We start from the raw sequence: 144,179 nt of genomic DNA on the forward strand, positions 1-144,179 counted from the left end.
AGGAAGTGAATGAATTTGAAGTAGAAAGTGACAACATTTGTGAGGTGTCTTCACCCTATTAGGGGTGCAGGCATCCCCCAAAAATGAGCAGATAATACTTATTTGCAAATTAAGAACATTTTTTATTTAACATTTGGGTGGTGTTTGTGGGGGGCCCTAACACACACATTCATACATATTAGCAATGCTCTATCCTGGCCTATTGGCATGGTTATATTTTCTTAGGCCTCTCAATAACTCTCTGAAATTTGTGCTTAAACTAGAACTATAATCAACCCTTTCTAGAATTGACATGGCGGTGGGTAGCGAGGAAATACTACCCTTGGTGAAGGGGGTGGAGTATGGCCTCAGGGGGGTTTCGGACCATTCCCCACTGGTGCTGACAATTAGAATAGGGGTTAAGGCTCCCCAAAATGAGTGGAAAATTAACCCGGGCTGGCTCGAACTGATTGGTGACTCGGGAGACCTGGTTCCTAGTTTGAAAGAGTACCTACAAATCAACACAGGGTCGGCACCGACGGGGGTGGTCTGGGACTCTTTGAAAGCTTATCTAAGAGGCCTCGTGATCCAACAGGTAGCAAGAGTCAAAAGAGAAGGTAGAGAGCGAGAGGGTAAACTTGGATTGGAGGCGGCCCAAGCAGAAGTGAGGTTTATTGAGGAGCCTACTCTAACCAGGCAGAAAGAATGGCTGGGGAAGCAGCTGGAGCATAAAACAGCCATCATGAGGATATAGATTGAATTATAGAGCACACATTGATTAAAAATAGAAAGCCATATGCATCATAATCCCACTTGTGATGCGATTTAGAAAAGGTTCCTGTAACAGGATGGAATGTGGGATTTTAGATGATGCAAAAATGGATATATGTAACAAAAATATGGATAAGCCTGATCAAACCCCAAACAAATGGATCATACAAGCAAACAATTTATTAAATATAAAAGATTTATTACAAAAAATAGAAAATTAGAAAAATTTAACATAAGTTAAAAATGTTCAGACATGAAATGGAAAAAGTACTAATAGTGCAGATGACTGCACATAGTCTTCTTCAGACCCCACGTAGAGAGGTTCAACTAGTTTCGCCGATAAGGCTTCGTCAGGAACCCGTGGAGGGTGATAGTCTATAATAATTAGATAACATATTACAATATAGTTGAGAGAATGAATCAAAGTAGAATAGCATGAATCTATTACAGGATAAAATAATAATAATAAATATACAATCAGAGTAAGTATGCTATATTGTATACATAAAGGTTATGGTAGCCACATTGGGCTGCAATCTATTGAACATTGAAAACCATATGATGATTGTGGACTATAGAGCCGCTCCTACCTGATAGTAGTGGGATGAGGCCACAAAGAACAGCGATCGCAACAGAACCATAAACCGGATGCAAGCGCCCTCTATTGATGGAAGGTGTCCCTATTAAAACAGGGATAGACCTGAGAGACAACGCAAGCCCATGAATAAACCTAATGGGAGGAAAGGAAGATAGACAATACCCATTGACACAGAAAGATAGAATACATAGATTTATCAATTAAATATGTAGCGACAAAGTGCGCAGGAGATTGCTACATAAGCAAATAACATATATGGTTAGACAATAGCAAGTAACTTACTGCCAGAGCCTACTGAGTAATTCAGAAGCGAGGTAAATAAAAGTATAGGTGTCGGGTAGATGGATGTTATAATTGAGCCGTGGTTCCAAGACGGTATGTTGAATGGCCGATCAAATAAACAGAGACCCTTACTACATAGCAGAAAGGAGCCTAAAAAGAGGGGATTTAATTAATTAGATCAATTAATTCAGAATAGGTAAATAATGAGTAAATGAATAAAGGTGAAAGCTACCAAGAGTCTATGAAAGGAATATATATATAAATAAAAGTTTGCTTAGTAGTATATCTTAAGGTTGAAGTATGATAGTATAGTGAAACTTCAACAACAAGGTGCATGATATGCAACAAAGTAGCACTGCACTTGTATAAAGCAAAAAGAATATATAGAAAAGATTTTTTGTTACACAGGTTATAAGAGAAAATTAGTTAAATTGAATCAGAAATACCTAGTCAGTGTGGCCACATCATTTGCTTAAAGGCAAAAAGGGACCACAGCGCCAAGTGTATTAGAAGCTTCTCAAGTTTCAATAGAACAAATGAATCTGCAGATTAAGGAATACAAGTTAGAAAGAGGGAATAATTAGAATATTACAGAGAAAAGTCACTGCAAAAATTCACCAAGAAGATAGAGAGTGAATGGCCAAATGCATACCTTACAGAGCTGGGAACACACGGATCAATATCGATGCTGTCTTCACATACACAGCGAGCTCACACTAAAGCTGATAGCTGTCTGAGCTGCCTATGTAGTGTCCTCTATTAGGCTGTTACGGCACCACCTGTGTGTGGGCCGTCCGCCTAATCAGTGTGGGTGGAATTGGGCGGCTGACGTCACTTGGGATTCCCCTGCTAGCGCCGCCCAACTCAGTCGTACAGACATAGCCTGTAACGCCCAGAGAGGCGGCGCCGAACAGGGGACAGCAGTGGGCGCGGTCAGATGAATGACCAACACACTGTAGCCAACGGCGTGGGTCGCAGAGCGGACCCGTGCTCACATTCGTGCCTCCGCACGAATTCAGCGATGTTGGTGACAGCGCTGGCACGGGTCCCCAACCGCCCACATAGGCATTCATGGAGCGCTGTCATAGGGAGCACTGCAAGCCAGGGAAAGGGATGCGACGCGAGCGCTGTATGCGGCAGCAATATTCCCACTGTTGTAGAAGAAGAACATAATAGAAAGAAAAGAAAAAAGACAAAGGAAAAAAGTCAAAAAAATAAAAAAAGGGAAGAGAAAAGGGAAAGGGAGAGAATGAAATAAAATGATAGTAATAATAATAAAATAAAATAAATAAATTAAAATAAATAAAATAAAGGGAAAAGAAGAAAAATGGGTGGATGGGAGAGAAAAGTAAAGAATAAAATATAAACGTAATAAAAAGAAAAGAAAAAATGACAAGCCAGGGAGGAGAAACTAAAAAAAGAGGAAAAAAGGGGAGGGGAAAAAGAAAATACAATAAATGAGGAAAGCACAAAGAGAGAGACAGCTGAAAGAGGAGGAGCGGCTAACAAGTCCACAGGCACAAAGGTCTATAGCATACATAATAGTATTTCTGTGCGGTAAAACGCACGGATGCCATAAAAGAAATTACTTTACAATAATATAGCAAAACATAATAATGTCATGCTGAGAGCGTGCTGTCAGGGTGTTTAAAGAAGATGGTTTTGTATCCAAATTCTAACCCATTGGCAGCACGGCAGTCAGACCTGACATAAGCGATACCTAATCTCAAAGCCAAAAGGTATAGAACACTGGAATAGCTGGGAATAAATTACCAGCTGCTAAACATTTGGGAAGGGTACATGGAGACAGGGTGCAGGGGTATTGGACATGGAGTCCCTGAGACAGTTGAGATAGGTTCAGAACATATACAGAGGAATTGAAAAAATGATTAAGTAAACAGAATGCTGATGATGCATCCAGATCGAAAAAAACTCTGGAAACCAGAGCATGCCGAACCCTTAAGAGTAGTTAATAACAGACTTATCAAATGTATGAAAACAGATGGTATTATAAGGATGTTAAAGGAATGGTTTATAACTGATGTTCTCGTTCAGTCCTGGATGCTGGGTAGCCCTCAGCGTATATATCCATCTGGCCTCAGTCTGTAACAGACGCTTATCAGCATCACCTCCAATTGTTTGCTTGTATGATCCATTTGTTTGGGGTTTGATCAGGCTTATCCATATTTTTGTTACATATATCCATTTTTGCATCATCTAAAATCCCACATTCCATCCTGTTACAGGAACCTTTTCTAAATCGCATCACAAGCAGGATTATGATGCATATGGCTTTCTATTTTTAATCAATGTGTGCTCTATAATTCAATCTATATCCTTATTAAGGGTGGATTTAAACACCCATCAAATCTTCAGTTAGAGCTCACACATATTGTAAATTCTGCCTTTTCAAACCCCATCCATTTGTTATTTTTTGAATGCAACACAAGATAAATTTTGACCAATACCCTGTTAGTGGTCCAATATATTAAGACATTTTTGACGTCAGATGTTTCACTTTTACCGTATGCCTTTTTTTCATTCTTTATTATAGTCTTTAGGTGTACCTGTCCATCATACTGGATAGCAACATTCGGGCCTTTGGATACATGGTATAACCACTCTGACAGTATGGCAGGTTATTGTGGTAAGGAGTGGGAGGGGTTAGTGGCGGATGTCAGAAAATCGAGGGTCAAGGATGAGGCATCTGAAGATGATGCCAATCATTTCTTCCTGGGATTACAGAAATTGGTTGAAAAGAAAACTCACCTCTTCTGGCATAGAGAATTTTTTCAACAATATATTGCTAACAAAATTATTCCATGGGGTCTTAGGGTACAAATTTTCCCCAATATTAACAAGGTGGAAACCAAAGTTAAAGAGGCCTGGGAGTCTAATTTACAGAATTGCTCCATCAATATGATGCACATATTGTGCGAACAATATGGTCTTGACATGGTCAACATAGACAGCGAGATCAAAGACTGGCAAGAGACCAATAAAAATATACGTACCTTTACAGGTTACGCTCTCTATGATGACCAACTCAAGACTCACCTAACCAAATATGCCACGAATTTAATCAAAATGAAGGAGAGCAAATTTCAAAGGGACAAGAGGGCTTATGACAGTGCACAGGCATATAGATGGCCTAGCAATTTCCAACGCAAAAGCAACAATAACAAAAAACTTTTGAAAATAAAGGCCAGTCGAAAGCTATTGGTCCAAGAAGAGGATCAGATACATCCTCCGCATCTTCAACGTCCTATATTCCAATAGAAAGGCGGAATGCTGTAGACAACAAAAAACGCAAAAGCGACTTAGATCGAAGTCTACAAGAGATTTCTCGCTCTCAGTTCCCACTGAAGGACAAGCGCTCTCGCTCTCAGAGATCGCGTGCTAGCCAATCCACCAGCAATGTCAGCTCAGCAAGTAACACCTCCCTTACGCTCCCAACGCCTTCTCCAGGCGTAATGATAACCTCAACCCTTGCACCCCCCATGACCCCCACCCTACAGGGGCATAACCAGCCAGCCCCTAACCCAATAACAGATTTGAGACCCACACCGATTTTCAGCATGGAGAGAAAATCTAGTGCACTTGTTTCCAACACTCAACAGACAGTAAAAGGGCTGGTCCCGGCCCCCACAACAGTGTAGACCGGGACATGGAAAATAAAGAGGAAGTTAAAAATGAGACTGAAAATAGAAACATCATCAACCTCTCTCCGTACCCCGTCACTCCAGATCAGGAAACCGTATTACAACTCGGTCTCTCTTTTTGCCCGGACGGCGAGGCTGACAAGTTTGAACTTGTTAAGGACTTGCATCTCTTCGCCCGGCGCCTTATGTACAAGGTCCTATATGATAAAACAGATGCTTCACCAATTACCTCTAGTAATGATAATACCATCTTGGACAATGCCTCTCTCCAAGAGCTACAAGCCTTACAGGATTTAATGTCACTCTGGGACGAAAATAATCCTGAAGAGGAAGGATGGACATACCAGCTTCCTGGCATTCAGCCGGGAAGCTTGGTACAATCTAGACTAAATAAACCAGTCTATGTGCCACCAAAATCCTACAAGCCAAAGTCCAGATCATTCCCTGTCCTGCAGGGCAACCCCAATATTTGGGCGTTTGTCCTGCAGGTCACCAAGGCCATAGAGGCAACTAATTGGAAAATGGGTACTGTACCTAATCTAAGCCTCAATCTTAAAACAGCTCTCAACTCCATCCGTAACAACGATGATTTGGTCATCAAACCTTCTGACAAAGGGGGTAACATCGTTGTTATGGATGGGGCAGGCTATGAGGAAATGTGTCATAGGATCCTCAGCAATAGAGAATGGTACAGACCTGTGCCGGCCTCTATGCTGACACAAAGCATTACTAAATACCGTTCAATTCTGAACCGGGCTCACCGTGCAGGCATTATCGATGACAATACACTACAATTTTTGAACGTTGTAAGCCCTACAACTCCCACCTTTTACGCCTTACCCAAAATCCACAAAGGCACTTTACCACCCCCAGGTCGTCCTATCGTATCAGGCTGTGGCTCCCTGACTGAGAACATAGGCCGAATAATTGATGAATATCTGTATCCACACGTGCAAAGCTTGTTTTCTCATGTCAGGGACACTATAGAACTCCTTAAAATTATTGATGGGCTCAACATTCCTCCAAATGCATGGTTAGTAGCCATTGACATCGAGGCACTTTACAACTCTATTCCCCATGCTTTTGGTACTCAAGTGGTGAGGAGTTTTCTTAATGAACGTGACAAAAATACGTCTAAGTATAATAATTTCATAATCGAGATGCTTGAGTTTATACTCACCAACAACATTTTTCTTTTCAAGCACTCCCACTACCTCCAGGTGCTAGGTGTGGCTATGGGGGCGGGCTGTGCCCCCTCATACGCCAACTTGTACCTGGGGGGGTGGGAGCGCGACCTGTTCAGTGAGGAACATAACGGTAATTCGTCGGATAGCGTGCTCACGTGGCATCGCTATATCGACGATGTTTTCATGGTATGAAAGAGAGGAGTTGGTGGCTTTCTTGGATGGTCTTCAAACCAATCACTATAACTTAAAATTCACCTATAATTTCAGCCAGGAACACATCACCTTCCTGGACGTGGAACTATATATAGATGAGGGGGGGTTTTCTCTGCTCTACCTTATACAGGAAGCCCACGGCTGGCAACAGTTTGTTGCACGCCACTAGCTCACATCCCAAGTCCCTTATTAACAGTATACCCTATAGTCAGTACCTACGACTGAGACGCAATTGCTCTCAAGAGAATGACTTCAAAAAGGAAGCTGCATTATTATATGCACGTTTAAGGACTAGAGGCTATAGTAAAACCTGTTTACGCAGAGCTTACAACAAGGCAAGTGCCTTACAGAGAAACTCCCTCATCTATAAATCCAAGGATACACCCAAGCCTAATACTACCAGAGTGATTACACGCTTTAATCGCCAACACGGCTCAATCCGCAAAATTTACAATAAATTTTGGTACTTACTCACCTCTGATGAGAAAATCAGCAAGTACATTAATCCCACACCTCAAATCACCTTTAAGCGTTCTCTATCGATAAAAGATAAAACAGTTTCAAGCCACTATGCGGTCCAAACTATTCCCAAGCCTACTCAGATGGGCACTTTCCCCTGTGGCAAATGCAACTTTTGTCGTTACATTCTGAGAGGTACTAGTATTACCCTTCCGAATGGGGACACATGGTCACCAAAATTTCGTGCAACGTGTCAAACAGTGGGGATAATATATCTAATGAAGTGCAATTGTGGGGCCTACTATGTAGGAAGGACGAAACGCAATTTCTTTTGTAGGATAAGAGACCACGTCTTATCAGTATCCAAAAAGCTAATGGAAACACCCATTAGCCGGCACATAGGATTATTCCATAATCACAACCGTGCAATGCTAGGCTTTTATGCTTTAGCACATATCCCACTGAATGAACGTGGAGGTGATGCTGATAAGCGTCTGTTACAGACTGACGCCAGATGGATATATACGCTGAGGGCTACCCAGCATCCAGGACTGAACGAGAACATCAGTTATAAACCATTCCTTTAACATCCTTATAATACCATCTGTTTTCATACATTTGATAAGTCTGTTATTTTTTTTTTTTTTTTTTTTTTTTTTTTTTTTTTTTTTTTTTTTTTTTTTTCACTTCAGACATCAACCTCATAGAGTGTGCGTTTTTACGCTCATGTTCCGTTTGCCAGCCCTTTGCGTCTCTGATCAGGTTTCGCATCATTAGTGTAGTTTATTTTTCTTACATTTGCTTTTTTCTTTCCGCGATGTGTAAATGTATATATACCCTTTTTTTTTTTTTTTTTTTTTTTTTTTTTTTTTTTTCCTTTTCTTTGTTGTGTATATATTATGGTATTTACTCCTACACTTACTTAATTAAGGTCTCACATAGAAAAAACAAAAAACAATTTTTCAATCCCTTTACCTTATCCCGATTTCTCCCTCCCCCCTCTCCCTCCCCACCCTCCCCCTTTCTCACCATATACAATCCGGAGTATCTCCTGATGCCTTCAAGTCTGTTTTTAATTTATCTTTAGGTCTCAGCCCTAAGTTTTTCTGCATAACTCCAGGATCTCTTGAAACCCCTCCAATTGTCCCACTTCTTATCTTGGACTATACTATTTCCTGCCACTTCTTCTCTCAGTTCTTCCATTCTGTAAGTCTCTTCCACAGAGTCTATCCACTCCCAGATATGGGGGCAGTCTATCTCCTGCCATCTTCTCGGTATTATCCTTTTGGCGGCATTTAATAGGTGTGGGACTAAGGTTTTCTTATATTTTTTGATTTTTTCCTCACCTCCATGGAACAATATCACCCAAGGATCCAACTTAATTTTTTCTTTTGTAATCTCTTCTATGCATCCCAGTATTTTTTTCCAAAACTCCTCGACCTTAGGGCATTTCCACCAGAGATGAGCCATTGTACCCGGAGATCCACATCCCCTCCAGCACTCTCCCGTTTGTCCTTCGTTAAATTTAGATAACTTGTCCGGGGTCACGTACCATCCGGTCAAGCATTTGTAGCTCATCTCAGCTGTACGGCTATCTATTGCCGAGGAATGGGTCAGTGTCAGTATTTTTTCGATTGTGGCCCTATCTCGCTTTGATCCAAGTTCCCTCTCCCATTTTTTGATGAAAGGAGGAACCATCCGCTCGTCCACCTTTAGCAAAATCTTATATAATTTTGAGATAGTTCCCTTGACCTTTTCCGATGTACATATTTTTTCCAGTTCGGATAGCTGCTCCCCTGATCTCAGTGGGTGCGGTAATCTTTGTATAAAATGGGCCAGCTGATGGTATCTCCACTCATCTATTTCCAAAAAGCAATCTTTTTTTTCTTTTAATTCTTGTAGTGTTACAATGTGCCCATCTTTTATTACATCCCTTAATTGGGTAGTGTCTTTTTTTATCCAATTTCCTCCAATCTGTGCTTTACCCGGTGCAAAATAATCATTGTTTTTCAGTGCCAATAATGGTGAGTTAAATTCCTTTTCTATTTTTTTGTACCTAGAATCCCAAATTTTTAGTGCATTTTTAGTTATCTCGTGTGTATTCTTATCAAGTGTCCTATATTTAGGTGGGTTCCATATAATCTTATCTAAACTTGCCTTTGACATTTCATTTTCAATGTTAACCCATCTCTTTTCCTTACTGGCCCTAACCCATTCCACCACCCTTGACAAAACCACAGCCTCGTAGTATGTTTTAACGTCTGGTACTGCTAATCCCCCCTTATTTTTAGGTTGTCTTAAGGTTTGGAAGGATACTCTGTGTTTCTTATTTCTCCAAATGAAGTTCATGATCTGTTTTTTAAGGGCTGAGAAGAGTGTTCCGGGCAAACTTATAGGTATCATCTGGAACTTGTAAGTAATCTTTGGTAAAATTACCATTTTACAGAAATTTATTCGTCCTATCCAGGATATCGGTCTGCTTTTTATCCTCCCAAATTCTTCCCTAATTTCGTTTAACAGGGGGATAAAATTTTTCACGTACATTTTTTCCATTGATTTAACTAGAAAAATACCGAGGTACTTGAGTGCTTTTATCCAGGAGAAGCAATATTTCTGTTTTAAATCCCTTTCCTCTCGTCCCTTGATATTAATACTTAGAATCTCGGTTTTAGCTACGTTGATTTTAAAATTTGATATTTCTCCGTATGACATGCATAAATCCAGTAATTTTGGAATTGAGATTATAGGGTCTGACAAATAGAAGAGTACGTCATCTGCAAATGCTGAGAGTTTGTGTTCGTCCTCTCCTATTTTAACTCCTCTTATGTCGGGGCTCTTGCGTATCCTGGCTAATAACGGCTCCAGGGAGAGCACAAAAAGGAGTGGGGAAAGGGGGCATCCCTGTCTGGTTCCATTTTTCATTATCAGGTCTTGGGATAGGCTACCATTTATTTTTATTTTTGCCCTCGGTTCCTGGTAGAGAGTTGTTATCCACTCCCTCATCCTTTGTCCAAACCCCATTTCATCCAGGGTGCGTAACATGAATCCCCAGTCTACCCTGTCGAATGCCTTCTCCGCATCTATCGACAGGAGTAGACTGGGGGTTCCGTTTGTTTTCATTTTTTGCATTATCAATAATGCTCTAACTCCATTATCCCTCCCCTCCCTTCCCTGAATGAACCCTGTCTGGTCAGGATGTACCATCTTTGCCATTTCCCGTTTTACTCTCTCGGCCAATACCTTTGCGAATAATTTTACATCTGTATTTAGCAGAGATATTGGTCGATATCCCGAACAATCTCCTTTATCCTTACCTTCCTTGGGGATAACTGTTATAATGGCCTCTGAGGCCTCCCGACTCAACCCGAAGTCTTTGCCCAATCCATTAAAATATTGGCATAATTTTGGTAAGAGGATCTCCCTACACTTTTTATAGTACAGGGTGGTGAAACCGTCGGGTCCCGGACTTTTGCCCACTGCTGTATTGGCTAGTGCAAAATTGATCTCTTTTTCTGTTATAGGTCTGTCCATGGCTAATGCCTCGCTCCTGTTTATTTTTGGCAGACCAGCTTCCCTTAGGAATTCTACAGTTTTATTTATTTTTTCTCCCTCCTGCCCGTTTTTTTGTTCTACTGAGTAAAGTTTCTCATAGTATAGCCTGAAAGTCTCCGCAATTTCCTTTGTTGTTTGCATCATCTCTCCTTTTTCGTTTTTGATTTTATCTATATAATTTTTTGATTTCTTTTTCTGCACCATTCTTGCTAGGTGTTTATTAGTTTTATTTCCCCACGTGTATCTTTCCCTAGCGATTAATTTGAATTCCTTTCGGGTTTCTTGATCCATAATGTCTTTTAATTCATTTCGTTTGTTGACCAGTTTCAAATAAAGATCTTGTTGCTTCCCTATTTTTTTGTGTTCCTGTTCTAAGAGGAAGATTTCTTCTATTAATTCTTCCTTTTTCCTATTTTTTTCTTTCTTTTTCCTTGCTCCTTCCGAAATCAAGGTTCCTCTTATCACTGCCTTGTGGGCATCCCACAGTGTTGCCACCGACACTCCCTCCATCTCATTTAACCTAAAATACTCTTCCAGCTCTTTTTTTACCCTTGTTAGACTGGTCTCCTCTATCAATAGATGTTCGTCTAACCTCCAATTTTGTTTAGGCCTTGTATTACCTGAGATTTCTATTATAATACTAACTGGTGCATGGTCTGAAATCGTCATCGTTTCTATTTTTGTCTCAACCACCATATCCAGGGTCCTGTGATCGACCAGTATATGGTCAATCCTTGAATAAGTCCCATGGACCGGGGAGTAAAATGTATAGTCTCGTTGGTCCGGGTTAAAGACTCTCCAGGCATCAATCAGTTGACTCCTAAATAAGGCGTCCCTGAGCTTTCTCAGCTGTCCGTCCCGGACGCTCGATGTCTGAGATGTTTTATCTATTTTTGGGTTTATACATAGGTTAAGATCTCCTCCTATGATTACTCTTCCCCTCCTGAAGTCTGTCAGTTTCCCTAGTATTCCCAAGAGAAATTTTATCGGTAATGCATTTGGAGCATAGACATTTACCAGGGTGCATTCTAATCCTTCCAATTTTCCTCTCAAAAAGAGGAATCTCCCCTCTGGGTCTGTCAATCTGTCGGCCAACTCAAAACGTACCCTTTTTGAAATTCCAATTGCTATTCCTCTAGCTCTCTTGGAGATAGTGTCTCCGTAGTACCACGTGGGGAGGTCTGGGGCATATAATCTAATATTCGATCCTTGGGTGATATGCGTTTCCTGTAAGAAGGAGATGTCTGCTTTATATCCCTTCAATTCCTTGAGCACCTTATGTCTCTTGGTTGGGCTATTGAGACCTTTCACATTATAGGATATACATTTAATTTGTGGCATCTTTGATCTTCCCCTTTTTTTTTTCTGATTATTTTGGTGAGATATATCCTTTCCCCCCCCTCCCGTCCTCCCCCCTTCCTACCCCCGTCCCCCCTCCCTCCTCTCCCCCATCCCCCCTCCCCCCATTCCACCCCCCCCTCCTTCCCCCCTATATCCCCTTTAGGCCACTTATTGACCTCTGAACCATCCTCCATGTCTGATCCAGATCCCTCTAGGTGGGGTCCTGGGGTTGCCTCCCCCCCGATCTGATCGTAAAGCGGGGGTGGGAGGGGATGAATATAGCACCTACCACCACAGAAAAAAAAAAAAAAAAACAACAAAAACCTAAGAATAGGCTATAATGGGTTAGTTCATTATTTTCCTCCCTTGCCCTTTACTCCTCTATTCCCATCCTGGTAGGTCAGGAATCTGAATATCTAATTTTTTACAGAACTCTTCCAATTCCTCCGGGAATCTTAGCGTTGCTGATCTCCCGTCTTTTGTACCGACCAGACATGCTGGAAAGCCCCAAGTATATTTGACGTTTAGGTCTATCATCCGCTTTAACAGTGGTTTTAACACTCGTCTCCTTGCCAGGGTCTCAGGTGATAGGTCGGAGAATATCTGTAGCTCTGTCCCTTCATAAACTATCGGGGATTGTCCCCTTAGTTTCTTCCACACTATTTCTTTGTCCTCGTAGAGTCGGAATCTAATTATGACATCTCTTGTTCGCTCCGCCCTCGCTCTCTGCGGGTTCCCCACTCTATGGACCCTTTCGATCCTTATCGAGTCCTCTATTGGTTTTTCCAGCAGGGGGTTAAATATCTTCTGCATTATTTGCCTGAGGTCTTCTCCCCTTTCTTCTGGGATTGACCTTATCCTCAGATTTTGTCTCCGACTTCTATTTTCCTGATCTTCTATTTTATAGAGGATAAGTCTCTGTTGTAGTTGTGTTTGACCCATTTGGTCCTTTAAAGCTTTTACTTCTTGTTCCTGCTTCTCTGTTCGTTCTTCGATTGTTTCGATTCTGCCGAGCAGGTGACCCAGGTCTGTCCGCAGGTTCTGTATTTCACCCTTTATTCCACTCTTAATCGCTATTTCCAATTTTTGCAGCATCTCTGCCATTTCTCCTTTTGATAGAGACTGCGAGTCTGTATGTTGTTCCTCAGTCCTGCCACTTTCAGGCCCCCGCTCTATGATTCCTTCTTCTCTTGACTCCATTGATGTTTCACTGATATTTCCCCCCTGAGGTTTTCTGGTTTCTAGCTTCTTATCCTTGTTTGCTTGTTGTTGCTTTGTTGTTCCCAGGGTGCCCTGGGTTCGTGGGCTTTCGCCTTTAGTCATAAATGGTCTAATTGAGCTTGTTGTAGCTGTATTACTTGGCGTTGTCGGGGGTCCCCCCTTCGTGGATCTGCTTGTCATTCTGCTCATATTATTGTCCCTTCTTCTGATTCTCTTCCCCAGCTTGACCTTCTCCTATCTCCTCTCCTATCTCCTCTTCCAACGCCTCAGTAGTATTGGACTTTCTCAAGTAGGGTGCTCCTTCCTCCCCCCCCCCTTCTCTTATCTCCTGGTTTAAGCGCAGTGAATGGCTTTCCCCTTTTTCCCCCTTCACTTCCTCTCTCTCCCTGCTTTTTTCTTTTTTTCTTTTTTTCCTCTCTGCCTATACTGGTATAGGGCAAAGGGGACTCAATTTAATTTCCTTCGATCCGGGACGGAGAGGAAGGGAACAAGGGGGCACGGACAGAAAAAAAAAAAAAAAAAAAAAAAAAAAAAAAAAAAAAAACCCCACAGAAGAGATGAGAAAATAGTAGAAAGAACGGAAAAATAGCACCCGGGGGGAGGTACGCTAGCGCTAGATAACACCTTCTAGCATACAATACATTAGGATTAAGGTATCCAGGCCAGTTTTTTCCTTTTCTTTCCCGGTTGCTGGGTATTTTCTTAATAATGTCCCCGTGACGGCTCAGTTTGGTAATATGGTAATATGATAATATGGTAATATAGTAATATATTCTGATCAGCAGCTGCTCATGTTTGCCAGTACACGTCTGTGTTTCCTTTCAGGCCCACTAGTTGTCAGAGCGCCGCTCCGGCTCTTAGTCCCTTTTCTTTTTTTTTCCCCCCTTTCACCACTTAGCAAGCGATACCTGACACTTACGTATCGTTTCGTGTTCCCCTTAAATAATCCTTCTCAAGGCCTGTAGTTAATGTCTACGTTAAAAATGGCTCAAAAGTTCAGTCTACTGGGTGTCAAACACCAGGGAAAGAAAGAAGGGGCCACGTAAGATTTTGCCAAACAGTCTCTCCAGGTTCCGTGCACTCTAGATCTGTGTCCACACCTGGACCCTTTGACGCTTTTACCTGTGCCAGAGAGATAATCCCCTCATTCCTGCAAAAAAAAAAAAAGAAAAAAAAAAAAAAAAAAAAAAAAAAAAAAAAAAAAAAAAAAAAAAAAAAAAAAAAAAAAAAATTGTTGCTACCCTCTATCTGCTGATGGAAGGGGGCCCCTAAGAGGCCAAGAACATATCCACAGTATTTCCTGTGTCTGTCCGGTCTCTGAGGGTTGCTTAACTATGCTGGAATGGGGTTTCTTTGCGCTAGAGGGGGGGTACTACTTCCCCTTTTTCATGCACTCTTTAAGCCAGTTTTGTCAATATCTCGGTGTCTCAGCCCCCCCTGAGGTAGAACCGACCCACGTGCAATCCCTTATACTGTCCCGTATACTCAGGTAGAGGTTTTATCAGATAGCACATCACTTCTCACTGTTATATAGTACTTGTGATTAGTCCTAGACCCGCTTTTGCATAGGTTTATACTCCACAGTGCATATACAGCAGTTTGGTTAGAGCAGAACCTGGGGCTTGTTTTACATATGTTCACAATTGGCTTTTATTCCTCTCTCCTTTGGGGGGTTTGCTTTGCCTTACCTCACACCTCCTCCTCCAAGTGCTTTAGTATAGAGACAATAGAAAAAAGAAAAAAATATATCAGATCCGACCTTATACATGTGGTGGTGGGTGCTGGTAGATGTCTTGCTCTCTTACGCTACCGCAGATTTATGCCTCCCTTCGGGCGTTCCGCTTCTTGCCGCTTCTCCCGTCCATCTCAGCTTCCTTACCCGCTACAGATCCCGGTACGTCCGCCTGGTTTAACACGGTGGGGAGCGGGTTTAGCCGTTCCGACTGAGCAGGTGACTCGTCCCCGCCGTCCCCGCTATCGCGCTGCAACGGTCTCCAGAGGGCCAGCTTCCATGCTGCGGCGTGTAATATGAGACGTGCGGCGTATGGACGGGGGCTTCAAGCGCCTCTTTTCAGTAAGCGTGGAGCGTCCTCATCCCCAGCAGCTTCCCAGCTCTTCTCTCCCCCACCTACGGGCGCGCCTCCTCCTCACGTGTGCGTGCACGCCATACTTCACCTTGGATAAGTCTGTTATTAACTACTCTTAAGGGTTCGGCATGCTCTGGTTTCCAGAGTTTTCTTCGATCTGGATGCATCATCAGCATTCTGTTTACTTAATCATTTTTTCAATTCCTATGTATATGTTCTGAGCCTATCTCAACTGTCTCAGGGACTCCATGTCCAATACCCCTGCACCCTGTCTCCATGTACCCTTCCCAAATGTTTAGCAGCTGGTAATTCATTCCCAGCTATTCCAGTGTTACATACCTTTTGGCTTTGAGATTAGGTATCGCTTATGTCAGGTCTGACTGCCGTGCTGCCAATGGGTTAGAATTTGGATTCAAAACCATCTTCTTTAAACACCCTGACAGCACGCTCTCAGCATGACATTATTATGTTTTGCTATATTATTGTAAAGTAATTTCTTTTATGGCATCCGTGCGTTTTACCGCACAGAAATACTATTATGTATGCTATAGACCTTTGTGCCTGTGGACTTGTTAGCCGCTCCTCCTCTTTCAGCTGTCGCTCTCTTTGTGCTTTCCTCATTTATTGTATTTTCTTTTTTCCCTCCCCTTTTTTCCTCTTTTTTTAGTTTTTCCTCCCTGGCTTGTCATTTTTTCTTTTCTTTTTATTACGTTTATATTTTATTCTTTACTTTTCTCTCCCATCCACCCATTTTTTCTTATTTTCCCTTTATTTTATTTATTTTAATTTATTTTATTTATTTATTTTATTTTATTTATTTTATTATTATTACTATCATTTTATTTCATTCTCTCCCTGGCTACAGTGTGTTGGTCATTCATCTGACCGCGCCCACTGCTGTCCCCTGTTCGGCGCCGCCTCTCTGGGCGTTATAGGCTATGTCTGTACGACTGAGTTGGGCGGCGCTAGCAGGGGAATCCCAAGTGACGTCAGCCGCCCAATTCCGCCCACACTGATTAGGCGGTCGGCCCACACACAGGTGGTGCCGTTACAGCCTAATAGAGGACACTACATAGGCAGCTCAGACAGCTATCAGCTTTAGTGTGAGCTCGCTGTGTATGTGAAGACAGCATCGATATTGATCCGTGTGTTCCCAGCTCTGTAAGGTATGCATTTGGCCATTCACTCTCTATCTTCTTGGTGAATTTTTGCAGTGACTTTTCTCTGTAATATTCGAATTATTCCCTCTTTCTAACTTGTATTCCTTAATCTGCAGATTCATTTGTTCTATTGAAACTTGAGAAGCTTCTAATACACTTGGCGCTGTGGTCCCTTTTTGCCTTTAAGCAAATGATGTGGCCACACTGACGAGGTATTTCTGATTCAATTTAAGTAATTTTCTCTTATAACCTGTGTAACAAAAAATCTTTTCTATATATTCTTTTTGCTTTATACAAGTGCAGTGCTACTTTGTTGCATATCATGCACCTTGTTGTTGAAGTTTCACTATACTATCATACTTCAACCTTAAGATATACTACTAAGCGAACTTTTATTTATATATATATTCCTTTCATAGACTCTTGGTAGCTTTCACCTTTATTCATTTACTCATTATTTACCTATTCTGAATTAATTGATCTAATTAATTAAATCCCCTCTTTTTACGCTCCTTTCTGCTATGTAGTAAGGGTCTCTGTTTATTTGATTGGCCATTCAACATACCGTCTTGGAACCACGGCTCAATTATAACATCCATCTACCCGACACCTATACTTTTATTTACCTCGCTTCTGAATTACTCAGTAGGCTCTGGCAGTAAGTTACTTGCTATTGTCTAACCATATATGCTATTTGCTTATGTAGCAATCTCCTGCGCACTTTGTCGCTACATATTTAATTGATAAATCTATGTATTCTATCTTTCTGTGTCAACGGGTATTGTCTATCTTCCTTTCCTCCCATTAGGTTTATTCATGGGCTTGCGTTGTCTCTCAGGTCTATCCCTGTTTTAATAGGGACACCTTCCATCAATAGAGGGCGCTTGCATCCGGTTTATGGTTCTGTTGCGATCGCTGTTCTTTGTGGCCTCATCCCACTACTATCAGGTAGGAGCGGCTCTATAGTCCCCAATCATCATATGGTTTTCAATGTTCAATAGATTGCAGCCCAATGTGGCTACCATAACCTTTATGTATACAATATAGCATACTTACTCTGATTGTATATTTATTATTATTATTTTATCCTGTAATAGATTCATGCTATTCTACTTTGATTCATTCTCTCAACTATATTGTAATATGTTATCTAATTATTATAGACTATCACCCTCCACGGGTTCCTGACGAAGCCTTATCGGCGAAACTAGTTGAACCTCTCTATGTGGGGTCTGAAGAAGACTATGTGCAGTCATCTGCACTATTAGTACTTTTTCCATTTCATGTCTGAACATTTTTAACTTATGTTAAAGCGGGGGTTCACCCTATCGACGGGAAAAAAAAAATTTTTTTTTCTTTTACCTTTAAATCAGGCATTGTAGCGCGAGCTACAGTATGCCTGTCCCGAATTTTTTCCCCCCATACTCACCTTGTAGTCGTCCATCGAAGATACCGGGGAATGGGCGTGCCTCTGGAGACGGAGGATGATTGACGGCCGGCTCTGGCGCGTCACGCTTCTCCGGAAATAGCCGAAATAGGCTTGGTCTTCACGACGCGTGCGCATAGCCTGTGCGCACGCGCCGTGAAGAGCCGAGACCTACTCCGGCTGTCTTCGGGGAGAGTGACGTGCCAGGGCCGGCCGTCAATCATCCTCCCTCTCCATAGGCACGCCCATTCCCCGCGGGAGCCGAAATCTACGATGGACGACTACGAGGTGAGTACGGAGTTAAAAAAATCGGGACAGGCATACTGTAGCTCGCGCTACAATGCCTGTCTCGATGGTAACATCAAGTACGAGAGGGTGAACTACCGCTTTAAATTTTTCTAATTTTCTATTTTTTGTAATAAATCTTTTATATTTAATCAATTGTTTGCTTGTATGATCCATTTGTTTGGGGTTTGATCAGGCTTATCCATATTTTTGTTACATATATCCATTTTTGCATGATCTAAAATCCCACATTCCATCCTGTTACAGGAGCCATCATGAGGAAGCTAGAGAGCAAGAGAATACTACAGAGGCAGTGTCAATTTGGTGAAGGGGAGAAAGTGGGCCGTATGCTATCGCTTTTGTGCAGAACTAATTCCCCTCCATCAAATGTTCCAGCAATAAGGACAGCAGGGGGAGAAATCTCGACCAATGGTCAAGTGGTGATAAACACGTTTTGCGAGAATTACAAAACGTTGTATAAATCCAAAAAAGGGGGAGGCGTGGCGATATGGAAGACTTCATTCAAGCAATAACAGTCCCCACGTTGCCAGTGAAGGACATGCAGGACCTGGAGGCACCAATCACCCTAGAGGAAATAAAGCAAGCAGTGGCTGGCATGCCTAACCAGAAGTCCCCAGGCCCCGATGGGCTCCCAATAGAGGTATATAGGCGATATGGGGAGGTATTATTACCATAATTGCTTAGGACCCTGGAGGGGGCAGTTAGCGGGGGGGCACTTCCTAGTTCAATGTCGGAAGCGACCATAATTGTAATTCACAAGGAGGGGAAGGACCAACTGGACCCTTCATCCTACCGCCCAATATCGCTATTATGCACTGATGTAAAGATCCTGGCCAGAGTACTAGCGACTCGCTTAAATAGATGTATTAGTTACTTAGTCCATCCAGACCAGTCGGTTTCATACCAGGTAGAGCAACTAGTACCAATATTAGAAGGCTCTTTCTGAATCTACAGGCACCAATAGACAACGGGGGCTCTAGAGCGGTGTTGTCACTTGACGCGGCAAAGGCCTTCGATAGCCTAGAATGGTCGTACTTATGGAAAGCGCTAGAAAATTTTGGTTTTGGACCTCTCTTTATTAGCTGGGTTAGATTACTCTATAAGGAACCAAGAGCTAAAGTTAGAATAAATAACGAGTTGTCAGAAGTGTTCCACCTGGAAAGAGGGACGAGACAGGGGTGCCCTCTGTCCCCCCTTTTGTTTGTCCTTGACATGGAGCCCCTGGCTATTATGGCCAGGACGAGGGCAGACATAAGGGGGTTCAGAAGACAGATGGGGGAGGACAGGATCGCATTATTTGCAGATGACGTGTTGTTTTTTCTGGGGGACGTGGAAACTTCACTAGACAGAGTGATGAAAATGGTTGGGGAATTTGGACAGTTTTCAGGTCTTACTATCAACTGGGAAAAATCTGCCCTGTTACCATTGGATCCACTTGGCCCCCAGACATTCCCAGGCATCTCGCAATTGAGTGTGGTCACCAAACTAAAATATCTAGGGATCTGGGTTACGAAGGATGTCACGCAATATGCAAATATTAATATCTTCCCACTCCTACTCAAATTAAAACAAAAATGTGATATATGGAAACGGCTGCCGCTGTCGGTAGCAGGACGCTGCAACTTAATAAAAATGATATGGCAGCCACAGATACTATATCTGCTCCATAACTCTCCGATCTGGCAAGGGCAAATGTGGTTCAAAAAAATAGAGACGCTATTCAGAGAACTAATATGGGGGGGAGTCAAGCCCGGATTAGCCTGCAAACATTACAACTGCCGGTAAAAGAGGGGGGCTTGGCGGTTCCACACCCTAGACTATACTTTGTAGCAGCTCAGCTGCAGCATCTGGCGGGTTGTGGAACCACGGAGCCAGATAATCCTAATAGCCGATTGCTGCTAGCAGGGAATCCCCATAGGGTACTCGTGGAAACTTTAGAGGCAGACTCTTTTGTTTATAAATGCCCGACTACAAAATTAGTGAGTAAAATATGGCAGACAGCAAAGGCCTTATTGGGGTATAACGGGGTAACAGAATTCTCCCCTTTATGGAATAATAAAAACTTACAGGAAGTGATGAATATAGAGAAACCAGTGGAATGGGAGAGACAGGGTATAACCCGGTTAATACACTTAGTCGAGGGTGTCACCATAAAACCATTCTCTGCATTGGTAAGGGAATATAACATTCCAAATAAGACATTTTATAAATATCTCCAGGTGCGCCATGCCATCCAATCACAATTTGCCTTACAGACATTTACATGGACCCAGATTCCCGCCCTCCTTAGATTAATCAAGGCAAGAACAGCGAAAGGCCTAATTTCAGTATTATACATCACTCTGGGGACTAAAGCAATAAGCCGAGCGGGCCCCAATAAGAGCAGAGAAGGATGGGAAAGGGACGTCGGGACAGTAACCCCTGAACAGTGGGACAAGATCCTGCATCGAGGAGCTTTGGTCTCAATAGCTCCAGCGCAGAGACTGTCCCACCTGTTCCTATTGCACAGGGTATATTATACTCCCCAAAAATTGTTCACACTAGGGTGGAGGCAAAACAACGAATGTCCAAGATGTGGAGGTAAAGGTGATTTCCTGCATATGGTTTGGAGGTGCCCAAAGCTCTACAGCTATTGGGTGGAGATAACTGAGAGGATTAATAGGCTTTTTGGGTCTTCCCTCGACCCAGTGGCGCTGACCTGCCTGCTAGGATGCATGGAGGACAATCAAGTTCCACCTGGCAACCTGGAAGCAATATTAAGATGCCTTTTTCAGGCACACAAGATAATAGCTCAAAAATGGCAAGCACATGCCCCCCCGTCCGTAGAAAATTGGGTAGCGACCATTAACTTAACCATTTCCAGCGAGAGAGTGTCCTTTACCAGACAAGGGAACTGTAACGGACATATGCATGCTGCCGGGACAGTTATAATCTTCATGCAGGGAGGACTACAAGGAACTGCATGGCTTGTCACAATTGGATGTACCACATTGTATTCTGAGCTCAAAGGGTTAATTGGACAAGTCTCTTTCATTGCTGAATGCTAATGTTCCCTTCGCATAGCTAATGAGAACTCTCTCTTGTGTAGGTAACAGCCCCCCTGTGAGGTGTATGCTGATGGGGATTATGTGTGAGTGATAATTGTTTTAAAGGTTAATTGAATTCTATTGAGAAAGGAATGTGCCTGGCCAGAAAATGTTAAGTGGTTTGCGGTGCCGAAGCGTCTAGAGACTGGTCAAGTGATTAATTCAAGGAGATGTCATTGTTTCAGGGGGTCTGTGTTGAAGCCCCCTACTGGGTGAAGGGGGGGGGCGGAAAATGTCATTGTTCTTGTAACAGTTGTAAGCAGATATAAGCAGGTGAAATATGCCAAATAAAGTCAGTCTGCTTGACTCTGCAAACGTAGCCCGTCTCGTTTCTTGGAAGGGCGTTCGATGGGATATACCGGCGGTACTTGCATATCGCAGCTTGCCAGGGAAAAGGACGTCTCCAACGGCTGAGACCCTCACACCAGTGGGTAGCCATTACAGGAACTATGGGAAATTTGTGAGACTCTGGGGACCCTGGATGAGGGCTGTGGGAGATCCCTCATAGGGGGACATAGTGGCGGAGATGCCCTTGTCCATCAGGATTTCATCTTCTCTGGCAACAAGGGATAACCACAGCACAACTGCCCAACCGCTCTCAATGGAGAAACCTCCTGGGGGCGGGGCCTAGTTAGAAGGCTTGTCAGCCAGACTTTTCTCGTCAATGAATCTTGGAGGTAGTGAGGTTACTAGACCGACCTGTCCACTTCCTAGGTAAGGAAACGACGAGGGTGGCACGCTCCTTAGGATTGGGGGAGGGAGGGGGGGGAGACACAAGGGAATAGACACTGGGAGGAAGAGTAGAAGGAAGTCAGCTTTTCTTTATTTTTTGTGTGTTAATATCAACTGTATACTCTCTCCTCATGGTACAAGGTGGTTGTTTTCTATACTATGTTACTCTGCAACAATGTTAACTGAACCTGTCAATTACTGAAAAACAAATAAAAATGAATGATTATAATCAACACTTTTTATTTTCTTTAATTTTGGTTAGAGTGAGGGAGGGTTATAGGCCCTGTCAGTTTATTTTGTATTATCTGTGTCCAATTGGGGAGATTTGCCTTCACTTCCTGCCCCATAGCCAAACAGGAAGTGAGAGAAAAACTATGCAAATTAAGGGAATACAGTGCCCCCCCAGAACTAGTGTGTGGGTCCCCTGAAAATTCCTGGGCGGGTCATACAAAAACAGGGTGTGGCCTTGACAGGAAGGGTGGGTCATTTTTCTTTTAGGAGATGCAGAAATGTAGTGAGGCCTAGGGCAGCACAAAACCTAAATATACTACTGCATATTAGGGCTTATTTAGACCGGATCCGATTTACAGCATGTTTTTATTTTGTGGGAGGAAACCCACGCAGGCACAGGGAGAGCAAACTCCAGGCAGATGGTGTCACGGGCAGGATTCGAACCAGCGACCCTTTTGCGGCTAGGTCAAAGTGCTATACACTACACCACTGTGCTGAACGAACATGATTGCAGCTGAAAGCATGAGATCTTTTTTTTTTTTTCAATACCATGCTTTCCAGCCTTATTGACCCCGCCTCTCTCCATATAGAGGACCTGTCACACACTAGTCCTATTACAAGGGATGTTTACTTGCGTAAGTCCCGCCCACATATGTAAACACCGTTCAAACCACACATGTGAGGTATTGACGCGTGCGTTAGAGCGAGAGCAATACTTTTAGCACTAGACCTTCTTTGTAACTATAAACTGGTAACCTGGAAAAAAAAGAAAAAGGTCGCCTATGGGGATATTCACGGAATGAATTTTGGCCCCATTGCAGGAGTGTTTCCAATAGTAAAGCGTGACATGTAAGGTATCTATTTACTCGGTGTAACATCATCTTTCACATTATCCCCAAAAATTGGGCTAACTTTAGTGTTTTGTTAATTTTTAACCACTTGAGCCCCGGACCATATTGCTGGTCAATGTACGGGCCAGTTTTTGTGATTCGGCACAGCGTCGCTTTAACTGACAATTGCGCAGTCGTGCGACGTGGCTCCCAAACAAAATTGGCAACCTTTTTTTTTCCCCACAAAGAGAGCTTTATTTTGGTGGTATTTGATCACTTCTGCGTTTTTTTTTTTTTTTAGAGCTCTAACCAAAAATAGAGCGACAATTTTAAAAAATAAAGAATTATTTTTACTTTTTGCTATAATAAATATCCCCAAAAATATATATTCTAAAAAATAAAAAAAAACTCAGTTTAGGCCGATACGTATTCTACTTCTTTTTGGTTCCAAAAAATCGCAAATAGCGTTTAGTGTTTGGTTTTGGCAAAAGTTATAGCGTCTACAAAATATGGCTTTTTTTTGTTTTAACTAGTTATTGCGGCGATCAGCGCTTTTTATCGGTACTGCGACATTATGGCGGACACATCGGACACTTTTTTGGAACCATTGGCATTTTTCTAGCGATCAGTGCTGTAAAAATGCATTGCTTACTATAAAAATGCCACTGGCAGGGAAGGGGTTAACACTAGGTGCGAGGGAGGGGTTAAATATGTTCCCTGGGTGTGTTCTAACTGAAGGGGGGGTGGGACTGACATGTGTAAATGACAGATCACTGTTCATGAAGGGGAACTCCAGACCCCAAAAAAAAAATAACGTGGGTTCCCTCCAGGTGCATACCAGGCTCTTAGGCTTGGTCTGGAACATAAGGGGTTAAACCCGCGCCAAAAAAACAGCGTGGGGTCCCCCCCCCCAAGATCCAGACCAAGCTCTTATCCCAGGCACGCAGTCTGGCCAGACAGGAATGGGGGTGGGGACGAGCGAGCGCCCCCCCCCCTCCTGAGCCATACCAGACCACATGCCCTCAACATGGGGGAGTGTGTGCTGTGGGGGAGGGGGGCACTGCCCCCCCACCCCAAAGCACTCTTGTCCCCATGTCGATAGGGACAAGAGCCTCTTCCCGACAACCCTGGCCGTTGGTTGTCGGGGTATGCCGGCGGAGGGCTTATCAGAATCTGAGATGCCCCTTTAATAAAGGGGCCCCCAGATTCCGGCCCCCACCCTATGTGAATGAGTATGGGGTACATTGTACCCCTACCCATTCACCTGGGGAAAAAAATGGAAAAAAATAATACACCACACACATTTAAAAATTAATTTATTAGTCAGCCGGGGGTCTTCTGCCGGGGCCCCCCACCACCATCCCATTAGGCCCCGGGCTTCGCCATCTTCTGCTGGAACCCCCTTCACCAGTGAGGCTCCTGCCTTTGGGGGAGGGTCCCGGGCTTCGACGGTTTCTGGGGGGGTGCACTTGCACCCCACCCCCGTCTTCAGCGCCGTAATTCACCGGGACCCCCTTCACCAGTGAGGCTCCTGCCTTTGGGGGAGGGTCCCGGGCTTCGACGGTTTCTGCGGGGGGGGTGCACTTGCACCCCACCCCCGTCTTCAGCGCCGTAATTCACCGGGACCCCCTTCACCAGTGAGGCTCCTGCCTTTGGGGGAGGGTCCCGGGCTTCTACGGTGTTTTCCGCCGGGGGGGCGACACCCGCGGGCTTCTGCGATGCCTTCCGCTTCTGCCTGTCTCCTCTGCGGAGCACAGGGCTTGTCTCCGCTGTCTTCTCCCTTCTCTTCCATTCGATGTTGACACGACGAGGTCCGGCGCTGGAATGCCGTCTGAGCAGTGGGCATGGACTTATATAGGGCAATGCCACCATGTGACCTCAACCCATGTGACATCACATTCCCATCATGCCCAGGGAATGTGATGTCACATGGGTTGAGGTCACATGGTGGCATTACCCTATATAAGTCCATGCCCGCCGCTGACACGGTATGTCAGCGCGGAACCTCGTCGTGTCAACATCCAATGGAAGAGAAGGGAGAGGACAGCGCTCCCGGAGGAGACAGGCAGAAGAAGGAAGAGAGAAGAAAGAAGACAGAAGAAAGCCCTGGCTCCGCGGGGGAGCCAGGCAGAAGAGGGAGCAGAGAAGACAGAAGAGAAAAGACCGCGGAGTTGGCGCACCCCCGGCAGAAGACCAGGAAGACCGGAACCCTGGCGGAAGGCACCGGAAAGATCGGGGGATAGGCGCCATCCCCCGGCAGAAGACCCCGAAGTCCGGATGCCCCCCCTAATGTAAAAGAGCTTAAATGGGGTGGGGGCATCCGGCGGAAGGCTCCGGAGAGGACCGAGGGATGGTGCCCTCCCCCGGCAGAAATCACCGAAGCCCAGGGTCCCGGCGGAAGATCGGGAGAGAAGAAACCCCCCTTGTAAGAGAGCTAAAGAAGAAAGGGGGGGCTCCGGAGCAGATTAATAAAATATTTTATTGTGTGGTGTTTTATTTTACTTTACACTTTCCCCCATGTGAATGGGTAGAGGTACGATGTACCCCATACTCATTCACATAGGGTGGGGGGCCGGCATCTGGGGGCCCCCTTATTAAAGGGAGCTCGCAGATTCCGATTAGCCCCGCCCGCATACCCCGACAACCAATGGCAAGGGTTGTCGGGAAGAGGCTCTTGTCCCTATCGACATGGGGACAAGAGTGCTGTGGGGTGGGGGGGGCAGTGCCCCCCTCCCCCACAGCACACACTCCCCCATGTTGAGGGCATGCGGTCTGGTACGGCTCAGGAGGGGGGGGCGCTCGCTCGTCCCCAACCCCATTCCTGTCTGGGCCAGACTGCGTGCTTGGGATGAGGGCTTGGTTTGGATCTGGGGGGGACCCCCGCGCGGAATCGGCGCGGGTTTAACCCCTCACGTTCCGGACCAAGCCTAAGAGCCTAATGTAGCCCTGAAGGGGGACCCGCGCCGATTTCAAATTTGAAATTTGGCGCGGAGTTCCCCTTCATGGCTGAAAACAGCTCAGAGATTCCCGTGCGCCGCGTCACGCAGCGCATTCACGGGTACGCCACTTGGTATTTACCAAGATTTTCACGGCGTACTGACAAGGCGCACGGGAAGCGCCAAAATTTCTCTCTGCGCATGCCCAGTAAGCAAATGAACCTCCCGAGGTTCAGGCGCACTGTGCAAGCGTACGGGGATCTGTTTTCAAAAAACACTTTCCCTTTCAATTCGGCCCGCCAAACACTTTCAAACACATGTCACTTCACTTCCCCTGCATCCCCCCACCTCCCCCCCTAATAAACTCCCGCCCAAACCCCCGCAATTTACATTTCAATGTGCCGTGCGCCAGGTCTGTACTGGTGCACAATGCACCCTCTCCTGGGCGCACGGAGCACATTAGTAACTAGGGAAATACACTGCACTAGCAGCTTATTTCTTTAGTAAATGTCAAAACGGCTGCTACTCCTGCTTTTACTCCATGAGTCATGGAGTAAAGGCTTGGTAAATCAGCCCCATAGGGTTGCTAGTGCTACCTCATCCCTTTAAACCTGAACACAGAGTAATTACACAGGTTCTGGGGCTAATTTAATGTCGATAAGGCACCAAGTGAGTTTAATTAGCAGCACCTTAATCAGCCAGAGAACCTGTGTAATTAATATGTTTTTGCTTTTAACCACTTCCAGACCTTAGGTGTTTTTCAGATTTGGTGTTTGTAAGACTAAAACAGTTTTTTTCTGCTAGAAAATTACTTAAAACCCCCAAACATTATATATATTTTTTTCTAACACCCTAGAGAATAAAATAGTGGTCATTGCAATACTTTTTGTCACACCGTATTTGCGCAGCGGTCTTACAAGCGCACTTTTTTTGGAAAAAATTCACTTTTTTGAATTAAAAAATAAGACAACAATAAATTTGGCCCAATTTGATATTGTGAAAGATAATGTTACGCCGAGTAAAATGATACCCAACATGTCACGCTTAAAAATTGCGCCCGCTTGTGGCATGGCGTCAAACTTTTACCCTTAAAAATCTTGATAGGCGACGTTTAAAAAATTCTATAGGTTGCATTTTTTGAGCTACAGAGTAGCTCTAGGGCTAGAATTATTGCTCTCGCTCTAACGATCGCGGCGATACCTCACTTGTGTGATTTGAACACCGTTTTCATATGCGGGCGCTACTCGCGTATGCGTTCGCTTCTGCGCGCGAGCTCGTCGGGACGGGGCGCTTTAAAAAATGTTTTTGTTTGTTTTCTTATTTATTTTTATTTTATTACTTTTTACACTGAAAAAAATTATTTTAACATCCCTTATAATAGAAAAAAGCATGACAGGTCCTCTTAAATATGAGATCTGGGGTCAAAAAGACCTCACATCTCATAATTAGACTAAAATGCAAGAAAAAAAAAAATGAATCCTTAAGAGGCTGGGCGGGACTGACGTTTTGACGTCACTTCCGCCCAGCAGAGCAATGGGGAAGGGCGAAGGAGATTTTTCCTTCAGTCTCGTCCCCAGTCACCAGCCGAATGGTCCCGATCGCCTCCGCCGCTACCGACGGCTCCAGTAAGCGGCGGAGGGTGCGGGAGGGGGGGCCCTCTCCCGCCACCGATAACGGCGATCTCGCGGCGAATCCGCCGCGGAGACCGCCATTATCGTGTACAGGGCCGCGCACACTAAAGATCGATACCTCGGTTGTGGCAGCAGCTGCTGCCGTTACCGAGTTATCCATCTTTAAAAATAGGACGTACATCGTCTGGAAGTGGTTAAAGGGATGAGATGGCAACCCTAGAAAGATCAGAAAAAAAACAATGGCTGGGTAAGGCCGGCCCGGTGTCTATTCTGCACAAGGTATGAACAAGTCCTATGGGATCCATGCCTGGTTCATTTTAATGAACGTGAGCTTGTCCACATTGGCTCTGGACAGGCGGTTGCGCTTGTCTGTGATAACGCCCCCTGCCGTGCTAAATACACGTTCAGACAATACACTGGCCGCAGGGCTGGCCAGCACCTCCAAGGCGTAAAGGGCAAGCTCAGGCCATGTGCCCAATTTGGAGACCCAGAAGTTTAAGGGGGCATAGTCGTCATTCAGTACGTGTAGGCGTGTGCACATATACTGCTCCACCATGTTGCTGAAATGCTGCCTCCTGCTAAAACGTTCCATATCAGCTGGTGGTGCTGTTTGTTGTGGCGTGCTGACAAAGCATTTTCACATTTCGGCCATGCTAACCCTGCCTTCTGAGGTGCTGGTGGTGCCCCTGCTGCGTTGGCGACCTCTTCCTCCTCCTCTGCCTTCGCCTTCTGCTTCCACTGTGCCCCCGCTGCCAGGTGGGAATTGCACCAGCAGCGCGTCTACCAGCGTGCGCTTGTACTCGCGCATCTTGCGTTCACGCTCCAGTGAGGGAATTAAGGACGGTACATTGTCCTTGTAACGGTGATCCAGCAGCGTGGCCACCCAGTAATCAGCACCTGTTATAATGTGCGAAACACGCCGGTCGTTGTGGAGACACTGCAGCATGTAATTGCTCATGTGTGCCAGGCTGCCCAGAGGCAACGAAAAGCTGTCCTCTGTGGGAGGTGTATCATCTGTGTCCTCTGTATCCCCCCAGCCATGCACCAGTAATGGCCCTGAGCTGGTCTGGATGCCATCCTGCTGTGAACATGGTTCCTCCTCCTCCTTCATGTCTTCCTCATCCTCCACCGCGTCATCCTCCAGAACTGTACCCTTGCTGGACAATTGTGTACCTGGCCTTTGTTGGTGCACGAACCCACCCTCGGAGCCACTTGTGAATGACTGCCCTGAAAGCCTTGGAAATGATACCGATTCCTCCTCCTCCTCCTGTGCCACATCCTCTTCCATCATCGCCCGTAGCGTTTTTTCAAGGAGGCATAGAACTGGGATAGTCATGCTGAGAGCGGCGTCATCGGCACTGGCCATGTTGGTGGAGTACTCAAAACAGCGCAACAAGGCACACAGGTCTCGCATGGAGGCCCAGTTATTGGTGGTGACTTAAGCGTGCGTGCTGCAGCTGAAACTCCACTATCGCCTGCTGCTGCTCGCACGGTCTGGCCAGCATGTGCAAGGTGGAGTTCCACCTTGTGGGCACATCACATATGAGGCGGTGAGCGGGAAGGCCGAAGATACGCTGCAGCGCTGCCAGGCGAGCAGCAGCAGGGTGAGAACGCCGAAGGTGCGCACAGACGGACCGCACTTTCTGCAGCAGCTGTGGCATATCAGGGGGAAGTTTTCAGGAAACTCTGCACCACCAAATTCAGCACATGCGCCAGGCAAGGGATGTGCGTCAAACCGGCTAGGCCCAGAGCTGCTACGAGATTTCGCCCGTTATCGCACACCACCAGGCCCAGCTTGAGGTTCACTGACGCCAACCACTCATCGGTCTGTTGTTCCATGTCCCTCCACAACTCCTGCGCGGTGTGTGGTTTTTCCCCCAAACAGGAAAGTTTTAAAACTGCCTGCTTGCGTTTACCCATGGCTGTGCTGAAGTTGGTGGTGACTTTGTTACGCTGACTGGATGAGGAGGCGGTAGAGGATGAGAAAGCGGAGTAGGAGGAGTTAGGAACAGGAGGCAAACTGAAGCGCCCTGCAATCCTCGGTGGTGGAAGGACATGCGCCAAACTGCTATCCGCCTCAGGCCCAGTCGCCACTGCATTTACCCAGTGCGCTGTTAAGGGAGATATAACGTCCCTGACCTTGCTTACTGGTCCACGTACCCGTAGTTAGGTGGACCTTGGCACAGATGGCGTTGCGCAGTGCACACCTGATTTTGTCACCCACTTGGTTGTGCAGGGAAGGGATGGCTCGCCTGGAAAAGTAGTGGCGGCTGGGCACGACGTACTGTGGGACAGCCAATGCCATAAGGCTTTTAAAACTCTGCGTCTCCACCAGACGGAATGACAGCATTTCAAAGGCCAGTAATTTTGAAATGCTGGCATTCAGAGCCAGAAATCGCGGGTGGGTACTTCCTCTTCCGCTCCAGTATTTGGGAGATAGAGAGCTGAATGCTTCCATGGGACATTGTGGAGATGTTTGGGGACCCAGGTGGTAGTGTTGCTTGCCGGTCCTCTAATTGAGGGGTGACAGGTGGCACTGTCACTACAGAGGTGGATGAAGAGGCCGAGAGGCCCGAGACTGATGCAGAAGAGGAAGCAGGAGGAGCCAGAGACCTTTCTTGGTTTTTGAGGTGTCTACTCCACTGCAGCTCGTGCTTTGCACTTAGATGCCTGGTCATGCAGGTTGTGCTCAGGTTGAGAACGTTTATGCCTCGCTTCAGGCTCTGATTGCACAATGTGCAAACCACGCGTATCTTGTCATCATCACATTGTGTGAAGAACTGCCACGCTAGGGAACTCCTTGGACCTGGCTTTGGTGTGCTCGGTCCCTTGCTGCGTTGGGCAGTAGCAGGCATACTGTCTAAGGGACGGACGCTCTGCTTTGGCACCCTGCTCCCTCTTCTGCTGTGCTGGTGGCTCTGTGCGACCACCGCCTTTTCCTCCGAACTACATGGGTCACCTGCATGAGGTTGATTCCATGTCATCGTCCTCCACATCATCTTCCACCCAGTCTTCACCACTGCCCTCCTTGTCGGTCTGCACAATTGCAAAAGCACCAGCAGTTGGCAACTGTGTTTCATCATCATCCAAGACGTGCTGCGATGGTCCCCCCATGTACTCATCTTGAAATATAAGTGGTTGGGCATCGGTGCACTCAATCTCTTCCACTTTTGGGGCTGGGCTAGGTGGATGGCCCTGGGAACACATGCTAACAGAGTCATCAAAAAGAAGAGACTGCTGCATGATTTGGGGCTCAGACTGCTTGGCTGATTTGCAAGGGGGTGAGGTGAAAGACTAATGGTGGACATCGGCTGCAGGCGCCAACTCTGAACTTTCAGCACAAGACTGGTTGGAAAACAATGTTAAGGAACTGGAGGCACTGTCAGCAACCCAATCTACTACCGCCTGTTCTGCTCCTGGCCTCAACATTCGTAGAGCTGGATTAGGCCCAACCAAATACCGTTGCAGGCTCTGTCGGCTACTCACACCTGAGAAAGGTGTTTCACTTGTGCGTGTAGCTGGCACAGATCGACCACGTCCTCTCCCTGTAACAGGAGCTCCACCAGCAGCACCACGACCGCGGCCACGTCCCTTATTTGACGTTTTCCTCATATTTCTCAAAATATGGATTTAAATATTTAAATACAACAATAGTGTAATATGGTGAAATAGGCAGATATTCACCTATATATTTCTCTACCTATAGCAAGAAGCAGGAACCTATCCCTAAACAATGTACTGCACAGACAGTATATCACAGGGGACAGGTGAAGTGCTGGTGAAATTTGCAGAGATTCACCTATATATTTCTCTACCTATAGCAAGAAGCAGGAACCTAGCCCTAAACAATGTACTGCACAGACAGTATATCACAGGGGACAGGTAGAGTGCTGGTGAAATAGGCAGAGATTAACCTATATATTTCTCTACCTATAGCAAGAAGCAGGAACCTAGCCCTAAACAATGTACTGCACAGACAGTATATCACAGGGGACAGGTAGAGTGCTGGTGAAATAGGCAGAGATTCACCTATATATTTCTCTACCTATAGCAAGAAGCAGGAACCTAGCCCTAAACAATGTACTGCACAGACAGTATATCACAGGGGACATGTGGAGTGCTGGTGAAATAGGCAGAGATTCACCTATATATATCTCTACCTATAGCAAGAAGCAGGAACCTAGCCCTAAACAATGTACTGCACAGACAGTATATCACAGGGGACAGGTGGAGTGCTGGTGAAATAGGCAGAGATTCACCTATATATTTCTCTACCTATAGCAAGAAGTGGGAACCTAGCCCTAAACAATGTACTGCACAGACAGTATATCACAGGGGACAGGTGGAGTGCTGGTGAAATATGCAGAGAGTCATCTATAGATTGCTGTCCCTATAGCAAATAGCTGGAGCCTCTCCCTCAACTATGTACTGGACACACACAGTATATCACAGGTGGTGGCAGGTGCAGTGCTGGTGAAATATACAGAGAGTCACCTATAGATTGCTGTCCCTATAGGAAACAGCTGGAACCTCTCCCTCATTTATGTACTGGACACAAACAGTATATTACAGGTGCACAGGTGGCGACAGGTGCAGTGCTGTTGAAATATACAGAGTCACCTATAGATTGCTGTCCCTATAGGAAATAGCTGGAACCTCTCCCTCAACTATGTACTGGACACACACAGTATATCACAGGTGCACAGGTGGTGACAGGTGCAGTGCTGTTGAAATATACAGAGTCACCTATAGATTGCTGTCCCTATAGGAAATATCTGGAACCTCTCCCTCAACTATGTACTGGACACACACAGTATATCACAGGTGCACAGGTGGTGACAGGTGCAGTGCTGTTGAAATATACAGAGTCGCCTATAGATTTCTGTCCCTATAGGAAATATCTGGAACCTCTCCCTCAACTATGTACTGGACACACACAGTATATCACAGGTGCACAGGTGGTGACAGGTGCAGTGCTGTTGAAATATACAGAGTCACCTATAGATTGCTGTCCCTATAGGAAATAGCTGGAACCTCTCCCTCAACTATGTACTGGACACACACAGTATATCACAGGTGCACAGGTGGTGACAGGTGCAGTGCTGTTGAAATATACAGAGTCACCCATAGATTGCTGTCCCTATAGGAAATATCTGGAACCTCTCCCTCAACTATGTACTGGACACACACAGTATATCACAGGTGGTGACAGGTGCAGTGCTGTTGAAATATACAGAGTCACCTATAGATTTGCTGTCCCTATAGGAAATATCTGGAACCTCTCCCTCAACTATGTACTGGACACACACAGTATATCACAGGTGCACAGGTGGTGACAGGTGCAGTGCTGTTGAAATATACAGAGTCACCTATAGATTGCTGTCCCTATAGGAAATATCTGGAACCTCTCCCTCAACTATGTACTGGACACACACAGTATATCACAGGTGCACAGGTGGTGGCAGGTGCAGTGCTGTTGAAATATACAGAGTCACCTATAGATTGCTGTCCCTATAGCTGAACAAAATTCCTAAACTATATGAAGCAGATGTCACAGAAATAAAGAGTGCTTGTTTAGATTTCTGAAGCAGGATACACCTCTCTGACACTGTCCCCCAATAAACAGCAACCTGTCCCTATAGCAAATAGCTGAACAAAATTCCTAAACTATATGAAGCAGATGTCACGGAAATAAAGAGTGCTTGTTTAGATTTCTGAAGCAGGATACACCTCTCTGACACTGTCCCTCAATAAACAATAGCCTGTCCCTACCATAGCTACAGCAGAGTGATGAGCCATAAACCATAAGATGATGCAGATCTCATAGAAATAAAGAGTGCTTGTGTAGATTTCTGAAGCAGAATACACCTCTCTGACACTATCCCTCAACCAGCAGCAGCAGCCTCTCCCTACACTAGCTAATGCAGTGTGACGACCTGTGCTGTGTGCCTCTATCTAATATAGAGGCTGGTCACATGCTGGGTCACATGCTGCACTGGCCAATCACAGCCATGCCATTAGTAGGCATGGCTGTGATGGCTTCCTAGTAACTCTAGTATAACAAATGGCGATTGGCTGCCGTGCAGCGCGCCATAAAATAGCCGAACTCCGAACCCAAACTTTTTCCAATTATTCGGGTTCGGGTTCGGGAGCAAAAAAAAACCAAAGTCCGTCCTGAACCCGAACTTTACAGTTCGGGTTCGCTCAACCCTATTCAGGAGTCCTGCAAAAAACGACAGTTTTTAAAACTTTTTTTCCATTGATACATGTTCCCTCGGGCAAGACCCGGGTTCTCAAAGACGTTTTCACAGGCATACTATAGACACCCAGCAGGTACAATATTTAAAGGAAATTTTTATTTTTTTATTTTATTTAAGCATCATTAAAATCACTGCTCCTGAAAAAATGACCGTTTTTAAAACTTTTTTCCATTGATACATGTTCCCTGGGGCAAGACCCGGGTTCTCAAAGACGTTGTACGACAATAACTTGCATATTAGGCTTTAAAATTAGCACTTTTGAATTTGAACGTTCGAGTCCCATAGACGTCAATGGGGTTCTAAATGTTTGCGCGAACGTTCGGTCCGTTCGAAGGTTCTGGTGCGAAGCGAACGGGGGGGTGTTCACCTGTGGGAAAAATGTTAAATTAAAAAACCACACTACACAGATTTTTGAATTAATTTATTTGTCAGGGGGGTCTTCTGCCGGGGCCCCCTCCCCCTTTAAGCTCTTTTACATGGGGGAGGGGTGCACCCGGTTTTCAACGTTTTCTGCCGGGGGGGAACCGGACTTCACTGTCGCCTTCTGCCGGGGGGGGCGGACTTCACCATCGCCTTCTGCCGGGGCACCCTCCCCCTTTAAGCTCTTTTACATTCGGGGGGTGCGCCCGGTCTTCTCCGTCGTTTTCTGCCGGGGGGGAGCCGGACTTCACCGTCGCCTTCTGCCGGGGCATCCTCCCCCTTTAAGCTCCTTTACATTTGGGGGGGTGCGCCCGGTCTTCTCCGTCGTTTTCTGCCAGGGGGGAGACCCGGACTTCACCGTCGCCTTCTGCCGGGGCACCCTCCCCTTTAAGCTCTTTTACATTCGGGGGATGCGCCTGGTCTTCTCCATCGGTTTCTGCCGGGGGGAGCTGGTCTTCTCTGTTACCCCTTCTGCTGGGCCCATGCGTGGAGCCCGGTCTTCTCCTCCGCTGTCTTCTCTGTTGCCTCTTCTGCCGGGCTCCACTGTGGGGGCCGAGTCTTCTCCGCTGTCTTGTTCCTTCTTCTCTTCCAGCGATGTTGACATGACAAGCTCTCCCGCTGTAATGCCGTGTGAGCGTTGCGCAACGACTTATATAGGCATGGGGCGTGGTCACCGGGTGATGCCACCCGGCGACCCTACCCCTTGTTACATCACATTCCCGGGGCATGATAAGAATGTGATGTAACAAAGGGTGGGGTCGCCGGTTGGCGTCACCCAGTGACCACGCCCCATGCCTATATAAGTCGTTGCGCAACGCTAAGACGGCATTACAGCAGGAGAGCTTGTCGTGTCAACATCGCTGGAAGACAAAACCCGGCCCCCGCGGTGGAGCCCGGCAGAAGAGGGAAGAAAGAAGACAGCGGACCCCCCACAGAATACAGCTAAAAAGGCTGGGCCTACCCCCCCCCTTTGTAAAAGAGCTTAAAGAAGAAAGAGGGGCCGGCAGAAGAGGGAACATAGAAGACTGCTGCCCCCACTCCCGCAGAAGTCAGTGGAGAAGACCGGGCCTACCCCCCCTTTGTAAAAGAGCTTAAAGAAGAAAGGGGGCGGCAGAAGACCCCCCCAGCTGACTAATAAATTACTTCGAAAATCTGTGTAGTGTGTTTTTTTAACTTTACATTTTCCCCCCAGGTGAATGGGTAGGGGTACGATGTACCCCATACTCATTCGCATAGGGTGGGGGGGCCGGCATCTTGGGGCCACCTTATTAAAGGGGGCTCCCAGATTTCGATAAGCCCCCCGACAAGAGTGCTTTGAGGTGGGGGGCGCAGTGCCCCCCTTCCCCAAAGCACACACTCCCCCATGTTGAGGGCATGCAGCTTGGTACGGCTCAGGAGGGGGGGGGCGCTCGCTCATCCCCACCCCCATTCCTGTCCGGCCAGGCGGCGTGCTCGGATAAGGGTTTGGTATGGATCTTGGGGGAATCCCCACGCCGTTTTTTTCGGCGTAGGTTTTCCCCCTTACTATCCAGACCAAACCTAAGGGCCTGATGTGCTCCTGGAGGGGAACCCACGCCGGTTTTTCTTTGAAATTAGGTGCGAAGTTCCCCTTCATGGTCAGCCTAAGCTGAAAACGATTCGGACATTCACGTGCGCTTGGTATTTACCAATATTTTGCCGGCGTAGTGAAGCAGCGTGCGTAAGTCCCCGAATTTCACGCTCACGCATGGGCAGTACTCAAATAAACCTCCCGCAGGTTTATATGTACTTGCCGGCGTAGCGGCTCGTTTTCACAAAAAAACACTTTCACTTTCAATTTGGCCCGTAAAGTTAAACAAACATTAGGGGGGGGGTGTGGGGTGATGTGGAGAACTGTAGTGACATGCACTACACTTCCCCACATCACCCCACATCCCCCTCTAATAAACTCTCTCACAAACACTTTTTATTTACATTTCTAAATGCCGTGCGCCAGGTCCATAGAGGCGCACCATGCGCCACCTCCTGGGTGCACTCGGCATTATAGTAAATAAAGAAATGTGCTGCTTTGCCAGCGCATTTCTTTAGTAAATGACAAAACGTCTGTTGCTCCAGCCTTTGCTCCATGAATCACGGAGCAAAGGCTTGGTAAATCAGCCCCATAGTGTACATAGCTAAATTTAACAGAGTGTAAGTACACCAGTTAAACAGTATGCTTGGAAAGTTAGTTGAATTATCTTGAAATTACCAGTATCAATAGTGGGCAAGTCATTAATTACTGGGTCTAAATGTAGCTATATTTATATATTTAGTTTTAATGTAAACCATTTACTGATATATTTGCACTCTTGTAATGCAACGTAACTCAATTTAACAGAACCATGATAAACTTACCCTGTGCTAAATTAAGCTAACTTCGAAACAATATAAATATGCTATATGCTATATTTAGAATACTGCAACTACTGAAAGTAAGCTGTTTCACTGCTACACATATTTTTTGCTTGATTAAATGTATTGTAATACATCTCTGTTAAAAAATGTATTGTAACGATATTAAACCTGACTAATGACTTTGCAGACATTGTGCTCTATTTCAAGTTATGTTGCAATTTTTAAACCAACTCATTGCTATTACAAAATGTTGTCTTAAATATGGTATAGCAATTATCTCTAAAAAACATAAACATGAGCTCTGCAAAATAAAGATTTGACTTAATGCTAAACCGATGTAATCCATCTCCCTGTCACTGATATGTCTCTAAAATACTAATATATGGCTTATGCTGACACAAGCTGTAATGAATATAAAATATGTTATACACAAGGATCTTCTTACATCTAGTGTAAATCCTTCACACATCACCCATTTAGGGAACAATGAGCCAATGTAATGAGTCGCCTGTTATCGTGAATTTTTTGCTATATTTAGGGTAAGGCAACCATGTAAATCGGATCATCACTATTCCTTTTATTGACACTAATGAGTTTCTTTGAACTGACATCAACAATAAGATATTACTGCAATGATTGGTCATTCCTTCCATTGACACCAAGGCTTACTATTCCTTTATTGGCAGCAATTTTAGCTCACTATTCTTTCCACTATTCTTCTCCGACACCAACAATAGGTTGGTGGGTCACCAATGATGGGTCAGTATTATTTGGACTGACACCAACAATAGCATATTACTCCTCCCACTGACACCAATGATGCTTCACTATTCATTCCACTTACTCCAATGGGGGGGTCACTATTCCTCACACTGACATCAATGTTGGCTCACTATTCTTTCCACTGACTCCAATAATAGGGACTATTCCTCCCACTGACACCAATGTTGGCTCACTATTCTTTCCACTGACATCAACAAGAAGTGTCACCATTACCTCTCCCACTGACAGAATTGATGGGTTAATTTACATTTCACTGACATCAATGTTGGGTCACAATTCCTTCCACTGACACCATTTATGGCTCACTATTATTTCCACTGACACCAACAATATGATATTACTAATCCCACTGACACCAATGATGATGTTGGCTCACTATTCCTTCCACTTACTCCTATAGGGGGTCAATATTCCTTCCACTGACATCAATATTGGCTCACTATTCTTTCCACTGACTACAATAATAGGATATTATTCCTCCCACTGACACTAATGATGCTTCACTATTTCTTCTATGTACTCGAATGGGGGTCACTATTACTTCCACTGACACTAATAATGGTGTCACTATTCCTTCAATTGTCACCAAAAATGGGTCACTATTGATGAGTAAACATTCCTTTCACCAGTGATGGGTCATTATTCCTCCCACTGACTCCAATATTGTCTCACTATTCTTTCCACTGACACCAACAATAATAAGAACTATTCCTTCCACTGACACCAATAATGGGTCACTGTTCATCTAACTGACACCGTGGCTGGATCACTACTATTCCTTCCACTAACACCAATGTTGGCTCACTATCCTTACTCCTCCCACTGACACTAATACACTGACACTAATAATGCTTCACTATTCCTTCCACATACTCCAATGGGGGTAACTATTCTTTCCACTGACATGAATTGTTATTACTCCTCTCACTTACACCAATGTTGGCTCGCTATTCTTTCCACTGACTCCAACAATAGCGACTATTCCATCCACTGACAACAATGATGGCTCACTATTACTTCAACTAAAACCAATGCTGGGTCACTATTCCTTCCACTTACGTCAATGCTCACTATGCTTTTCCACTGACACCAATAATAGGGACTAAAACTTCATCTGACACCAAATAGTCGGGTATTCCTTCCACTGACATCAATGATGGGTATATTCCTCCCACTGACACCAATATTGGCTCACTATTCTTTATACTGACACAAATAATAGGGACTATTCCTTCCACTGACACAAACAATGGGGTACCACTTCTCCCCCTGACACCAATGATGGGTCACAATTCCTTCCACTGACACCAATGATGGGTAACTATTCTCCCACTGACACCAGTGATGGGTCAATATTTATCCCACTGATACCAATTTCTTCTACTTACTCCAATGATGGGTCACTATTCCTTCCACTGACACCAATGACACCAGTATTGGCTCACTATTCTTTCCTCTGACACTAATTATAGGGATTATTCCTTCCACTGACACCAACAATGGGGGAAATGCTTCTCCCACTGGACACCAATGATGGGTCACTATTCATCTCACTATTCCTCCCACTGACACCAATGTTGGCTCACTGTTCTTTCCACTAACACCAACAATAGTATTTTACTCCTCCCACTGACAGCAATGATGATTTACTATTCTTTCCACTTACGCCAATGGCGGGGGTCACTATTCCTCCCACTGACACCAATGATGGGTCACTATTCATCCCACTGACACCAATGCTGGATCACTATTCCTTCCACTGACACCAATGTTGGCTCACTGTTCTTTGCACTGACACCAACAATAGGATAAGTCTCCTACCACTGATACCAATGATGCTTCACTATTCCTTCCAATGGCGGGGGGTCACTATTCCTTCCACTGACATCACAGTTGGCTCACTATTCTTTCCACTGGCTCCAATGATGGCTGAACTGACACCAACAATAGGATATTACTCCTGCCTCTGACACCAATGATGGGTTACCATTCCTTTCACTTACTTTAATGATACCACTTTTTCCAATGGCGGGGGTCACTATTCCTCCCACTGACATCAATGTTGGCTCACTTTTCTTTCCACTGACACCAATAATAGAGACTAATGCCCTGTACACACGATCGGTTCATCTGATGAAAACGGACCGATGGATTTTTTCGTCCGATAAAGCTGACTTTCATCAGTCTTGCCTAGACACCATCGGTTAGAAATCCGATCGTGTCCAACGCGGTGACGTAAAACACAATGACGTGCTGAGAAAAATGAAGTTCAATGCTTCCGAGCATGCGTCGACTTGATTCTGAGCATGCATGGATTTTTGACCGATGGATTTCCCCACAGACGATCGTTTTTTTCTATCGGTTTTTTAACCATAGGAAAATTTTAAAACAGGTTCTATTTTTTTCCACCGATGGAAAAAAAACAATGGGGCCCCCACACGATCGGTTCGTCCAATGAAAACGGTCCATCGGTCAGTTTTCATCAGACAAACCGATCATGTGTACAGGGCATAAGGCTTCCACTGACACCAACAATAGGACATTTCTCCTCCCACTGACACTAATGATGCTTCACTATTCTTTTCACTTACTCCAATGGGGGGTCACTATTGGCTCTCAATTTTTCCACTGAAAACAATAATACAGAGTAATTCCTCCCACTGACACCAATGATGGGTCACAATTCCTTCCACTGACACCAATGATGGGTCACCACTCCTCAAACTGACACCATTGATGGGACAACATTCCTTTCACTTTCACCACTATTCTTTGCACTGACATCAACAATAGGATATTACTACAATGATGGGTCACTATTAGGGTTGAGCGAACCCGAACTGTAAAGTTCAGGTTCGGTACGGACTTTTGTTTTTTTTGTACCCGGACCCGAACAATTTGCTGTAAGTTCGGGTCCGGTGTTCGACAATGTAATGGCGGGCTGCAGGGCAGCCAATCACCATTTGTTTTACTCCTGTGACTAAGAAGCCATCACAGCCATGCCTACTAATGGCATGGCTGTGATTGGCCAGTGCAGCATGTGACCCAGCATGTGACCCAGACTCTATATAAGCTAGAGGGACATAGCACAGCTTGTCACTCTGCTTTAGATAGGGTAGGGAAAGGCTGCTGCTGATCTTAACTGAGGGAGAGAATTAGATAGGAGTCAGACTGTCCTGCTACAGAAATCATATTACACCAGTGCTGCATATGTTCCTGTGAGATACTCTACATTAGATACTTTAGGGAAAGGTTCCTGATTGTTTTTATAGGGAGAGAAATATATAGGAGTCAGTCCTGCTTCACAAATCAAATTGCAACAGCACTGCATATGTTCCTGTGACATACTCTGCATATTGCACCAGCACTGCATATGTTCCTGTGAGATACTCTGCATTAGATACTTTAGGGAAAGGTTCCTGATTTTTCTTATAGGGAGAGAAATACTGTATATAGGAGTCAGTCCTGCTTCACAAATGAAATTGCAGCAGCACTGCATATGTTCCTGTGAGATACTCTGCATATTGCAACAGCACTGCATATGTTGCTGTGAGATACTCTGCATTAGATACTTTAGGGAAAGGTTCCTGATTGTGCTTATAGGGAGAGTAATATATAGGAGTCAGTCCTGCTTCACAAATCATATTACACCAGCACTGCATATGTTACTGTGAGATACACCCTTTATATACGTTTCTTCTATTGTGCTATTCAAAAAACATCCATTTAGGGCAAAAAAAATTGCAGTGTTTCCACCATATCTGTACGTGTGAGAAACACCCTTTATATACGTTTCTTCTATTGAACTATTCAAAAAACATCCATTTAGGGAAAAACATTTTTTTTTGCAGTGTTTTCTCCAGTGTTTGCAGTGTTTCCTCTATATCTGTACGTGTGAGATAAACACTTTAGCTAGTGTTCTTCTATTGTTCTATTCAAAAAACACCCATTTAGGGCAAAAATATATATTTTGCAGTGTTTCCTGCATATCTGTACGTTTGAGATACACACTTTAGATACTGTTTTTCTAGTGTGTTGTTAAAAAAAAAAAATATTTAGGGCACTTACACCGCCACATCCACCGCCACCTCAACCTCCTACTTCATATGGACCTCGTCCTCCTAGGTCAAGATTATTTTTATTTATTTTTTAATGTTATTTTAAGTTATTTCTCTATCCACATTTATTTGCAGAGTACTTGCCATGCTCTTACCAACATTTTGAAGCCATTTGCAGCCCTCTAGCCCTTTCCATTACTTTTTTAGAGACATTTTAGTACTCAAAAGTTCGGGTCCCTATTGACTTCAATGGGGTTTGGGTTCGGGGTCAAGTTCGGGTCAAGGTCGGGTCCCAAACCTGGACTTTTTTCTGAAGTTCGGCCGAAACCGGCGAATCCGAACATCCAGGTGTCCGCTCAACTCTAGTCACTATTCCTTCCACTGAAACCAATGACACCAGTATTGTCGCACTATTCTTTCCTCTGACACTAATAATAGGGATTATTTCTTCCACTGACACAACAATGGGGTAATGCTTCTCCCACTGACACCAATGATGGGTCACTATTCCTTCCACTGATACCAATGTTGGCTTACTGTTCTTTCAACTGACACCAATAATAGTATATTACTCCTCCCACTGACAGCAATGATGAGTCACTATTCTTTCCACTTATGCCAATGGCGGGGGTCACTATTCCTATCACTGACTCCAAAAATAGGGACTATACCTTCCACTGACACCAATGATGTCTCACAATTTTTTCCACTGACACCAGGGATAGGGACTATTCTTTTAACTGACACCAATAATGGGATTCTGCTTCTCATACTGACACCAATGATGGGTCACAATTACTTCCACTGACACCAATAATGGGTAACTATTCTTTTCACTGACTCCAAAAATAGGGACTATTCCTTCCACTGACACCATTGATGGGTGTATTGTGGTGGACGTAAAAATAAAATGAATATTTTATTCTTTTTATTATTAGAAATGTTTCTCTTTCCTATATTCCTTATACTGTTTGTTTTATACGCATTATGCATATGTATGTATGGGTATGTCACAATACTGCTTATTTTCCTTGAGGGTTTTATATCAGATATTGTTTTAAAGTTATGAACCCAGCATTGAAAAACAGATATTAAATTGTAAAAATTACCATTTGAAATGGAGATACAAAAGGATTATTAAAAGCAGCTCCATCCCCCCCTCAATCACTCCTGATTCTCCAGCCCCTCCTTTCTACTGCATTCTAAAGTGGACTTTAACCTTCCCTCCCTTTTCCTGTCTTCAGCCCACCAAAGGAATTGTGTGTCTCATGATGGAAAGAACTGTTTCCAAATATGCTCCTTGCCCTCCGGCCCCTTCCATAGCCCCTACCACCGAGTGAAGAAGATGGCTCCTGGACTTTAGCAATGCGTGCCATGTGCTACAGACGTCACAAGGAGGGGGAGGGTCGATAGGTGTGTATGTATAATGTGAACCAATCAAATGCATGTATTTGTGATTCTATGCTTTTAATAAAAGGAAGAGTTGTGGGCCATAGCCCTCCCCTTTGAGCTGAAAAGCTGGAAAGGTGAGATGTGTTCTTTTTTGTCTATGGATACCATATTAATTTGAATCAAACAGCAGAATTGGTAATCCTGAGATATTGTATGAGGGCCTCATCCTCATCATTTTGGCACCCATTGTGGGTACTTTGCTTTATTTGGGAAATGCAACGCGTCTGTGTGGATGGAGACAGGCGTTGCTGCAGGCCACTTCCGTGCAGGCGTCTTGCGCTTCCCCAATCAAAGAGAGGTGATTCTTGAGCAAAGTATCTTTTTTTTAAACCCATCGTCCCTTCTGCCGGGTTGATATCTGTGTTTTTTCTGTTTGAAGTTGTATGTCTTATGTTACTTTGAATGGGGCTGTTTCAGTGATTATCTGTATGGGAAGGTGGTGGCACAGTTTCCTTATCTGGAAACAGTGTGGTAAGCGAGGGTGAACCGTGAGTGTCACAGGTACCCTGCCACGCTGAGTGTGTATACTCTTTGCACAGAGCGATTTAAGAGGGCCAAAGAGTCGCAGTTGCCTTGTTGTATTTGTGTGAACAAAGAGAATGTTATCAAATCACCCAGTACAGATGGTGCACAATCTATTATACATACAAATGTGTGATGTGGAGGTCAAATTCTCTTAGCACAGAGCGATTTAAGAGGGCAAAAGAATTGCAGTTGCCTTGTCGTATTTGTGTGAACAAAGAGAATGCAATTTTGATGCCCAGACATATTTTTGTGTGTATAATATTTACCTCCATACAGACGAAAGGAACATGGAGTGATTTAAGAGGGTGATATAATCACAGTTGCCTTATCAGCTTTGTGTTTCATATCGCTGAAAGAGTCGTATTCCATGTATTTTGTGTATTTTGTGTTCTGTGTTGTTTTATTGTTTGTCTGTGCGTTTTTTACATGCATTTTTGTTGTGGGGGATGCAAACAGACCAGAAATCTTGGGAGAGGAGCATGCTCGCTGCAGACTGTTTTTTTTACTTTTTTTCACTCTCATCCACACCTAGGGGAGGGCCCTTGACTAGCATAGATCAGGTTTCTCTGTAAGGTTCTGGGAGAAGCTAGGATATAGTGGCCAAAGCAAAGCCATAGTACTTACACATAGTGCACAGGTTTTTCAACATAAGACAGCTCACGGAATCCCCCCCTCTCCCCCCTTCGCTTTGCTTAACTGATTCTCTGCTGGACAGGATCTCTCTCTCTCTCTCCCCCCTCTCCTTGCTGCCAGTCTGAAAGGCACGCGTGGGGATTATTTCTTCTATTGAGAAGACCCATGGCTTGCTTCATTATATAGATATATATGTGTGTATCTTTGTCGGAATTTATCTGTTTAAAATCACAGCAGCTGATGTATCTTTTTGATTCACAGTAATTTGAGGTTTGGAACAGCCCAGGCTATTTGTATATCCGAATCTATGTGTAAATTGGGGCTTATTTTTTAATAGTCCTAAGCTGACTTCCTGATCATAAAGATGAAATCCTGCCCCCTCCCTATAATGGTGGCATGAACTGGGCGTGTGGGGAACGTGGGAGGTCCGGACCCCCACACCTTGACCGCCCTGGGCTCTGCCACGCTTGCAGTTGTAAGTTGGAGGACCTCCCCCAGAAGTCCTCCCCCTTGCAAACAGCCTCCCTCTTTCACCCCCCCAAGGGGAAAAAAAACCTAGGAGACAAGTTTAAAAAAAAAAAAGTTGAATTGGGATATTGCAACTGTTTCTTTGATAGATAAATGTAACTTACCTTTGTAACTTATTTCCTTCCGCTGAGCTTGATTTAGATATATATATAAGTGGGGACTCTGATTCTTATCGTTTTATCGGTTAGAGACTACTTACCCTGATGGTGGTATGTGATTCATGACCTGATACATAGAGGGCTTTTTGCCAGTTTGGCTGTTGTAATGTGGTAACCAGGGCATGTTACTATGATTTATGGGCCAAATCCACAAAAGAGATACGCAGGCGGAACTGCTGTTCAGCCTGCGTATCTCTGTGCCTAACTTTGGAAACGATCCTCAAAAGGATTTTTCCAAAGTTAGGCAGAAGATCTGACATCTGTAAGACACTTACACTGTCAGATCTTAAGATGCAGTACCGCATCCGCCTAGCGTATGCAAATGAGTACTTAAGCAGATCCACAAAGCTTTTAAGCTTTGTGTTTTCTGCGTAAGTTACGATTTGCTTGCGCAAAATTAGGGCTGGTTTACAATGTGTAAAGTTAGTACACCATGTAAAACCAGACCTTTTTTTCGATCGCCGCGTTTTTTTTTAAAATTTTGATTTTTTTTTCCCGGCGCGTATTTTTTTTTTAACCCGTCGCAACTTTATTGTCCCGTCGCAATCCACAAAGCCCGGCGTAAATTACGTTCGCGCGCTGCCCGTCGTGAAAAATGACGTCACACGCATGCGCAGTACGTCCGGCGCGGGAGCGCGCCTAATTTAAATGGGAATCACCCATTTTAATTAGGAACGCCTTAGGATGCACGGAGTTAAGTTGCACTGCCGCAATTTTCCGGGTAAGTGCTTTGAGGATCGCTACCTAAATTCGGAGAATTGCGGCCGTGTAACTTAACTCTGAAAAGTTAAGTTAGGCAGCTTTTCTGTGGATTTGGCCCATTGTCCCTTCATTTCCCTCATGTTCTGCCCACGATGCCCCGGCTGGTGGAGACATGGGCCCCACCCGAATGCTGTTCTTTGCTGGAGGCCTTGCCCCGTCCTGAACGGAGATGCTTTCCTCTCCTGCCCACTGGATTCTGTGCTCTGCGACCCACCCTTTTTCTCTCCTTCGTTTTGCCCAAAGGGGGGCTATCATGCCATTTCGTTGGACAAAAGCGAAAGGATGAGAATGATACCTGTTCTGGATGAACATGATTGTTCTAAACTCATGGAGGTAGAATCCGCTCATTTGCTGTCCTGGATGCCCTGATTCACCTTGTATGTTGATGGCTCCATGAGGTAGCTGAGGTGGTAGAGAGTGAGTAAATCCTTGCGTTCATTGCTACAGTCCTTGTGTTCACAGTCACAAAAGAAATATGAGGGGATTCTGGGTATCACATTAGAACGTTTTACATATCACGTTTAAATGGTTTCATTCCACATACCATGCCATGCCACCCTCAGGGTTAGTGGGAAGGTGGCCCCAAGGGGGGAGCATTCATTATCCCATTTTGAAATCTTGTTTGAGACAGTCTCTAGATTAGGTTGTTATAAGCTATGACAGTTGCAATTAGTCTGATACTTTGAGAAATTATGTGACCGCTCTTGGAAAATAGTTAACTAATATCCATGTACGAGTTTTTCTCGCATTTCTGATGTAGGTACCGATAATTACAGATATCCCTTGGGTGATGATTAAGAGGTTCCTTTGAAAATATTCTCTGGAGATGAGATATGATGGACTGTGCCACCCACATCTGAATGAAACTATATATCTTTTTTCAAATACATGTGATTGTGATCACTTGGATTTGTGGGTTGGAATATGGTTGATATAGGTTTTGATATATATAGATCCCAAAGGGGGGGGGGAGTCCCGGATAAGTTTATAGGGCCAGATCCACAGCCCCGCAGCGCAACGTAACTTAACAGATTTAAGTTACACTGCCGCAAATTTCCTAAGTTAGGTATCGATCCACAACACACTTACCTGGAAATTTGCGGCGGTGTAACTCAAATCCGTCCGGCGCAAGGCGTTCCTAATCTAATGGGGCGAGTCTCATTTAAATTAGGTGCGCTCCCGTGCCGGACGTACTGCGCATGCTTGTGACGCAAATTTCCCGGCGTGCTTTGCGCGACGTGACGTCATTTTTTGATCGGCGCGTAGCGTATTTCCGTATTCCTGTACGGCTTACGCAATCGACGTAAAATTTTAAAATTCGACGCGGGAAGGACGGCCATACTTTACACAGCAGTACGCCTGCTGTGTAAAAGTAGGGCTGCTTTACAAAAGTGTAACTAAGCAACGGGAAACTAACGTAGCGGCGACGTAGCGAACGCGAAAAAGCTTTGAGGATCGACGTAACTCCTCATTAGCATACCCGATGCTTAATTTCGGCGATGAATGCCCCCAGCGGCGGTCGCGGTACTGCATCTTAAGATCCGGCAGTGTAAAACTATTACACCTGCCGGATCTTCTGTCTATCTCTTGGAAACTGATTCTGTGGATCAGTTCCAAAGATAGAAACAGGGATACGACGGCGTATCAGTAGATACGCCGTCGTATCCCTTTTGTGGATCTGACCCAAAGTAACTACAGGTTTTGAGTCCCATAATCACTGTGATATTTTACATAGGGTAATTGGTTGATTAATGTCAGAGTGTAAAGAAGTTCTTTAATGAGATAATTAAGTTTAATTCTGCCTGTAAATGTTTATGAATATGTTATCCTCAACAACTGAATATGTATTATGATATGTCAAAGCACAAACATGGGATTAGAACAAAAGTATAACGACCAAGCAGGGTTTGTACCCGGGAGAGAGACGAGAGAAAACATCCTAAGAGTAATATTTCTGTTGCAGAAAGCTAAAAAGAACAAAGAACCAGTAGTATTCCTGTCTTTAGACGCCGAAAAGGCGTTTGACAGGCTAGAATGGGAATTTATGCTTGCAAACTTATCCCACATAGGATTTGGTCCAAGTATGCTTAGGTGGATAGGGGCTCTGTATTCGGATCCCTCGGCTAAGGTGAGGGTGAATGGCACCCTTTCGGACAGCTTTTCACTGTATAATGGAACCCGGCAAGGCTGTCCGCTTTCGCCTCTCCTATTCGTCCTGTCACTGGAGCCTTTATTGGAAACAATACGGAAGAATCAGGATATAGAAGGGATAAAACTAGAGAGAAGAGAGCACAAGATATCCGCCTTCGCGGATGACATGATGCTGTTCAGGGCTTTTTTTCAGGGGGAACTTGGTGGAACTCAGTTCCACCACCTCTGGCTCAGACCCTCGGGGGGGGGGGGGGGGTTGCTGCTTACCACAATGACTTGTAAACCTTTATGACCCTCCTACTGTTCGTGAAATTTGACTGACCACACCCACTATTTGATGTGATTTGGAGGGTGTGTGTGGGTGGAGGGGTTTTGGGGGGTTGTGGTTGAGTTCCAGCACCTATTGTTTGAGAAAAAAAGCCCTGATGCTGTTTGTATCAAACCCCAGGGAGACACTGCCTAAAATAATGGCGGAATATGAACAGTATGGGGAGATTTCGAATCTCAAAATTAATAAAGACAAAACGGAGATACTAAGTATATCATTAAGTCCACAGGATCGTAGGGAAATGGAGGGGCTCTATCCATTCAAATGGAAGCAAAGGAGGATGAAATATTTAGGTATATACTTGTCTTGCACGGAAAAGTGCTTTTATGAAGACAACTATATACTACTACTGAATAAGGTAAAATCAGATTTAAAAGGATATAGTATAGATAGAGTATCATGGTGGGGAAGGGTGAATACTATAAAAATTATGATTTTGCCTAAAGTTCTTTATATTTTTCAAACACTTCCGATAAAAATCCCAGAAATATATTTTAAAACCCTGGATAAGATAATAGGAGGTTTCATATGGAGGGGGAAAAAGCCGCGTATAGCAGTGGAGACTCTGATTAGATCTAAAGAGGAAGGAGGAATACAGCTGCCGGACTTTAGAAGGTACTATGAGGCGGCAGTACTGAGGAGGATTACAGATTGGGCTCAGGGGGAGGGTGGAAGCAAAAAAAGTGGGTAGAAGTCGAAGAAAGTTTAAGTAAAAAAGAGCTGGGAAATATAATATGGGTACCGAGGCAATATAGAGGACTACCCCTGGATACTCCTGTAATAACAAAAGAAACTTTTAGAATATGGGATAAGGTCTGTAAGAAAAATAAATTGCCCTATAATAGCCCGCTGTTGCCACTTACAGGTACGGATTTCTTTCCGCCTGGCAAGGAGGGGGGATTATACCGGAGGTGGGCAACTTCAGACACTCCAAGATTGAAGGATATAATAAAAGGAAATGAAGTGTGTCCGATGGGAGAACTTCAAGAGAAATATGGACAGTACCCAGGAGATAGGTGGAGACACAGACAAGTCCAACATTTTGTTGGCACTTTGTCGAAGCCCTTGCGAGCTATGAATGAACTAAATCAATGGGAAAAACTTATGACCCAAGGAGAACCTGGGAAAGGGGGAATATCAAGTCTCTACAAGATGTTGACAACCAAGATAGAGTTAAGGAAATTGAAAATGATAGAAAGCTGGGAAATAGAACTTAATCAAACTATATCCAATAAGAAGAAGAGACAGGTGCTAGAATACGTGCAGGCTACAACGATGGATGCAAAAGTAAAAGAAACCAATTATAAGCTACTTACTAAATGGTACTATGTACCAATTAAACTGCACAGAATGAATAGGGAGGCGTCCCCCTTATGCTGGAGGGAGTGCGGGATGGAGGGAACTCATGCCCACATATGGTGGCAATGCCCCCTCATACAGGTATTTTGGCGGGAGATACTAGGTCTGATAAAAAAAATCTGTGGATATGAGATAAGATATGATCCATGGGAATGTTTGTTCCACACTACGAATATGTCCAGGAAAAAATATAGAGGTTCCTTGGTCCCGTTCTTACTGAACGGAGCCAAGGCACTAATACCTAGGAACTGGAGGGAAAAAAGAGTACCCTCGATAGGGGAATGGCTCCAAGAAATTGATAAAATGCAAGTGATGGAGGAGTTGTGGTCCTTTCAGGTAGAGTCTGGGCCAAGATATGAAAAGACCTGGAGGGGATGGAGGGATTTTAGAGCTAGGGGGAGGGAGGGGGGTGATGGGGGGGGAGAGAGGAGGGGAATAGAGGAGACCGTTGGTGGGAACCCTTATAGGACTCCCTCCTCCCCTTGCGCTTGTTTTTTTTTTTTTTTTTCCTTTTACGGTGGTGGGGGTTTATATTTCAAAACGTGGGTAATATGCACAATAGGGGAAAATTATAGCCCATATAATAGAATGTTTTTTGTGTCTCTATTTTTTTTTTTCTCCCCACAACATAGGGGTAATTGTTTTATTCCCCTTCTGATCATGTGTTTTTTTTGTTTTGTTTTTTTTTCTTTTTTTTCTTCTCTCTCTTTCTCTTCTGCCTTCTTATTTTTGACACTTAAGGGAATACACAATAAGGGGAACTAACCCCTACACCTTTCACTATATTCTAGACGGACTTAGTGTCTTTTTTTTTTTTTTTTTTCACAACTCTTTCTTGTTTTCGTATATTTAAGTAAATACACAATAAGGGGAATTAGCCCCTATATTTTTCACGATATTTTAGAGGGACGTAGTGTCTTTCTTTTTTTTTTTTTTTTTTTTTTTTTACAACTCTTTCCTGGTTTTGTACACTCATGTAAATACACAATAAGGGGAATTACCCCTACATTTCTCACTACATTCTAGTAGGACTTAGTGTCTCTTTTTTTTTTTTCCTTTTTCGGTGGTGGGGGTTTATATTTCAAAACGTGGGTAATATGCACAATAGGGGAAAATTATAGCCCATATAATAGAATGTTTTTTGTGTCTCTATTTTTTTTTTCTCCCCACAACATAGGGGTAATTGTTTTATTCCCCTTCTGATCATGTGTTTTTATTTTTTTTATTTTTTTATTTTTCTTTTTTTTCTTCTCTCTCTTTCTCTTCTGCCTTCTTATTTTTGACACTTAAGGGAATACACAATAAGGGGAACTAACCCCTACACCTTTCACTATATTCTAGACGGACTTAGTGTCTTTTTTTTCTTTTTTTTTTTTTTTCTTTTTTTTCACAACTCTTTCTTGTTTTCGTATATTTAAGTAAATACACAATAAGGGGAATTAGCCCCTATATTTTTCACGATATTTTAGAGGGACGTAGTGTCTTTCTTTTTTTTTTTTCTTTTTTTTTTTTTTTTTGTATTTTTGCAAATCTTTCCTGGTTTTGTACACTCATGCAAATAAACAATAAGGGGAATTACCCCTACATTTCTCACTACATTCTAGTAGGACTTAGTGTCTCTTTTTTTTTTTTTCTTATACTAAAGTAAATACACAATTAGGGGAATTAACCCCTATATTTTTCACTGTATTTTAGAGGGACCTAGTGTCTTTTTTTCTTTCTTTTTTTTTTTACACCCCCCTCCTGGTTTTGTACACTCAAGTAAATACACAATAAGGGGATTAACCCCTACACTTCTCACTATAACCTAGTTGGATTCAGTGAGTGTGTTTTTTTTTTTTCTTTTTCACAACTCCTTCTTGTTTTCGTATATTTAAGTAAATACACAATAAGGGGAATTAGCCCCTATACTTTTCACGATATTTTAGAGGGACGTAGTGTCTTTCTTCTTCTTTTTTTTTTGTGTTCTTACAACTCTTTCCTGGTTTTGTACACTCATGTAAATACACAATAAGGGGAATTACCCCTACATTTCTCACTACATTCTAGTAGGACTTAGTGTCTTTTTTTTTTTTCTTTTTTTTTTTTTCTTATACATAAGTTAATACACAATTAGGGGAATTAACCCCTATATTTTTCACTGTATTTTAGAGGGACTTAGTGTCTTTCTTCCTTTTTTTGTTTTTTTACACCCCCTCCTGGTTTTGTACACTCAAGTAAATATACAATAAGGGGATTAACCCCTACACTTCTCACTATATCCTAGTTGGATTCAGTGAGTGTTTTTTTTGTTTGCTTTTTTTTGTTTTTTTTTCCCCTCTTCACAACACAGGGGAAAGTGTTGTCCTTTTCTTTCTCTTTCCCCTCTACAATATAGGAGAAAGTGTTTTTTAGTTTTATTCTCCCTCCTATGGGGTAGTTCATATTTATCATATACATTTTTTTTTCTTTTTTTTTCTCTCTCTCTCTCCATCTCCCTCTCCTACCCTCTCTCTCTCTCCTATCTCTCTCTTTTATACGTCCTCCCCCCCTCCATTCATTGTAGATATAGGTAGTGGGGTCCTATCTCTGGGTATCTCCCTTGGAGAGTGAAAAGGGAAGGATTGGCCCTGGGGTGGAAGGATGGAGAAATCCAGGAGTAGTACATAATATTGGTAGAAGAAGATATAGTTTTTAATATTTTTTCAATGAAAAGGGTACATTTGGAGACCATATATGTTAGTCTGTATATTGATTTTATGTTGTATTAATTGTACTGTCTTGTAAAAAAATGAATAAAAGATTTTGGTAAAAAAAAAGAACAAAAGTTTAAGAGAAAAATTGTTGATTGAAATTGTGTGAAGAATTGTATACAATTCAGATAATGGTAAACACCATTGTATTTTGTATTTAACTGAAATCCTACAGATCTGGTTGTAAGAATTAATAATAAGTTGAGGATTGAGCAATGTTTACAACAGATTCTAAACTTGGGTTTGGTTTATTATAAGGTTCCCCAGGAAAAATATTAAAATATGAAAGTTATGTTCGATTTAAAATTTTATAAAAAAAGTAAAAATAAATAAAATAAGTGTTAAAAGTTTTTATAATGTGACGTTTCTGACAGGCTAGAAATTTCGGATTGGATGGAGGAGGTTCTTGTGAAAATGGCCAATTCACAGTTCGTTAGGCTGGAGCTAGTCTGTGAATTTCACGAGTTTGTCCTCTAAACGATCTTTTGTCGCTGCTGTAGTCAAGAAATGTCATATTATAATGTAATGTACATGATTTTTGGCAGATGTACAAACCAAATATGTTTAAAAATGTTTAAAAAGGGTTAAAAATTAGAAAAACGGTACAATTCGATTGTATGGTATATGGTGTATCGTATAGATCTTGTACAATCTGGGCAAAGGGGGGGGAACAGATGTTTTCTCTTAAGAGATTGTTAAAGAGATGTTTTATTTCCTCTAGCAGAGACGGAGATCAGGTTACACAGCCTGACTCTCTGTGACATATTACCCTTCTGTGTGTTTGCAGAAACCAGAAACCATGTGACTCGTTCTTTCTTTCTTTCTTTCTTTCTTTCTTTCTTTCTTTCTTTCTCTCTATTCCCCTCTCTCTCTCTCTCTCTCTCTCTCTCTTGTGTTTTACTAAAATATGGTGTTAATCTGCATAGCTAAAGGAAAGGTTGATTAAAATAGTGAAATTATAGATACAATATGAACAGATGATGCAGTATGATAGAGCCACAGTGATGAATCAAAATGTCACTTTCCAGGCTTCAGATTGACAGATGTATAATTAGGGGATACTGTGCCTTTATACCTGGATCCATGTAAAGGAGCAGTGAAACTTCCTGTATATTCGTTTGTTTAAACAGTCATGCGACAAGAGTATTCATACTGTATGATCGGTTCTGAAAACTAGTGTAATTCAATATTAATACGTTTCTTTAGGAAATAAAATATTTAGGACAGAGCCCAATATAAAATTAATGTTCTTCTGCAAAATTAAAATGCTTATGAAGGAGAATATAGTAATTAGGTGAAACTTAACTTAGTAATGGGAATGTAGATTGGATAAATTATGTTTGCTATGGTCAACAGAGGTTTGTTAATGATAAACAGAGATATACTCCAAGGTTTAACTGAACACCTAGAGGCCACTTCACAAATGACTTTGTAAAAAAATATGGCCTTATACATGATATTAGGTGACAAGGGGGGTGCATTTGGAACCATACCTGGGCACAGTATTTTGGGTGATAACACATTTGTGCTCAGGTATAGCAATTTTGTTTCTGTTTTTATTGGTTACGATAATGTTTTGGGGAAAAAGGTGGAAATAAGGGCCGTCTAATTGAGCCACCCCCACTGCGCGTAACTGGAGAATATAAGTGAAAATATAGTGATATTGATAATATAAATAAATTAATTAATAAATAAATATATGTGAGCTGCTGCTTTAAAAGTTAAACAATCAAAATGTAATATGCAAATACAGTGCTACCTGATGTAAAAAAAGGTATCAAATGTGATATTAAGCAGCGCTCAAAAAAATCAGATAAAAAAACACACATATAATATTGCTAGACTATTAAGTGAAAAATAATGAGTGATCCACCCTCTATGTGAAACAATATATCAGTGTCAAAAATAGGTGCCAATAATACACCCAAAATAACAGGTTGGCAAAAAAAATAAAAAATCCATAAACTGATTGTGTGAACGTAAATGAAGTTCATAAATGGAGAACAGATCGTTTTCTAGTTTATAAAATCTTTTTTAAAAATAATAATTTTTATATATATATAAAAAAAAATGTTTTATTCATTTTGATTACCACCATTTTATTGAAATTTTATGATGGATAATAATATATGCAACTCTTCAATATAATTTTACGAATACCGCCTATACTATATGTATTTAATTCAGTTTTATATATATTTATGGTTGATTATGTGTTTTTAGATTTTGGAATAATATATATTCTTTTTTAAATTCATATAACCATGTAGTATGCTCTCACTTTAGATTAACGAGAGATATTGTACTTTGTGTTTCTGACTTTACACTGTTAGATCGTGTTTGTATAGACCTGGAGGTGACTTGTGGTCATGGGGACACCCGAATGGCTGTTAGTCATTTCTTAGAGGGATATCCCCCTTCTTTCAGTTTGCAGTACACTCTATGCTTGATGGGTGTCATACACCAGTTTCACCACTGGGGTTAGACACTGTATCGAATATAGGCAGTGGGAATGGGTGTCATACACCAGTTTGACCACTGGTGATAGACACCTCATTGAATACAGGCAGTGTGATTAGGTGTAGTACACCGACGTCACCACTGGGGGCCTCCACCTCGCACACATGATTATGCTGCTCTGTTTGGTCAGAGCTGCACACTTGCACGCCAGCACAGCTGAGTGGGACGTTTGTCCACACAGCTGATGCTTGCAATGAACGGAAGGCGTGCACCAATGTGCAAGTGAGGGGGGGACCTTGGCAGCTACATATAGCGGCATGTGACATCTGGTAAGCATCCCCATGATTAAATCAGTATGATGAAACATGTCGGGGCGTGGGTACTAAGTTACAACCGCATACCTTAAACTGAACTGGTCGGGCGTGGAACGGTCCATCTGTCACCAACATAGTCATCTGAAGAGCGACTCCAGTACACCTTCATAGGGCTGTGAGTAAACCTGGGCTATTTGTTGGTCCGCCGTGACCACTGGTTCACCTGGAGGAAAAATTTCGTTTGTGTTTACACCGTGTGATGTTTGGATTTAATCACTGCTTATGACAAGCGTCATTTTTGTGAGTGCATCTATTGGGAGATTTTTAGTGTTTTTATTAAAAGTTGTGTTGCAATATCACACTATTGTGCTCTCTCTCTTCATTATACATGTGGCTGTCATCTTGGAGTTTTTCCTTTTTCCAACGGATCTCCATTTATTTAACTGAGTGCTCCAGTTTCCAAAGAGGGAGTTCCATCAATTAAACTGAGTGGTTCAGTTAAAAAGCCTGTGTGCCTTAACACGAGAGTGTCAGGCCATTTATTGTGGTGAGTTTGCATTCTGATGGGTGGTGGAATCACGCAGTCACTGTGGTGTGGTGAAAGCACTGTCTGAAGATCGTGAAGGGATTTCTTCTGTTCTCCATTTATGAACTTCATTTACGTTCACACAATCAGTTTATGGATTTTTTTTTTCCAACCTGTTATTTTGGGTGTATTATTGGCACCTATTTTTGACACTGATATATTGTTTCACATAGAGGGTGGATCACTCATTATTTTTCACTTAATAGTCTAGCAATATTATATGTGTGTTTTTTTATTTGATTCTTTTGAGCGCTGCTTAATATCACATTTGATACCTTTTTTTACATCAGGTAGCACTGTATTTGCATATTACATTTTGATACGATAATGTTTTGTTATATTGACCGTGTCCTCCATTACCGTCTTTACCTGTTAAGAAAAACACATACCACATTTTCACGTGAGGGAAAGAATAGTGTTTGAATGCCTCCTGAAGTTTCGTTGAAGAAGGACTACGGAATAGCCCTGTCTGGAAGCTATACGAAAAATAAAAGAGTTGACAGTAGGGAGGCCAGACCAGGGACAAAGAGAATGTAGGGACAGTACTGATAAAATAGTCATTTTAAGGGGGGGGCTGTGGTGGACATAAAAATAAAATGAATATTTTATTCTTTTTATTATTAGAATCACTGAAATGTTTCTCTTTCCTATATTCTTTATACTGTTTATTTGTTTTTATACGCATTATGCATATGTATGTATGGGTATGTCACAATACTGCTTATTTTCCTTGAGGATTTTATATCAGATATTGTTTTAAAGTTATGAACCCAGCATTGAAAATATGAAGAAACAGATATTAAATTGTAAAAAATTACCATTTGAAATGGAGATACAAAAGGATTATTGAAAGCAGCTCCATCCCCCCTCAATCACTCCTGATTCTCCAGTCCCTCCTTTCTACTGCATTCTAAAGTGGACTTTAACCTTCCCTCCCCCTTCCTTTCTTGAGCCCACCAAAGGAATTTTGTGTCTCATGATGAAAAGAACTGTTTCCAAATATGCTCCTTGTCCTCCGGCCCCTCCCATAGGCCCTACCACCGAGTGAAGAAGATGGCTCCTGGACTTTAGCAATGAGTGCCATGTGCTACAGACGTCACAAGGAGTGGGAGGGTCGATGGGTGTGTATGTATAATGTGAACCAATCAAATGCATGTATTTGTAATACTATGCTTTTAATAAAAGGAAGTTGTGTGGGCCATAGCCCTCCTCTTTGAGCTGAGAAGCTGGAAAGGTGAGATGTGGTCCTTTTTGTCAATGGATTGCACAGTCTCACCATATTAATTTGAATCAAACGGCAGAATGGGTAATCCTCAGATATTGTATCAGGGCCTCATCCTCATCAGTATTCCTTCCACTGACACCAATGTTGGCTCATTGTTCCTTCCAATGGCTCACTATTCCTTCCACTGACACTAACAATGGGGAATAGTCCCTATTATTGGAGTCAGTGGAAAGAATAGGGAACCAACTAACAATGGGGAATAGTCCCTATTATTGGAGTCAGTAGAAAGAAGAGTGACCCACGCCATTGGAGAATGTGGAATAGTGAAGCAACATTGGTGTCAGAGGGAGGAGTAATATCCTATTGTTTGTGTCAGTGGAAAGGATAGTGAGCCAACATTGGTGTTAGTGGAAGGAATAATGATCCAGCCTTGGTGTCAGTGGGATGAGCAGTGACCCATTATTGGTGTCACTTCTCCCACTGAAACCAATGATGGGTCACAATTCCTTCCACTGACACTAATGATGGATAACTATTCTTCCCACTGACATCAATGATGGGTCACTATTACATCAACTGACACCAATGATGGTCTCTATTCTTTCCAATTACACCAATGATGTGTCACTAATCATCAAACTAACACCAATGGTCACTATTGATGGGTCAATATTCCTTTCACTTTCACCAATGATGTGTCAAGTCAGTGGCGGCTGGTGACATTTTAGGATGGGGGGGCGCAAGACCACGCCCCTTCACATTTGGTCCCTCCCACTTCTCATAAGCCACACCCCCTATAGAATACACCCACTCCGTTCCCTGTATTCCACTCATAGTGTCAGGAGTATACAGCTCAGCATCACAACACAGAGTATATAGCCCCAGCATCACAAATCATGGTATATAGCGCAGGCTTACAGATTGGCGCAAACAAACGAAAAAATTACACTGTTAGTTATGAAGGACTCTAAATAGGCACGAGATTACCAGAGACTGCGCACATACTGCACGAGATTACCAGAGACTGCGGACATACTGCACAAGATGACCAGAGACTGCAGACATACTGCACAAGATGATGACCAGAGACTGCAGACATACTGCACAAGATGACCAGAGACTGCAGACATACTGCACAAGATGACCAGAGACTGCAGACATACTGCACAAGATGACCAGAGACTGCAGACCTACTGCATGAGATTACCAGAGACTGTGGACATACTGCACAAGATGACCAGAGACTGCAGACATACTGCACAAGATGACCAGAGACTGCAGACATACTGCACAAGATGACCAGAGACTGCAGACATACTGCACGAGATTACCAGAGACTGTGGACATACTGCACAAGATGACCAGAGACTGCAGACATACTGCACAAGATGACCAGAGACTGCAGACATACTGCACAAGATGACCAGAGACTGCAGACATACTGCACAAGATGACCAGAGACTGCGGACATACTGCACCATATGACCAGAGACTGCAGACATACTGCATTACTTGTCCTGCGACTTGGGACTTCAACGTTGCATGACAAGTCGTACCCCATGATTTCCAATGAGAACTGTTCATATCTGTGCGACTTCAAGTCACAGCGACTTCAAAGTAGTCCTTGCATTACTTTGGTCACACTTTGATGCAACTTGAGGTCCATAGACCTCCAGAATACAAAAAAGTTGTGGCAGAATCTTGCGACTTTCAGGCTAACACAGTCTGAAAGTTTGATGTGACTTAATCGCATCAAACTTTCAGACTGTGTTAGCCTGAAAGTCGCAAGATTCTGCGACAACTTTTTGCTGCGATTTTGCAGCGACTTGAAGCAATGCCTGTGTTTTTTGGAGGTCTATGGGCCTCAAGTCACATCAAAGTGGGACAAAAGTAATGCACGGACTACTTCGAAGTCACTGTGACTTGAAGTTGCACAGATATGAACGGTTCTCATCAGGTCTGACTTATCAGTCCCAAGTCGCTATTTCCACCAATTAAATATAAAAACCAATTGAATAAGCGGGGGGGGGAGGGGTTCCCTTCCTGCCGCTATTTCCACCAATTAAATCAAACAAAAAAAAACATTTGAATAAGCCGCTATTATCGCCCAATGTTAAATACTTTTTTGTTTACAAGCCCGGGGGGGGGGGGGGGGGGGGATTGGATGGGGTCCAAAAAAAATGAATAAGCGGGGGCGGGGGTTTGGGTGCCGTTACGGCTGCTATTTCCACCAATTAAATAAATAAATAAAAAAAATTGAATAAGGGGGGGTGTGGGAGGGGGGGGGGTTTGTCCGTTACGGCCGGTATTTTCGCCCAATGTTTTTTTTTTTACAAGCAGGGTGAGGGAAGGGGTCCGTTTTTCCCGCTGTTACATATTTGATATACTTTGATTAGGCAGGGAGGGGGTTCAGACCTGTTACTGCAGGGCAGGCATGATGGCAGGCAGCGATGCTCAGCTTCCAGTCGCACTGAGCTCGAGAGTCCCGACGTCACTTCCTGTTCTTCCTGTGACATCGGGACTAGCACAGAGACGTGCGGGTGCACATAGAAAGTGTGCACCCGAGCAATATCAACACAGTCCATCGCGCCGGAAGCAAGTGGCGCGATGGAGAACGCCACAAAGGCATTTTTTTTCTTCCAATGTGGCGCCTCGTCTGCAATCCAGTGATTGCACAGACGTGGTGCTACCCACACCGCACTGTGCCCGGCGTCCGGCGCTCGGACACAGTGCACCTAAGGACCTTTTTTGGAAAAAAAAATCCTTAGAGGGACATGTTTAAAAAAACATTATTTTTTTTTTTAGATTTTTTTTATTTTACTGATTGGGGGAGGGGGGGGCGGCGCCCAGGCGCCCTCTATGGACGGGCTGCCACTGGGTCCAGTATTCCTCCCACCCACACCAATATTGGCTCACTATTCTTTTAACTGACACCAATAATGGGGTACTACTTCTCATACTGACACCAATGATGGGTAACAATTACTTCCACTGACACCAATGATGGGTCACTGTTCATCCCACTGACACCATAGCTGGATCACTATTCATTCCACTAACACCAATGTTGGCTCACTATCCTTTCCACTGACACCAACAATAGGATATTACTCCTCCCACTGACACTAATGATGCATCACCATTCCACGTTCTCCAATGGCACAGATAACTCTTCTTTCTACTGACACCAATGTTGGCTCACTATTATTTCCACTCACTCCAATAATAGGGACTATTCCTTCCACTTATGTCAATGTTGTCTCACTATTCTTTCCACTGACACCAATAATAGGGACTAATGCTTCCACTGACACCAACAAGTCGGGTGTTCCTTCCACTGACACCAATGATGGGTGTATTCCTCCCACACCAATATTGGCTCTATATTCCTTTCATTGACACAAAAAATAGTCGGCACGTCGGCGCGCACGGGTGCGCGCAATAGCGGCAACGGCGCGCACGGGCACGCGCAAAAGCGGCAGCGGTGCGGGCACGTGATGACGCCATTTTGGCGCCAGTTGGGCTATTTAATGGGGCTCATCCCATAGCCTCTTGCTGCTCAGTCAACAGCGTTCCTGTTACCTTACCCGACTTCTGTTACCTCATTGTCTCCTGCACCTGTGAACCCGGCTTACCTTTGGACCCTTCTGATCTCCGCCTGCCCTGACCTCCGGCCTGTCTGACTCCGCTCCTGCCTCCTCCTTCCAATGGTCTGCTGCCCGCCTGTTACCGACCCGGCTTGAATCACGACCCTGCCTCTGCCTCCTCTCTGTACCTGATCCGCCCGCCTGTGTTTGACCCGGCCTGCCTGACTCCGCCAGCATCTGTACTACAGTACACCTCGCACCTGCTGCCTGCTTCCAGCCATCTGCACCAAGCTCCTGTCGTCTGCTGTCTGATCTTCCCAGCATCTCCGCAGTTCCTGCACAGCATCTTCGGGGTCTTCAGGAAACCACTGCAGACCTGCACAGCACCATACCAGGCGCTTGTGCGACTCTGAACTCTTGCGCTCCCTGTCTGCTCTATCAGGGGTTCCGGAGTCAGAGGAGCAAGAGTTGCCACTCCCCGCACGTCAGGCTCTGCTCTGTACCAGGTACGTGACAGTACTGAGCAGCCATGTCTGAGTCTGCGCAGGGAGTGGATCCCATGACGGAACTTTGTCGCCACCTGGATGGCCTTACCCAAGCAGTCAGAGCCCTGCAGGAAGGCTATACCCGACTTGAAAATCGTGTCCAGGAACTGTCTACCCCATCCACTTCTTCTTCTTCTTCTGGCGCATCCGCTTCACCTTCAGTTATTATGCTGCCTCCTGAGCCCAAGGTGCCTATGCCTGAAAGATTTGCAGGGGAACGAAGCAAGTTTAGAGCATTCCGGAATGCCTGTGAGCTCTACTTTGGACTTCAGCCACGGACTTTCTCATTAGAAGCCACCAAAGTTGTCTTTGTTATGTCCCTCCTTTTGGGTGAACCGCAGGCATGGGCACATCGCCTGATGGAGCAAAAGGACTTATCTCTTGACCGTTTGGACACGTTATTTCAGGCTATGTCCCTGCTGTATGAAGACCCCCATCAGGCCGCTACTGCGGAAGCTGCTTTGCATTCCCTCCTGCAAGGTCGCAGACCCGCAGAGGATTATGTAGCTGAGTTCAGGAGGTGGAGTGCGGACACTAACTGGAACAACGCGGCCCTTTGCTACCAGTTTCGCTTGGGTCTCTCAGAAACTCTCAGGGATGAACTTGCACGAGTAGGGGTCCCTGACACCTTGGAGGCCCTTATCAACCTAACCATCCAAATTGACAGACGCTTGAGAGAACGCAGGACTGAACGTGCCACCGGTCTGAGTCGCCCAGCATGGATGTTGCCTCGGGTACCTGCCTACCCTAACCCGATTCCTCCAACCCCGGTCACTACCTCTAGAGACCTTTCAGAACCCATGCAGCTGGGCCTGATCCGCCCTTCCCTCACTTCTGAGGAACGACTTCGACGCCGGACAAACAACCTTTGCCTCTACTGCGGAGAGCCCGGCCACTATGTGAGGACCTGCCCAGCAAAATTCCGTAAGTGCACCTTCATGTCATCTGTCCCCTCACCCATTGTCTTCAACAAATCTGCTCATCTGGCTGTTCCCTTTTTATTGCAGCTTCCAGGAAGGGATATACGGACCAGCGCCATACTTGATTCTGGGGCCTGCAGCTGTTTTCTGGACTCTACCTTTGCTACCCATCACCACATTCCGTTGCGCCCTAGGGCTGTTGGACTGTCTGTACACTTGGCCGATGGGTCCGTCTTGAAATCCAGGCCAGTTACTCAAGAAACCTTGCCCATCGCCACTACCATCTCGGACAGTCATCGAGAACTTTTATGCCTGGATGTTATTGAATCCCCTCTGTTCCCTATAATCCTGGGCATACCCTGGCTCCAGGCTCACAACCCTCAGATAAATTGGACTACTGGTGAGATTCGCTTCTGTTCCACCTACTGCCAACAACACTGCTTACAGGCGATCTCATCTTCCCCCTCTTTGCTCTGCATGGACTCAGACGTTGAAATTCGCCAATCTGTCCCAGAAGTGTACCATGAGTTCCTGGACGTCTTTAGCAAAAAGGGGGCTGACACCCTTCCCCCTCATCGGCCATACAATTGCCCGATTGAGCTCCTCCCTGGGGCTGAAATTCCCTTCGGACGAATTTTCCCTCTAACTGAACTGGAGCTTGACAATCTAAAGACGTATGTTGACGATAACCTCAAGAAGGGGTTTATCCGCCCCTCTACCTCGCCAGCAGGAGCAGGAATTTTTTTCGTCGAGAAGAAGGACCATTCTCTCCGCCCCTGCGTGGATTACCGCGAACTTAACAAGGTGACAATAAAGAACCGATACCCCCTTCCGCTGGTGCCGGAACTGTTCCAAAGACTGGGAGCAGCGGTCATTTTCACGAAACTGGACTTGCGGGGGGCCTATAACTTGGTGCGAATACGGGACGGCGACGAATGGAAGACTGCCTTCCGCACCCGCTTCGGCCATTATGAGTACTTGGTGATGCCCTTCGGGCTCTGCAACGCGCCTGCCACATTCCAGCACTTTGTGAATGACGTCTTTAAGGACTACCTTGACCTCTTTGTCGTAGTCTTCCTTGACGACATCCTAATTTTTTCCCCTTCTATTGCCAAACATCGGGAACACGTCAAAAATGTGCTCAAGCGACTCCGAATGCACGGATTATACACCAAGCCTGAAAAATGTCAATTTGAATGCGAAAGCATACAGTTTCTGGGACTAGTTATTTCAGTAAACGGCATCGAGATGGACCCACAGAAGGTTACGGCAATCCTTGATTGGCCTGCACCCACAGATAAAAAGGGCATCCAACGCTTTATCGGGTTTGCCAATTTCTACAGGAAGTTTATTAGGGGGTTTTCCAACATCATCGCCCCCATAACCACCCTAACCAAACAAACTGTCCGTTTCCGTTGGTCCCCTGAAGCCCAAGGAGCTTTTGAGGCTTTAAAGAAGCTGTTTACGTCTGCACCGGTCCTTAGACACCCAGATGCCAGCCTGCCCTACATCTTGGAGGTGGATGCTTCGGAGACAGCAGTTGGGGCAGTGCTGTCCCAAAGACAGGGGCCGAAGGCCCTTTCTGCACCCGGTTGCTTTTTTTCCCCGCAAACTGTCAGATGCAGAAAGGAACTATGACGTGGGTGACCGAGAACTTTTAGCAATCAAGGCAGCGCTGGAGGAGTGGCGGTACTTATTGGAAGGTGCAGCTCACCCAATTTTGATCTATACAGATCACAAGAACTTAGAATACCTGAGAGTAGCCAAGAGACTAAGACCTCATCAGGCCAGATGGGCGCTTTTTTTTACCAGGTTCACCTTCCATATAACGTACAGGCCAGGGTCGAAGAATACCAAGTCCGATGCTCTTTCCCGGATGTACTGCAACTCGGAAACCCCTGCTCCTCCGGACACCATCCTTTCTGCTGGAAATTTCCTGTTACTTCAAGATGACCTACTGTCCCGGATTAAACAGGCCTCTGCAGGAATGGCCTTCCCTTCGGATACAAATTTGCAACTTAGAGATGGCTTGTTGTGGCATGAGGACAGGATCTTTGTGCCAGAGGAGTTACGGGTCAGTGTCTTGGGTCTCTGTCACGATCATGAGCTGGCCGGCCATTTTGGAGTACAGAAGACCTCGGAACTCTTGCAGCACACGTTTTGGTGGCCTCAGCTTATGAGAGACTGTAATGCCGCGTACACACCATCACTTTCTGCGATGAAAAAAAACGACGTTTTGAAAAACGTCAATTTAATTGATCGTGTGTGGGCAAAAACGTTGTTTTATGTCTTCTAAAAAACGACCAAAAAAAATTGAAGCATGCTTCAATTTTATGTGTAGTTTTTGGCCGACGTCGCTTTCTGTGTTCTAAACATTGACCGTGTGTACGTAAAAACGTCGTTTTAAGCACGCGCATGCTCAGAAGCAAGTTAGGAGACGGCAGCGCTCATTCATGTAAAACGACTGTTCAGAATGGAATAAGCACATTCGTTAAGGTCTTTTTCAGCTTATATACAAGAAAAGAAAGCGCTTCTTTAACCCCTGCTTTTAACTGCTACCCAGAAATGGACGTTTGTTGCGGCTGATCTTGTTACATAGTTATGACAAGCTTTTAATTAGTTTCTTTCTTGTTTGATAATGTTTATGTTTGTGTTCTGTTATTTAGTTGTATCTTCCATCTTTAAAATTTTAAATATATATATTGGGCAACATGATTTTGTTTATTTTTATTTTTGTCACCAATTTTATTTGAAATCTCTATTTTGTGTTGATTTGGGAGTGTGTGAAGTGGCTACAACAACATATTTTTTTGTGGAACTCACCCACAAGCATGTTTTTTGACCTTGTTAATGTTTCCAAGAACTTTTCGGGAATGGGTCTGCCCACTCACTAATGATCTCTCAAATCTACAAAAAAGAAACATGGTCAAATTTGGCTGAAAAATTAAAATTGCATTTATTCTGCCCAAAAATTAACAAAAAAAATGGTGACAACCCAAAAACACAACATAATAAAAACAAAGATGCCAAGGAAGGCAGCACTTTATAGCGTGCTTGAACTTTGCTGAAAACAAGGGTCCCCGAAGCCACCAATTCAGCCTGTGAGTCAACATTAAAATTCCATCAGGGGCACTGTTTTATTTTTTGGGCTTTTTCTTCCCAGCAGCCTTCCCTGCAGTCTTCTCTGCAGTCTTCCCTGCAGCCTTCCCTGTAGCCCGAGTCCTTGGGGGCTGGGTTCCTGGAGGAGATGAAGTGCCAGGAGCCAGAGCAGCCTCATGAAGAGGAGGAGCAGGAGCAGGAGGAGCAGCAAGGACAGGAGGAGCAATCCGCACAATGTCGGTGTCGTCATCGAGCTGCCCCAGGAATGCCATGCTTATGGCTTTGAAGATGAGTTGTTCGCAGCGCACACGCTGGCTCTGCTCCAGATTGTAGAGCTTGGCTGCAATGAGCGCTGCGAACCCCTCAACTTCACTGGGTGGCTCTCGGATGGCCGCAGTAGCTTGGCGAAGCAGGCCCTGGGTCTCCTCCTCCATTTGGCGCAGACTCCTGAGCCGTTTAGCGGGATTGCGGAATGGAGGGATCCGGGAGATGGTATCCCGCCGGCGTGCCTCCTGGGTCCCACTGGGGCCTGCCACCTCCTGGCTCCCAGTGGGCTCTGCCACCTCCTGCCTTGCAGTTGGCCCTGGCTCCTCCTGGCTCCATGTGGGCCCTGGCTCTTCCTGGCTCACTGTGGGCCCTGTCTCTTCCTGGCTTTGGTCTGCCTGTGTATCAAAAAAAGGAACATAGTTTATTTGTGTTTGTCATTAATCACACACATTTTTAAATCATGAGTGATGCAAATTGAATGTCAATATATATTACACACAGGGTCGCCATCCCTAATTATGTGGCCCCTTACACACCTTCAGACATGGTCCCCCTGGAATTATGTGGGTTGTTGCAGGCCTAATTTTGGAAATAAGTGGCCTTTTCCCCCAAAAATTAAGTAGTAAATTTCGTGTCAACTAGATTGTACTCAAAAAGGGTGTTTTCCATCTGGGACCCCTTGCAGGTGTATTGCGTTCCCCCCCCCCCCCCTACTGGCCTCTCTGAAAATGCCACCCACTCCTTCAGAAACATTATTAATTGGCCAATTTTGTCCCCATCCTGTTTTGCCACTACTGACTATTGATCTTATCCCAAAACTTTGGAGATTCACTTAGAATTTCGAACAATAGTAACAGAAATGTAACATTATTACTAGACTTGTCATATACTAACTAAATTCATACAAAAAACACATACCATGCTCCATGGGTCACAATTGGGGTCCTCCAGGAACTCTTGCTCTTCCTCCGAGCTTGCCTGCTCTTGTCTGCAGAGAAGACTGGAGGATTGGCTGCTGGGAAGCTGGGAGCTACCTCTTGGGGGAAGGGTAGACATGGATGCCCTGGTCTCAATGTGGTCGTCCAGGAACTGCAGCTGACTGTAGTACCACAGGGTTGGTTTGTAGATGGAGTCAGCTGCAGCCCCAGACCTCATTGAGGCCAGGACTTGGACCCGTTGGGCCCTGTAGGTGCCCCTGATGGAATTTATTTTGCTCTTCACTGTGGCTTTTGTGGCGTTGGGGACCCTTGTTTTCAGAAATTCAAGCATGCTCTCTTTTGCTTTTTCCCTGGCATCTTTGTTTTTATTGATGGTATTTTTGGTTTGCCACAGAACAGGATGTTCCTTCCATTTTTGGATAAATTCTGTCAGGAACTCCGCATCCTTGAAGAGATCCATTCTTTCTGCACATGAAACAGAAGCCAAAACCTAATGTAATTAAAGCCACTAGCTTACTTCCCCTAACTAGCCCACAAACTCATTCCCTCTTCACTATAATAAAGTCGCAAAAAATAACTTACGTATCATCGTTAGCAAAGATCGTGACTTCCGCCTTCTTCCACAGACTATGCATGCCGTTTACAAACACGTCCGATCCCTTTTTACACTACGCACGCGTGACGCTCCGCACGACACCCCGCCCCTGACGTTCGGTATCGTCCTTTCCACGCCCCTTCTCTGTCGTTTGGTGAGGGAGAAAAGATGGACAACATGGAGGTCTATTCCAGCTCAAGCCAGGAGGCAGGCCAGGCCCAACCACGCCGCAGATTCAGATGCAGAGCCTCCAACATGTCATTCAATGAAATGGTGGAGATGGTCACCATATTGAGGAGGGAGGACTATGATGCCAAGCATGGCCCCTACATGCATCCAAATAAAGTTAAGGCAAAAATAATGGAGAAGGTCATCCGTAGGCTCCAGCGGAAGTTTGGAAGACGCAGGAGCAGAGAGCACCTGCGCAAAAGGTGGTCAGATTTAAAGAAGAGGGAACCCCACCAACTTGCCAAAATAAATAGGGTGATTCGAAGAAGAAGTAAGTTTTTTCCATGTGTATTAATTATTTGGGTGTGTTCTTTGTGTTTTTTTGCAGGTTGACCAGAATTAATATTATGAATGTGGACGCATGATTCAGTCGTCGTAGTCGTCGTTCATTCGCTGACTTTCAATAATCCAATACCATATTACTGCGAAATGGCATCATGCCTAGTTTGCATGTGCAAAGGGGAGTTGAAGCACTGTATCATAAATAAAAACGTAATTGTAGGAATTGGGGGCGAATGAACGACGACTCCTAGGACCAATTATTCAACACAAATATGAAAGTTGTGACATTTTTTGGGCTTAAAGGTGTCTTCAATTCTGGTATTGATGTCAATGTGTTTCTGCTTATTTTTGCACAAACTTAAATACCTTGAGATTCCGAAAAAGGAGCGTTTGCTCATCATTTTTTTATTGAACATGTGTACTCAGTAGCACAATTGTTTGTCACAATCACAACCTATGTTGGGTGACACACAGGGGTGAGCAGATCCAGGGGATACTTGGTTAGCTTACATATAGAAAAATACACCAATTGTCCCCAGATTTTAAATTACTTTGTGAATGGATTAAATACTGGTCTATCTTCTTTGAACGCTTTTTAAAAACAACAATATTGCCCTCTTTTATTTTCTTTTAAAATATTTTTGGGTCCTTTCAGGCCGCTCTAATGTTTTAACATCCTGTTTTCCCTTTCTTCAATCTTGTAGGGCACAATGAAGCAGCAAGGCAGGAGGCACAAGCCAACCAAGCCACACCCCCGAGGGATGTAGATGAAGGGGAACCTGCCACAACATCCGGTAAAGTAACATATACCACATTTTCAGGGAATATAGATATAGGCATACAATCTTTTAACACATGTTTTGGTTCCACATTTCAGGAGGAAATCGGGCTGGTCAGGGACTGGACACGTATAGTGCCCAGCTCCTCATCGCCGAGGTTCTGACATGCAGGGCCCAAGTCGAGGACATACGTCTGGCCTGCCGGGAAATTCGCCACAAAGCGAAGACGCTGGAACGTCAGCTCAAAAATGTTATTAATGTTTTGGGGAGGGTTTAATTGTTTGTGGTCCTTTTATTTTGTACTAATTAAAAAAAGACAAAAAAAATTATAAAAAGATTCTATTTTATACTAATTAAAAAAAATATATATATATATATATAAGAAAAAGATTCTATTTTGTACTAATTAAAAAAAAGACAAAAAAATTATAAAAAAATTCTATTTTGTACTAATTAAAAAAAAGACAAAAAATATAAGAAAAAGATTCTATTTTGTACTAATTAAAAAAAATAAAAAAAATTGTACTCCAAAAAATGTGTGTGTAGTTATTGGTATCAATGCTGACTCATTAAATTACTCAGGCATATTTGTAGAGTTATTAAGATTTACACTCATGGGAATTTAGGACATCCCAAACACATGGCTGGATGAGAACCTAGGAAAAAGAAACAATACACAAAAAATAAAATAAAAAGATACAAAATAAATTTACACTGTTTAATCAAGAAAAAAGAATATTTTATTATTTAATGAAGATCGGGCATTGCAATGGCCCCCCTCCCCATAAAATAGTCCACGTAGGATTGACGCACTGCACGTGCGGTTTGGGGGGGCCAAGCCTCTATGGCTAGCCTCACGTCCGGCTCCGGAGCCACAACATCTGCCTCATCAGGCAATACCGTGAGGTAATTGTGGGAATGTCTTTTTAAAAAATTGTGGAGAATGCAACAACATAAAATAACGTGATTCCATTTGTATTCCGCAAGGTTGATTGCTGTTAAAAACAATCGGAATCGGCTGGCCATGATTCCAAAGGCATTCTCTACCACACGTCTTGCTCTGGCCAGCCGATAATTATAAACCCTCCTCTCATGGGTGAGGGTGCGTAGGGGAAATGGCATCATGAGGTGGGGACCCAAAGCAAAAGCCTCATCTGCAACAAACACGAAGGGCAGACCCTCTTCGTTGTCCTCCGCAGGTGGCAAGGCAAGGTCCTCCGACTGAAGCTGTTGGGCGAACTCTGTCTCCGCAAAGACACCGCCGTCCGACATCCGGCCATTTTTCCCAACATCCACATACATAAACTCATAGTTGGCAGAGACCACCGCCATCAAAACAACGCTGTGGAACCCCTTGTAGTTGTAGAAATGGGATCCACTATGGGGTGGGGGCACAATGCGGATGTGCTTGCCATCAATGGCTCCTCCGCAGTTCGGAAAGTTCCAACGCTGGGGAAGTCCGCTGCCACAGTCTGCCATTCCTGTGGCGTGGTGGGGGAACTGGATAGAAAGATAAGAAAAAATCCATTCAAACAACATTGTGAACAGAATATATCTACAATTTCAAGGGATCCCCCAAAAATTAAACAAAAAAGGTTAAGATTAAAAAATAACATGTGAACACTAAGCATATTAATCACCCCCTCTGATGTTCAAAAACTATAATTAGGGGGAGGGGGGGCCCAAGATGAGTTTGTCACCTGAGAAACCACCCCCCAAAAAAATAACAAAAAAATAATAAAACTAAATATTAGTATGTAGTCAAACAATCTTGGGGGGGGGGGGGTTGGACAAAGGAGGCCACAAATAATAGGGGATATAGGGACACACAAAATGCAGCACTACAATGGAGGCCACAAATAAACGGGGATATAGGGGACTATGCTAGGTGGGTTGTGGCCACAACATAGAATGATGGACAGGTTGGCTAAATACAATAAACATGTAGGGCTTTACAAATTGTGTAGAACAGCATACATGGAGACAAAGTGAACATTCTGAGCATATTAGAAACAGGTTAATTTTTTTTTTTAGGACCCATAGTTTGACCATTGAAAGAACACCAACTTACCTTAACATAGTCCTCCTGAAGAACCTGAATGATGGCCGAACAGGTATCCGGGATTATGAGGCCCAGAGCCTGGGGGGGAGATGCCCCGTCGAGAACTTCAAGTCCTGCAGACTTTCTCCTGTTGCAAAGTTGCGCACGTAGCAACTAGCCTCTGCTCAGCTGTGATGGCTTCCCGCATAACGGTGTCCTGCCTGGTGATATATGGCGACACCAAAGCCAAAAGCTGCTGAAATACGGGGTCAGACCATCCTAAGAAAATTCCTGAAATCATCAGGGTTATTTTCTCGGATCTCTCAGCAGCAGAGGCATTTGAGAGATCTGGTCCCTTGCATAGCAACCAGTTCTTGGTCCACAACCTCCTCCTCACCCTGTTCATGGACCGTCGCCGGGATGCAGCACACATCCTAACAACAAGCACAGCACGATCTCGCGACGAGTTCGACCCCGCAACATGGCTAGAAAACGGTCGTCAAAATCAGATCAGACTAAAAATTACGCCCTGAAGTACAGAATGGCCTCTGAAGAACGACCTGCTAAACAGCACCGTGCACACAAAACGTAATGCCAAAACAAATACGTCCTTAGTACAAGCCACTGTATCACAGATCGACGACAAATAGACAAACTGTACGACTGAAAACGAAATATAAAGCACAAACACTGAAAATCACGATTCGTCTCTCACCAAACTTTTACTAACACGCAGCAACACGATATCAGCAAAAGAGGCCGTCTTCCGCATGGAAACGACCCTTTATAGTGACGTCGTGCGTGATTGAAGGAACTGCGCTTTGCTAGAGGGTTGTGAAAAAGTGATGGTGGTGTATGCTACGTCGTTGTTCAAATTGAAGTTTGAAAAATGTCGTTTTTTTCAATCACATAAACCGTCGCATTTTTTTTCATCGCAGAAAGTGATGGTGTGTACGCGGCATAAGAGTTATGTGGAGTCGTGCACCACGTGTAATCCGAAGTATAGGGAGTAAAATCCAGGGCCTGGGGACTGTTGAAGCCTTTGCCCGTACCAGAGAGACCATGGAGAAACATCTCCATGGGATTTTATTGTTGAACTCCCTCCTTCTGAGTGATTTCACTACCATTTTTGTAACAGTGGACAGACTGTCCAAAATGGCACACTTTCTGCCCCATGAAGGGTAAACCCCTGCTGCTCCTGAAACTGCCAAAGTCTTCATTAGGGAAATCGGACGGTTACACGGCGTTCCTGTAAACATCGTATCGGATCGTGGAGTACAGTTCACTTCCAGGTTCTGGAGAGCGCTCTGCGAATCCCTCAAGATTGAGCTGTCCTTCTCATCTGCTTATCACCCACAGTCGAATGGCCAAACTGAAAGGACAAACCAACGTTAGAACAATACCTACGCTGTTTCTCTTCATTCTCTCAGGAAGATTGGGTCTCTCTATTACCACTGGCTGAATTCGCATATAATTAATTCAATCCACTCTGCTACCAAACAATCCCCTTTCTTTGCAAATTTATGGCTACCACCCGCTATTCCTGTCCACACCTGTGTCCCGGAATGTACGGTGCCCGCTGTCCAAGAGACATAGACTTCTTCAGCACTAACAACAGGCTACTCCAAGAAACTAATGGCAAAGACTCAGGAGCATAATAAGGAGGTGTTTGATAAAAGGCGGAGAGAGAACTTAGTCTGGACCCGGAGACCTGGTATGGTTGTCTACTATTAACTTGAGACTTACCTGTCCGTCCAAGAAAACTGGGGCCTAAGTTTATGGGGCAGTTTCCAATTAAGAGGAAAATCAACAGTGTGGCCTACGAACTCGAATTGCCGGATTCTTTCCATAATCCAATCCGGTCTTCCATGTCTCACCTCCTGAAGCCTGACGTCGCTAACCCCTTTCCGGGGGGGCGAAGCCTGATCCACCCGAACCGGTCTTGGTTGACGGCGAGGAAGAATTTGAGATTGAGTCTATCCTTGATTGCAAGGAAAGAGGCGCAATCAGGTTCAGTTCTGGTGAAGTGGAAGGGCTACGGCCAGAGAAACTCCTGGGAACCTAACGCATCATCCTGCTAAGAGGTTGATTCAGTCCTTCCAGAACGCTCACCCAATCAAGATGTCCCCGATTTGGCATCGGTAGGCTGCCATTGGAGGGAGGGAATGTCATGGACCTGCCCGACCACTAGGTGGCGCTAATTGCGCATCAGCGCGCAATCGCGGCAATAGCGCATCAGCGCGCGCTCGCGGCAGCGCGCAAATCGCGGCAATAGCGCATCAGCCGCGCGCTCGCGGCAGCGGCGCGCGGGGCACGTGATGACGCCATTTTGGCGCCCAGTTGGGTATTTCATGGGGCTCATCCCATAGCCTCTTGCTGCTCTGTCAACAGCGTTCCTGTTACCTTACCCAACTTCTGTTACCTGATTGTCTCCTGCACCTGTGAACCCAGCTTACCTTTGGAACCTTCTGATCTCCGCCAGCCCTGACCTCCGGCCTGTCTGACTCCGCTCCTGCCTCCTCCTTCCAACGGTCTGCTGCCCCGCCTGTTACCGACCCCGGCTTGAATCACGACCCTGCCTCTGCCTCCTCTCTGTACCTGATCCGCCTGCCTGTGTTTTACCCGGGCCTGCCTGACTCCGCAGCATCTGTACCTACAGTACACCTCGCACCTGCTGCCTGCTTCCAGCCATCTGCAACCAAGCTCCTGTCGTCCTGCTGTCTGATCTTCCCAGCATCTCCGCAGTTCCTGCACAGCATCTTCGGGGTCTTCAGGAAACCACCGCAGACCTGCACAGCACCATACCAGGCGCTTGTGCGACTCTGAACTCTTGCGCTCCCTGTCTGCTCTATCAGGGGTTCCGGAGTCAGAGGAGCAAGAGTTGCCACTCCCCGCACGTCAGGCTCTGCTCTGTACCAGGTACGTGACACTGCAGCAGCTGGGGCAGGGAAATTTGTCTGCTAACCATCAGTAGATTTTCCGCATGTACTACTAGGTTGTGACACACTATTTCTACACCTTCAGTCCTATCAGTGCAGGCTTCAGAGAGGACTGAGGGTCTAGTGGGGTTGGAGCTCCCAGCTCATGAGGGGCAAGGGGAGGTCCGATTTGTTCTTTGGTGTGGGTCTTTCTGGTATGCTTGCCAACGAACTGCATGGCAGGTCGACATATGTCTGGTCAAGCATGTGGTGCCCAAGCGGGTGATGTTTTGGCCACGCGAGATACACTTGAGACATATGTTGCAAATAGCAACGGTGCGATCTGATGCACATGTCTCAAAAAAGGCCCACACCAAAGAAACTTTTGCAGTACCTTTGAGACGCAGCAGCGCCCTGCACAGGCGTTAGCTCTGCGATGTAATGCAGTTGGTGTGCTGCCCTTAAGCTGTCCCCTGGAGGGCATCCTGCCTCTTTGGAGATGTGCCTGTGCCTCTTCCTCCTCCTCCTCCTCTTCCTCCTCCTCCTCTCTCCTATCAGGCACCCAGGTAGAGTCAGTGACCTCATCACCCCCTCCCTCCTCATCACTGTCGAAAACCTGGCAGTATGCTGCAGCTGGGGGAATATGACTGCCAGATTGCTGTCCCTCTCGGGCACCCGCTCTCTCTGGGCTCACATCAATACCTTCCTCTATCTGTGTTCCGTCATCGGAGCCTTCAAAACGCTGTGCATCTTCATGTAGCATGTACCCAACACTGTGTTGAAACTCAGGAGGACATGGTGGGACTAGGGAAGGATTGTGTGATGCCATTGTGCAGAAGGAAGAGGACGCCTTGGCAGCTGCTTTGCCAGATAAACTAATCTCAGTCTGGGTGAGAGAGGATGAGGAGGATGAGGACAGCTTGGTCATCCACTCTACCAATTTATCTGCATGTTGAGGCTCAACGCGGCCAGCTCCTGAAAAGAAGGACGAGCGTGTCAGATGGCCACGTCCTGAAGAGGATGCACCGTGTCCACCACCAGCGTTGCCTCTAGATGCAGAGCCTGCTTGCCCTCATGACTCTCTGCCTTTCTTTGTTGTCCTTCCAGACATTTTAATAGCCTGCACAGGACAAAATCAGAAATAAACAGCACCTGTCCAGTAAGAGCAACTGTGCTTATGGGCAAAACCACAGCAAACGTGCAGTAAGATCGACTGTGTTTATGGGCAAAACCCCACAGCCAAACGTGCAGTAAAGATCGACTCGCGTTTATGGGCAAAAACACAGCAAACGTGCAGTAAGATCGACTGCATTTATGGGCAAAAACAAGCAAACGTGCAGTACGATCGACTGCGTTCATGGGCAAACACACAGCAAATGTGCTGTAAGATCGACTGTGCTTATGGGCAAAAACGCAGCAAACACGCAGTAAGATCGACTGCGTTTATGGGCAAAAACACAGCAAATCGTGCAGTAAGATTCGACTCGCGTTTATGGGCAAAAACACAGCAAACGTGCAGTAAGATCGACTGCATTTATGGGCAAAAAAACAAAGCAAACGTGCAGTAAGATCGACTGTGTTTATGGGCAAACACACAGCCAATTGTGCTGTAGATCGACTGTGCACTATGGGCAAAAAACGCAGCCAAAACTCCACGGCAGTAAGATCGACTCGCGTTTATGGGCAAAAACTCAGCAAACGTGCAGTATGAACGACCTGTGTTTATGGGCAAAAACACAGCAAACGTGCAGTAAGATCGACTGCGTTTATGGGCAAAACCACAGCAAACGTGCAGTAAGATCGACTGCATTTATGGGCAAAAACACAGCAAACGTGCAGTAAGATCGACTGTGTTTATGGGCAAAAACACAGCAAATGTGCAGTAAGATCGACTGCATTTATGGGCAAAAACACAGCAAACGTGCAGTAAGATCGACTGCATTTATGGGCAAAAACAAAGCAAACGTGCAGTAAGATCGACTGCGTTTATGGGCAAACACACAGCAAACGTGCAGTAAGATCGACTGCGTTCATGGGCAAACACACAGCAAACGTGCAGTGAGATCGACTCCGTTTATGGGCAAAACCACAGCAAACGTGCAGTAAGATCGACTGCGTTTATGGACAAAAACACAGCAAACGTGCAGTAAGATCGACTGCGTTTATGGGCAAAAACAAAGCAAACGTGCAGTAAGATCGACTGTGTTTATGGGCAAACACACAGCAAACGTGCTGTAAGATCGACTGTGCTTATGGGCAAAAACACAGCAAACGTGCAGTAAGATCGACTGCGTTTATGAGCAAAAACACAGCAAACGTGCAGTAAGATCGACTGTGTTTATGGGCAAAACCACAGCAAACGTGCAGTAAGATCGACTGCATTTATGGGCAAAAACACAGCAAAAGTGCAGTAAGATCGACTGTGTTTATGGGCAAAAACACAGCAAACGTGCAGTAAGATCGACTGCGTTTATGGGCAAAAACACAGCAAACGTGCAGTAAGATCGACTGCGTTTATGGGCAAAAACAAAGCAAACGCGCAGTAAGATCGACTGCGTTTATGGGCAAACACACAGCAAACGTGCAGTAAGATCGACTGCGTTCATGGGCAAACACACAGCAAACGTGCAGTGAGATCGACTCCGTTTATGGGCAAAACCACAGCAAACGTGCAGTAAGATCGACTGCGTTTATGGGCAAAAACACAGCAAACGTGCAGTAAGATCGACTGCGTTTATGGGAAAAAACAAAGCAAACGTGCAGTAAGATCGACTGCGTTTATGGGCAAAAACACAGCAAACGTGCAGTAAGATCGACTGCGTTTATGGGCAAAAACACAGCAAACGTGCAGTAAGATCGACTGCGTTTATGGGCAAAACCACAGCAAACGTGCAGTAAGATCGACTGCGTTTATGGGCAAAAACACAGCAAACGTGCAGTAAGATCGACTGAGTTTATGGGCAAAAACACCGCAAACGTGCAGTAAGATCGACTGCGTTTATGGGCAAAAACACAGCAAACGTGCAGTAAGATCGACTGCGTTTATGGGCAAACACACAGCAAACGTGCAGTAAGATCGACTGTGTTCATGGGCAAAAACACAGCAAACGTGCAGTAAGATCGACTGCATTTATGGGCAATCACACAGCAAACGTGCAGTAAGCACGACTGTGTTTATGGCCAAGAACACAGCAAACGTGCACTAACAGCAACTGTGTTTATGAGCAAAAACACAGCAAACGTGCAGTAAGAGCAACTGCGTTTATGGCCAAAAACACAGCAAACGTGCACTAACAGCAACTGCGTTTATGGGCAAAAACAGCAACTGCGTTTATGAGCAAAAACACAGCAAACGTGCACTAGCAGCAACTGTGTTTATGGGCAAAAACACAGCAAACGTGCGGTAAGAGCGACTGCGTTCATGGCCAAAAACACAGCAAACGTGCACTAACAGCAACTGCGTTTATGGGCAAAAACACAGCAAACGTGCAGTAAGAGCGACTGCGTTTATTGCCAAAAACACAGCAAACGTGCACTAACAGCAACTGCGTTTATGGGCAAAAACACAGCAAACGTGCAGTCAGAGCGACTGCGTTTATGGCCAAAAACACAGCAAACGTGCACTAACAGCAACTGCGTTTTTGGGCAAAAACACAGCAAAGTGCAGTAAGAGCGACTGCGTTTATGGCCAAAAACACAGCAAATGTGCACTAACAGCGACTGTGTTTATGGGCAAAAACACAGCAAACGTGCAGTAAGAACAACTGCGTTTATGGACTAAAAAACAGCACACGTGCAGTAAGAGCAACTGCGTTTATGTGCAATTAAATAGCCCACGTGCATTAACAGCGACTGCGTTTATGTGCAAATAAATAGCACACATGCAGTAACAGCTATTGTGCAATGATATAGCACATGTGCAGTAACAGCAACTGCGTGTATGTGCAATTAAATAGCACACGTCGACTAACACTGAGTACTATGTTTAGGTGTAAACTAAACACTATGCAGACAATACAACACGTTAGAGCACTGCATCTAGCACAATCTACTGCCTAACAGTAGGAATAGCTGATCTAGCTAAGCTATACAGTGTATAAATATATGTACAACGCTAGGATGTATATATATCCTCTACACACTGTAAATTTAACTAAACTGACTAGCCTGCCTGCTCTATCTATCTATCTATCTATCTATCTATCTATCTATCTGGTAGAAAATACACTGTGGGGCTGATTTGCCAAGCCTTTACTCAAAAGCAGGAGTAGCAGCCGTTTTGACATTTACTAAAGAAATACGCTGCTAGTGCAGTGTATTTCAATAGTTACTAAAGTGCTCAGTGCACCCAGGAGAGGGTGCATTGTGCGCCTGTATAGACCTGGCGCACGGCACATTGAAATGTAAATATCGGGGATTTGGGCGGGAGATTATTAGGGGGGGAGGTGGGGTGATGCAGGGGAAGTGAAGTGACATGTGTTTGAATGTGTTTGGCGGGCCGAATTGAAAGTGAAAGTGTTTTTTGGAAACCGATCTCCGTACGCTTGCACAGTGCGCCTGAACCTCGGGAGGTTCATTTGCATACTGGGCATGCGTACAGAGAAATTTTGGAGCTTCCCGTGCGCCTTGTCAGTACGCCGAGAAAATCTTGGTAAATACCAAGCGGCGTACCCGTGATTGCGCTGCGTGACGCGGCGCACGGGAATCTCCGACCTGTTTTCAGCCTGCGCTGACCATGAAGGGGATCTCCGCGCCAAATTTCAAACAAGAAACCGGCGCGGGTCCCCCTCCAGGGGTACATTAGGCTCTTAGGTTCCCCCCCAGATCCAAACCAAGCCCTCCTCCCAAGCACGCAGTCTGGCCGGACAGGAATGGGGGTGGGGACGAGCGAGCGCCCCCCCCCCTCCTGAGCCGTACCAAACCGCATGCCCTCAACATGGGGGAGTGTGTGCTGTGGGGGAGGGGGGCACTGCCCCCCCACCCCACAGCACTCTTGTCCCCATGTCGATAGGGACAAGAGCCTCTTCCCGACAACCCTGGCCATTGGTTGTCGGGGTATGCGGGCGGGGGCTAATCGGAATCTGCGAGCCCCCTTTAATAAGGGGTCCCCCAGATGCCGGCCCCCCACCCTATGTGAATGAGTATGGGGTAAAAAAAAAACACCACACAGAATAAAATAATTTATTAGTCAGCTCCGGGTCCCCCCCCCCCCCTTTCTTCTTTAGCTCTTTTTGAAGGGGGGGTTTCTTCTCTCCCGATCTTCCACCGGGACCCTGGGCTTCGGCGATTTCTGCCGGGGGAGGGCGCCATCCCTCGGTCCTCTCCGGAGCCTTCCGCCGGGGCCCCCAACCCATTTAAGCTCTTTTTCATTAGGGGGGCATCCGGACTTCGGCGACTTCTGCCGGGGGATGGCGCCTATCCCCCGGTCTTTCCGGTGCCTTCCGCCAGGGCTCCGGTCTTGTTCGTCTTCTGCCGGGGGTGCGCCAACTCCCCGGTCTTTTCTTTGCTGTCTTCCCTCTTCTGCCTGTCTCCTCCAGGGGACAGGGCTTTCTTTCCGCTTCTTTCTTCTCTGTTCCCTCTTCTGCCTGTCTCCCCCGCGGAGCCAGGGCTTTCTTTCCTGTTCCCTCTTCTGCCTGTCTCCTCCGGGGACAGGGCTTGTCTCCGCTGTGTTGTCCCTTCTCTTCCATTCGATGTTGACACGACGAGGTCCCGCGCTGACATGCCGTCTGAGCTGTGGGCATTGACTTATATAGGGCAATGCCACCATGTGACCTCAACCCATGTGACATCACATTCCCATCATGCCCAGGGAATGTGATGTCACATGGGTTCAGGTCACATGGTGGCATTGCCCTATATAAGTCAATGCCCACAGCTCAGACGGAATTCCAGCGCGGGACCTCGTTGTGTCAACATTGAATGGAAGAGAAGGGAGAACACAGCGGAGACAAGCCCTGAGCTCCCGGAGGAGACAGGCAGAAGCAGGAGGCACCGCAGAAGCCCGGAGGGTGGCGTCCTCTGGCGGAAGACAGCAGAGACAAGCCCTGGGCTCCCGGAGGAGCCAGGCAAAAGCGGAAGGCACCGCAGAAGCCCGGAGGGTGGCGCCCTCCGGCGGAAGACAGCGGAGACAAGCCCCCGCGGAGGAGCAAGGCAGAAAAGGCCATCGAGAGGCACCCCCCGGGCAGAAAGCGACGAAGCCCGGGACCCTCCCCCATAAGCAAGGAGCTTCGTGGTGAAGGGGGTCCCGGCGGAAGACGGCGCAGAAGACGGGAGTATAGGTGCAAACCGACGTAGCCCGGGACCCTCCCCCATAAGCAAGGAGCTTTGTGGTGAAGGGGGTCCCGGCGGAAGACGGCGCAGAAGACGGGGGGAGTAGGTGCACCCCCCCGCAGAAACCGACAAAGCCCGGGACTCTCCCCCATAAACAAGGAGCTTCGTGGTGAAGGGGGTCCAGGCGGAAGACGGCGCAGAAGACAGGGGGGATAGGTGCACCCCCCCACAGAAACCGACGAAGCCCGGGACCCTCCCCCATAAGCAAGGAGCTTCGTGGTGAAGGGGGTCCCGGCGGAAGATGGCGAAGCCCGGGGCCTAATGGTGTGGTGGTGGGGGGCCCCGGCAGAAGACCCCCAGCTGACTAATAAATTAATTTATAAATGTGTGTGGTGTATTATTTTTTTACATTTTTTTCCCCAGGTGAATGGGTAGGGGTACAATGTACCCCATACTCATTCACATAGGGTGGGGGGGTGGAATCTGGAGGCCCCCTTATTAAAGGGGGATCTCAGATTCTGATAAGCCCCCCCCCGCATACCCCGACAACCAACGGCCAGGGTTGTCGGGAAGAGGCTCTTGTCCCTATCGACATGGGGACAAGAGTGCTTTGGGGTGGGGGGCAGTGCCCCCCTCCCCCACAGCACACACTCCCCCATGTTGAGGGCATGCGGTCTGGTATGGCTCAGGAGGGGGGGGGGCGCTCGCTCGTCCCCACCCCCATTCCTGTCCGGGCCAGACTGCGTGCCTGAGATGAGAGCTTGGTCTGGATCTGGGGGGGACCCCACGCTCGTTTTCGGCGCGGGTTTAACCCCTCACTTTCCTGACCAAGCCTGAAGAGCCTAATGTACCCCTGGAGGGGGACCCACGCCGGTTTCTTGTTTGAAATTTGGCACGGAGTTCCCCTTTATCCCGGTCCTGTCAGGGGGGAAATGCCTGATCGGCTGTTCATACAATGTATGAACAGCGATCTGTCATTTTCCCTAGTCAGTCCCACCCCCCTTACAGTTAGAACACACCCAGGGAACATAATTAACCCCTCCCTCGCCCCTAGTGTTAACCCCTTTCCTTGCCAGTGACATTTTCATAGTAAGAAATGCATTTTTAGAACATTGGTCACTAGAAAAATGCCAATGGTCCCAAAAATGTGTCCGCCATAATGTCATAATGTCGCAGTACCGATAAAAATCGCTGATCGCCGCCATTACTAGTAAAAAAATATATAATAAAAAAGCCATAAAACTAACCACTATTTTGTAGACGCTAGAACTTTTGCGCTAACCGATCAAACGCTTATTGCGATTTATTGGAACCAAAAATATGTCGAAGAATACGTATCGGCCTAAACTGAGGGAAAATAAGATTATTTTTAGATAATTTTGGGGATATTTATTATAGCAAACAGTAAAAATGATTTTTTTTGGTAAAAAAAAAATGTCGCTCTATTTTTGTTTATAGCAAAAAAAAAAAAAAACGCAGAGGTGATCAAATACCACCAAAAAAAAAAATCTATTTGTGGGAAAAAAGAGGACGCCAATTTTGATTGGGAACCACGTCGCACGACCGCGCATTTGTCAGTTAAAACGATGCAGTGCCGAATCACAAAAACTGGCCCGGTCATTGACCAGTAATATGGTCTGGGGCTCAAGTGGTTAAAAATTAACAAAACACTAAAGTTAGGCCAATTTTTGGTGATAATGTGAAAGATGATGTTACACCGAGTAAATAGATACCTTACATGTCACGCTTTACTATTGCAAACACTCATGGAATGGCGCCAAACTTCAGTACTTTAAAATCCCCATAGGCGAGCTTTTTTTTTTTTCAGGTTACCAGTTTACAGCTACAGAGAAGGTCTAGTGCTAAAAGTATTACTCTCGCTCTAACGCACGCATCAATACCTCACATTTGTGGTTTGAAATGTGTTTACATATGTGGGCGGGACTTACGCATCCTGAAAAGATTTTATTAAAAGATTTGTCAAAAACCGGCTACTGTCATTTTTAACACTTTTGAATTTTTTTTGGCGTGAAATGGTAGAGGTACAGTGTACCCCATTACCATTTCACACGGGGGGGGCCGGGATCTGGGGGTCCCCTTTGTTAAAGGGGTCTTCCAGATTCTGATAAGCCCCCCGCCCGCAGACCCCCACAACCACCGGGCAAGGGTTGTGGGGATGAGGCCCTTGTCCCCATCAACATGGGGACATCCTCCCCATGTTGAGGGCATGTGGCCTGGTGCGGTTCAGGAGAGGGGGGGGCCGCACTCTGTCCCCCCCTCTTTTCTGCGGCCGGCCAGGTTAACGTGCTCGGATAAGGATCTGGTGTGGATTTTTAGGGGGACTCCACGCCATTTTTTTTTTTAAATTTGGGGTGGAGTTCTCCTTAAAATCCACACCAGACCTGAAGGGCCTGGTATGGATATTTGCGGGGAACCGCATGTCTTTTTTTTTTTGTTTTTATGGCGGGGTTCCCCTTAATATCCATTCCAGACCTGAAGGGCCTGGTAATTTAATTTCGGGGACCCCCTACACATTTTTTTTTTGTTTTATGAATGAATCCTCTCTGTAATTGCCAGAGCCGACAATTCATTATTGCCGTGTGTGAATTTTAAATGACTTTTCTTTCCTTCAGAATGTCATTTTGTGCAGGGACAGTGTTACGTACCTGGTTTCCAGAGTCTGATGCAGGGTAGCCTCTCTTACGACTCTGGTTCGCGAGCCACTGGATATGGGACAGCGGGCTCGGAGCACAGAGGGGTAAGAGTGCCGGGTGGTGATGTGTAGAAGCAGGTGGACGTAGATGCTGAACGTACAGCGGAGGATGGGTCAGCGACCCGCACAGAAGCTGCGACTACAGCGGCACAAGTTAGTAACAGTTCAGGTAGGATGGGTCAGCGACCCGCACAGAAGCTGCGACTACAGCGGCACAAGTTAGTAATAGTTCAGGTATACCGGGAAAGCAGGGTCAAACAAGCCGGGTCATAACAGGTGATCGTGCAGAAAGATGACTGAAGAATGGTCGATAAACAAGCAGGTGGATCTGGCAGCAGTGAAGTCAAGCAGGCGGATGGTCAAACGGAGCCGGGTCAGGATAGGAGAGATGAGAGGAGTCAGACAAGCCGGGTTCGGTGTTCAAATCAGGTTTCAGGTAGAGTAGTCAAAACAAGCCAAGTTCAGTGTTCAAATCAGGTTTCAGATAGCAAACAGGTCTCAGATAGGATCCACGTCAGAACTGCAGATCAGGCAGCAAAGACACTGTGCTGCTGAGGTGTTTAAATAGGGCAGCCTGCTGTTAATCACTGAAATCAGTCTGCACCATTAACCCTTAAGTGGCAGATCCATGACATTGCCCCCCCCCCAAGGGGCAGCCTCCGGATGCCCAGTCGGGCTTCTTTGTCAGGATGAGCAAGGAAAAAAGCACGTAACAACCTCTTGGCATGTATATTACCTTCTGGCTCCCAAGAATTATCCTCTGGGCCGTACCCCTTCCATTTGACTAGGAATTGATTCTGGCCTTGTCGCTTTCTACAGTCCAAGATAGCTTCCACCACGTATTCTTCCCAACCGTCAACCTGGATGGGTTCGGGAGGTCTGGATCCTCTGTTGGGAAAAGGATCGGCCACTGCAGGCTTGAGTAGAGAAACGTGGAACACAGGGTGAATTTTCAATGAGTCAGGCAAAAACAGTTCGTAAGAAGCTAAGTTGATTTTTCTTTTAACTGAAAATGGACCCAAAAACCTAGGTGCCAACTTTTTGGATGGGCAAGGTAATTTGAGATTACTTGTAGACAGCCATACCTGATCGTCTGGTTTCAGGTCCAAGTCACCCCTTCTTTTCTTGTCAAAAAATCTCTTGCTATCGGCCTGGGCTTTAGTTACTGCGTCGTGCAATAACTGATTGTTGCGTTGGAGAAAGTCCATAGTACTCTGCACAGCTGGAACTGCTGACTCTGAAAAGAAATCTGGTAAAAATGTTAAATTAAAGCCATAATTAGAGAAAAAAGGGGATTGCCCAGTAGCTGAGTGATTGGTCGTCTTGAGAGAAGGCTGTGAAACACCTAATATATTGTTCCAGGGTTTGATTCGTCCTCTCTGTTTGCCCATTAGACTGGGGGTGGTAGGCTGAGGACAAGGAAAGTTGAATCTGTAGTGTTTCACAGAGGGCTCTCCAGAAACGAGAAGTAAATTGGACTCCCCTGTCCGAAACGATGTTGGAAGGTACCCCATGTAGTCTAATGATTTCCTTGATAAACACGCGGGCCGTTTCTGCAGCAGAAGGTGTGTTTTTTAAAGGCAGGAAATGAGCCATTTTAGTAAAACGGTCCACGACAACAAAAATTGCGGTACATCCCTCGGAACGAGGAAGTTCAACAATAAAATCCATTGCGATCATCTCCCATGGTCGGTTAGGTACTGGTAAGGGTTTTAGTAAACCCCAGGCTAGTTTTCGGGGTGTTTTATTTCGGTTGCATATCGGACAAGAACTGATGTAAGACTTGCAAAATTCCTCCAAATTGGGCCACCAGAAGGTGCGTCGTACCAATTCAAGAGTCTTATTAACTCCAAAGTGACCTGCAAGTGGGTGATCATGAAGAAGTTTCAAGACTTCCACTCTAATGTTTTCTGGGACAAAAACCTGACTTCCTCTCCAAAACAGCCCGTTTCTGGAAGTTAGTGAGACATTAGAGGGTTTGGACGAATCGGAAGATGCTCCTCGGATCATGGAGCTTAGGTCAGTGTGTAGGAGCAGGAAGTTGCCATCCGACAGGATGGTATCGGGAATAGAAGTATCCTTTGGGTTATCGTACATTCGGGATAATGCATCCGGTTTAATGTTTTTGGATCCTGGTCGGAAGGTAATATGGAAACAAAAACGAGAAAAGAAAAGAGCCCAACGGGCTTGTCGAGGTTTAAGACATCTGGCAGATTTCAAATACTCCAAATTCTTATGATCTGTGTAGATCAGTACAGGATGAATGGCGCCCTCCAATAGATATCTCCATTCCTCTAGAGCTGTCTTAATGGCCAGTAGTTCTCGATCTCCTACATCATAGTTCTTTTCTGTGGGGGAAAGCTTTCGAGAGAAGAATCCCACTGGGTGTATTAAATCTTTGTCCCCCAAGCGCTGAGAGAGAACGGCTCCTACCGCAACTTCGGAGGCATCGACCTCAAGAAGGAAAGGTAACGTTGGATTGGGATGTCTAAGGATCGGAGCTGAAGTAAAGAGTCTTTTTAAAATGTCAAAGGCCTTCTGCGCTTCAGGGTTCCAACAGAAACTAAGATTTTGTTTCGTGAGTTGTGTGATAGGGGCCACAATAGCCGAAAACCCTCTAATAAATTTTCTATAGAAGTTTGCGAATCCAATGAAACGCTGCACCCCTTTTTTATCCAAGGGTGTTGGCCAGTCTAAGATTGCGGATACCTTCTTTTGATCCATCTCAATTCCTGTAGGGGAAATTACCAGGCCTAAGAATTGGATGGTTTGCTGTTCAAACTCGCATTTTTCAGCTTTCGCATATAAACTGTGCTGACGGAGGCGATCCAGAACCTTACAGACATGTCCTCGGTGCTCCTCCAAGGAACGGGAGAAAATCAGTATGTCATCTAGATACACGATTACAAAAATGTCCAAAAAATCTCGGAATACGTCGTTGACGAAGTGCTGAAAAGTAGCTGGCGCGTTACATAGCCCGAAGGGCATGACCAAATATTCGTAATGGCCATAGCGGGTACGGAATGCTGTTTTCCACTCATGTCCATCCTTGATACGTATTAAATTATACGCTCCCCTTAGGTCTAATTTTGTAAAGATAACGGCAAATCTTAATTTTTGGAAAAGTTCAGGTATTAAAGGTAGAGGGTAACGATTTTTCACGGTGACTTTGTTGAGTTCCCGGTAGTCAATACAGGGACGAAGAGTTTGGTCCTTCTTTGTGACGAAAAATATTCCGGCACCTGCTGGTGAAGTGGACGGGCGGATAAATCCCTTTTCCAAATTCTCGTCAAGGTAGATTTTTAACGCGTCTTGTTCTTTTTCAGAAAGTGGGAAAATTCGTCCGAAAGGGATCTCGGCCCCTGGAAGAAGATCAATCGGACAATCGTACGGCCGATGAGGTGGAAGGGAATCTGCCCCTTTCTTACTGAAGACATCCAGAAATCCATGGTAGGGTTTGGGGATGGATTGAATCAAACTTGGGTCAGTGTTTAAGCACAGCAGGGCAGAAGATGGTTTAGGACGTTCGGGAAAACAGTGTTCCTGACAGTAATGAGATGGGAACGAAAGATTTTTAGATGTCCAGTCAATCTGAGGATTGTGTACCTGAAGCCAGGGTATACCCAGGATTACTGGAAACAAAGGAGATGAAATGACGTCCAAAATTAAAAGTTCCTTATGATTGGATGAAGTAATAGCAGGTAAAGGAAGGGTCTCATGGGTCACTTGCCCAGACTTGATGTGTGAGCCATCAGCCAAAAAAACGGAAAGTCTAAAGTCCTTTGTGCGGACGGGAATGTTATGCAGATCGGCAAATGAGGAATCGATGAAACAACTGCATGCCCCTGAATCAATGATAGCGTTGACCGACACCGTCTTTCCCGGAAGCTGTAAGGAAAGGAAGAGAGCAGGATGGTTGGGGTTGGTAGTAATAGCAGAGATGTTACCAGGAACTGAAGAACGGAACTTACGTATTTTGACGGGACAATTGTGTACGTAGTGACCGGCCTCACCGCAATATAGACACAGGTTTAGCTGACGGCGGCGTGTGCGTTCTTCAGGTGGCAAGGTGGGTCGCATCACGCCTATTTGCATGGGTTCTGAAGTATCCATGGGTGGACCAGCAGAATTGGAAGAAACAGGTGGTGGAAAACGAGAAGGAGGCAAGGGAGCCCGGGTGGTGACCCAGACTGGGCGACTCTGTTGAGAGGATCGTTCCGCTCGGCGTTCCCTTAGTCGTCGGTCGATCTGAACGGCTTTGTCAATCAGATCATCCAGGGTGTCAGGTACCCCAATACGGGCTAATTCATCCTTTAAGGCTTCAGACAGACCTAAGCGAAATTGGTGGCGCAAGGCTGCGCTATTCCACTGGGTGTCCGCACTCCAGCGGCGGAAATCAGTAACATAGTCCTCCACTGCTCTACGCCCCTGTTGGAGAGCGAGTAAAGCAACTTCAGCAGTAGCAGTCCTTTGCGGGTCATCGTAGAGCTGTGCCATAGTCTGGAAGAAGTTTAGCAAAGTCTCTGTCTGGACACCGTTCTCCTCTAACAAGCGATGTGCCCAATTTTGGGGTTCCCCTTGGAGTAGGGAAACGACAAATCCCACTTTAGTGGCTTCCAAAGAAAAGGTTCGGGGTTGCAAAGCAAAGTATAACTGACATGCGTTTCGGAAGTCCCGAAACTTGGTTCGATCCCCGGAGAATCGTTCGGGCATGGGAACCCTGGGTTCAGGTGGCAACATCACAACTGACGGACCCGCAGATGACGATGATCTAGCAGTGGATGCTGAAGTTGCGTCCCCAGAAGCTGATAAGTTCTGAACCTGCCCCTCCAATCTCAGGTAGCCATCTTGTAGGTTTTGAACGGCCTGGGTAAGTGATGCTAAGTGTTTACACATCTCTTCCATAGCCGGAACTACGCCTGCAGACTCTGTCATGGCTGCCTGATACTGTTACGTACCTGGTTTCCAGAGTCTGATGCAGGGTAGCCTCTCTTACGACTCTGGTTCGCGAGCCACTGGATATGGGACAGCGGGCTCGGAGCACAGAGGGGTAGGAGTGCCGGGTGGTGATGTGTAGAAGCAGGTGGACGTAGATGCTGAACGTACAGCGGAGGATGGGTCAGCGACCCGCACAGAAGCTGCGACTACAGCGGCACAAGTTAGTAACAGTTCAGGTAGGATGGGTCAGCGACCCGCACAGAAGCTGCGACTACAGCGGCACAAGTTAGTAATAGTTCAGGTATACCGGGAAAGCAGGGTCAAACAAGCCGGGTCATAACAGGTGATCGTGCAGAAAGATGACTGAAGAATGGTCGGTAAACAAGCAGGTGGATCTGGCAGCAGTGAAGTCAAGCAGGCGGATGGTCAAACGGAGCCGGGTCAGGATAGGAGAGATGAGAGGAGTCAGACAAGCCGGGTTCGGTGTTCAAATCAGGTTTCAGGTAGAGTAGTCAAAACAAGCCAAGTTCAGTGTTCAAATCAGGTTTCAGATAGCAAACAGGTCTCAGATAGGATCCACGTCAGAACTGCAGATCAGGCAGCAAAGACACTGGGCCATATTCTCATACATTTCAGGCGGCGGAACGTATGTACTTTACGTTACGCCGCCGCAAGTTTAAGTGGCAAGTGCCGGATTCCCAAACCACTTACCTGTGAACTTGCGGCGGCATCGCGTAAAGTCCACCCGTGTAAGCCATCCTAATTCAAATGATCCAGGCAGGGGGCGTGGATCATTTAAATTAGGCGCGCTCCCGCGCCGATCGTAATGCGCATGCTCCGTCGGGTAAATTACCCGACTTGCATCGCGCTAAATGACGTCTCACGGACGTCATTTGTTTTGACTGTAACGTAAATGGCGTCCAGCGCCATTCACGGACGACTTACGTAAACGACGTTCAATTTTGAAATTTCGACGCGGGATCGACGGCCATACTTAACATTGAGTACGCCACCTAGGGGGCATCTTTATCTTTACGCCGCGTATCGCTTACGGAAACGACGTTAAAACACTACGGCGGGCAAGCGTACGTTCGAGAATCGGCGTGAGTAGTCATTTGCATATTCTACGCTGACCGCCACCTAGCGGTCAGCGTAAATATTGCAGTCTAAGATACAACGGCGCAGGCTGGTGTATCTTAGGCATGTTTAAGTGTATCTCATTTTGAGAATACACTTAAACATAGGAAAGGGACTTACGTAGGCGTATCTGTTGATACGCCTACGTAACTTGTTTAAGAATATGGCCCACTGTGCTGCTGAGGTGTTTAAATAGGGCAGCCTGCTGTTAATCACTGAAATCAGTCTGCACCATTAACCCTTAAGTGGCAGATCCATGACAGACAGTTCTAAGTGTGGGAAAAATGCGCTATTTCACATGCTGACTTTACACCCCCCCTAGGTACGAAATTTAAAGGAATATTACACTTTTATTGTTTCACTTTAAGCATTATTAATTTCACTGCTCCCGAAAAAACGTCCGTTTTAAAAAATAAAAAAAGCATTGATACATGTCTCCTGGGGCAGGACTGAGGTCCCCAAACACTTTTTAGAACAAAACTTGCATATTAGCCTTTAATATGAACACTTTTGAATTCTCCCATAGACTTCTATAGGGAGTTCGGAGCGGCTTTACATATTACTTGCAATGCGCCGGCTGCTACGCTGGTTCATGCGCCTAATTAAGGCTTCACTCGGAGTACTAATTAAGGCATGAACCAGCGCAGCGCACTGACAATAGTAAATTAGCCCCTGTGTCTCTATCTCTCTCTCTCTAACTGTCTGACTGATTTCTCTTTAACAAAGCTGGAACACACTACACGCGGCCGCCTTATAGGCGGCCTTATATAGTGTGGGGCGTGTACTACACCCCCTGAGCATTAATTGGCCAAAGCCACCCTGGCTTTGGCCAATTATGGTTCTTCGTTTTTTGCACGCTGTGATTGGCCAAGCATGCAGGGTGATGGTGCATGCTTGACCAATCATCAGCGCGCAATGCCGCAGTGAATTATGGGCCGACGCGCGTCACTTGAATTTGGCGCCAACGACCCGTTTTGTTCGAAATTCGTCGAAACGTACAAACAGACGATGTTCGAGTCGAAAATACGTTCGAGTCGAACGACAAGCTCATCCCTACTCCCCACTGAGGCCACAGCACACAGACCAATACACACAGAATATGCAGTGAACACAATTGTATAGCAGTAAAGCCTTGTGGAAGAATAAAGTACTGGAAGTTCCTCCAGTCCCAGTTTGTTCTTCAGCTAGCTTAAAGCGGAGGTTCACCCCCCAAAAAAATTTAACATTACATTTAGCCGAGTTGTCATAATGACAATCGGCTGCTTCCGGGTATGTCTTCTGCGGGACTGGGCGTTCCTATCTGAAGTTGCCGAAAGAAGCCGAACGTTGGTGCGGCTCTATACGGTGCATGCACACTGACGTTCGGCTTCTTTCGGCAACTTGTGACGCGCAGTATGCGACGGTCGGAAGCCTGTCAATCAATTAGGAACGCCCAGTCCCGCAGAAGACAAACCCGGAAGCGGCGGTGAAAATACGGTATGTACGGGGATAAAAAAAAAAAACAGCCGATCTCCCCCAAGCAGCAAAAATACTCCCTTTCAGCACAAATCCTCACCCTCATATAACCCCTTCCAGTGAAAATCCCCCTTCTCGGCACAAACCCTTTCCTTAACCTCCCCTTTCCCAGCACAAATCCCCCTCTTAGCACAAATCCTTCCCCATCTCCCCCTCCCAGCATAAATCCTCCTCCCATCACAAATCCTCCCCCATCTCCCCCTCCCAGAAGAAATTACATCTCTCGGCACAAATCCTCCCCCATCACAAATCCTCCCCCATCTCCCCCTCCCAGCATAAATTACATCTCTCGGCACAAATCCTCCCCCATCACAAATACTCCCCCATCTCCCCCTTCCAGCATAAATCCTCACGTCAGAAAAAATCCCTCCTCATCTCAAACCTGTGCCTCCTCCTCTCCCCTCCCAGCTCTTTCTCCTGTTCTGTAAGAGCAGCGTCCTATGTTGGGACTTGTAGTGCACTCAGGGGGGCTGACATATGACAGCCTCCTATGCTGGGACTTGTAGTGCACTCTGGGGGGCTGAGATATGGCAGCCTCCTATGCTGGGACTTGTAGTGCCCTAGACTACAGGGGATGGAAGAATGGCGGAATGAGGATTCCTCAGTCCCCCCACAATCTAAGGCACTACAAGTCCCAGCATAGGAGGCTGCCATATGTCAGCCCCCCAGAGTGCACTGCAGGTCCCAGCATAGAAGGCTGCCATATCTCAGCCCCCACAGTGCACTACAAATCCCAGCAAAAACAGTGCTGCCATATCTCAGCCCCCACAGTGCACTACAAGTCCCAGCAAAACGGGACTGCCATATCGCAGCCCCCACAGTGCACTACAAGTCCCAGCAAAACGGGGCTGCCATATCTCAGCCCCCACAGTGCACTACAAATCCCAGCACAAACTGTGCTGCCATATCTCAGCCCCCACAGTGCACTACAAGTCCCAGCAAAACGGGGCTGCCATATCTCAGCCCCCACAGTGCACTACATGTCCCAGCAAAACAGGGCTGCCATATCTCAGCCCCCACAGTGCACTACAAGTCCCAGAAAAACGGGGCTGCCATATCTCAGCCCCCACAGTGCACTACAAGTCCCAGCAAAACAGGGCTGCTATATCTCAGCCCCCACAGTGCACTACAAGTCCCAGCAAAATGGGGGGCTGCCATATCTCAGCTCCCACAGTGCACTACAAGTCCCAGCAAAAACGGGGCTGCCATATTTCAGCCCCCACATTGCACTACAAGTCCCAGCAAAAACGGGGCTGCCATATTTCAGCCCCCACAGTGCACTACAAGTCCCAGCAAAAACGGGGCACTACAAGTCCCAGCAAAAACGGGGCTGCCATATTTTAGCCCCCACAGTGCACTACAAGTGCACTCAAAAGCTCTGAAGCGCTTGCTAGTCCTCCTGCTCAATCCACAGGATTGCTCACACGGATCCCTCTGGCAGGTGATCTGCTCTCTGCTGTAGGCCGCAGGCTCTCCCAGCCCTGGGCACACCCACACAGGCCTCTTGCTGTTTGTTGAATGGCGTCGAGAGAGAAAGCAAGACAGGCCTTGCCTGTCCTTTTATCTCCTTACCCAGCAGGCTGTTCTCTGAGCTTGGCATTGTGGGTTTGTAGTTCCCAGTCTGATTTAACAACATGAGTACTTCCTCATTGTCCTATTTATCCCACAATGCATAGCTGTTTTAACATTACATTCAGGCGAGTTGTGATAATGACATTAGGCTGTTTTTTTTTTTAAATCCTTGCCGTACATACCGTTTTATCTACATTTTCACCGCGGCTTCCGGGTATGTAATCTGCGGGACTGGGCGTTCCTAATTGATTGACATGCTTCCGACCGGCGCATACAGCGCGTCACGAGTTGCCGAAAGAAGCCGGACTGCGAGTCGGCTCTATACGGCGCCTGCGCACCGACGTTCGGCTTCTTTCGGCAACTCGTGCCGCGCTGTATGCGCCGGTCGGAAGCATGTCAATCAATTAGGAACGCCCAGTCCCGCAGTTTACATACCCGGAAGCCGCAGTGAAAATGTAGATAAAACGGTATGTATGGCAAGGATTTAAAAAAAAACAGCCTAATGTCATTATCACAACTCGCCTGAATGTAATGTTAAAAAAACTTTTTTTGGGTGGACCCCCGCTTTAACCAGAAGGAAATATCCTGATAAACTTTCAATGGCCACTTGATAGAGCCAAACCCTTTCTAAAAACAAAACATTTCTTAAATGATAACTTTGGTAGTAGACCTGTGCTACACAAATAAAAAAAAAACAATGAAATAGCAGTATCCAGTCTATTATACTTTACCTTCTTTTAGGCGTGTGCATTTATGCATGTGTGCAGCTATCTACATACACCTGCTTTATATGTACATACACTTTCAGGAACTCGCTGAACCTGAAAAAATAACTTGTAGGCATAAATTATTACTCCATCCTTTATCTTAAGTCTACAAAGAAGGCAAACAATACAACATTCTTATGTGTACATTGGTAAATGGTCACTGATATTCCCACTTTGATCTAGTGAAACTAAAATGCCATAGACCTCTGAAACATAACTTATATCTGGTATTTCATCCCGTTTTACTATTACTGTTTGGACAAGTTAGTCCCTCCATCTTTCTAATTCAAGCATAACAAAAGATAGGGGAGACACGCTGAACAATAGAAATGGATATGCAAGAAAGAAAGTTACCACTCCAGGTGGATTGTGTTAGGATGATCAGTACGGTCTCAGGAGATCAAGGGTGCTGGCAATGCACAAGGCAACAAATGGAATAAGAAAATATGGACAGCCGCACTCCAAAAAACCTTGATGGTTGTCTTTATTTAAAAAAGGAAATATGCACTACAAGCGTGCAGTGTGCTGTGACTTGTAGTGCATTTTTCCTTTTTTAAATAAAGACAACCATCAAGGTTTTTAGGAGTGCGGCTGTCCATATTTTCTTTTTCCAGAAATGGATATGCGGTATTGACAGTAAATAGGCAACAGACAATAGAAATAGTAAACACTGGCAGTGTTTTGCCAATAACTGTTGAAACTGTTGAAAAGGCAATCTACAGCAAACTTCCAAAATAGTCTAAAGACAGTATGCTCAATGCAACTGATTCTAAAAATACCAATCCAATTATACATTATTCTTCATCTGATTCACTGACCAGACCTTGACTAAATACCTTAGAATGTTTTATCCTTTCACTGAAAAAAACAAAAACATCTCTACTTGCAAGTTAAACCTTTCCACTTTGACCAAAATAGGAATATTACAACTTGTACATTCCTCAAAACTGACAACAAAACTTTTACTCGGTTTCACGTGCCTATAAAAATACAATGGCTGTGACGAGTAGGAGGGCCGATGCGGTGGGCTCTAACATATTACTACATACAAACAATGAGAAGAATAAGAAAGAAGACAAACCTTTAAATACAAAAAAAAAAAAAACAGACAAAATGCTGCCTTAAGCGTTTGATAGAGTAGACTGGAGCTTCATATATAAGGCCTCGTACACACGACAGAGTTTCTCGGCAGAATTCAGCGAGAAACTCGGTCAGAGCTGGATTCTGCCGAGAAACTCTGTTGTCTGTACACTTTTGGCCCGATGGAGCCGCCGAGGAACTCGTCGAGAAAATAGAGAACATGTTCTCTATTTTCTCGTTGTTCTATGGGAGAAGGCGGCCCGCCAAGCTCCTCGGCGGCTTCATCCCTGAACTCGACGAGGAACTCGACGTGTTTGGCACGTCGAGTTCCTCGGCCGTGTGTACGGGGCCTGAGACTTTAGAGAGAATTGGAATAGGTCAAAAAATGTTGAACTGGATTAAGGTATTATATAATAAACCTAGGGCAAGAGTAAAAATTAATGGGACCCTTTCAGGGGCCTTTGAACTTCACAACGGTACAAGACAGGGATGCCCCCTTTTCCCCTTATTATTCGTCCTAGCATTAGAACCATTATTAAGGAAAATAAGGAAGAATCCTGATATTAAGGGCATAGAAGTCGGACGGGAGGAACACAAACTTGCGGTATATGCGGATGATATCCTGTTCTACTTAACATCCCCGAGAACAACGTTACCAAATTTATTAAAACTTTTGAAACAATATGGAGAGCTCTCCAACTATAAAATGAACCCATCCAAGTCCGAAACCTTATGTATTAATATAGTTAAGAAAGATCAAATTACTTACCAAAAGGAGTTCCCTTTTGTGTGGGGGAAAAAGGAAATAAAATATTTAGGGGTAAAAATAGCAATCTCTAAAGAGAGGATCTATAAAGTAAATTTCGTTCCTATGTTGGAAGATATCAAAATGGAACTTAGTAGACTTACGACAGGACAGATATCCTGGGGGGGGGAGAATGAATATTTTTAAGATGGTGATCCTGCCCAAAATCATGTATAAGATACAGATGCTGCCGATTGCTCTACCCCAGAAGTACTTTAAGACTTTACAAACGATTTTACAAAATTTTGTTTGGCAGGGTAAAAAAGCTTGTATTAGTTGGGCAACGTTGAAAAAAAATAAGACACAAGGGGGATGGGGAGCACCAGATATAAGAGGTTATTATGAAGCAGTAATTCTCACAAGAGTGATAGACTGGATTAGGGACACTAAGCAAAAAAGGTGGGTAAGCATGGAATATCAGATGAGCAATGCCCTATTAGGGAGCATCATCTGGATCCCAGACAAATATAGGGAGTTAGGTAGACAATCACATAGCATTACTCGTCATGCTATAAAAATTTGGGATAAAGTTCATAAGAGGGAAAAATGGGACTTTAATTCACCACTAATGCCAATAAAAGACTCAAATTATTTTACACCGGGGTTAGAAAAGATATCCGGTAAATGGATAAAAAAAAAGAATGCTCAGCTGAAGGACGTCATGACGCGAGATAAATTAAATACCTATGAAGAATTGAAGGAAAAAGGAGAGATAATAGAGATAAATGAATGGCGGTATGCCCAGTTAAAACATTTTTTTGAGGCTCTCCCACAGCCGTGTAGATCAGCAGAAAATTTACGCCCACTTGAGAGAATTAGTCAAGGACAAACAGGGAAAGGAGTTATCTCCAAGATTTATAAAAATTTGATAGAATTTGATCATTTGGACATTCCACCATATATCAAAAAGTGGGAGGAGGAATTGGGATCCTCGTTGAATATTCCAGAATTAAAACAAATATGGAGAAGAGTGTACACCTCATCAGCAAATAGTAAAATAATTGAGTTAAATTATAAATGCCTAATCCGATGATACATCACCCCAGACAAGGCTCACAAATATAAGAAAGAAGCCTCAGAGATGTGCTGGCGCGGATGTGGGCAGATCGGAAATATGGCCCATATATGGTGGCAGTGTCCAAAAATCAAAGTGTATTGGAGAAGAATTAGACAATTAATTACGGAAATAACGAACACAGAGATTCCAGATGACCCCTGGGGATGTTTGCATCAGAGGATAAGATTATCTATGAAACAATATCAGAAAAGTCTTTTACCCCACCTGTTAACCGCAGCTAAAAGCCTGATAGCCAGTCATTGGCAAGAAAGGGAAAGTCCCCCCATTAAAGAATGGTGCAATAAAATGAATTATATTCAAAACTTAGAATTTCTAAGGCTAAGTTATTCAGATAGTTTAGAGGAATTTGAAAAGACCTGGTCTAAGTGGATGGAGTTCAAAAATTCCATGACATTTGCGGAGCTAATGGGTGCATAGGGTATAATACTTGGTAAGATTTTCTCTGATTTTTAAGGACGGACCCTATATAAGAAAGCCTCAAAATTAAGAGAGGAAAAAAAAAAAAAAAAGTCAAACAGAAAGGCAACTGGAGTCCCAGGGGATGGGGTGGGGGGGAGGTGGGAAATTGGGGTATAAGGGTTACAAGAATTAAAGGTGAAATGTTTAAAGATATGCAAAAGTAGATAAAATACATACTTGCTTTTTTTTAGATATGAGTGGGGGAAAGAGGGGGAGGGAGAGGGGGAAAAAAAAAAAGCCACATATAAAAATTTCCACATATGATGCGAAACCAGGAAGGAGATATGGCGGGCAAATGAAAGGCGGGTAAATCTCGCGACCTTCCTTTGTAAATGGTTAAGTCTGAGGTGGAAAATAAAAAAATAAAAAAATGCTGCCTTAACTATTGTAACAATAGAAAAAAATACCATAAGAAAAACACAAGAGCAGCTCCAAACCTTGCATGGGCCACCCACACAATGTTGAAAAACAGGTTTCATCTTCTCTTTGTTTCTTTTGTTTGCACCTATAGATGGGACTGCTAGAAATATCATGTCAATAGCAATGATTGGCAAAGACAAAAATAGATTAGGCTTTACCCAGCAATGCTTCTTCCCGGTAGGCTAATTTTAACCAAACATGTACTCAGTGCTGTGTCTTGGCCTACGCCAACAAGACCTAGGCCTAGGGCAAAAAAGCCACCCCCTGCACGAAAAAAAAGTTCCTCCCCGAGTCCTGGCTCCCGCACAAATACAGCCCCTGGCAGCTTGCTAATTTTCTGGGCAGGGATCGTATAGGTGTCCACGAGTGGTGCTTGCAGTGTTCGCGACCCCTGCAGACTTTTTTTAATTTATTTGATGATGATGACTGTTCTGCTCTCCTCCTAGGGGTGTATGGGTCTGTGTAAATCTGTCCAGCCAGGGCGCGGTGCCGCCCACTCCTCCTGACTCCTGCTGCAGAGTGATCTCTGAGGGAGGGGCTGGGATTCTGTGCAGTGAAAGCATCACGGTTCGCGGGCCTCGCCATGGGGAGGAAGGAACTGGAAGGCAGATCAAGCTGCCCAAGGAGCCAACTGACAGACACGGAGTGGAGTCGAGCAGTCAGAGAGTAAGTTATGGTAGTGTTCACTCTTGTCTTGTTCTTCTGACTGAGGGAGCACTGGAACACGACTCAGGGAGGGACTGGTCTGGGACTGGGGGTCAGTGCAGCAGCCGTTAAGCGCAGGAGAAAAAGCACAGAGCTGAGGAGGAGGAGGAAATGAGGAAAGAAGGTGATGCTGGTCTGGGTACCTACCTAGGTGTTTTAGCATCATTCTTCCTCCATACTCTGGGTCCTTGGTTTCCAAATGAGATGAAAATTTGCTCTCATCAGAAAAGAGGACTTTGGACCACTGAGCAACAGATCAGGTTTCTTATTCTTTAGCCCAGGTAAGACGCTTCTGGCGTTGTTTGTTGTTCAGGAGTGGCTTGACAAGAGGAATATGACATTTATTTAGATCCCATGTCCAGGATCCGTCTGTGTGTGGTGGCTCTTGATGCACTGACTCCAGCCTTAGTCCACTCCTTGTGAAAGTCCCCAACACATTTGAATGGCCTCTTTCTGACAATCCTCTCCAGGCTGCGGTCATCCCTGCTGCTTGTGCACCTCTTTCTTCCACACTTTTCCCTTCCACATAACTTTCTATTAATGTGCTTTGATACAGCACTTTGGGAACACCCAACTTCTTTTGCAATTACCTTTTGAGGCTTTCCCTTCTTATGGAGGGTATCAATGATGGTTTTCTGCACAACTGTCAGGTCAGCAGTCTTTCCCATGATTGTAATACCTACTGAACCAGACTGAGAGACAATTTAAAGGCTCAGGAACCCTTTGCATTACCTCATTAGAGTGTGACACTTTGAGCCTAGGGGTGGTAGTGACACATCCCCAAATCCACAATGGCTCAAAAGTCATATGACCCAGAAAAATTTAGACAGAATAAAGGTGGATAAAGCACCTGGTTCAGATACAAGCTCTGTAATTTCAAAGCCATTGTATCTAATTTTTAGGGACTCATTAATGATGGGAATAGTACCACTGGATTGGCACAGGGCCAATGTGGTGCCTATATTTAAAAAGGGAACAAGTAACTATAGATCTGTTAGTTTAACTTCTATAGTTGGGAAGATACTGAAATGTTTAATAAAAGACCACATAGATGAGTTCTTGCTGGGAAAAAAACATTTAAGCAACAGACAGCATGGATTCATGAAAGACAGAAGTTGTCAGACAAACCCAATTTCTTTTTATGAAGAGGTAAGTAAAACCATGGACAGGGGGGTGGCAGTGGACGTGGTATACTTGGATTTTGCAAAAGCGTTCAATACAGTTCCCCACACACGGCTTATGTGTAAGGTAAAGTCTACAGGATTGGAAATATCAGTTTGCAAATGGATAGAAAACTGGCTAAAAGACAAAATTCAGATAGTAGTTGTTAATGATACTTACGCTGAATGGTCTAAGGTTATCAGTGGTGTACCCCAAGGTTCAGTGCTGGGACCCTTACTTTTTAATATCTTTATAAATGATATTGGGTCTGGGATCAAAAGTAACATTTCTGTCTTTGCAGATGACACCAAGCTATGCAGTGGAATAACGTCCTTACAGGATGTCGCCAATTTACAAGCTGACCTCAATGCTCTGTCTAATTGGGCAACTATGTGGCAGTTGAGGTTTAATGTTGATAAATGTAAAGTTATGCACTTGGGGGCCAAGAATATGCATGCATCATACATACTAGGGGGAGTACAACTGGGGAGATCCATAGTGGAGAAGGATCTGGGAGTTTTGGTAGATCATAAGCTCAATAATGGCATGCAATGCCAAGCTGCAGTTTCCAAAGCGAGCAAAGTCCTTTCTTGTATTGAGAGGTATGGACTCCAGAGAGAGAGATATCATTTTGCCCCTGTTTAAATCATTAGTAAGAAGAACTCATCTGGAATATGCAGTTCAGTTTTGGGCACCAGTTCTCAAAAAGGATATCCGGGAACTGGAGAAAGTGCAGAGAAGGGCAACCAAACTGATAAGAGGCATGGAGGAGCTCAGCTATGAGGAAAGATTAGAGGAACTGAATTTATTCACTCTTGAGACGAGGAGAATAAGGGGGGATATGATCAACATGTACAAATATATAAGGGGTCCATATAGTGAACTTGGTGTTCAGTTATTCACTTTACGGTCAACACAAAAAGACAAGGGGGCAATCTTTACGTCTAGAAGAAAAAAGATTTAATCTCGAAATACAGAAAGGTTTCTTCACAGTAAGATCTGTGAAAATGTGGAACAGACTCCCTCCAGGGGTGGTTCTGACCAGCTCAGTAGATTGCTTTAACCCCCTTAGCGGTATTCCCGAGCATGACTCGGGGTGTTTTTTCCTGCTAGGATCGGTATCCCCGAGTCACGCTCGGGGTAGCAATGCAGAGCCTGCAGTGGGGTTCCTTACCTTATCCTGGCGATCCAGCGATGATCTCCCATTGCTGTGATCGCCGCCGAGATCCCCGCCGCGGCGTCCATCGGTTATCTGACTTCCTGGTTCCGTTCCCTGCAGCAGCAATGGTGCATGGGAGCGGAACTGGGAGGGAAATTTAAATGTTGCACAAACACATAAAAAGGAGGTGATACAATGTAATCTGAGAGGATTACACAGTATCACCTTAGTATCTGACACAGTGCCCTTTCAGTGCCCCTTGCCATTGTCATTTGTGACAATAAAATCGTTTGAAAATGGCATCAAAAAAGCGCTGTCCTACAAATGAGCTTTTGGATCAGCTGAGCGACACAGAGTTGCTCGCAGAACAGAGCGATAGTGAGTCATGGGGAGATTTGTCATCTGACTCTGACACTGACCCAGAAAGTGATAACGCCAATGATCCCGCACCTGACCTAAGCGATGTGCGCACTTGGTGCCCTGGCAGCGCCCTCGAGATTCCGATTCACTGGACCACTGAGCAACAACCCTCTGGCGTACCTGAAATTATTTCTTACTGAGGAGATTTTAAAAATCGTCACAGAAACCAACCGCTACCATGATCAGCAATCCGCTACGCTGCGTGCCAGGTTTTCCAGATCCAGAAAATGGGAACCGGTCACTAAAGAGGACATCTGGCAATTTCTGGGACTCATCATCCTTCAGGGGGTGGTGGGGAAACCTCTCCAGAAATGGTATTGGACCACCAATAAGCTACTGACCACTCCATTTTTTGGCACCGTGATGTCCGAATACCGCTTTTCGCTCATCAAGAAGAATTTACACTTCACTAACAATGAAGAGTTTGATGAGGCCACGCATCCTGCGCCCAAACTAAAAAAAATCTGGGAGGTATGCCAGATGATTGTCGCCAACTTCCAGCGGACCTACGTGCCAGAAAGGGACGTCAGTGTGGACGAAAGTCTGATGGCCTACAAGGGACCCTGAGCTGGATACAGTTTATTGCATCCAAAAGAGCACGGTTTGGCATCAAATTTTACATGCTCTGTGAATCATCCACCGGATATATCTGCAATGCGGTCATTTACACTGGTAAAGGTATCAAGTTCAATGCCAGGTACAGCCGCTATGGCATGGCCACATCATCTGTCCTTACACTGCTGGACCATTGCTGAACCAGGGATATTGCGTGACATGGACAATTTTTACACATCTCTGGAACTATATGAAGTTTTGCTCCTAAACAAAACTGATGGGTATGGTACTGTTAGGCCAAACCGGCGTGACATGCCATCAATGTTTGGCAAGAAAAATCTAAAAAAAGGAGAAATGGTTGCCTTTCAAAAGGGTAAGATGATGGCAATGCAATGGCGAGACAAGAAGGACGTGTGTCTCATGAGCACCGTGCACAGCACCTCCACTGCCATGGTCCGCACAAAACACGGAAAAGATGTGCTGAAGCCGCAAGTCGTGATCGACTATAATCACACGATGGGAGGTGTCGACCGAGCCGATCAGGCAATGAGATTTTACCCGGCGATGCGGAAACAACAGAAAAAATATTATAAAAAGATTTTCAGGCATCTCCTGGAACAATGCCTTTGGAACGCCTATATCCTTTATAAAGCAAAGAGTGACATACCTCTTGTTCATTCGGACTTTATCTTGAAGGTGACTGAGCAGATTTTTGTCAATCACCCGACTCCATCAGTATCTGCTAACAGACCCGGAAGATGCGCTTTTGACGTTGTCAACCCAGAACGCCTGACAGATCGTCATTTTGTAGACTACGTACCGCCAACCGCAAGAAAGTTAGCGCCTACCAGGATGTGCGTTGTTTGCTGTTCCAAGAGAGATGGCAATGGAAAAAAAGTCCGAAAAGAAACAAGGTACTATTGTCCTGATTGTGACGTCGGACTTTGTCTAGTTCCATGCTTCAAACTGTTTCACACTCAGGATGTGTATTGAATTTTTTGGTTTGACAAATTTCATTATTTTTCATTACATTATTGAATAAAATTATATTATTGATTAGATAATTATAATTATAATGTTTCAAATTTATCACATCTGAAATGTCTATAGAGTCTTGTTTTGGTCAGGTTTAAGTAAATAATTACTAAGAAATGCAGGCCTATAATACATATCACCAAATTTCCATGCAAAAAATTGTACCACTTTTGGTACAAAATTCCAGACAGAATCATACCGCCAGGGAGGTTAAGAAAGGCCTGGATATAGGAATTGTACAATATTTTTTTTTATGGTTGAACTGGATGGACTTGTGTCTTTTTTCAAGCTGACTAACTATGTAACTATGTAATATTGCACCTTTTCACAATATTCAAATTTTCTGAGATTTGGGGCTTTCATGAGCTTTAAGCCATAATCATCACGGCTTGAACTATCTTGCTTTGCATGTAATTAGTCTATGGGGGTCATTTACTGTGGCGCTAATTAGCGCTAAAATGGTATTCACCATAGCGCTGGAGAGAAAATACTCCCAAAATCAAATTTACTATAGCTCCCCGAATCCAAATAGCTCCCAAATCCTTACTCTACTAAGAGGCTGAAGAATTGCACATGGAAATAATGTTTTTTTTTTTTTAAGGTAAAAGAAATAATGTTTAGAGTATGATATAATTGCCTAAATTAGGGATCCTCAAACTACAGCCCTCCAGCTGTTGCGGAACTACACATCCCATGAGGCATTGTAAAACTCTGACATTCACAGACATGACTAGGCATGATGGGAATTGTAGTTCCTGAACAACTGGAGGGCCATAGTTTGAAGACCCATGGCCTAAATGGTACTTAAATATACGGTATATTTTTTAAAGATAATCTGCTTTTAAACTGTGTGAAAAAGTGATTACTACACTGAATTATCTTTAAACGTCTGAGAAGTGAAAAATTCTCAGTTTTTAGACAATTAGGTGCCAACACAACTGAGCATGCTCAGACCTTTAAATAACTTAAAATTTTAACTCAAGTGTCTTTTTCAACAAGAGTTATAGTAAATACCGAAATGAGAGCTAATTACAGAGCTTTTTATGTAAGTGAAAATATGAGCTATTATAGCCCAATGCAAGTTTTAGCCATTGATTCTAATTGTACAATTGTAACTTTCACAAATAAATCCTTTTAATGTTGAGATGAAATGTATCTTTCTCTGAAATAATTTTCCTTTGAAACATTGTTGCTTCTACATAAAATATTTTGTTTTTAAGAATCCTAGAATGTGGAATGTTTTGGTAAAATATATTTTTCTCTGTCACTTTCACTTGTTAGGCCCCATGCACACAAGACGCTGGTAAACGCGTGTTCAGAGGCATTTGGACAGCTTTTTCAACTGTCTCTGAACACATTCAATGTTATCCTATGTGTCTATGCACACAGTCACGTTTTTCTGCGTTTTTCGGCAGTTGCGTTTATGCTCGTTTTTTCATAAGCAAAAAAATGGGTTCAGACGCAAAAGTTTTCCTGTTTCAGACGCAAAACGCCGCAAAACGCAGTACCGGCATTTCGCCGCGATTTCGTTTATAGGCGTTTTTAAAGGTGACCTATTTTTTTACATTAGAAATCTAAAAAATTATAGCAAATGGTGAAAAACCAATAAAAAACATAAAAAAACTGTAATTGCTTGCATTGCATTGTGGACAATCCACAACTTGTGGCAGGTGACGTGGCCAGGTAACGTGGCTAGTGGACAATCCACAACTTGTGGCCAGGTGACGTGGCAAGTAACGTGGCTAGTGGACAATCCACAACTTGTGGCCAGGTGACATGCCAGGTGATGTAAACAGGTGACGTGGCAGGTGACATGGCAAGGTAACATGGCCAGGTGACATGGCAAGTGGACAATCTGCAACTTGTGGCAGGTGACGTGGCAAGTGGGCAATCCGCAACTTGTGGCAGGTGACATGGCCAGATGACATTGCCAGGTGATGTGGCCAGTGGACAATCCACAACTTGTGGCCAGGTGATGTGGCCAGGTGACGTGGCAAGTGGACAATCCACAACTTGTGGCCAGGCGACGTGGTCAGGTGACGTGGCTAGGTGATGTGGCCAGGTGACGTGGCCAGTGGACAATCCACAACTTGTGGCAGGTGACATGGCCATGTGACATAGCAGGTGACGTGGTCAGGTGATGAGGCAAGTGGACAATCCACAACTTGTGTCAGGTGACGTGGCCAGGTGACGTGGCAGGTGATGTGGCCAGGTGATGTGGCCTGGTGATGTGGCAAGTAATGTGGCCAGTGGACAATCCACAACTTGTGGCCAGGTGACATGCCAGGTGATGTGAACAGGTGACGTGGAAGGTGACATGGCCAGGTAACATGGTCAGGTGACATGGCAAGTGGACAATCTGCAACTTGTGGCAGGTGACGTGGCAAGTGGACAATCCACAACTTGTGGCAGGTGACATGGCCAGATGACATTGCCAGGTGATGTGGCCAGTGAACAATCCACAACTTGTGGCCAGGTGATGTGGCCAGGTGACGTGGCAAGTGGACAATCCACAACTTGTGGCCAGGCCGTCGCCAGGTGACGTGGCCAGGTGACGTGGCTAGGTGATGTGGCCAGGTGACGTGGCCAGTGAACAATCCACAACTTGTGGCAGGTGACATGGCCAGGTGACATAGCAGGTGACGTGGCCAGGTGATGAGGCAGGTGGACAATCCACAACTTGTGGCAGGTGACGTGGCCAGGTGACGTGGCAGGTGATGTGGCCAGGTGACGTGGCCTGGTGACGTGGCAAGTGGACAATCCACAACTTGTGACAGGTGATGTGCCAGGTGATGTGAACAGGTGATGTGGCAGGTGACGTGGCCAGGTGACATGGCCAGGTGACGTGGCAAGTGGACAATCCGCAACTTGTGGCAGGTGACGTGGCAAGTGGACAATGCACAACTTGTGGCAGGTGACGTGGCCAGGAGATTTGGCAAGTGGATAATCCACAACTTGTGGCAGGTGACGTGGCCAGGTGACATGGCCAGGTAACGTGGCAAGTGGACAATCCACAACTTGTGCAAGGTGTCGTGGTCAGGTGATGTGGCAAGTGGACAATCCACAACTTGTGGCAGGTGACGTGGCCAGTGGACAATCCACAACTTGTGGCAGGTGACGTGGCAGGTGACGTGGCCAGGTGACATGGCAAGTGGACAATCCACAACTTGTGGCAGGTGACATGGCAGGTGACGTGGCCCGGTGACGTGGCCAGTGGACGATCCACAACTTGTGGCAGGTGGCGTGGCCAGGTGACGTGGCAGATGACATGGAAAGTGGACAATTCACAACTTGTGGCAGGTGACGTGGCAAGTGGACAATCCGCAGCTTGTGGCAGGTGATGTGCCAGGTGATGTGGCCAGGTGACATGGCCAGGTGACGTGGCAAGTGGACAATCCGCAACTTGTGGCAGGTGACGTGGCAAGTGGACAATGCACAACCTGTGGCAGGTGACGTGGCCAGGAGATTTGGCAAGTGGATAATCCACAACTTGTGGCCAGGTGACATGGCCAGGTAATGTGGCAAGTGGACAATCCACAACTTGTGGGAGGTGTCGTGGTCAGGTGACGTGGCAAGTGGACAATCCACAACTTGTGGCAGGTGACGTGGCCAGTTGACGTGGCAGGTGACGTGGCCAGTGGACAATCCACAACTTGTGGCAGGTGACGTGGCCAGTTGACGTGGCAGGTGACGTGGCCAGTGGACAATCCACAACTTGTGGCAGGTGACATGGCAAGTGGACAATCCACAACTTGTGGCAGGTGACGTGACCAGGTGACATGGCAGGTGACGTGGCCAGGTGACGTGGCCAGTGGACAATCCACAACTTGTGGCAGGTGGCGTGGCCAGGTGACGTGGCAGATGACGTGGCAAGTGGACAATTCACAACTTGTGGCAGGTGATGTGGCAAGTGGACAATCCGCAGCTTGTGGCAGGTGATGTGGCAAGTGACATATGCCAAATACACTGCTGCTCTCTCAGCTGCTACTCACTCTGGTCTCACAAAATGGCTGAAATGGTTAAATAATACTGTTTTTTGAGCTTAGGGAGGGTCTTATGATGTTTCTTAACTAAACGCTTATAAACGCAAACACGGTTACTCTCCATCTCACAACAATCTTTACCCAAACTGACACAGATGTCATTACAAAGCACAAACAATACCATTTGAAATGAGTCACAAATTGTTGTGCTTTTTATCATTTCTAAATAATCATAATTTGAGCCACCAAATTTGATATGTGTACCAACATCAGAAATCAAAATGTAATTCCACAATATTTTAGGGTAATATCACTATTCTACACTCACCCACAAAAAAACACAACATATCACAGAATAAATCAAGAAGTATAACTCCTTGAGTAATGTAATTCCATCACCTGTATGTCCAAAGAAATACAGCATTTATGTGTATGTATGTGTATGAGGTTCTCACATGTGGCAGCTTCATGGCTTAGAGGTTAGAACTTCTGCTTAGTGTTTGGGTTTGAATCCCAAACATGCTGCTTCATGTAGAGACATTGGGGCTGATTTACTAAAAACAATGCGCTGCGCCGGTTCATGGCTTAATTGGCACGCCGGATGAATCCTTAATTAGGTGCATGAACCAGGGCAGCAGAGGGCGCAATGCAATTAATATTTAAAGCCGCCAAACTCCCTTTAGAAGTCTATGGGAGAAGTCAAAAGTGTTCATTTTAAAGGGTAATATGCAAGTTTTTGTCCAAAAAAATGTTTGGGGACCTGAGTCCTGCCCAGGGGACATGTATCAATGCATTTTAAATTTTTTAAAACAGCCGTTATTTCGGGAGCATTGAATATAATAATGCTCAAAGTGCAACAATAAAAGTGAAATATTCCTTTTAATTTCGTACCTAGGGGGGGGTGTAAAGTAAGCAAGTGAATTGGCGCATGTTTCCCGTACTTAGAACTGTCTCTGCACAAAATGACATTCTGAAGGAAAAAAAGTAATTTAAAACTGACTCGTGGCTATAATGAATTGTCGGCTCCCGGCAATTCAGAGAAAATTCATTCATTAAAAAAAAAAAAAAGTGTGGGGTCCCCCCAAATTTAATTACCAGGCCCTTCAGGTCTGGTATGGATATTAAGGGGAACCCTGCCATCAAATAAAAAAAAAGGATGTGGGGTTCCCCCCAAATATCCATACCAGGCCCTTCAGGTCTGATATGGATTTTAGGGGGAACTCCACCCCAAATAAAAAAAAATGGAGTGGAGTTCCCCCAAAAAATCCACACCAGACCCCTTATCCGAGCACGCAACCTGGCCAGTGCCAGCAGAAAAGAGGGGGGCGAGAGAGCCCCTCTCCTAAACCGTACCAGGCCACATGCCCTCAACATGGGGAGGATGCTTTGGGGTCCCCCCAAAAGCACCTTGTCCCCATGTTTATGGGGACAAGGGCCTCATCCCCACAACCCTGGCCGATGGTTGTGGGGGTCTGCGGGCGGGGGGCTTATCGGAATCTGGAAGACCCCTTTAACAAAGGGGACCCCCAGATCCCGCCCCCCTGTGTAAATTGGTAATGGGGTACATTATACCTCTACCATTTCACCCCAAAAAAGTGTCAAAAATGTAAAAAAAGACAATAGCCAGTTCTTTCTTGGGTCTTCTCATCCGCATCTTGCACCGTCTTCTTCCTCCATCTTCTTCTCCTTCCTTCGGTCTTCTCGTCCGCATCTTGCACGGCTTCTTCTTCCCTGGACGATCCGCTTCCAATTGAAGTTCCCGCTGTGTGACTGTCATAGACGTGGTAGGCCACTAGGTGGCGCTAACGGCACAGTGGCGCGCACGGGAGCGCACGTTTCTGACCCCATTTTGGCGCAAGTTCAGGCTATTTAATGGGGCTCATCCTGTAGCCTCTTGCTGCTCGGTCTTCAGCGTTCCTGTTACCCACCTGATACCTGTTACCCGATCGATTGACTTCTGTTCCCGTGAACCCGGCTTGTCTCCGATCCTTCTGACCTCCGCCTGCCCTGACCTCTGGCTTGTCTGACTCTGCTCCTGCCTTCTCCTCCAAACTGTTTGCTGCCCGCCCGTTGCTGATCCGGCTTGAACCACGACTCCGCTACTGCTTCCTCCTTGTACCTGATCCGCCCGCCTGTGTCCGACCCGGCCTGCCTGACCCTGCCTGTACAGCACTACAGTACACTTCCCTCCTGCTGACTGATTCCAGGTACCTGCACCAAGCTCCTGCTACCTGTCACCTTGCTGATTCTGGTTACTGTTGTGGAAATTTAAAGATGTATTTATTATGTATTGTCATAGTGTCACCCATGGTTGGTTCTCCCTCAGCCCGCTCTAGAAAGCTGACTGGGGCAGACAGACTGGTGGAGATACACTTCCTGATTTGGAGAAGGGTGTTTGTGGAGTGGGGGTGTCGGCCAGCGAAAGGGCCCCTGTGTGATGCACAGATATTCGCCTTCTCGGTGCGTCCGCTCTGCAAGCGCATTGTCAATTTAGCTGGTGTGCGCTCCTGTCATCTCTCAGTACCTGATCAATACTGTTTTGAGATGTGAGATTACACCTGCAGATAAGCTCCTCATCAGGAACTGTATCCTATTGTTATTATATTGCTGTATTGTTATTGATTATTGCTGTATTGTTATTGATTATTGCTGTATTGTTTATTGCTGTATTGTATTATCTTGTTATTACTGTATGGAATCCCTGTTGGAGGGGTTTCCATATATGGGCATCTGCTAGGTGGAGCTGACACCCTGTGAGCTCACTTCCTATGGAGTCTTTAATAAAACTGCCTGTGAGGGCGTCGGGAGAGCAGTGATGACTGGGACGGTGACTTGAGAACAACAAGCTGGTGATGGTGTCTTTTTGTATGGATGGTGAGTGAATCTAGTTAGCTTAACTATGAATTATTTCATTAAGATGGATTCTGTGCTTAATAGCACAGGGCAAAATGGCGGTGTGCTCTGCATACAGCCCAGCTTTTTGCCACGACAGTTAATTGGCGGGCCAGAATGTAGGAGTAGACTGGGCCCCCTTTTTCAGCATCGTGCAGATGGGGGAACGGTAGGTTTATGTTCCGATGCGTGGTGGGGGCTCTGCTCTACAAAAAAAACAAAGTTTTCGTCTTTTTGAAATAATGTGCTATTGGACGTGTGTGTGTGTGTGTTTGTGACTGTGGATTTGATCGTATGTGCATGTATGATTTTGTCATGGGCTGGAAGTCTGACTTGTATGTCTGTTGTGTTGGAGATGTATGAGTTGTGTGTGTGTAGACTGAATGCTGTATGATTGAACAGTTTGTAAGTAAGTGATTGATTTGATCGTTTGACCTGCTTAGAAAAGTTATCTTTTGTCATGGCTTCTAAAGATGGCTTCTCTGACCATGTGTTTTGGTGGGGGAGGGGTGATTTGTTTGGTGGACCATGCAGCTTGGGGGAGGGGCAGACAGTGTTCTGATTCTGTGTTTCTTGACTTTGCTAATAAAGAAAAATTATTCAGCGCTGGAATGTAAATATAAACTAAAAAATGCAAGCCAGCACTAAGGTAAATTCAAATAAAACACCTCACATTGACATAAAATAATAATAGTGCAGCGCAAAACAAACAATTTTAAACTATACATACAGAAAGTTAAAACATATGATATATAATTAAAAATTATATAATAAAGTCCATATAAAGTGCTCAAGTGCAAAAAGATGATCCAAATCGGAATATAATAGTGCAAAAATCCAAAGGGTGATATCCAGAGAACAGAGGACAGCAAGCAATGCAGCAGTAGAACCACGATATCAGTCAGACTCAGGATCATGACATGGCAATCAGGGCATAAAAAACCTCCTTTGTTTTTTATGCCCTGATTGCCATGTCCTGATCCTGAGTCTGACTGATATCGTGGTTCTACTGCTGCATTGCTTGCTGTCCTCTGAGAACAGGTGGTTCTCTGATTATGCTTTGTGACCTATTGCAGGTCGAAGTTGTAAGGGGAGAGGCCATTCCTGCTATTTGGTGGAGGTTCCTTCTGGATATCACCCTTTGGATTTTTGCACTATTATATTCCGATTTGGATCATCTTTTTGCACTTGAGCACTTTATATGGACTTTATTATATAATTTTTAATTATATATCATATATCATATGTTTTAACTTTCTGTATGTATAGTTTAAAATTGTTTGTTTTGCGCTGCACTATTATTATTTTATTTCTTGACTTTGTAACTTGCAGAACAAAGTTAGATATAACATTTTTTATGATGCATATGGAAACTGTATATTGTGGATGATTTGTCTGTATAGAGGTGGGATTATTCAGCCTGCAATGTGGGTGGCTGAGACTTTGTTTGAACCTGAATGTCTTGTTCCTGTGTATGGAATGTTCATGTGAATGAGAAATGGAGACTGTGTGTATTTACATCATTTTATGTTGGACGGGTTGCCTTTGTATAGTTTAGCCAGGCAAAGCATGTTCCATGGTGTAAGATGGCTTCTCTGGCCATGTGGCTTGGGGGAGGGGCGACTAATGTTGGATCTCTGTGTTTCTTGAGTGTACAATTTTTAGAGCAAAGTCATGTGTAATATGTTCATGATCTATGTGAGGAATAGAAATGAATAAATTGTGATTTTTACCTTTGTATGGGACCAAAAGACATGTCCCCGTGAGTGTGTGCTTTAGTGAGGGATGGGCAGCCAGCATGGCTGTCCCATCGTTTTGCAGAGTTGGTAACCCTCTGTGGACAATAGCATACAGGCATTTTATGTTGGAAGGTTTTAAATGATGTGACCTCACTGTGAATTTCTTAAACGGCTTGTTATGAAAGGTGATGCCGCAGTTTGTACATGAGCTTTGAGAAAAAGTGTTTTTGTTTTAATGTTGCGCATGTAACTAACATTTTTTGAATGTGCTGTGTTGGCAAAAGGTCTGATTTGAAGGAGCCTAAAGTGTGTGACTTGTTGGTTGGTTGTTTTTAGAAAATGTTTTTGATGTACCATGTTTTGTTTTTGTGGAGAAAGATTCTAGGCAGGTTTTTGGGGGCTGCATCTGGCAGCCATCTTGTTTGCTGCTATAGTCATTGGCGGCCATTTTGGGAGATGCAGTCTGTTTGCTCTATTGGTCATCCTGGGTCATCTTTTGGGTGCGATACCATGTGACTATGCGGTGGAATTTCGCAGCCTTTGGGGCATATTTCGATGTTTAGTGCGAATTGAGTAGCGCGGTCTTTTCTGTGTTGGGATCTGGTGGACAACATTTTTGTTTTCCTTTGTGTAGTATGGTCTGTCCTTTGGTAGACAGGTGATTTGGAGGCGCAGTTAAATTATTTTTTGCAAGCATAAATGGTGCCAATGTTGCTTGGCTTGTCAGCCATTTTGAGATGCAGTTTAAGCGCTATCTTTTGAATAGTGCTTGCGTGCTAGGGCTAATTTATATACAGGATCTGACTAACCTACCGGCTGACTTTGCAGTGGTAGAATTTCGTTTTTGTGTAGAATTTTAGTTTTTGGGTGAAAAGACTCTGCTTTGCATGCACTGAATTTTGATGGATTGTGAAACTGGTTTGAATGCATTTTTGTGCACAGCGATGTGCGTTGTTGGTGTTTGAATATTTGGGAGTTTCCCTGTAGGCAATTCATTTGTTTTTGAAGATCGTAGGGTCAGGGGGGATCAACTCCTATTCTGCAGATGGGAGGAGATTGTTTTACCTTTCCTGAACCAAAATAATTTTGTTTTAAAAGGAGAAAGGCAGAAGAGAGTCAGTTCTGGCTTTGTTTACTATTGGATAATACTTCCAGGGGATATTTGTGGTCCATGGAGTTTTTTTGATGAAGATAGACTTCCCCCTCCCCTCCCTCTTCCTGTCATTATGTAAATAAACCAGAATTGGGGTTTACGAGCTGAGCATACAACAGGAAGTCCTTTTTCAGCATTTATATATAAGCAGGAAGTCAGTGGGAGGAGTTTTTGAAGTCTTCTGAAAGATTAGCAATGAGATTTGTGTCCTGAAAGGACAACGGAAAATATTTTGGCGTTTTTAAAGGTTTTTGTGAAGTGTTATACTGTAAATACAGTTTTGGGTATTTTAGAGCAAACAGGGGGGCTTCCCCACTATTGATGACATCTAGACGCAGGTAGAAAGAAGCCATAATATTGTTTTGAAAAGTGGAGGATTTCATGGTGCGTTGTAGTTTGTGTGACGAACACATTTTAGGAGGCTTTATATCGTGAGACAGGTCTGGCCATGTACAATAATCGGAAATCCTGTGCGCGATTGTATTAGCATAAATGTGAGGAGTAGTACGCTAATTGCCCTGCTAAGGCCGTGTAGAATAATCGGAATGCAGGGATCGGTTATGATTTTAAAGGCGCAAGCCATAACCGCTCCGAAAATAAGCGCAGGCTGTTCTGGACGCAGAGCTTGCCGAAAAAAGCGATTTGAATCGTCATGGGATGTGCCGCCCATGCAGTGCACCAGTCAGACAGCTGCACGCATATGAAATCTGGGTTCGGGGCTCCGGACATGAGACCCCTTAAAGAATGACATAGGTGGTCAGAGGGTACAGTAAGGTGTACTCCTTTGGAAGGTACTCTGGCTGGAGGTATGAGACCTCAGAATAAAGATACCTTGGATGTAGTTCAGATATGGCTTCAGAAATCTGTAATGATGAGTGTGGATGGAGGCGTGGTACACGCTTTGGTGACCCTCAAAGGAGAACGTTGTATAGCTGTCTATGCAAGGCTCTCACGCTATTCTCATATTTTCCCATTGTATTTTCTTCTATTGCTGAAAGTAAAGGCAGATTTCCAGCGGGTTTTTTTTTTTTTTTCATTTTGGATACTATGAATATCTCCCCCACATTTGTATATGAATGTTTGTGTAGTAACGTGAATATGTACGAATTTACCGCGGCGATCCTTAGATGCGTCGCGGCTGTTGTATTTTTGTAGAAACAGGAAAAGTAGAAACGGGGAAAGTAAGAGTTACACAGAGTTTCGTTTGAATCGGTTTTGAAGGAAAATTTACAGGAATGTCATTTTTGTTTGCCATTCTCTGCAGGATAAATATGAGGGATGGAGTAATGATTTCTGCTTAAGTATTTTTCAGGTCCAAGAAGCTTCTGGAAGTTTCTGTACATAGAGAGCAGGTGTATGTAGACAGCTGTACACATGGATAAATACGAGTCTAAGGCCCCGTACTCACGACCAAACATGTCTGCTGAAACTGGTCCGCGGACCAGTTTCAGCAGACATGTTCGATCGTGTGTAGGCAGTAACGGACAGGATTTCAGCAAACATTCGTCGGCCAGACCGTTTCCCAATGAACAACTGTTTCCTGGTCTTGCTTTAAAACAGTCCGCTGGAATCGTGTCGGCTCGGACATGTTCGGTCGTCTGTACACAAAAGCAGCGTACAAAAACCCTGCGCATGCTCAGTCAAAATGAGGAGACGGGAGCGCTCGTTCAGGTAAAACTCGTTTGTTTGGGATATGGCACATTTGTCATTTGCAAGCTTTTATTCTAGCAAGAGAACAATGTCTTAAAACGGTGCAACAAACAACAGTTTATTGCCTCGTTTTATTAATTCTTCTCTTGCTGATGCAATAACCCCGTTCTCTTGCTGATGCAATTTCAACTGAGTTGTCCCATACTGAAATGTGACATTTCTTGCTTGTGATGTAATCATTTAAAAATGTTTTCTAGGCCAGACGTGTGTTTTTGTCGGTGGTCCTCCATATTTTTGATATTGAAATTTGTAAAGGAATGTTCCTCTTCTTTTTTTTTTTGGGTGTGTTTCTAGTTATGTCACCATGTTGTTTATTTTGTTCTTACATGTTATTTTTTTTTTTTAGGGCATTTTTTTTTATTTTATTTTTTTTTTAGAATATTTAACCATGTTGGCACACCAAATGTACCCCCCCCCCCCAAGAAGTTTGTGTCCTTTGTAAATGACCCATTGGATTTTTTTTTAAGGTTTGCTGCCTAATAATCCCCACAGTATAACAAACAATAGACAGGTTTTCAAATGAAAGCAAAAAGCCATTTATTTTGGCAAATGTCATCCCAAAAAAAAAACAGAACGGCAGCACTAGAACAGATAGCAAACTATATGCAAACTCGCATTTCCAACATGGTGAAGGATAAACTACCAAACCTCAGGAGGCAAACAAAAAAATCTGAAGCAGCAGCACAGAACCAAAGGAACCCAAACTGTGGTAGTTTATATGTCCTTTGTGTGGAAGGAAATGGAAGGCAGGGAATCACCGTTTCCTCCTCTTTCCAGCCTTCCCTCCAGGCTGCCTTCCAGCGGATCTTACACGGGCTCTTGCAGGTGAGGTCGATGTGGCAGCAGGAGGATGGTGTTCAGCAAGCCGGGCCGGGTCACATAGCCCAGTGTCTGGGGTCAGCAGGCCCTTCTGCATCCACCAAAGGACCTGGTTCATCAGGGCCTTTGCCAGTCTTCTCTGGTCCTCCTCCCCTTCATTTAAATCGTGTGCCAAGGAGGCACTGAAGGCCTCTGTGGGGTTGAGGGGGGCCCTCATGATGGCGCTTGCCTCCTGGATCATGCGGAGGCTTGCCTCCTCCACAGGCCTCAACTGCCTCCTTCGGCCTGATGGCCTCACCTGGGGGGGAGAAGACTGGCTGGTGGTGGTTGTCCTGGGTGGGGGGACCTGCTGCAGGCCACTGGGCCCGGCCTCCTCCTGGCTGCCACTGACCCCGGCCTCCTCCTGGCTGATCTCTTCTTCCTGTATCAAAAAAAGGGACATGTTTTACTATTTTGCCAAATCAAAACACACACATTTTCATGTTTTTCTTTTATTATTTTAGGTTCATTATAACTTGAATAGACTCTCCTTCTGACCCCTGCAGTTGTCATCCCTGACACCTATTTGTCTGGCGACCTTTTTTTTTTGTTTTCCCAGCTTGGCTTTTCTTTTACAATATCAACTCATTAATCCACCAATAATTCTTTACGCCAGAAATATAGAGGAAACTACTATACCTCCTCATCAAAGGGTGGCAGATCTGCATCTCTGTCAGCCAGGCCCTCTTCTTCCGACTCTGCAGGGCTGTGGTCATCTTGGGAAGGTCCGTTGGAATGTAGCGTGGAGGGAAGGTTGGAAGCAAGACTAGACATCGATTTCCTGCCCTCCATTTCCTTACACAAAAAAGCCATCTGTTTGTAATACCACAGTTTGGGTTCCTTTGCTTGTGTTGCTGCTGCTCCAGATTTTGTAGATTTATTAGCTTTGTATGCTCTTCTATATGTGCTTCTCAGGTTGGCAAGTTTAACCTTCACCATGTTGGCAGTGCATCCTGGCACCCATGTTTGCATATAGTTTGCTAGCTCCTCTAGTGCTGCCGCTCGTACATCTTTATTGCAATATAAAGAGTTTTTAGAATCCCACAGGATGGGCGTGTCCTCAAATTTTTCTAGTAAGGCCTCTATTGCTTCCTTCGTTTGGAGGAGGTCCATTTCCCGGCCTTATTTTCTTATTTGATTTTTGAGGCTAGATTAGCAAAACATAAACCAAATAAAAATAGATATTAAAAAGGATCAGCGTTGACCTTGATATAATATGTGTCTCCAAATTTATGACCTATATCTAATTACAAACACAGTCTCTCTTGTTGTAAAAATGATGGCCAGCTCGGCCGCATTGGTTGTACCAAACATTGATTTGCTACATGCAGACCCATTGGTAACATTGCAGTAACTAATTTTAAGATAGAAACCTAAACAATGCTTACAAATTAGAGCATTCATCTAGGCACTCTTTCATGTGTAGATCTCCTGCCCCTGAGAATGGATGACATAAAAGACACTTCCTAATGACCTCTGTACAACCAACACTGAACAATACTTTGCCTGATCTGAATACACCATTCAAAAAGATTTAAATGAGGTACAGCATTGTTCACATCTCTATTTTGTGAGGTGTCCAAAAGCATTTGGATACCAAAATAACATTGTGGTACTCAAGAGACAGAATAGCTTAAAAAGGGTGCAACCAACAGACCAAACCCCCATCCCATGGCTCTCCATTTTCTAGGCCTCTGCTGATCCCATTTTGAATTTTCTTACCTTCCTGTCTCTCGCTCCTCGTTTCTCACGCTCGCCTAATTACCGCGTAACCTGCGTAATCACGGCGTGCGCCTTTTATACACTCCGCGTATGTATGAAATATGGCGTTAACTGTGTATGTTCTGGATGCGCTCGAATATTCTCTGCGTAACCTACGTAAACACGTTGTTTGCATTCTCTACACTCCGCGTATGTATGAAGTCTCCGCCCATGGAGGAACATTTCCTCTTTTCCCCGCCCATAATCTCCGTGGGAAAGGAAAGATGGTGATGTCACACGAGCGGGCACGATGCTCTCAGGCCGCAAGTGAAGGGACAGGGGCAGGGACGTCCCGATCCAGGCAAAGAAGATACAAAGCCACTAATATGCGGTTCGAGGAAATGGTGGAGTTAGTTTCCATCATGCGGAGGAGGGACTATGATGGTGAATTAGGGCCATACAAGACCCCTAACCGCCGAAAGGCACATATTATGGACAAGGTGGCGAGGAGAATGCAGAGGATGTTTGGGATCACCAGGTCCAAAGAACAGCTGAGGAAACGCTGGTCCGACTTAAAATTGAGGGAGCCACATCAGATGAAGAAGATCCTTAAAATTCTGCGTAAAAGTAAGTACATTTTTTTGGGGTTGGGGGGGGGGATTGTCTGCAAGAATGTGTTGCCATGTATATTTCACCATCTGCCTCCTTGGCCTGCTTGTACTTTTGAAGACATGTTGACAGTTTTTTTTTTGGACGTAAATACCTACCTATTTACAAATAGTGTTCTTAGTAAACCACGTAACATCACATCGTTTCTCAGAAATGCAAGGTTATTCCAGGAACAACACACATGGACATGGCTCACTGGCCAAAAACTTTGTTTGTAAACATTGTGTAAAAGCTAGTTTATAAAAATCTAATTAAGAGAATGTGAAAGGCAAACAGGATTCTTTCTAAAAACAGTGCTAATAAAGCAGATATTTTCCCATCTGCAATGCAGAGCACCTGTGTCCCCCCCAAAAAAATTACGTTTTTGGTAGGGTCTCCCAGAAATACAGTTTAGGGGGGACATCCATGTGTGTCACTTTGCTAAAAAGGGGCAGGATCAGAGCTTGCCATAGAAGTCTGTCAAAAATGAAGAGAGAAGGACAAGATGCGCCAATCTGAGTGCAGTAAGCCCAAATTTAATTGATAAAACAAACAATATACATATAAAATGCCTACTCACAGACAAAAGTAAATGGTAGGCAAAAGGTCAGGATGGTGGGATCCAAATGGATCTGAAGAAACAGCTGACGCTGTGAAACGCGTAATCCCATTGGCTGGCCCGGACCTCCTCGTCACTTCCGGTGCGACGACGGGACGTTGCGCTCCACGGTGAAGCGCGCGCCGCATCCTCTGTGGCTCCTCGGTGTTCCTGTCCCCTGACACTGCTCAACATCTACTTGCTGCAGCTTGTACTACGGATGCCCACAAGTCGAGACCACCATATGACTCCAGGCTATGCACCCCATCGCTGATTATCTGCACCCACCATCCTGACCTTTTGCCTACCATTTACTTTTGTCTGTGAGTAGGCATTTTATATGTATATTGTTTGTTTTATCAATTAAATTTGGGCTTACTGCACTCAGATTGGCGCATCTTGTCCTTCTCTCTTTAACCTCTCAGAGCATTGCTTCTGCTTCAGGTGCTGCCGCTAAGTGTCTTCCACAGCCATTTATACCACAATTTTTAATCCAGGACTCTCATGGACATTATTAGAATTATTGGACTTCCTTATTAGACTTTTATATACCTCAGTTAATTTTGCTTGCTCTATTGGATCGTGCGCCACATGTTCTCTTTTTTGCATATTGTCAAAAATGAAGGTTTGGTGAAAGATAAAACTAAATAAATCTAAGCAATGAATGCGATTTCTGCTCTCCAATATCTGTGTGATGATGAGTATACCTTTTGTTTTGTGTTATTTAGGGGAAAGAAGTCGCCAGCATTTGGAGGAGGCAGGGCCAGACAAGGCCAAAAACTTCCATCTCGCCATGTGGAGGAGGAGGAGGATGTGGTAGGAGAAGAGGATGTGGAAGGAGAAGAGGATGTGGAAGGAGAAGAGGATGTGGAAGGAGAAGAGGATGTGGAAGGAGAAGAGGATGTGGAAGGAGAAGAGGATGTGGAAGGAGAAGAGGATGTGGAAGGAGAAGAGGATGTGGAAGGAGAGGAGGATGTGGAAGGAGAAGAGGATGTTGAAGGAGAGGAGGAAGTAAGAAAGGAGGAAGGAAGAGAGGAGGAAGAAGTAATTTTGGACTTAGAATTTATAGCAGATGAAGGGCAAGTTGCGGAAGAAGAATTTGGCGAATTGAAAGAAGGTGGATTGATGGATGAAGGAGGAGTCGATGATGATGGGGAATTGGTTAAGAAGGAGGAGTCGTGGAAGATGATGGGGAGGTGGTGGAAGAAGGAGGAGTCGTGGAAGATGATGGGGAAGTGGTGGAAGAAGGAGGAGTGATCGAAGATGGGGAAGTTGTGGAGGTGGAAGGGAGAAGACCATCAGGTCAGTGTCACCCCAGCTTGATTTGGCAAAACATATGTAGATAGGCCTCATCAAATATTTTAGTTTTGATTGCCCATTTTCTTTTTTTTAGGGGATGAAGATGGTGTTGCAATTTTTTCGCGTGCAAGTGCTGCTATAATTATTCAGCAGGTAATGGAGTGCAGCACTGAAATGCACAATATGCGTGAAAGGATGGTTGTCATGGAACAGAATGTAACAAATGTCCTTTTGGAGTGCAGCACGGAAATGGACAATATGCGGCAAAGAATGATGGTCATCGAATCTAATTTTAAAAATATTATTGACATGATGGGCCGTGTCAAAGACTGAAACACCCCCCGCCCATCCCCCGCCCATCCCCCGCCCCCACAATCATTTTTACTTTTTTAATAATGAATACGCCAAAATTTGAAGATGCACACACAGTGTGCCAACATGTGCTATCTGCCATCACAGAATATCTAGTGTCTGTGCTTTGTGGGTCCAACCCCCTCCTCCATCCTCAAGTAGTTGAGAGGAAGGGTTTGCTCCCACAAAACACAGACATTGATCACCCATGATGTCAGATAGCACATGTGGCCATTTGTCTGTTGAACCAATGACATTTGGCGAGTTTTCACTGAATGTGTGCATCTTCAAATTTTGGCGTGTTCCAGTGTGAAAGCACACCATGACTGACTGCTGTTGTGAATTCTTATATTTTTTATAAGGTTTAAGTTCTTTTGTTTGTCCATTTTATTAATTTTTGGATACTATAAAGTTTAGACCATAAACAATCAAAGAATAAACACCAAACAAAAATATATATATATATATATATATATATATATATATATATATATATATATATATATATATATATATAATTATATATCTCTAAAAATCCTAAATTTAGTGAAGTCGAGATTTAACATCAAAATCCAAAACAAATCTAATCGTATTTCCAAAAAAAAATAAAAATTTTCAACAAGAAAAAAAAATAAAATAACACAAAATTATATATTTGTTAAAAAATTGAAAAAGATAACATTTCGAAAAATCAGAAAAAAATATTTTACACAAATAAAAAAAAAAAATTTTGGAAACAAAAGGTCCAAAAAAAAAATTTTTTTTTTGGCTAAAAAAAAATGCCAAATAAAATAAAAAATGGCGGTAAACACCCCACCAAAAAAAAAGATATATATATCTCTCTATTTTTGTAGTTTATTGGCAAAAGTTTTACGACATTATATATATATATATTTCTATGTAAAAAAGAAATAGAACTATATTTGATAACCAAAACTGTGAACTTGTTTAAAAATGTATATTCTTGAGAATATTTTTTGGTAAATAAAATAAAAAATTACTACAAAAAGGACTAAAAATATTGTAGACTCCTAAGTCCAAAAGCAGGGAGTACTTTAAAAAAACAAAAATTTGGTGTGGTCATGAACAAGCAGAAAATAAAAAGCTTGACCTCAAAATTTGAAAATGGAGTGGCTTCTTATTTCTAGACTCAATACCCTGTTTGTAGATGAGTGAATAATGTGCAAATGTGGTTATTTACTAAAAGTGGAGAACTAAATTTTGCACTATAAGTGCATAAGTTAGTTTGAGAACCAGGAAGACAGATAAAGAGAGAAAAAGCATTAATGACAAACAACTGTATAAAGTCCAATGGTCTAATTATGTATTAGTTCTGTGAATATTTCTTTCTTTTGGGGGCCCTGGCCAACCGATAGTTAAACACCCTCCTCTCTGAGGTGAGGGTCCTCTGGGGAAAAGGCCGCATGAGGTGAGGACCAAGCCCGAAAGCCTCGTCCGCTAGGAACACAAACGGAAGTCCTTCCACATTATCTTCATCTGGTGGCAATGCCAGACCACCAGCTTGGAGACGATCATAGAAATCAGTCCGTGCGAACACCCCCCCAACAGACAGCCGGTCCGTTCTTCCCCACGTCCACATATAGAAACTCATACTGTGCCGACACCACCGCCATCAACACAATACTATGATAACCCTTGTAGTTATAATAGTAGGACCCCGAGTGGGGTGGGGGCACTATGCGGACGTGTTTCCCATCTATTGCTCCACCACAGTTCGGGAAATCCCACCGCTGGGCAAATTGGGAAGCCACAGACTGCCATTCCTGTGGTGTGGAGGGTAGCTGTGGGGACAAACAAATAAAGAGATTTAGTACTTTGGCACATAAACATTGCAAACATAATCCTACAAGCATCCTTGTGCTACTTCACAGTATTAAAATTGCATTTCGAAAATGTGCAGGGAGAAATATATAGGGACACTTAATTAAGAGACTCCACAGCCCTCTGATGGGGAGTAAAAAAGTTTTAAGGGGGGGGGGGGGGTTGGAACAGAAAATCCAAAAACTTCTGTTTTAAAAATTGGCAAGGTGGGTTTGTCCCTAGGATAGCATGCTGGACAGGTTAATATTGGGTAAGGGACAAATATGCAGGTAGGCCAAGAAAAAAACATGGACAGCTTATATCAACATGCATAGGGAGAAAAGGGAACGTTAGTTAATAAACACACAGCATATCTGGGAAATAAAAAAAAATGTTAGTTGCCCACATTATTACAGCCAGATTTTGAGGGTAAAATGAGGAAACTTACCTTAATATACTCCTCCTGCAGAACTTTGATGATGGCAGCACACGTGTCCGGTATGATGACCCCAAGCGCCTGCGGAGAGATGCCTGTCGAGAACTTGAGGTCCTGCAGGCTCCTCCCAGTCGCCAGGTACCGCAACGTGGCAATAAGCCTCTGCTCGGCCGTGATGGCTTGGCGCATCACAGTGTCCTGCCTCGTGATATAGGGGGACAGAAGATCCAGAAGACGGTTGAATACGGGGTCCGTCATGTGGAGAAAGTTCCTATAGTCATTAGGATTATTCTCCTGGAGTTCCCTAAGCAGAGGCATATGTGAGAACTGGTCACGCTGGCGCAACCAATTCTTGGTCCAGAAACGCCTCCGCCTCCTGTTTCTGGCCAAAGTACTGGAATGATGAACATATCCAGCAGCCATCCCATAAACAGCACCAACTCGCGAAAATTGACGCTGCTGCTCCGTCATGGCTTCAAACCGGCCGGCTGGTCAGTCAGGAACACACTCCAACAGAAAGCACTCGCAAATCCAGCACTACCTGCGAGGAACGCGTGACAAACAGATACGAGCGCACAGGACGCAACTGCAAAAGCAGAAACAACCTGCAAGCCTATAGCCAAATGACAACTACAATCCTGCAAGCACACGCACTGAACCCGTGAATAAAAGCTGTCAAAGCGTGGAGACCGAAAAGCGCGAATCAGCTCTAACCAAACGTTCACTAACACGAGCAAACCCGTAACTAGCAAAAGAGGAACAGAGGGCGGCGCCATTGACTTTGGTCTTCCCCTTTATAGTGACGTCGTACGTGGTTTACGTGCACGCGTTCCGGTACAACGGGAATTTGGTCCGCTGGTGTGTACAAGCCAGCGGAACAAAACAAAAATCACCCTTGTTTGCCGGAAACTGTCCGTCAGACAGTTTTCAGCGGACAGATCCGGTCGTGAGTACAAGGCCTAAGAAGGTTTAAAGTATCATAGGCTATTTCATTATTTTCTTCTTCCTCCAGTATGTAATGAGGAAGAAAAGGGGGGAATAAATAAATGTAAAAGTGACAGTTTTTCGAACTAATAACACTAATCTTTCTAATTCTAAATCAAGTTTGTGCCAAGACTGTCTTTCTTTGATAGAATTTGAATCGGCAAGCAGCAGTCTGGTGAAGTAGGTTCCCATCTTAGATGAACCTCCCAATGGTTCCAGGTATTACAGGCGATGGTAAGCGATTACAGGCAACGGGGAGACATGCACAGATTGCGCAGTGAACACAGTCCTGAGGTCGGGGTTATTGTCATAAGGTTTGTTTGGAGGTCAACCAAAACCAGGGTCGTACTCCCCTCGTCAGCTGTCACGTCTATTCTCAGGTGATGGGGTGAGTGCGATCACTGTAACATGAACTTCAAAAGGGTTCAGGAGTCTCTCCTGGACCCTGACACGGTAATTGGTTTTCATTTTTCCCAACCAGGTGACTGGGTCGTTTGTAAAGAAGCTTGATGGATGAGACCACGCCAGCCACTGCAAGAAGCGGCTCCTCCACATCAAAGAAATTAGTAGTATCTTTGTTTATTTTGTATTTGTTTAGTACATTTTAGCAGCGGTAACGATGAAAAGCATCCCAAGTTATTATTTAAAGTCTATTTTATGACTAATATGAGATGTCTTTAGAGGGTAGAATTGGTTTTTGTTTTCATGGCTTTGCCTCTTGGGTATCTACAGCTTATAAGGTAATTCAAGAGGTTCATGTGTGGTGGTGAAGCTGTCCCAGCATCCTATATCGCGGCCGATCGCAAGGATCTGATGGCGCAAGAGAAAGTAGGAATGGCAGGGACAGCAAGACGGGAATTGTTCACCAACCCCGACCAGGTCTGGGCATGGTTTCCTGCATGTACAAGGTGGGGGGGCTTGAGCTTATGATACGATTGAACAATTCACACCTATTGAGGATGGAATGTTTCATATGACTGTTGAAGCTACAAGGAAGTTCTCACGGTCCAAGGGCGATTTCTGGGAATTTACAAGTAAAGATTGTTATACCTCGATCGGGGATACTGGGAATTGGAGTTCAGGCCCATATGGATAAGGTTTGGGTCCCTGCAAGGCAGAGCCAGAGCTGTAGCTAAGTGAAGGTTGGGAATCCTTTGAAGGGTCTGGGAATCTGAGGGGATTTAATTTTTATTTTACAGCGGATCGTGGTTGATGGAAATGGAAATATATATATATATACTCATGTCGTTTTTATTTCTATTCTTTCTATGTCGTGATGAGGCGCTCCTGTTGCCTGATTGGACGCGTGACCAGAGCCGGAGCAGATGACCACATTTTCCTTAATGAGACGCCCCGAAGCCGGACCCACGTACAAGACACAGAGCACCCCAGACCGGTCTGCGATTACTACAGCTCACCAAGTTGTGTCCTCCTTATAAGTCATCCCTCCTGAAGAACAGAGTCTACATGTCAAGCTGTGTTTTCCTTTTTATGGACTGTAAAGACTGATTTAGTTTCTAAGTGTAAGAAGACTATCAAGATTGGAAGGACAAATGGGAGCAATATGACAAAAAGGGAGGACTGTTGTGGAAATTTAAAGATGTATTTATTATGTATTGTCATAGTGTCACCCATGGTTGGTTCTCCCTAAGCCCGCTCTAGAAAGCTGACTGGGGCAGACAGACTGGTGGAGATACACTTCCTGATTTGGAGAAGGGTGTTTGTGGAGTGGGGGTGTCGGCCGGCGAAAGGGCCCCTGTGTGATGCACAGATATTCGCCTTCTCGGTGCGTCCGATCTGCAAGCGCATTGTCAATTTAGCTGGTGTGCGCTCCTGTCATCTCTCAGTACCTGATCAATACTGTTTTGAGATGTGAGCTTACACCTGCAGATAAGCTCCTCATCAGGAACTGTATCCTATTGTTATTATATTGCTGTATTGTTATTGATTATTGCTGTATTGTTATTGATTATTGCTGTATTGTTTATTGCTGTATTGTATTATCTTGTTATTACTGTATGGAATCCCTGTTGGAGGGGTTTCCATATATGGGCATCTGCTGGGTGGAGCTGACACCCTGTGAGCTCACTTCCTATGGAGGCGGTCACATGTTGTGACCTCACTTCCTACGAAGTCTTTAATAAAACTGCCTGTGAGGGTGTCGGGAGAGCAGTGATGACTGGGACGGTGACTTGAGAACAACAAGCTGGTGATGGTGTCTTTTTGTATGGATGGTGAGTGAATCTAGTTAGCTTAACTATGGATTATTTCATTAAGATGGATTCTGTGCTTAATAGCACAGGGCAAAATGGCGGTGTGCTCTGCATACAGCCCAGCTTTTTGCCACGACACAACGTCACAACGGCGCGCACGGCAACGGCGCGCGGGCACGTGCTGACCCCATTTTGGCGCAAGTTCAGGCTATTTAATGGGGCTCATCCTGTAGCCTCTTGCTGCTCGGTCTTCAGCGTTCCTGTTACCCACCTGATACCTGTTACCCGATTGACTTCTGTTCCCATGAACCCGGCTTGTCTCCGATCCTTCTGACCTCCGCCTGCCCTGACCTCTGGCTTGTCTGACTCTGCTCCTGCCTTCTCCTCCAAACTGTTTGCTGCCCGCCCGTTGCTGATCCGGCTTGAACCACGACTCCGCTATTGCTTCCTCCTTGTACCTGATCCACCCGCCTGTGTCCGACCCGGCCTGCCTGACCCTGCCTGTACAGCATTACAGTACACCTCCCTCCTGCTGACTGATTCCAGGTACCTGCACCAAGCTCCTGCTACCTGTCACCTTGCTCATTCTGGTTACCTGCACCAAGCTCCAGCTGTCTCCGACATCTTCCTGGAGTCTACAGGAGACCACCTCAGTTCCTGTACAGCATCTTTGCCAGGCGCTTGTGCAACTCTGAACTCCCTCGCTCCCTGTCTACTCTACCAGGGGTTCCGGAGTCAGAGGAGCAAGAGTAGGCGCTCCCTGCACGTCAGGCTCTGCTCTGTACCAGCTACGTGACAGTACCGAGCAGCCATGTCTGAGCCTGCGCAGGGAGTAGATCCTATGACGGAGCTTTGTCGCCATCTGGACGGCCTAACCCAAGCAGTCAGGGCCCTGCAGGAAGGCTATACCTGACTTGAGAACCGTGTCCAGGCCTTGTCTGCTCCATCCACTTCTTCTTCTTCTGGCACATCCGCTTCGCCTTCAGTTATCATGCTGCCTCCAGAGCCCAAAGTGCCCATGCCTGAGAGATTCTCAGGGGAACAAAGCAAGTATAGAGCATTCCGAAATGGACTTTTTCATTAGAGGTCACCAAAGTTGGCTTTGTTATTTCCCTTTTATCTGGTGAACTGCAGGCGTGGGCCCACCATCTCATGGAGCAAAAGGACTTATCCATCGATCGTCTGGACACCGTCTTTCAGGCCATGTCCTTGCTGTACGAGGACCCCCATCTGGCCGTTACCGCAGAAGCCCCTTGCATGCCCTCCAGCAAGGTCGCAGACCCACAGAGGACTATGTATCTGAGTTTAGAAGGTGGAGTGCGGACACTAACTGGAATAATGCGGCCCTCTGTTTCCAGTTTCGTTTGGGCCTCTCAGAGACACTCAAAGACAAACTTGCTCGAGTGGGGGTCCCCGAAACCCCTCATATCCAGATTGACAGACGCTTAAGAGAGCACAGGACTGAACGTGCCACTGGTCAGCGCGGATGCTGCCTCGGGTACCCACCTTCCCTAACCCGACTCCTCCAACTCCGATCCCTGCCTCTAGAGACATTCCAGAACCCATGCAGTTGGGTCTCATCCGCCCTTCTCTCACATCCGAGGAACGACTCCATCGCCGAACTAACAATCTGTGCCTCTACTGCGGTGAGCACGGCCACTATGTGAGGACCTGCCCAGAAAATTTTTGTAAGTCCACTTCCATGTCTTCTGTCCACACGCCCATTGTCTTCAACAATTCCACTCATCTGGCTGTTCCTGTTTTATTGCAGCTTCCAGGAAGGGCTATCCGGACCAGCCCCATACTTGATTCTGGGGGTTGCAGCTGCTTTCTGGATTCTTCCTTTGCCATTCAACACCATATTCCGTTGCGCCCGAGGAATATTGGACTGTCTGTGCACTTGGCCAATGGGTCTGTTCTAAAATCCGGACCAGTTACCCAAGAAACCTTGCCCATCGCCACCACTATCTCGGACATTCATCGAGAACTTCTGTGTCTAGACGTTATTGAGTCCCCCCTGTTCCCTATAATCCTGGGCATACCCTGGCTCCAGGCTCACAACCCTCAAATAAATTGGACTACCCGTGAGATCTGCTTCAGTTCTGCCTACTGCCAACAACACTGCCTGCAAGTGATCTCATGTCCTCCTTCTTTGCTTTGCATGGACTCCGACATTGAAACTCACCAATCCGTTCCCGAGGTGTACCATGAATTCCTGGATGTCTTTAGCAAAAAGGGGGCTGACACCCTTCCTCCGCACAGGCCTTACGACTGCCCGATCGAGCTCCTCCCTGGGGCCGAAATTCCCTTCGGCAAAATTTTCCCCTTGACAGAACTGGAGCTGAAAAACCTATGTCGACGATAATCTCAAGAAGGGGTTTATTCGGCCCTCCACCTCGCCAGCAGGAGCGGGAATTTTCTTTGTCGAAAAGAAAGACCATTCTCTTCGCCCCTGCGTGGATTACCGCAAGCTTAATAAGGTGACGATCAAAAATCGGTATCCCCTTCCTCTGGTGCCGGCACTGTTCCAAAGACTGGGAGCAGCAGTCATTTTCACAAAACTGGATCTGCGGGGAGCCTACAACTTGGTGCGCATCCGGGACGGCAACGAGTGGAAGACCGCCTTCTGCAACCGCTTCGGCCACTTCGAGTACCTGGTGATGCCCTTCGGGCTCTGTAACGCCCCTGCTACATTTCAGCACTTTGTGAACGACATCTTTAAAGACTATCTCAACCTTTTTGTTGTTGTATATCTCGATGACATCCTCATTTTTTCCCCCTCTATTGACAAACATCGGGAACACGTCAAAAACATGCTTAAGCGACTCCGAATACACGGATTATACACCAAGCCTGAAAAGTGTGAATTCGTACGCAAAAGCATACAGTTCCCGGGACTTATTATTTCTGTAAACGGCATCGAGATGGACCCACAAAAAGTTACGGCAATTCTCGACTGGCCTGCGCCCGTGGATAAAAAAGGCGTGCAGTGTTTTTTTCGGGTTTGCAAACTTCTACAGGAAGTTCATCAGGGGGTTCTCCAACATCATCGCCCCCATAACCAGCCTGACCAAACAAACTGTCCGGTTCCATTAGTCTCCTGAAGCCCAAAGAGCTTTTGAGGCCTTAAAAAAGTTGTTCACATCGGCATCTGTTCTTAAACACCCTGACGCCAGCCTGCCCTACATCCTGGAGGTGGACGCTTCGGAGACGGCAGTGGGAGCAGTTCTCTCCCAGAGACAGGGGCCGAAAGCTCTTCTGCACCCGGTTGCTTTCTTTTCCCGTAAATTATCTGACGCGGAAAAAAATTATGATGTCGGTGACCGAGAACTCTTAGCGATCAAGGCCGCACTGGAGGAGTGGCGGTACCTATTGGAAGGCGCAGCTCATTCGATCTTGACCTACACAGATCACAAGAACTTAGAATACCTGAATGTAGCCAAAAGGTTAAGACCACATCAGGCCAGTAGCCGCTCCCTGCACGTCAGGCTCTGCTCTGTACCAGGTACGTGACAGTACCGAGCAGCCATGTCTGAGCCTGCGCAGGGAGTGGATCCTATGACGGAACGTTGTCGCCATCTGGACGGCCTAACCCAAGCAGTCTGGGCCCTGCAGGAAGGCTATACCCGACTTGAGAACCGTGTCCAGGGGTTCCGGAGTCAGAGAAGCAAGAATAGCCGCTCCCTGCATGTCAGGCTCTGCTCTGTACCAGGTACGTGACAGTGACGCTCCCGTTCTTCTGACAGTACTTTTATAACCGAGGACGTGGCGTCATCCGGTGACCCCGCCCCCTCTGACGCCACGGGGAAAACCATAAGAAAGTCCCCGTGTGGTACATGTGTGTCAGAGGGGGGCGGGTCACGCCGCGTCCTCGGTTATGAAAGTACTGTCAGAAGAACGAGAGCATCAAACAGCGGGAACTTCAATTGCAAGCGGGTCGTCCGGGGAAGAAGAAGCCGTGCAAGATGCGGACGAGAAGACCAAAGGAAGGAGCAGAGGAAGAAGAAGATGGAGGAAGAAGCCGGTGCAAGATGTGGACCAGAAGACCCAAGAAAGAAGCAGAGGAAGAAGATGGAGGAAGAAACCGGAATGAATGCAGAAAAGAAGAAGATGGGAAAAGAAGAAGCGCGGAAAGAAGACATTAATAAAGGAATTGTCAAAAACCGGCTATTGTCTTTTTTTTTTTTTTTTAACACTTTTTTGGGGGGAAATGGTAGAGGTACAATGTACCCCATTACCATTTCACACAGGGGGGGGCGGGATCTGTTAAAGGGGTCTTTCAGATTCCGATTAGCCCCCCGCTCACAGACCCCCACAACCACCGGCCAGGGTTGTGGGGATGAGGCCCTTGTCCCCATCAACATGGGGACAAGGTGCTTTGGGGGGGACCCCAAAGCATTCTCCCCATGTTGAGGGCATATGGCCTGGTACAGTTCAGGAGGGGGGCGCTCTCTCAGAAGTGTTCATTATAGTTCTACTTTAAGCACAAATTTCTGATAATTTTATTTAGGGGACTAAGAAAATATAACCATGCCAATAGGCCAGGATACAGCGTTGCTAATATGTATGAATGTGTGTTAGGGACCCCCACAAACACCACCCAATGTTAAATAAAAATGTTCTTCATTTTTTAAATAAGTATCATCCCTTCCTCAGAGACCTTAGCAGCAGTACAAGCAACTTCCTGTAGGGGTGTGATGTCCTGTGTGCTGGCCACCGCTTTCCGAGAACCACATATGCACATATCCAATACATGGTGGTCGGGCATCTAGGTGCAGGAACCCAATTTTTAGGGAAAGTGATAGTAAAGCAGATCTCCAGGATTGGACTAACAAATGTTTCTAGTGAAAGGCAACTGGTGTTTTCTATTAAACAAAGGCTGAATGGGCCATTGACATGCATCACAGTTGATCTGAGGAATGTGTTTTTGCAAATTTAAACTAAATGAAATCCTTTCTTCTTTTTACTTGGGGCTAGAGTGCAGAGGGATTAAAAGTCTGCTCATTTTTTGGGGATGTTTGCACCCCTAATAGGGTGAAGTCACTTCCCAAATGTTTTCACTTTCTACTTCAAATTCATTCACTTCCTGTGACATAGCCAAACAGGAAGTGAGGGTAAAACCTTACTAATGTCTTTTCTTGGGAACACACAGATCAATCTAAATAGTTGCCCATTCTTTAAATTGCACTCTAGCATTTTGCTGTGTACACCACAAATTATTAGGGATCTTGGACTTTGGGGTCCATTTACTAAAGGCAAATCCACTTTGCACTACAAGTGGACAAGCAAGGAAGAAAAGAACAAAAAAAAAAAAACTTTGCTTCTACATGATTGGATGTTAAAATCATCAGTGCTTCCCCTCAGATTTTCAGCAACTACGCTTGCACTGCAGAGTGCCTTTGCCTTTACTAAACCCAAAACTAACTACTCATTTGGGGTGTACACAACAAAGTGCTGGAGTGCAATTTGCTTAATGGGGACACTAGTTATATTGACCTGTGTGTCCTCAAGAAAAGACATTGGTAGGGTTTTAACCTCACTTCCTGTTCAGCTGTGTGACTGGAAGTGAAGCCAATTTTAAGAAAAGGGACACAAAGCCCAACCCAAAAAACAGAAGCAGGGGTTCTAACACTCACTTGGTTTCCCTCAAACACCCACAATTAGAATAGAATTGCTTTGCGCTAGATTTAAGCACAGTGCTGTAAATCAGCACTTCAAGCCTGTCCGCCAATACCCCCCCCCCCCCCCCCCAACAGGCCATGTTTGCAGATTTTCCTTTATCTTGCACATGTGCTTTAAAAGACCGTCTGGACAGCAATACTTGATAAGATACAGTAAATCCACAAAACATGTCCTGTCAGGGGTACTTGAGGACTGAACCTGAGAACCACTGCAGTAAAAAGGAAAACATTAAATACTTACCGCTCTGTATTTTTCCTTTCCTGCTGACTATACATGGCAGCACAAAATCCATGCATATGCCATCATGAGGGCACCAGGAAAGGAGCTTCGAGACAAAAATCACACCTGTTTTGCTTTGTTTTGTTTGGCCAATCAGCCTATTTCAGTTGCAGCTGTCAAAATCTGTAGCATGAAAGAGTAACAAAAAAAATTGAAAGTAATTTGATTGGTCAACAAAACAGGACTTTGAAAAAAGAGCAAGGAAAGCAAAAACAAACAAAAATAAATAAATAATATAAAAAATAAAAATAAACAAAGGTTCATTTGAGACAGTAAACAGAATATGGTTTATGCTATGGAAATTAACAGAAGATTAAAAAGGCCCACGGACATCTATTAAGGATTGAAACATTAATTAGTCACATCTTGAGAAAGATTTAGCAAAATAATGCAGCACAGACAATTACATCAAAGTGAACATCCTAAAAACACATACATTGATAGCCCCCACCCAAAATAAATAACTAAACCAGTCAAAAAACCCTTGATCAAAAACATATCTGTTTTGCAAAGACATAAATAAAATAATAAGGACACACAAATATAATCTTGCCAGCCCACAGACACACACACTTGCCTCTTTTCAGGGCAAGGTAACAACTGCTCTATGCAAGCTTTATATGACATAGGCCTCTGTGCTAATGAGGCAATTTAAAAGACATGCACAGCCCATGAAACACACAAAACGCAAGTTCACCCAATATAGAGACTGAATTTTAAAGTGGGTACACCTGTTAAGGATGTCCTTAAATTACTAAGCCAAAAAAACACGCTCTATGAGCATGCCCAGAAACATCCAAGTGCTGTTCACACACAAAAAGCAACATCAAAAAAATCTAAGTCCCTGGGCATGCTCAGATCACCAGAAATACAGCTAGCAGAAAGTAAGGCAAAGCCCTGTCCAAAATGAATCACATCATCCAGCATGCTACAAAATTAGAGATGGGACAAACACCTCCTGGTCCTGGTGGGCAAACAAAGAGCCTAACATGGGAAAAAGTTATACCATAAATACCATTGCAGTCTATGGGAATTGACTTGTTCATTTTGCTAGACCCCCTTGGCTGGCATATCTTATGGTAATTGGCCTTAAAATTGGTATGGGGGCCCAGGTCCCATCCTAAGGGACATACAGCACCTGCCGCCGTTATTGTACTTTTAGCGTGATCTCATCACTCTGGTTCTCGGCGACAGGGTACTGTACATCTCGCGCTGGTTGCCGCAATAGGAAAAACACAGAAGAGAGAGAGTGGCCTCCATGATGAGGGGGGGGGGACATGCGACGTATAGGCACAGGCAGCACTGGGCAGAAAGGCAGAGGCTCAGAGGCAGAGCAGGCTGGCTGTAGCGGAGGCGGAGCGGTACATCAGAGGCAGACTGGTGGTGGACGGTAATGATGTGACCGCAGGTACACAGACACGTCACACTCACTGCCAGTGGCACTGTGATCATCATTGGCGCGCAGGGGATGTTTTCTTTCCTTCCTCCATTCCTCCACCGCTGCTGTGCCAGCGCATCTAACACTGTACAGAGGACTCTATAGTGGAGCGGCTGCCTGTTGAGTTAGTTGCTGAGAGGTAATAGGATCACCGGTGGCCGGGCGCCCTGGGTGTTAGTGCCACCACCTCTCTCCAGTGCGCCCTAGGCGGCTGCCCAGTGGTAGCACCGGCCCTGACTCCAAGGCAAATTTTAACCACTTCCATACCGTAGGATGTCATATGATGCCCTGGGGGATATCTGGGGGATATCTGAATGATGGGTGCAGCTACAGGCATCAGATATCCTTTCCTACAGGCGGCGATTGTTTGCACCATAAGAACAATCATGGCGGCAGTTCCGCCACTTGATCATTCTTACAGGCGGTGGGAGGGGACATCCCCCCTCCCACCGCCATCCAGTGCTTCTCTGGGCTGAAACAACGCTGCAATTGCGGCTGAAAGCATGAGATCAGTGGGTTTTTTTTTCCCGATCTCATGCTTTCCAGCCTGGAGGACAGATGTGGGGTCTTATTGCCCCAGCCTCTCTCCATAAAGAGTACCTGTCACACACTATTCCTATTACAAGGGATGTTTAGGTTCCTTGTAATAGGAATAAAAGTAATTAAAAAAAGGCAAAAAAAAGTACAAAAATAAAAACAAAATTTCGCAAAAAAATAAAAAAATTAAAACGCCTCTGTCCCTAGTAGCTCGCACTCAGAAGCGAACGCGAATGTAAGTCCCGCCCACATATGTAAACTTTATTTAAACCACACATGTGAGGTATTGACGCGTGCGTTCGAGCGAGAGCAATAATCTTAGCACTAGCCCTCCTCTGTAACTCTAAACTGGTAACCTGTAAAAAAAATCAAGCGTCGCCTATGGAGATTTTTAAGTCCCGAAGTTTGGCGCCATTCCATGAGTGTGTGCAATATTAAAGTTTGACAAGTTAGGTATCTATTTACTCGGTGTAACATCATCTTTCACATTATCCCAAAAAATTTGGGCTAACTTTACTGTTTTGTTATTTTTTGATTCATTAAACCGTTTTTTTTTTGCAAAACAAAAAAGGTGTTTTAAGAATTATTGCGCAAATACCATTGGAGATAAAACGTTGCACTGAGCACCACTTTATTCCCTAGGGTGTCATCTAAAAAAATATATATATAATGTTTGGGGTTCTGAGTAATTTTCTAGGAAAAAAATGATGATTTTTACATGGAGAGAAGTTCCAGAATAGGCGTGGTATGGAAGTGGTTAATAAAACACCAGCATGGGTTTTTGTTAAGCTGATCATGAAGGGGAACTCCGCACCAAAAAAAACAAAAAATGGCGTGGGTTCCCCTTCAGGAGCATACCAGGCCCTTAGGTTTGGTATGGATTGTAAGGGGGAACACCTACACGGAAAAACGGTGTGGGGGTTTGTAACGGTCCCCACCGTTTATGATATTCCCATTCCATCAACCCACGACAGCTTATCTGACACTCTAACCATCCAACAGACACGATCCATATGGATTTCCCCAGAATAAACGAGACAATCTCCGTTCTCTGAGTCAAAATGTATGAACGCTTTAATGGTTAGCTCTCAGGTTTATATACAGTTACAAGGCATGTTTCAGTAAGCACAGGAACAATCAAACTATCCACCCCCAACATCACTCCATGGGCTTCAATCACATTCTTTTAGATAATTACATAGAGGAGTTAATTATCCCCCAGACGTTACGTCTCCGACAATAAGGGATTCACCTGTATAATACACATTTCTATGTCAGACGTTTTGGCACCGATCTGACATAATTACTACAGTTGACAAGTACATTCCACACATAAAACAGTATTAGCATACCTAATGAGAGATCCAGGAGCCAGGCTGTCTACCAAGCTCCAATTCACCTCACCCCAGTACAGACTCAATTAGCATATCAACAGCCTATGTTACACAGAGGAATGAGTCACTATTGACCGGTATGGGTCAGAATAAGCCAACAACTTGTAATTAGTTATTTGCAGACATTAAGGAATATATTGTGGATTACTGTCCATGCTAAAACAATCCAACATATGTCCCTTATTTCCTGGCTCAATCTGTGCCCAAAAGTGACTCCTGTCACATGGCTCCCTCCTTGTTGAACACTCCGGCAGACCCGGCTTGATCCTTTTTGGGTCAACTTGGGGATGTCCGGAACTAGGAGGCCGAGATGATGTCTGTTTGCCGGGATAACCCATCAGCATTGCCATCTTGCTTACCAGGTCGGTAGCTGATGGTAAAGGTGAATAATGGAATTCAGTTCTGGAACAGTCACTTGCTCTATTAATGGCTCCCAAAACCTGTTGCTGATGCTCTTGGGAGAGATAAGGCACAACCTGTGCGCAAATCGCATTTAACCTTTTGACAATTTCAGCCTGTTTGTGCATTTCAATGGTCAAGCCACGGGACATCTCATTATACATGACGTAGTGTCATTGCATCTCCGATTTCTCACTGGCCAACTTGTCACATTCCCATTTTAGACTGTGATATTGTGCCAGATCTACGGTACATGTCGGGGAAGGTAGTCTTACCCGGGTCTCAGCAGCAAGCGAGTTGGTTCCAGCAACGCGGGTCTGGGCACAGGTAGTCACTGTGTGGGCTTCAGCGGGGCACATCGGGCCGTAAGCAGAAACAAGGGGGGCCAAATCATTCCCCAGTAGTACATCCGCTGGCAAATCCTTCATCACCCCCACATTCACATGTCCAGAACCAACCCCCCAATCCAGGTGAACCCGGGCAATGGGTAGCCGGGCTTACGGCTACAGTGTCTCCGGTGTGCTGGCTCTCTGGGATGAGTTTCTTCTGTAGCAGTGTCATCGTGGCCCCAGTATCACATAGCCCATTGGCTACCTTTCCATTGACCCAGACAGTCTGCCTGTGTTGCTGCCTGTTGTCCTGGTTAGCTGCTTGTATCGAATCTGCCTCATGCAGAATTCCCCAATGTTCTTCCTCCTCAACGCAGTGGGCCGCAGGCATAGGTGTGCAGGTGTTCCCCCTTTCTGGCTGTCTCCATGACTGTGACTGCCTGGGTGGATTCAATGGACAGTCTAGCTTTCTGTGTCCTAGCTGTTTACACCCAAAACACCTGATGGGCTGTGAGTAGTCCTGGGAGTTGAAGCTGGGCTGCTGAGGATAAGTGGCCGCTGGAGGTGGTGTTGTAGGACGGTCCGACTGGGATTTGTAGGCAATAGCCAGCGGGGGTGCCGCTGATCGATAATCCACCCGAGCTGTTGTCTTGACCAAAGAGTTGTCCAGTTTGTGGGCGTCTGTGTATTCGTCCGCCAGGCGAGCTGCTTCAGACAAGGAGAAAGGGTTTCTGTCCCGGACCCACTCTCTGACTTCCTGGGACAGTTTGTCAAAGAAGTGCTCCAGTAGGAACACCTGCAGCACCTCTTCCCCGGATTCTGCTTGGCATCCATCGACCTAGTGGGATGCTGTGCGGTGTAGGCGGCATGCCCACTCAGTATATGAGTCTCCAGTCTGCTTGCTCGTCTCCCGGAACTGCCTCCGGTATGCCTCCGGTGTGACGGCATACCTGGCCAAAAGTGCTTCTTTTACCAGTCCATAGTTCATAATATCCTTGTCTGGGATGGCCCTGAACGCTTCACTGGCCCGGCTGGACAATTTCCCAGACAAAATGGTAACCCATACCTCTGTGGGCACCCGGTGTAGGGCACAGTGCCGTTCAAAATCAGCAAGGTACCCATTAATCTCCCCTTCAGTTTCAATGAAATTCTTAAAAGCAGCAAAATGTATCTTTCTCCTTTCAGTTGGTGCTGCTGTGACTTCTGCTGCTGCAGAACCTCTTTGCCATAGCCAATTTGCGTCCACAGCAGCTATAACTCGGTCTATGATCTCCGGTGGAGGGTTAGGACCATAGTATGCCAGTCTTAGTTTAACAGCCCGATCAAAACTTGCCTCCTCGGGTGTCCTGTCTGTTATGCTGGGCCTTTCCGTTAAGTTGGGTCTTTCAGCTCCATCCATTTGGACTAGTTCCGTGATCACGTCCATCTTCTTATGGTTGCTGGCCGGTCTGCCACGGTTCTCCAATAAGTCCTTGTAGCTGTCCTTTAAGGCTGTGGGATCATCTCACTGCTAGCCAAAAATGTAACGGTCACCACCGTTTACGATATTCCCATTCCATAAACCCACGACAGCTTATCTGACACTCCAACCATCCAACAGACACGATCCATATGGATTTCCCCAGAATAAACGAGACAAGCTCCGTTCTCTGAGTCACAATGTATGAACGCTTTTATGGTTAGCTCTCAGGTTTATATACAGTTACAAGGCATGTTTCAGTAAGCACAGGAAGAATCAAACTCTCCACCCCCAACATCACTCCTTGGGCTTCAAAAACATTATTTTAGATAATTACATAGAGGAGTTAATTATCCCCCAGACGTTACGTCTCCGACAATAAGTGATTCACCTGTATAATACACATTTCTATGTCAGACGTTTTGGCACCGATCTGACATAATTACTACAGTTGACAAGTACATTCCACACATAAAACAGTATTAGCATACCTAATGAGAGATCCAGGAACCAGGCTGTCTACCAAGCTCCAATCCACCTCATACCAGTACAGATTCAATTAGCATATCAACAGCCTATGTTACACAGAGGAATGAGTCACTATTGACCGGTAGGGTCAGAATAAGCCAACAACTTGTAATTAGTTCTTTGCAGACATTAAGGAATATATTGTGGATTACTGTCCATGCTAAAACAATCCAACATATGTCCCTTTATTTCCCGACTCAATCTGTGCCCAAAAGTGACTCCTGTCACAGGGTTCCCCCAAGATCCATACCAAACCCTTATCCGAGCACGCCGCCTGGTTGGACAGGAATGGAGGTGGGGACGAGCGAGCGCCCCCTCCTCCTGAGCCGTACCAGACTGCATGCCCTCAACATGGGGGGGTGGGTGCACTGCGCCCCCCACCCCAAAGCACTCTTGTCCCCATGGGGACAAGGGCCTCTTCCCGAAAACCCTGGCCGTTGGTTGTCAGGGTCTGCGGGCGGGGGGCTTATTGGAATCTGGGAGCCCCCTTTAATAAGGAGGCCCCAAGATACCGGCCCCCACCCTATGTAAATGAGTATGGGGTACATCGTACCCCTATCTATTCACCTGGGGGGAAATGTTAAGTTAAAAAAAACACACTACACAGATTTTTGAAGTAATTTATTAGTCAGCTGGGGGGTCTTCTGCCGGGCCCCCTTTAAGCTCTTTTGCATGGGGGGTTAGGCCCGGTCTTCTCCGCCATTTTCTACCAGGGGGAGCCGGACTACCTTCTGCCGGGGCCCCCTCCCCTTTAAGCTCTTTTACATGGGGGGTAGGCCCGGTCTTCTCCGCCGTTTTCTGCCGGGGGGAGCCGGACTACACGATGTCTTCTGCCGGGGCCCCCTCCCCTTTCTTCTTTAAGCTCTTTTACAAAGGGGGTGCGCCCGGTCTTCTCCGCTGTCTTCTGCCGGGGGGCCCGGTCTTCTCTTCTAGCGATGTTGACACGACGAGCTCTCCCGCTGTAATGCTGTGTGAGCGTTGCGCAACTACTTATATAGGCATGGGGCGTGGTCACCGGGTGACGACACCCGGCGACCCCACCCTTTGTTATATCACATTCCCATTATTCCCCGGGAATGTGATGTAACAAAGGGTGGGGTCGCCAGGTGGCATCACCCGGTGACCACGCCCCATGCCTATATAAGTCTCTGCGCAACACTCACACGGCATTACAGCGGGAGAGCTCATCATGTCAACATCGCTAGAAGAGAAGACAGAACAAGACAGCAGAGAAGAAGAGGGAACAGAGAAGACAGTGCAGAAGACCGTGCCCCCGCGGTGGAGCCCGGCAGAAGAGAGAACAGAGAAGACCGCCCCCCCCCCGGCAGAAGACAGCGGAGAAGACCGGGCGCACCCCCCCCTTTGTAAAAGAGCTTAAAGAAGAAAGGGGGGCCCGGTAAAAAACAGCGTGAAGTCCGGTTCCCCCGGCAGAAAGCAGCAGAGAAGACCGGACGCACCACCCCATGTAAAAGAGCTTAAAGGGGGAGGGGCAGAAGGCGGCGGTGAAGTCCAGGCCCCTGCAGTGGAGCCCGGCAGAAGAGGGAACACAGCGGTGAAGTTCGGGCCTACCCCTCCTTGTAAAGAGCTTAAAGAAGAAAGGGGGGCAGGCAGAAGACCCCCCAGCTGACTAATAAATGACTTCAAAAATCTGTGTAGTGTGGTTTTTTTAACTTAACATTTTCCCCCCAGGTGAATGGGTAGGGGTACGATGTACCCCATACTCATTCACATAGGGTGGGGGGCCGGCATCTGGGGCCACCTTATTAAAGGGGGCTCCCAGATTCCGATAAGTCCCCGCCCGCAGATCCCGACAACCAACGGCCAGGGTTTTCGGGAAGAGTGCTTTGGGGTGCACCCACCCCCCCATGTTAAGGGCATGCGGTCTGGTATGGCTCAGGAGGGGGGGCACTCGCTCGTCCCCACCCCCATTCCTGTCCGGCCAGGCGGCGTGCTCAGATAAGGGTTTGGTATGGATCTTGGGGGAACCCCCACGTCGTTTTTTCGCTTGATATTTACCAATATTTTGCCGGCGTAGTGAACTGCCGCTCACACATGCGCAGTACACAAATAAACCTCCCGAAGGTTTAAATGTGCTAGCAGGCACAGGGGCTTGTTTTTACAAAAGTCACTTTCACTTTCAATTCGGCCCGTAAATGTTACACATACACATGTCACTACACTTCCCCACATCATCCCACATCCACCCCCTAATAAACTCATTCCCAAACACATTTTATTTACATTTCTAGATGCCGTGCGCCAGGTCCATGCGCACTTGGCATTATATTAAATAAGGAATTGTGCTGCATTGCCAGCGCATTCCTTTAGTAAATGCCAAAACGGCCGTTGCTCCAGCCTTTGCTCCATGAATCATGGAGCAAAGGCTTGGTAAATCCGCCCCAGTGTATCAACATGTGCTATCTGCCATTACAGGATATCTATGTCTGTGCTTTGTGGGTGCAACCCCTTTCTCACTACTCAAGTAGGTGAGAGGAAGGGTTTGCACCCCCAAAACACGTCTATTGATCCCCCATGATGGAAGATAGCACATGTTGACATTTGGCATGGGATCGGGATAGAAATCCCCATTTTGCCACACAAAAACTGTGTGGCATCTTTAAATTCTGGCTTGTTCAGGGGTGACATCAACCCATCTCATGTGTTTCTAAGGTTGAACTTTGTAAGTTCCATTGTTTGGAGATATTTGCTTGTTTAGGCAAACAAAATAAAAAGTTTATATTTTTCTACCTCAAAATTTTGAAAACGCACAAGTTGTGCACAGAATAAAAGAAACAAAAACACAAACATACTCAACAATGTGTTGTTTTTTTCTATGCTCAATACCAGTTTGCACATTTAAAAGTGATTGATTACTGTGATAATTGTAGTTATTTACTAAAACAGAGAAATCTATTTGGCACTACAAGTGCACTAGGAGAACCAGGGAGATAAAAGAAACACAAGCAATAATGACAAAACAGGTTTTTCAAAGAGCAAATTTTTGGTTTATTTTTGTTGTTGTTAAAAATTAAAGATTGTCTGGCATATCGGTGGCCCCCCTACCCGTGAAGTACTCCACATATTTATCACGTACATCACGGGCACTTTGGGGGGCCAAGCCAGTACGGCCAGTGTCCAGGCCAGTCAATATTTGTGATAGTCCGGCCTCAGGCCCAAGATTTGTTAAATAAGAAGCAAAATGTCTGCGCAGAAAGTTGTGCAGTATGCAGTAGCAGAAAACAATGTTGTTGAGTTTATATTCCGCCATGTTGATGGCTGCCAGGAAGAGGCGGAACCGGCTGGCCATTATCCCGAAAGCATTCTCTACAACCCTCCCGGCTCTGGACAGCCCGTAATTAAAAACCCTCCTCTCCGGGGTGAGGGTCCTCTAGGGAAACGGCCGCATCAGGTGTGGTCCCAGCCCGAAAGCTTCATCCGCAACAAAGACAAACGAAAGTCCCTCTACGTTTTCCTCATCTGGTGGCAGTGCCAGGCCACCAGTCTGGAGACGTCGGGCAAATTCCGTCTGTGCGAATACTCCGCCATCGGACATCCGGCCATTCTTCCCCACATCCACATACATAAACTCGTACTGTGCCGACACCACCGCCATTAACACAATACTATTAAAACCTTTATAGTTATAATAGTATGACCCCGAACGGGGTGGGGGCACTATGCGGACGTGTTTCCCATCAATTGCCCCTCCGCAGTTCGGAAAGTCCCACCGCTGGGCAAAATGGCATGCCACAGTATGCCATTCCTGTGGCATTGAAGGAAACTGTGGAGTCAAACAAAAAAAATTGTGTACTTTTACACATAAACATTGCAATCCGATTACAAAAACACATTCTTGTCCAACATCAGTATAACATTTATTTGAATGAGTATTAAAAGCCCAAACTATAAAAGGCCCACTTATCAGATTTCTCACCCCTCTGATGGCCCATTGTAAAAATTAAAGGGGGGGATTCTAGCTGAGTTTTGGCCCTCCAAAAAAAGCCTCTAGCTCTCTGCCTAAATTGAATGAGAAACAATACATTGGGACACATTTTAGGGGGGGGGGGGGCACAAAAAATACATTTTTAAGACAGACTAGGCTAGGTGTGTTTGGGCCAAGGATAGCATGCTGGAGAGGTTAGTGAAGGGCAATATGCATGTAGGCCAAAAAAAGGAGCATTAAAAGCTTACAGCATGCATGGGGACAAAGGGGACATTCACAGCATATTACAATCATGGAAATTAGGGAAGGATGAAAGAAATACAATACATTAGTATACATTAAAGATATAGAAGGTGATGTTAAAGGAGAAAACTTACCTTAATCCTTCTGCATAACTTGGATGATGGCAGAACACATCTCGGGGATGATGATCCCAAGAGCCTGGGGGGAGATGCCCGTCGAGAACTTGAGGTCCTGCAAGCTTCTCCCAGTCGCCAAGTACCTCAACGTGGCAATGAGCCTCTGCTCGGCAGTGATGGCTTGGTGCATCATAGTGTCCTGCTTGTGAAATAGGGGAACAAGAAAAACCAACAGACGATGAAAAACGGGGTCCGTCAGATGGAGAAAATTCCTGAAGTCATCAGGATTATTCTCCTGGATTTCCCGCAGCAGAGGCATATGAGAGAATTGGTCCCGCTGGAGCGAATCGGCTCTCACCAAACTTTTACTAACATGCGGTAACACAAAATCAGCAAAAGCAGCCCAAAGGGTGGCGCCATTGGATTTGACCTTCCCCTTTATAGTGCCGTCGTACGTGGTGTACGTCACCGTAATCTGACATGAACGGATTTTTAACTGATGGTGTGTAGGCAAGACTGATGAAAGTCAGCTTCATCGGATCTGATGAAAAAATCCATCGGTCCGTTTTCATCGGATGAACCGATCGTGTGTACGTGGCATTTGTGTTAAAAAGACATTTGACTTATCAGCATATTTTTATTAAGTATTTTGGCCCAGATTCACAAAGCACTTACGCCGACTTAACTCGAGATGCGCGGCGTAATTGAAAAATGTGCCGCACGTATCTTTGCGCCGTATCCTCAAAACGAGATATGCCTGAAATCCATTTTTTTCCGTCCTACCTAAAAGAATTACACCGGCGCTTCTTCGCGCGCAAAATACGCTAGACACACCACTGTTTTGATAGGCAAAGATGCAAATGAGGGAGATAAGGCGATCCACAAAATTAAGTGTGTGCGGCGTAGATTACGCCCTGTGCGCTTCTGTTAGTTTCATGGTGTAAAATTGCACTTTATAAAAGCAGCCCTGACTTTGCACCAGCCATGTAAAGGTCAGCTAAAGCAACACCATTAACCACTTGCCCACCGGGTTAATTCTGGCACTTCTCTCCTTCATGTAAACATCACAATTTTTTTGCTAGAAAATTAATCAGACCCTCAAACATTATATATTTTTTTTTAGCAGACACCCTAGGGAATAAAATGGCGGTCATTGCAACTTTTTTTCTCGCACGGTATTTGCGCAATCATTTTTCATGAATTAAAAAATAACAAAACAGTAAAGTTAGCCCAATTTTTTTGTATAATGTGAAAGATTATGTTACGCCGAGTAAATAGATACCTAACATGTCACGCTTTAAAATTGCGCACATTCATGGAATGGCGCCAAACTTTGGTACTTAAAAATCTCCTATGGTGACACTTTAACATTATTTAAAGGTTACTATCTTCGAGTTTCAGAGTAGGTCTAGTGCTAGAATTGTTGCACACGCTCTAACGCACGCAACGATACCTCACATGTGGGGTTTAAACGGTGTTTACATATGTGGGCGGGACCTGCATGCGTGTTCGCTTCTGCGCGCGAGATATTGAGGACAGGGGCGTTTTGAATTGTTTTTTTTTTTTATTTTATTTTTATTTTACTTAATTCTTTTTATTTTTACACTTTTAAAAAAAATTTAATAATTGGATCCTTTTTATTCCTATTACAAGGAATGTAAACATCCCTTGTAATAGGAATCAGTGTGACAGGTCCTCTTTATGGAGAGATATGGGGTCAATAAGACCCCACATCTCTCCTCCAGGCTTACAAGCATGAAATCGGTGAAAAAAGAATCACCGATCACATGCCGACAGCCGCGATTGCGGCTTTGTTTACTTCCGGGTACTGGGCGTGACGTCATAACGTCGCGCCCGGTCCTCTGACGGTAATAGAGATGACTGTGACCGTCTGGTCACCAGTCATCTCTATGGTTCTGCAGCGGACGCCGACCGATTCGCTCTCCGGGCCCCCGATGGCACGGGAGAGCCCGGAGAAGCACCGGATGGCGGCGGGAGGGGGCGTCCCCTCCCGCTGCCTATAAGAACGATCAAGCGGTGGAACCGCCACTTTGATCATTCTTATGGTACAGAGAATCGGCGGCTAAATACGGGGATATCTGAATGATGCCTGTAGCTGCAGGCATCATTGAGATATCACCGCTCAAAGTGGAGGACGTCCCAGGGACGTCCTTGGTGGGAAAGAGGTTAAGGAAGAGCTGAGCACACACACTTGCAGGACAACAATCTGTATGCCAACATGCCAGGGGCATCCATGCTCATAACTATACTTGGCCCATATTCTCTCTAAAAATCCGCGGGCTGCGCTTAAGGCACTTACACTCCGCTGTCCCAACTTACAGGAGCAAGTGTTGTATTCCCCAAACGCTTGCTCCGTAAGTTGGGACGGCGGAGTGTAAATGCCCCGGCGTAGCCTGGCGGATCTCCAAGGGGGCGGCTTGTATTCAAATTAAGCGCGCCCCCGATTCTAATGAACTGCGCATGCGCCGGGCTTCAAAAAGCCCAGTGCGCATGCTCCAGTTCTCGGCGGAAAACGTCAATGACGCTGACGTGTGCGTCATTGACGTAAAGTCGTATTCAAGAACAACTTACGTAAACGACGTACCCGACGAAAAAACACGACGCGGACCCGACGCCATCCGTAACATGGCCTACGTGGGACTTGCGGAAACTTACCCCTCATATAGCAGGGGTAAGTTTCCGCTTACGCAAACGACGTTAGCGACGGTTACGCGACGCGAACTCGTTCGGGAATCGGCGTAGAAGGCTCATTTGCATAAGCAAATGAGTCCTTCATGTAAATGCCATCTAGCGGCGGCCGGCGTCATTACATTTAAGATCCGCCAGTGTAAGTGACTTACAGATGGCGGATCTTAAGTGTATCTATGCGAAAATGATTCTAAGAATCAGTCGCATAGATACACTGGCCAAAAAAGGGAGTTACGATGGAGTATCCTGAGATACTCCATCGTAACTTCACTAAGAATATGGGCCCTAGTGACTTTAGTAACCGAGGGTACCCCCTCTTCTGAGGGAACAGCAGTCAGGAGACGCCTCGCAGAATGCATCTTTGCACAGTAAGCACACACATTAATCATGGCACAATGAGAATGCATGCATGCACACACACTGTGGTCCCTAGCACAGACACATCACATGCACATTTAATTGGATTAGATCCAAGTACCCCCAATGGTACTTGGGAGCAGTAACGCCACGCCACGGCTCCAATTATGTCACTGTGCATTCATACACCATTCACATGGACCTGGGATCACTTCTCCCTGGTCCTGGGGATCCCTACTCCACCAAAACACCCCTTATTTAATCAGGAATGTCACCCCCACATTCATACATCATTCACACACATAAAACAAATCATAAGCACAGTATAATAATAATAAAAAAAAAGTACAACCAAAATTAACCGCGGCGGCGTGAGCTACGCCTGGGCCGGCCACGGCCGCGGCCCACCAGGGGAGACTCCTGGGGGGGGTGAGCAGGGGAAGGAGGAGACTCATGGGGGGTGAGCAGGGGAAGGAGGAGCCTCCCCTGGTGACTGTCCTCCTGCTGGCCTGCCCTCCAAGGCCACTGCAATTCTGTTCAGACCCAGAGTGAGGGCAGCCGTATTGGCCTGGACAGCCCGGGTATTGTCCTGGACAGCCTGGGTCAGGGCACTCACCTCCTGGGCCACGCCTGTTGTGGCGGTCTGCAGCTCACAAATGCATGTGATGACCGCCAAGGAGTTTGTGGCCACATCAGTGAGTGACTACTTAATTGAGCCCAGGCTGTCCTCTATCTGGGTCAGAGTCTGGTTGATCTGACCCAGATGGCGGGTCTGCCGGGCCATTGTCCCTTCTGCAGATTGGCCAGCAGACACTCGCCCCACCCCCCTGTCTTCTGGGTCGCCTTCCTGCCTGCAGCTGAGGTCTTGTGGCCTGGGAGGAGGGGAGAAGAGAGACCCTTGTGGGGGGAGGCCTGTTGGGGGAGAGAGTGAGGGGCTACCCCTGATGGAGGCCCTGACTGCTGCCAGCCTCAGGGGTAGCCTCAGGGTCTACCACATCCAAAGCCAAAAGGATTTCCCTGGCAATCTCCATATCTTCATCCTCATCCTCCCCCCCTCATCCTCCCCCTCAACCTCCTCATGAGGGGAGGTGTGGCCACTCCCCTCCCCTGGAGACTCCTGCCATTCTTGGGGCTCTTCTGCAGCCTGTTGTCCTGGGGATGGTGCAGCCTGGCCTGATGGCCCAGCAACCTCCTGGCCTGATGGCCCAGCAATCTCCTGGCCATCTGTGGAGGACACAAAACATTCACAGGTTGGAGGATCCACACACTTGGCACATATTCCCTTCCCCCACCCACACATGCTAATCACCAGATAGAAAAACCCAAAAATTACCTGGCCTCACAGGAGAATCAGATTGTAAGCCAGGCAGGCCCACCACCTGCTGGCTATGGAAACACCAGGCCACTGCCCATTCCTCCACTGTCAGCCTGATGGAGCAGGGTGGGCCTCCTCCAGTGCCCGTGGCATGGGCATTTATTTTGGCCATCTTGTCCCCGGACCCAGGCTTCTAAGATCGTTGATCTTCTTTTGAATCCACTGGGGGTCCTCGTCTCCCCCCCCCCCGCCGCATTGATCTGATCAGTAATTTTCTTGA

Source organism: Rana temporaria, chromosome 4 (genome assembly GCF_905171775.1).
Source record: "Rana temporaria chromosome 4, aRanTem1.1, whole genome shotgun sequence".
Classification (NCBI taxonomy): Eukaryota; Metazoa; Chordata; class Amphibia; order Anura; family Ranidae; genus Rana; species Rana temporaria.